The sequence below is a fragment of the Netta rufina genome (genome assembly GCF_964035555.1).
Source record: "Netta rufina genome assembly, chromosome: Z".
NCBI lineage: Eukaryota > Metazoa > Chordata > Aves > Anseriformes > Anatidae > Netta > Netta rufina.
The window spans coordinates 67,178-210,253 of NC_140126.1; the positions used below are offsets into that span (position 1 = coordinate 67,178).

General features: G+C 42.4%; 5 protein-coding genes across 9 annotated transcripts in view; 4 read left to right on the forward strand and 1 right to left on the reverse strand.

Annotated features, from left to right (window-relative positions):
* The window catches only part of SKOR2 (SKI family transcriptional corepressor 2), a gene marked incomplete at both ends in the record, with an annotated part of 25,029 nt that extends 20,384 nt beyond the window's left edge, over nt 1-4,645 (forward strand). Inside the window, one exon of the mRNA XM_084305675.1 lies at nt 4,583-4,645. Coding sequence (XP_084161801.1) covers nt 4,583-4,645 — 63 coding nt within the window. The remainder of the gene's footprint in view (nt 1-4,582) is intronic.
* A 19,130-nt stretch (nt 4,646-23,775) lies between these two features.
* IER3IP1 (immediate early response 3 interacting protein 1) lies at nt 23,776-26,550 on the forward strand. The gene is made up of 3 exons (XM_084305744.1): nt 23,776-23,953; nt 25,483-25,584; nt 26,352-26,550. Exons 1-3 carry the CDS (start codon nt 23,863-23,865, stop codon nt 26,405-26,407), a joined length of 249 nt encoding a protein of 82 aa, XP_084161870.1. The 5' UTR covers nt 23,776-23,862; the 3' UTR covers nt 26,408-26,550.
* A 3,509-nt stretch (nt 26,551-30,059) lies between these two features.
* Nucleotides 30,060-43,838, forward strand: HDHD2 (haloacid dehalogenase like hydrolase domain containing 2). Of its 2 annotated transcripts, none has more exons than XM_084304983.1 (7): nt 30,060-30,137; nt 32,376-32,481; nt 35,144-35,352; nt 37,981-38,065; nt 40,851-41,067; nt 41,566-41,629; nt 42,639-43,838. In XM_084304983.1, exons 2-7 carry the CDS (start codon nt 32,381-32,383, stop codon nt 42,740-42,742), a joined length of 780 nt encoding a protein of 259 aa, XP_084161109.1. In that variant the 5' UTR covers nt 30,060-30,137; nt 32,376-32,380; the 3' UTR covers nt 42,743-43,838. The 2 variants fall into 2 exon arrangements, with proteins under 2 accessions (XP_084161109.1, XP_084161110.1); XM_084304984.1 differs by having other exon boundaries at nt 30,085-30,137; nt 32,380-32,481.
* A 1,620-nt stretch (nt 43,839-45,458) lies between these two features.
* On the reverse strand, nt 45,459-75,977 carry KATNAL2 (katanin catalytic subunit A1 like 2; the record flags this gene model as incomplete). Its single annotated transcript, XM_084304642.1, has 16 exons — nt 45,459-45,598; nt 45,889-45,991; nt 47,061-47,223; nt 53,771-53,881; nt 55,773-55,864; nt 58,154-58,272; nt 59,132-59,195; nt 59,703-59,801; nt 62,303-62,380; nt 63,148-63,246; nt 63,743-63,844; nt 64,602-64,725; nt 65,138-65,180; nt 67,270-67,436; nt 67,849-67,919; nt 75,927-75,977. The coding sequence occupies 16 exons, from the start codon at nt 75,975-75,977 to the stop codon at nt 45,459-45,461; spliced, it is 1,626 nt and encodes a 541-aa protein (XP_084160768.1).
* A 5,419-nt stretch (nt 75,978-81,396) lies between these two features.
* On the forward strand, nt 81,397-112,231 carry LOC311221068 (E3 SUMO-protein ligase PIAS2-like). 4 transcript variants are annotated; one of them, XM_084304821.1, is made up of 14 exons: nt 81,397-81,434; nt 89,448-89,922; nt 92,772-92,856; nt 93,484-93,534; nt 93,658-93,748; nt 98,645-98,779; nt 101,681-101,786; nt 102,383-102,456; nt 103,322-103,482; nt 104,052-104,185; nt 104,602-104,773; nt 106,958-107,097; nt 108,903-108,940; nt 110,359-112,231. In XM_084304821.1, exons 1-14 carry the CDS (start codon nt 81,411-81,413, stop codon nt 110,539-110,541), a joined length of 1,869 nt encoding a protein of 622 aa, XP_084160947.1. In that variant the 5' UTR covers nt 81,397-81,410; the 3' UTR covers nt 110,542-112,231. The 4 variants fall into 4 exon arrangements, with proteins under 4 accessions (XP_084160947.1, XP_084160948.1, XP_084160950.1 ...); XM_084304822.1 differs by having other exon boundaries at nt 110,385-112,231; XM_084304824.1 differs by having other exon boundaries at nt 107,041-107,097; nt 110,385-110,504.
* Nucleotides 112,232-143,076: the final 30,845 nt, after the last annotated feature.

The window sequence follows — 143,076 nt, forward strand, 5'->3', positions numbered from 1 at the left end:
CATTTATGTGGGGATAAAAGGCAGTAGCTTTTTGAGACATGCTGGAAATGTGAATTATTCTGACATTCTATTCAAGTGGAAAATGTTGGTTTGGTTGGTTTTTGTATTCACTCCAGTGAATTGACCATCTCCCTACTGCCCTGACTTTGGGCTGGTAATAGTGCTCTGACCTCAAAGCTGGGTTCACCTAGAACTCTAATATTTAATGGCCTCCGACCCTCAGTGTTACTTTGAATGAACTCTGTTCTTCAGAGGCAGACAATAAAATAAATCAGGAACTATCTGCCTGCAAAAATTGATTTCTGTCTGCATCATCTTTCAGCCTGTTCTTTAAAGATTGACAAAGACTTCTTAAAAAAGAAAAAAAAAAAAACCTCCATGGGGTGGTATTCCTAGGTCTTCAGAGGTATGAGATCGTATCCCTTTGAGTCCTACTGCTATTAAGAAAAGCAACAGTAGATTTAGTTCCTATTTTTTGTTATACACGGAAAGTTGGTGCCTTGTACAACTACAACTAATGTACATCATCACGTGTATATGCAGAGATGTCAGGCACTGTATGCCTGACACTCCATATTTGAGAAGTGGAAATGGGAAATAGCAGTGCTTTACTGGGATTTCTGGTTTGGTCCTCTGCCTAAGATGGTCCAGCTAGGTCGACTGCCCTTGACAAGAATGTTAGAGGCAAACATCAGTCATCAGTACAGCGAGATGTCACTGGGATTTCTTGAGCTGTGTCTTCGCTGCAGTGTATGTCCACTAACACCCAGATAATAACAGAGAAAAGAATGTTTCTGGAACTCTGTGTTCACTCTGTGTTGATGACTCCAAGACAGTTTTCATTAGAAGAAAAAAAAAAAAAAAAAAGGAGCAATGTTTTATCTCATAGTTCAATGCTTGTGTGTACGTAGCCATATACCTGTGGCCAGTCTTGCAGATGTAAACTCCATTCTACTTCTGAGTTTACTCTTTTGTGCTTTAGCAGTTGGGATGATACTGCAGGTTTGCTTCTTTATATTCTGTTATATTCTTTCTTTTTTTTTTTTTTTTGTGTGTGGAATTAAATAGTTAAATAAGGATGGTATTTAGTTCCATATACATAATTCCAGACAGAATTCAGTTCTCAGGTCTGGTGGCACTATTTGGGAAGATGTCCTTCTGATGCTGAATACAGCATACAGATCACTGGCTGTGTAGAGAAAAGTGAGCCAACAAGTACTATTTTCCCCAGAATTATTCTCCAGAATTTTATTTTCCACTGACAGCTTTTTGAAGACATGTGAACAAAACCTTTATTTTGACAATGAATACCTTGAACTAACAGGATGGAGCTGCACCTCTTCCTCCAGGAAATTTAAATGTTAAAGGAAATGAATGCTTGTGGAATTATTTTTTATGAGGGAAAAAAAAAAAAAAAGGCAAAAACTTTCTTTACTTTACAAACTGCAAAAATTCTGATTAAAAAAAAAAGGATCCATACATACCAAAGAGCCACAAGCCAGCCTCTGCTACTGCCTGCATGCAAAATGTAGTATTCATGTGCTCCAGTAAAAATACGTAGGAGAGAGACTGCATTCTCCAGTCTTGGCTCTCGACTGCCATGCATGCTGTGCAGGCAGGTGTGCTGCTATGAGCATGCACAGGATAGGAGAGTCTCTGAACTCAGCCTGCACAGCTATAACTACTTTCATGGGGCAGTAGTGAAGAGACCTCCCTCTAGGGCAAGCTATTGGCACTTTGATTCCTCCTCCAGCTGTCAAAGGCTCAGTGCATGCTTTTTCTTCTGTGTAATACCTCACATCATTCCATCCCAAAGCACCACATGTGCAGAAGCTGTAGTTTTCCACTGGCAGTTCAGCTGCACATCTGTCTCCTTTCCTGCATAAATACATTTCATGTTTGGAAGGGCTGTCTTGGCTGGACAGTGCTCCCACTGAAACGTCATGTGTGTGCTCTCTGGGAATGCAAATTGTTTAACCAAATACTTGTAGGTACACGGTAGTGCTTTGGACTAATGGAGATTCCCCGTTTGAGCAATAAAAGTCAGGGTGATGTGTCATTGTGTACCCCACCTAGAAGGCAAAGTCTCCAAAATAGGATGATGTAGAGCAGCAGCTCTGTGTGCACGTGTAGCAGGGATCAGGCGTGTGCTTTGTACTTGAATCCCCAATTCTATCTGCTTATACTGGGGAAGAGACTCAGAGCTTGCAAACTGTATCCTTACAGATGAAGGAAAAGCAGGTGTGGACCAGGAATGCACTGAATGTGCTCCAGATCTTAGTGCATGGTCAGTGCTCAGGCTACAGGCAGCCTGAAGGAAAACCCTAAGGCAAATGCAGCATGGACACTGGGATTTTCTCCTGCACCCTACAGATCTGCTCCTATTGCACTTTACTTCTAATTTCCTTAGGCTTAATCAAGAGAAATGTACTGCTTGATGCTTAAAACCCAACACACAACCATCTGCTTTTTTGGTGTTGTTGGCAGGGGTGTGTGGCCTTTGATAAGGGGCTGCACTTTGGATCTTCATGTCCATTTAAGTGCTGATCTTCATCAGAGCACTCACTTTGGATGCACTAGAGGGGACCATAATGTTATGAACAGCCCTAAATACTGTTCCACTGCAGCCCTGGAGTCACGAGACGTTCATCCAACACAAAAAGTAGCAGATGACATTGTAGGTGATTTAACTTGTGAGGAAAGTAGTCGTTGTCCCTATTGAACACCCATGCCTCTCAGTTTCACTTATTACCAGGAGCATGGACAAACCAATACACATTGAAAAGATGCTGATGTGCCAAATATAGCAGAAAAGTGGATTAAGAACAGTACATTTCTGACAGAATGTACCCCGTTGTATTATCTAGGTCAGTACAGCTTGGGAGATGTCCTATATAATTGACGGCCATGCAGACTGATGTTGCCTATTTGCTGTTACGAGTGGGAGAGAAGAATAAAGCAGCTGGTAGAAACATCACAGGTCTCAGCTGAAAGGTGCTTACCCAGACAGTTTGTTTGTGGCTCCCTTTGCTGCCAGATTTACACCGATCCTGTTATCTCAGAAGTAACGATGTAAATCATGCCAATGGGTGATCTGATGAAAACTTTCTTTGCACAACTCTCTCTGGTGCAGTTTGGAGAGGATTTTTCCACCCTTGGCAAACACTCTTTCCTGTCCCAGGACTCACTGGAGGGGAGAGCTCTTTTTTGGGAGGATCTAGCAGCAAGTTTCATGATAGTTTTCAGCTTCTGTGAAGGACAGGGTTGTAAGAGTAGTCAGACAAAACACCTAGATCATGGGTTCCTTCTGGTCACCAGTGGTTTGGGCTTCTCATTTTGTGCATAGACATTTCCCTTTCCCCAGGACCACGTAATGGAAGTGGCATGCCCCCTGTGAAAGGCTTCTGCTTTCGTTCAGTCTGACAACTCATCTTTACAGACACAGCTTCTTCCTGGTGCTGCGTCTTTCAGTCAGATTGACCTCCTTTCCTGAGAAGCAAAGGTCCTGAGCAGCAGATGTCCCTTTCTCTCCTCTCAGACCCAGCCTTCCCTTTTCCTTACCAAGGCAGGCATGGACAAGGCAGGCAGTTTACAGCAGTCCAGAGGCAGGCTGAGCACAACTCACACAAATGTCCTCACACACCATGGGCACGATGCAGATAAAACCAGAAGAGGGGTGTACAAGAATCCACGTTAGGGAAATTGTGGATACAGATGCAAATTCACCTGGTACTGGTATGTTATTACCAGCACAGGGCAGGTTGCTTGAACTCAGTGCATGTGCCCATCTACTCCCTTTGCTGTTACTGCAGCTGTAAGCTTTGCTCCTGACTTGAGTTCAGCCCATTTATCAGCTCACAGTAACATATTTGACATTATTCCTGGCTATATTCCGGAGTGCTGGCAGCAGAAGCAGGTCACCTCGGTGTGCAGCAGCACCTGGGAGTGTGGGAACACAAATTTTATGATCCCAGCATGAATTCCTCCAGCAATTCTTCCAGAAGGTAGCACTGAAGAATAGTGAATTTGTAGACACTTGGATTCCCAGCTAATGGAGAAATCTCAGAGCAATTTAGTTTTGTTGCATTGTAAAGGCCCAGCATTGAAAAAGAGCTGCCCCTTACTGCATTCCCTGTAGCCTGTGAGCACATCATCCCACTTTGTTTCTAAATATAACCATGTTCCCTAATATGCCGATGTTCTCTGTTTTCCTTTAATTATTTGTTCCACTTCAGTGGCTTTCCTCAGATTGGTGCAAGTCAGAGATAGCTATTAAGAACTTTCTAATTATGGCGATATAAATATATGAAGACTCATACTCCCAACCTGCTGTATTTTGGCTGCTCAGAGATCAGTGTTTTTTGCCTTTTGTTACAGACAGCTGATTTTTATCATTTTGCAGGTAGCAGGAATGGCCAGTCTTTCTATTTTTGTCAGCAAATGATGTGAACAAAACATCACAAGACATCTTTTATACTGGATTTTAAGATGTCTGTTGTTTTAATCGTGGCCATTTTTATTTCATTTCTGCTTCAGCATTCTTACAGTGTAAAGCAGTGGTTTTGGTTCTGTCTCATTTCAGATTCCCTATGCAGCAAGCTTGATCAGGAAAGAAAAGCTCGGTGCGCACCTCAGCAAAAGCTAAAGGTAAGTTTGTGAGAGAAGAGGTGTTATTCTGCCAGGCCTGGCCATCATCTTGTTCTCTGCAGCCACTGCAAGAACCGAATCATTTTGTTGTGTGACGTTACTGGTTCTGACTTAACAACTCTGTTTATGGTCTAAAGCTGACCACAGACGTGTCACCCAAATTGCTAGGTTTCACTGGGGCAGGACATAGCAGTTAGAGTTGACCATTGGGTGAATCCAGCCTAGTAGCCTGAGCAAGTATTTCTACTGACACTGGGAAGGGGCCTCAAGGTAATGGACCTTTGGCAGAAGGAAGGAAACTACCCTGACATTCAGCATGCAGTAAAAGTTCACACACAGGCAAGTAGGGATGGGTTTTTCATGCCCATAACAATGCTTCTGAGGAGAAACTTGAGTTGAACCAATGCCAGGAAAGAGCAGTACAGTTTGGGAGCCTTGCAGATCTACAGTGTTCAGTCTCCTGCAGGTGCATTGCAGGGTCTTCCTGCACCCAACACCATATTTTTTCAGGAGTGTTTTTCAGAAGCATTCTGTGAGAATAACCATTGTGTCCATCATCAGTGATGTGGGAGATTCCAGTTCCTGGTGCTAAAGCCTTTAAATTACATTCTTTATTTTTTATGGTAAAACAGAGAGATTGAGGCTTGGAGACAGAGAGTCAAAAAGTCAGTAGCTCTGCTACTGTGTTATGCCATGGAATTTGTCTTGTGGATTCAGCAAAAATACCCTTGATGTGGAGTAGGTAGATTAGAAAAATATAGAGCAATTCATGTACAGAGACCTCAATAATGCACAAAGAAAAGGAATTAAGGAGAAAGTCTGGGGCATCTGAATAAGGCTTTGATTGTATCTGTGACGGAAGTTTGCCTGAGCTATGGAAGAAGCAGATATTTACAAATAAAAAACATCAGGAGTAATCACAGAGTAACCAGATAACCACTATCTGTGGCCTTGAGCTCTGCCTGCTGAGATAAGGAGATTAATCTAAGCATCAAGTTGGTCTGTTTTGCCCTCTTCTGCATGCTTTCTTACTGACTGCCAGCATTTTCCAGTTGAGCCTACATTAATCTGAGCACCAATTTAAAATAAATTCAGTAATATTAATATCCTGAATAAAACAGTATGCCATGCTGAATGAGAAGCAGGGGATCCTGCCCTAAGCGTGTTGTCCAAAGCACTGATCTACAATAAAAGTCAGCCTGAGGATGGCAGCATCAGATGAACGGCACCGTTTGTTCTCAGCATCAGGTTTTCATCAGCTGACAATCCCTGCAAGGGAGGTGCTGGCATCACAGCTACAAGCGTTCCCTGCTTTTTTGCTGAGAGTGAAGGATGGATGCATTCCTCATGCTGTTTTTGTTTCTAGTGACACACCATCCCTGCAGACAACAGGGATTTCTCTGAGTAGGCCCCAGTGCTTTTGAAAGATTAGCTGTTACTTAACTGCTAAGCTAAATCAGTCAAGCAGAGAATCACAACTATATTGTTCTGAAGCAATTTCAGATTCTCAATGTGCCAAGCAGGAAAGAGTTGCCTCCAGAAGGAACGTGCATGCACATAGATACCACACAGTGCACAGAGGGAGCAAAGACCCCATGCAGTACAGAGCAGTTAATGCCCCATGTTTTCCCACAATCTTGTGTTGCTCTTGTTGGACTTGCCTTTCTCCAGAATGTCTGGTTGTGTTTGGTCATACTGCAGTCAATTATACTTTGTGTTTCATCTTTAATGAAGCATTTCCACGAGACTCTGTAAATATTAACTAGCAAAGTCTCAGAGGAAGCTTCAGGAGCAGGTGACTTTTGTGTATCCCTTTTGTGGGGATTGCAAATAAATGTTGTAATTCTGAAAGTAAAGATATCTCAAATTTGGGCTTAGAGTTGGTAACCTTTTCTCTTTGTTTTTGTTTTGTTTATTTATTCTTATTTATTCTTTTGCAGCTGTTACCTTGTAAGTTATAACCCACCACTCAGAAATCTGACTTGCATAAAGACTGAGACAATGGAAGGGCTTGGAAATTTAAAGAACAAACAAAAAAATCAGGTTCCTCTGAACCCAAGGACAAGTGACCTCAAAGCATCATGGACAACCATGTAAAATAGAATGTAGCAGCCATTTATTAGTAAAAACAAAACAACAAAAAAAAAAAAATCAAAAATTGCCTGTCCTGGATCTTTTTTGGTGGTACCAAAGTTTAAGTCTTTGTGTTTTTAGAAGGACTACTGAACTTGATAGAGAAAATGCTTTTGATGAATAGTACAGATAAGCTGTGAAGGGAACTGATGATCCTTTCAACGCCACAAACACTTGACAACATCTGCCAGTTCATCTTTTGCTTTGGGATAGTGATCGTTTTATGGAAAGAAACATGCGTCGTATCAGATGGGCCAGAACCACATTTGGATGGATGGATAGATAAAAAAGCGTTAGCCATACACAGTGCTTTTTAAAAGCAGACTGGAAACTCTCACACCCCTCTCCTTTGACCCCTTCTTCCTCTGGTACTTTGCCTGCTGTATGAATTAAGATTGTACTCCTCTGGAAATATTTTACAATTTAATATTGAGTGTAATTAAGAATATAATCACTGTTATCGAAAAAGGTATTTAACTCTGTTGTAGTTTCTTTATCATTCATGTGGATAAAAAGTCTATAGTTAAAAAAAGAAAACTATGAGGTAATAGTTGAGCTTCCCTGTACTTCAATGCTATGCTTGTTCTACTGAAAAAAAAAAAAAAATGAATGGATAAATGTATCCCCAAGAATATCTTTTTAGAAGCATCTTAATTCACAGACATGTTAATGTGTTGATGTATTTTATGGAAGAAATACTATGCCTCTGGTTATTAGAAAAAGTGTAAAAGTAGATTTGGTGTGATTTCAGGAAGTGCCTTGTGGATTTCATTTAACTCTGCTTCTACAGAAATAAAGGGGATAGGCGTGAGCCAAAATCAGACACCTTTTCAAAAACCACAGCTGTAGTCTTCTGTTATTTCCTGATCGCGCGCAGCGTCTTGATTGCCAGGGCTTCCCCCATGGTGTTGTCTTTGTTCAGATGGTCTCAGTCCTGAGCACTGGGCCTTGCCAATGCTTCCTTGCCAGAGCCACCGGTATTTGAAAGCGGTTTCAGCCACCCTTGGCATTTGGGTAACTCACCAAGTTGCTCTCTCAACATTCCCCTCATTCCCAGCAAATCCCTGGGAGGTCAGATCAGCTGGTTTTACAGATCCTTGGTGCAGCCCAACAGAGCTGGAACACAGGAGGAGTGTGCAGCCTGTTGCCCTTTACACGCACTGCCCTGAACAGTTTGCTCCTGTCCTAGGTGAGCTGACAAGTCTCAAATACAGAACACACTGAACTGGCTGCTCGGTACCTTCTGTAGCATGGAAAAAGCAATGGAAGTGCCAGAAGAGCGGGACCAGGTCAGACCAAAAGTTCACGTGTGCCATGTGTGTTCCCTGTTCCCAGTAGTGGATGAAACCAAATAACTTTGTAAAAGCAGGCAAGCAGGTAGACATATGTTCCCAGAATATTGTTTTAGCATCTAATGATTTACAGCTCATGGGTTTTCAGATCTGGACACAATGTTATTTTTTTTTAATAGCCCCCAATGGATTTTTTTTTCTTTCATTTAGTTGCCCAGTGACTTTTTAAACCTAGGTGCACTTTGGCAGCAACAACACCATGTAGCTGTAAGTGCCACAGCTTAAATACCTGTTGTGTGAAGGAAAAACAGCTCCCGGTGTTCAGGGATGCCACCTGTGAGACCCATTTTATGCCCCTTGCCTCTTGTACTGGGTGAGACCTGTTGGCAGTTGACTGCTGTCAATCCTGCCCACCATCCCCGTGCCAAAATGGTTTCATAGGCACCCTCTGAGCCTCTTTGTCTTGCTTTCCAGTTGAGGCGTTGCAGTCATGCTGCAAAGAGAAGCAGTCCCATAGCTTTCCTGTACCTTCCCCTGATCAGCTATATCCTTTGTGAGATGGGGAAATAGCTGTGTAGAGTATTCAGGATACAGGATACTATATAGATCACAGCATAGACTGGCATGATGATATTTTCTGATGCTTTCTGTGAAGAATGAACCCTTCTCAAAGTCGTGGTAAAATGTCTTACCGCTACAGATCAAAAATTTTGCCCAGACATAAAGCAGTCATGCTGCTCAATAAGAAATTACTGCTCTAATGGCTTCAGAGTGCCAGAGCTCCTGGATGTGGTCAGGCAAGCACAGTAACCCCTTGTCTCTCACCCTTTGAGAGCCAGCCTCTGCAGCCCCAGGAGCAGGCACGAGGGATCTGCAGCAGATTTATTTGTTTTCTGTGCTCTGATGAGACCACCAGGGTTCCAAGTGACTTCCCAAAGCAAGTTGTGCACCCACATACTGTTTTTGTGAGCTGCAGAAGTGACGAGCCGTGCACTAACTGTACAGTTCACACAGATAAAGGGCTGGATGTACAGCCTGCGTGGTTCTAATTGAACATTCAAACCTCAGATGTCCAATTTGCCCTCTTACTTGGTTACCTATGCTAAACCCCCCAGCCAGGGAATGGAAACACCACTTGTCTGGTTTGTAACTAATGCGCAGACCACAACTGCAAACATTAAGGTGGGACACAGGTCTCAGAATTAAGCGTGATAGAAGTTTCCCAAATTAAAACATCATCCCTCACACTGATAAGGCTCAAGAACATGATCCTAGAAAACAAACACAGAACAGCCACCGCCTAACCAAATCTACTTCAGTAAACAGCCCAGGAAGCTTCGTATCAGCTGTTGGCTCTTGTTTGCTCTCCTCTTGTGCCAACGTGTGTCCGTGTTAAAGCGATGAGGATCCCACTGCAGTGTTAAACCGTCGTGTGCTGCAGACTCAACCCTCAACATTTTCTTCCACCAGCTGTATCCTCATGTTGCACTGTACTTGAAATCAGTTCTGTGGATAGTTCTGGAGAGCAGTTATGATAGTTATGCAGAGAGGGATCTGGGGGTTGTGGTTGACAGCAAGTTGAATATGAGCCAGCAGTGTGCCCTGGCAGCCAGGAGGGCCAACCTGGGGTGCACCAAGCACGACATTGGTAGTCTGTCGAGGAAGGTGATTGTCCCATTCTACTCTGTGCTGGTGTGGCCTCACCTCAAGCACTGTGTGCAGTTCTGGGCACCACAGTACAGAAAGAAGGCGACAAAGATGGTGAAGGGCCTAATGGGGAAGACGTATGAGGAGCGGCTGAGGGCACTGGGCCTGTTCAGCCTGGAGATGAGGAGGCTGAGGGGGACCTCATCATGGCCTACAGCTTCCTCACAAGAGGGAGTGGACAGGCAGGTGACCTATTCTCTGTAACCACCAGTGATGGGACCCACGGGAATGGTGTTAAGCTGAGGCAGGGGAGGTTTAGGCTTGACATCAGGAGGGGGTTCTTCACCGAGAGGGTGGTCACACACTGGAACAGGCTCCCCAGGGAAGTGGTCACTGCACCGAGCCTGTCTGAATATAAGAAGCAATTGGACTGTGCACTTAAGCACATGGTCTAAACTTTTGGGCAGACCTGTGTAGTGCCAGGAGTTGGACTTGATGATCTGCATGGGTCCCTTCCAACTCGGGATATTCTATGATTCTGTGATTCTATGATTAAGTTGTGGTAGCAGTCCTGACAGGGCTGTGTGAGCCCGCTGATGCCCAGGTTAGCAGTTCCAGGCACGGATGGCAAGCAGACCCAGACCTGCAGGTAGCCTGGATGTGGCCACCCTGAGCTGAAAGGTGGGTGTTTCATGGGGTGGGCACAGCTTTTCTGCTCCATGTGGCCACAGGGAATGGTCCAGCCACGGTTAATTTACAGGTGCAGAGCATCCCGTATTGTTGCTGCCCATAATATAAAATGAACGCCGTATTAGAGTGGAAGGTACACAGTCAGCTTTTGTTATGTGCAGCCTGCCAATACCTTTAAGAAATCTACATAGTTTGCCAAATTTCAATTTTCACAGCCACTAACACAAGAGGCAGAAGGTGTAGCTGTATTACAGATCTCAGTTTTAGCCTTTCTTTTGTCAAAATCCCCTGAGAATGGGAAAAAAAAAAAAAAAAAAAAAAAAAAAAAAAAAAAGCATTGAGCTGTGATTTGAATTTTTCTGGGTATCTGGATGAAAAATAAATATGTGCAGAAAGCTCGGTATCAACTGACTGTCCACTTTACTTACACATAGCTGGTCTTCCCTGTACCATTCACATGTCCAAACCATTTTGAGCTCTGTCCTTCAGATGTGGTGCTACTTCTCCAGGACTCACACCTCGCCATTTGTCTCTGTGATACTTTAGCACAGTTATTTCTAGTGGCAAGAAGGAAGTGTGCCATGCAAATCATGGAGGTATGTGCTTTCCCTCACTCAGGGACACAGGAACAAAACTTCTCCAGGAACAGTAATTTGAGGTCCCTTCAAACCATCTCTCTCAAAGACCTTTTTTACCTTTTGTTGATCTTGTTCTGAAATGGCCACTGAAAAGCAGTGAGCAAGGCATTCAAAAAGGATGGTTTATCTGAGCATTTACTGCACTTGAGATCAATTTTACTGACAAATAATAGTTGGACAATTAAACAAACAAACAAAAAAAGTTATCTCAGCATGAATAGGGACAATTAACAAAGGTGTTACAGCTGAGAGGTGAAAGTTTTGTCTGAACTGGGTCTGGCAAGCAAGCTAAGGCCCCGCTAATGAACTGTCAGACTCTTTTTTTTGTTGTTTGTTTGTTTTTGTTATCCTGAAAGTTAGACAGCATCTGGGGTTACAGTGCTAGCCAGCCCTCAAGTCTTTTATAGTTGGTAATCTCATAAGAAATTTACTGCTGGGTATTTCTGATTTCTTAATGACTAGTGAGGCATCTGTTCAAAATCAAGACAGATCTCCTAGGATTCTATGCATCAAACATCAGAAAAGCCCAGGGAAGAATTAAATACTACCACTGTATTTTTTTGCAAGTAGTAGTAAATAAAATCTCTGCACAACTTTTCACTGCCAGTGAACTCCCAACAGTTCCTGTGTCTTTTCAGTGAGGGATTAAAGTTCAGACTTCCTCAAAATGTATTTTTACTTTTATATATTTTTAATGTAAAACTTCAAGGTAGTTGTGCCTAAAGCTTTGGATAAGTGTTGCAGTGTACAAAAAATAGCAAATCTGGATGTTTTAGGCTTTATCAACAAGGAATTAACAAAAACAAAGACCAGCATTTGCTCTAATGGACTGTCTTGGACAGCCACTTTTGCCCCACTGGCTTTCAAAGCAGAACGACTCTACTAAAGCAAAACTGTAGGCATTGCTCTTTTAGGAGGAAGTCTCATAATTTTCCAATTATCTTTTGTAACTTTTCTTTCTTATAAGGGGTTTATCACTGCAGTTTATGCTCAGGTGAGCAAATTTATTTTGACAAAATGTTAACTAGCTTGAATTATTCAGAACATTTTTAAGAGGACTCTGTTATCCAGCTCAGGAAGGGGCTTTTTTTTTTAACTATAGCAAGATTTTACTTGGTACATCCCCCAGTATGGTATGTTTCATCTCCAAACTACTAGGCAAGCATTCATTAATAAATCTCGGAGCTGGTAAGCAACTACAGTCATGCTGGGAAGCTCAGATCTTGCATCTAGCTCAAGCCCTTGAGCCCTGCAGTGTATGGTGTATCTTTGGGGCCACATCCACACTTGGCTGGTTGCTCTGGTCTCATCAGCTTTGTTTTTTCTATGCCAGCAGTTTGCAGAGGTGGTTTGCATCCAGACCCACAAGGTAAGATATTCCTACGGAAAGGAAGCACAGCTGCACGCTGTGATCTCAAGCTTCTCCACAAAACTGAGCGTAGACTGAGACAGACACCAGTAAAAAAGAAAAATAATATCTTAAATTATAATGTAATAGATCCCTGTAAGGGATATTCAAAGCCTTCAAAGCCTCCTGATACATTTTTTTTTTTTTTTTGCAATGCTTCTGAAAGTTCATTCAAAGTGAATATCTGTTCACAAAAAATGTTTGCAGAGAAGAATGTGTCCTAGACATTTCCATCATGTCTTTACAGTTGAGGGACAGCGGGCTTTCAGTACCACGCAGGAGATGTTCAGCATTTTGCCAGATTGATTTCAGCTGTGTGTTTAGCATCTTTCCCACAGAGTGCAGTCAGAATACCAGATAACACAGTAAAGAGACTCCCTTTGACTTTGGTGAGCTTTGGTTCAGATTCAAACTCACAAACTGGTTACAAAGCAGTTTAGGTTTTAGTTAGCAGTGAGCTTTCTGCTTGTCTGATAAAGAAGAAAAGAACTTCCCAAGTATAAAATCCTCATTTTTCAGGAAGCCTTTTACATCATATGCAATGCAAAAAGAAAAATTAAAAATAAATAATAATAAAAAAAAATAACACCGTGGCTCTGGCTCTAAGCCAAATAAAAGGGCACCGATATCCTGTAGGAGGGAGAGCAGGTGCTTACATACCTGTTATGTGGATGGTGAAGAACAGAAAATTGGTGAATTAGTGTGTGGCTTAACCAAGCCCTTCCTGTGTATATGCAGACCTGCTCCCCGCTGTTCACCTCTGTAATGTCTATTTAATGTAGTACCTTCAGTGGTTTCTTGCACCGCAGAGAAAAATACACAGCCAAGGTCATAATCTAACTGTGCTCAGTGATTGGACTGCGGATACCTGAAACCCTGCCAAACAATCTCCAGGGGATTTGGAGAGGTGCTTTGGCATTGTTCGATACTAGAAAGAGGAGCTGTAATTGTTTTGCAGCTATTTATCTACGTGTGTGTGGCAGAAAAAAATGTGCCAATCTCTATTGTTAGCTTTGAAATACTTGCTTACCTGCCAGACCGGAGTGTGTGGATGGAAAAAAGGAGTCTCCACCCTAGAGCACCCCACCCTCTCTGATCACAGAGCACACATGATTTGAGCAGCAGGTACAGGTTTTTGCAAGATAACGCAGTGCAGTTGCCAGCTAAGCTCCGGCCTGGTAGTAAGGACACATGTTTTTTTTATTTTATTTTGTTTTGTTTTTTGTTGTTTTTCAGAGCGAAATGAGGTCCTGATCTGCAGGGATGCCACTTCCCTAGAGGAGGTGTGGGAAGAGATGGGTGCTGCAGGGAAAGGTTCGTGACATGGATCCTGTCCTGCCCGCTGAGCAGTGCCCTGCACACTATCCTATTCACGGTGCAATATAAAATAAGCTAAGCCAGGGTGCAAGTAACTCCAAAATGAAGCATGTTTCACACCCAGCCCCTCCTCTGCAGCCCTAAACTTGGCCAGTGCAGATTAACAGCTCAACAACTGCTCAGTTCCTACACTATTCCCTTTAGTGTGAAGAGCCTGGTGGGTCTGTGGAACACCCGAAAGGCAAGGACCGGGTGCTGTATCTGCCCAGGAGACATCTCTGCTGGTGGGGTTCCCTCACCCAAAGCACCCCCAAACCACGAGGCTGCCTGCCCCCTCCACCCAGCCTGCGGAAGGAGACCCAAAGGCCCCGTTCCTGGGACGTGGCACATCGCTGCAGTGAGTCCTGAAGCCAGAGAGGCAGCTGCAGAGCTTCAGAGCAGGCTCCAGAGGCAGCTTTGTTGCAGGAGGTTGTGCATGTGCAGCATGTAGGAGCCCGGTGCCTGAAGGAAGCTCTGGCAGGCCTCTAGGTGGAGTCCAGCTGTGTCACCCGCTCTGCAAGCAGGCAGGGGAAGGAATTGCTTAACAAGAGGATGGCGAATAAAGGCTCTGTTTGATCCACCTCCACACTTTATTGACTGCCCACAAAAGGAAGAGATTATTTCGCCATAATAAAAACCATGGAGAAAGTAAAGCAATCGGCAGAGGCAAATAAAGTGAGCAACTAGTCTGAAGCCCTTCAGACGAGCTATACCTTCATGCCAGGTCTTAGCAGGCTGATGCTGATGCAAGGATCTCCAGCAACCACAAGGTAACCCAGAAATTTGTAACTTTTTTGTCTTTCTGCTCTGGATTTAAATTGCCACTTTATTTTTTTTTTTCTTTTTTTTTTTTTTTTTCTTTTTTTAACTTTTTCAAACTGAAGGGTGAGAAAGAGTTAGGTACTTGCTAGGACATATTAATGATGTGAGAAAAAGAGATTGTATCACAGGGGCTGGAGGACTCTACAGTAAGCAGGTGATCTTCCATTTTCAGTAACACTCAGCCTGGCTCTCCTCACACCACGGGAAATTTCACCTGGCATCCTAAAACAGCTCCTCAGCTTGTTCACAGACATGCACACATGCATGAACTGAGAAGAGGCAAAGCCTGGGCAGTCTATTTAGCTGCAGAATTATGCTGCTTGGTTTTGCTGTCCAAGCTTTACAAAAGAAGGAGTTGTTGCAGATACCTCTGATGCATGTCGTATGCAGTAATTCAGTCTAAGCATCATTTCAGAGGTTGTATCATTCCTCATATAAATGTGAGCATGGATTTGGCTTGGATTTTTTTTTTTTTCTATAGGGTTGTATTTTCATCAGGCATCTACATTTTTTATACAACCTGTGGCTACACAGATTTTTCACAATTATATTTTAATGTAAGTTTATTGAGAGTAGTTATTTAAGAAGGTAGAATTGAAAGAGCAACATACAAGACTTTAGATGCAGGTTCTTCTGGTACCTGAGAACATACTGGCAGACGATTTATTAATGTGTTTGTTACCTGGATGTCATCAGGACACAGCCTGTAGTCCCTCATTTCTATTCTGGAAAAGGAGCTAGAATAGAGTGAAATAATGAACAGAAGTTTGTGCATCACACATGCAAGTGGAAATAGCGTGCACATGTCTGTGTGTTAGTGTGGCAGTATGAGTACAAGGTGACACCTGAATCCGACTTGAGAAAGGTTTCTCTGACGCATACAGGACCAGTTGTTAGGCTAGGTTATCCCACCTTGACAGTAGAGTTAATAACATACCCCTGACTCCTAAAGCTTGCTGTGAAGAGAAATTCACTCACTGTTCTGAGAAATTCAGGGTTTGGGTGAAGGGTTGGTAACAGGCAATTTGACTGTGGTAAAATAAAATAAAATAAAATAAAATAAAATAAAATAAAATAAAATAAAATAAAATAAAATAAAATAAAATAAAATAAAATAAAATAAAATAAAATAAAATAAAATAAAATAAAATAAAATAAAATAAAATAAATATTGTTTGCCAGAAAGCAAGAAATTGCATGTTGAGCCTCCACTGTCTTTCTGTCTAGTTGCTGTTCATTTGAGGGGTATAGACAAGCAATGTCCCAGCTGGGGTTGGGCTAGAGTGTGATGCCCGGCCCTTGGCCAAGCCAAGATTAGATGCTGTAGGCAAACACGCAGTCAAACTCAAGACAGCTGGGGAGAAACTCTCAAGGCAGCTTGAGAGAAACATTCTTTTTTTTTTTGGCATCAGATTAAATTCTGTCTCTACGATTTGTCCCCTCCATGCTTTGATTCCCAATCTGCAAAATGCTAATAGTATAAAATTGCTATCTCACAAGGAAGTTGTAAAGATAATTCACATTAGAGATGGTGAAATATTCAGAGGTCATAAATGGGTCTAAAATAAATATTATTTTGAACTGTGATCTGAATGTCTTTTGGCTTTCCTTTTCAGTATGGTCCATGATGCTGAAGAAGGTTTTCACACCACCTTTGTTTCCAAGGAACAAGGTGCTTTACTTTCCTGTTTGTTTTCATTAGCATTTAAAATCAGCTTTGCAGTGTTTATTTGTGTGGCAACAGCAGTGAGAGGCCCCAGGTAACAGCAATGTTATCAAGTGTTAGCAATGTTATCAAATGTACAGGATTTAACAGATACGGCTTTGTGAATGAGCTCAAAAGGAAGGAAGGAATTAGCCATAGATCTGTTCTGTTGGGGTTTTTGAGAGGGAAGAACAATGGAAATAAAAGGAGCTGTTGCCCCAGAAGAGAGGAGTGGGGAACTCAAAAGTGGGTGTAGAAGGGGAAATCCGAGCCAGATTTCAGCCCATTAAGTTTTGAAATAAACCCAAGAGCCAAAAAGGATGGAAATTGAGACTGAAAAGGGTGGAAGTGGATGTGGAGAGTGCTGGCGAGAGAGGCAGTACGACATGGGATCCTGCGATGGCTTTACTGCAAATAGGTAGATAACACCTGAAATGTAGATAAAGACCCATAAGTTAATTAATCTACTTGGCAGAAACATCTTCCTAATGCATATCTGGTCAGTCACCCCTCTCCACCCATGGTTTGCAGCAGAAGGAGCTGTGTGCAACCTGTGACAACCTGGGGTCCTTTTGCAAAGGGTTGCATTTCTTAAAGCTGTTTGTTGGCAAAACTCACCTGTGGTTTCCATCTGCTTTTCAAGGTTCGTCACCAATTCCTTACGATGTTATCATGGTGTCTCTCAGTGGCAGCCTGTTACTGTTGGTTGTGATCAGCGTAGCAGTGAAAGTTCTCCTGAGGTGAGTGGCAGCAGGGGAGGACCCAAGGTCACCAAGGAAATGTGTGCAGTGAGGAATTCCTGCAGGAGCTGAGTATGATCAGAGGAGCCCATGGAAATAGCGGGACAAAACCCAGTGCTTTTTGGGGTCCTCGGTTACACAAGCTTTTTCTCCATCAGCCTACGCAGCAGAGTGCATTAATTGTGGCTGGAGAACATCTGGGGAGCTTGTTTGGGTAATACCATTTTATGGAAATAACATTTGGTTTTGTTTTGTATCTGAACCAAATTCTTTGGCCTCTCCCCAGATTTTACCTATGTATATTGAAAATTTGTGGAGGAAAATTAACAGACCCAAGCCCCTAATTTCTCACTACTTACAAAATTTTTGTTTTTGAAGAACAACCAGAAGTCACAAGATAAGAGGCATTCCTTGAGATGTTTATTTCTGTAATGAGGAAATAGGCAATACATTTTGAGAAATCCCTTCAAACAAAAATTTTGTTCAGCTTTAGTTTGAATGCAGCTAGCCAAATGGAAAAGAGGATAAGCCCCTTTTCATGTTAAAAGACGAACATATAAGAGGCAGTGTAAAAGGACGCCTCCACAATTAATTAAATCAGCTCTATCACCACCACCCCAGCTATCAGTTCTGTACTGCTGTTAGCTATATCCTGTCATTAATTGGATTGGCTTCAGATACAAATGGCTCTGCATGCTTATCTAACACCTAATGATGTGTTTCGTTCCATTTCTGTCGCACCAGGCACTGCACCTCACATTATTCCTCCAAAGATCTCGGTGCACCTACAGTAGTCCTGGAAAATACTGCAGTAACGAACACCTCTGATAAGATTTCAACAGTGGATTTGACCGGCCCGGTGTGTGTAAGTTACATTTCTGAGAGGCACACTGTGTCCACAGAGTGTGCCAACCCTGAAGAGACAATTTCCATTTTTGAGTTACCGTTCTTCTCCTTCTCTGTCTCGATAACACCCCCGGATTCACCACCAGAGCAGTGACGGCCCCCAGCTTCTCTCGTCAGCAGCTTTCTTCTGCAGAGAAAAGTGCACGAAGAGCTTAGGGGTGTGTGATGGACGGATGTGCCCCACTTCCCTTCCAACACCATAGCTTTGGACTGTGAACTCACCAGTACCACACCAGTATTAGAAAAAGGAGGAAACGGGGATTTTTTTCTGGAAGTAGAGAACAAGTGTAGATACATGTATTTTATCTCTGTGGTGTGGTGTGTTAAAAATTTACTGTAGAGATGGACAAACATCTCTCCATATTATCTCCTTCTGTGGAATGACTCATGAGAAAAAAATGCAGGGGGGGATTTCTGGTAATTTTTACAAAGATTTCCCAGTCCTTCTGACTCACACACAAATCTCACACACATTATGCTGAGACTTAACCTTTTGCACTTGGTTTCCAACTAAGCTGTGTGACTCTGTGGCTGCGCCGATGTTATTGGACAGATTGCAATCGGCAAGTCACCAGGTCCGTGATTTTTTTTATCTGCCCACCTTTACAGTCTGAAGGAAGATACCGTCTATTAATTTTTAAACTGAGAGCTGAAACACCAATGACCTCTGCCTCCAGCGTGACATTTGCTTGCTAAGGAATGAGCTTGGTTATTCTCCCCCTTCGGGTGGCAGTTGTAAGGGACAGATTAGCCTGAGATCTGGCATGGAGAGGGATAGGTGTGTTCTCTGGCACCAGGCAGCGTACTCCAACTTCATGCCCTTTGCTGCTAGGAACGCCACAAGAGTGTAGGGTATATACATTTCCATTTTTCTTAATGACTTCCTTGGCCTGGCTCCAGCATGTTTTCCATACAAATGGATGGAAAGCCAGAGGAAGCAGGAGAAAAGCCCTTTGGCCAATGGGTATTCCTCCAAAAGGGGTCTCGCATCATTCTCTGCTCCTCTGTGCTCACCCATCAGACCACTGGGAGCATCTGCAGGACCATTGAGGCACAAAGTGTTGCCAACAGGTTGGAAGGGCGATTGGCATCAACGCCTGTGGTAATGTCTTTAGCTAACCTCGGTGGAAGTAATGCTCCTAGGACTCATGTTTTCAAATGAAAGACCTGAGCTCTGCAAAATATATGAGCAGGAGGGCTACATGGAGTTCCTCCTCTTCCAGGCTTGCAGCTTCCAGTCTGTGCCATTTTGGACCCCTCTTCCCATACCTGCATTTAGCGAGCTGCTCCTGCCTTCCCACAGCCCGTAGGCACCCCTCCTCTTTGCCTCTCTCATTAGTACTCCAGCACTTTCTCCATGCCGCTCACAGCACACAGACAAAATCCACCCCCACCTTGTCAAAATTCATGAAGCAGTTTCCTCATCCTCCTGTAAATCCCTCCTTAAAACCCGCCGCTGCCTCAACGCCTGCAAATCCTCCTGCCTGTAACCGGCAAGGCAGATCTAAGCAAAGACTTCCAATTCTCTAGCAAAGTCCGTTTGTTGTCTTGCTGCCCTACGCCCCAGCTCCCCGTGTCAGGCTGTGATAGCCACGGTGTTCCAGCTGATGTCTGGGCTGGAAAACCCCTGGGCATGTCATCTATGACAAATCTATATGGCACTGAGAGCCACAGAGCCTTGGATCTGGCCTGGTGGATTCCAGCATGAATGCAATGGAAATAGTGTCTGGGATGATGATGCTGATACTAATAATACAACATAATGTGTGTGTATGCAGTAGACAACAAATGGCATTTAAAGATTGTTATGGTTAAGGAGCCAAGCACAATCAGCTTAGGAAATGGCACCAATAAATTTATGTGCAAGTTGTGAATTTTGTATTTATTCTTCCTTTGTTCTTCAATCTTCAGGAAGTCTTTTTTGTACATGAAGCTGTGTTACATCCTCCCAAAGTTTATCTGTTAGAAAGCTGGCAGTCTTGTGTTTGAAGGGGACTGCTATTCACTTTCCAAATAAGCAAAGAAGGGCAGAGATGACACAGCACAGCGCATTTCAAGCAACGGGCAAGACAATGAACTTCACTCTGTGCCGCTGCTGAAGGGTAAGAACAAAACACTGTGCAAAGTCTCACTGCCTTGCCAGCCTTGGTGGGTAAAACAAACAACTATACATTAAATCATCTGAGTATTGAGTTTGTGCTTACAAGAGATGTGTTACATCTGTAGGAGGCATCATTAACCTTTGCAGCAGTTTAGTAGAACAGTAGGTGTGATGACTAACAGATGACAAAGGCTATAGTTTAACTGCAAAACAGCAAAGGGATTTATTTATAGAACCACAGAAGCAAAATGTTTTCACACATACAGAATTTTTCAATGCATGGAGCTACTCACTGGGCACGTAGTAGGTGGGTGTGAGGACCCAGCTCCTCAATTCAACATCTGCTCCCCAACAAGAGGCAACCACAGCATAGCAGGGATCCTTCTGGGCTCAGCGAATGAACACGTAGAGTTTGCTCATCTTCAAACCATGGGGTAATACGAGGCCCATGGGCAAGGCTAGTCCAGGCACATACATTCATTGGAAACCACTTGGTACAAAACACCAACCATCAGAGGCTCACGCTGTGCTTCTGGTCAGGGTCTTTCCACTGGCAATTGCAGAGGTCAAAGCAGGTGAAAAGGGTTGCCACCCACTAAATACCTTTCTTCACTTTCAGCTTCAGATTGCTTGTGCCAATTTCCATCATTTCCAGTGTCACTCAGGAAGATCTTTACTGATATGTTGGAGGGGCTTTGAGCAACCTGATCTAGTGGAAGGTGTTCCTGCCCATGGGAGGGGATTGTAACTGAGTGATCTTCAAGGTCCCTTCCAACCCAAACCATTCTGTGACTCTGTGATATGTCTATGTCTGTATATGTAATAATCTAGAGGAGGAAATGGTCAAAACTATTTCTGAAGTTAAACAGAAAATGGTGTCATGTGAGGCAAAGGATTTAGGCATTTAAGTTGTGAGAGGATCTCCTCTGACCTGGTATGTGCTCACCAGGAATAAAGTAACCTAATCCCAAAAACCTGCATACAGAAGCTTCAGTCTCACTAACTGTGGAGGTGATGAGGACGGTTGGGCCCAAGGAACTATGCTCTGTTTGATGATACCGAACAATAAACTGAGGAGGGAAAATGTAAAAGAATGAAAAAAGCAAGGTGTTCATAATACTTGCCTAAACTGTAATCCTTTGGCAGCTGTAAGGTGGTTTAAAACTCTCCTTTATGGTGATTGACTGCACTCTGCAGGTGACACCGGAGGAATTTACTGCAATGAAACATAACACCTTAATGAGGAAAAAAAAAAAAAAAAAAAAAAAGCGCTTTCTTTAATGCAAGCAACTTTGTCTGGTTTTCCCTTCAACCACATAGCGTGATGATTCAGAGATAAGACTCATGTGGTTGTTAAGTTGCCGTGATGGATTTTAGAAAGGGGAAAATCATGTCAAGTTTATGTAATCTTTATAGCAGCTGCTCTTCAGGAATACATCTTAATTATGGGTAAAAATACTTAGCCATAACTTGTATACTTATTTTAAAAACCTCATTTTTTTCAGTACCGTAATTCTAAACATTAGCTGTTCACTGAGGTTAGCATTTATGTATAGGCTGGATACTGTAAGCCCAGGAAGTGCTACTTGATGATGGTGGTTATTAGACATGCCTGCTAGTGACCCCTCATATTAATCTGTATTTCATTATAGAATTACTGCCACAGAGCTCTAAGCTCTGTCTGAGAACAAAAGGAAGTTCCATTTGTGAGACCATTATATTCCAGCACCCACAGCTTCTCAAAAAATAGTAATGACCTTTAGGATGAAATCTTTTCGGCCCAATATTGACTTTCTGTGGGTGTGTAGGGTTTGGTAAATCAAGATCAGCCTTTTCTGTTATTTAGAGACACATGGGAAAATATAATTTGAATTATTAAAAAAGCTTTTAGCAAACTTTGCGGGCCTTTGGCTATCTAAAAATGGCTCATTTTTAAAATGCTAAACTGATAGGTTTTGTAAGGCTTACAGGTATACCAAATTTAAAAACCTAGACGAGAAATAAAGCAGGCATGCTGGAACTCCTGGGCTTGTAATCCAGTGTTTACGTATGCCGTCATCCTGGATATTCACACTACCTGCTGATACATATGAAGACAAGCATACACTTAAGTGTTTACAGAACCAGAGTCAAAATTTGGAAACATTTTGAACTTTTGCTCAACAGAACACTTCAGCATTTGTTTACATAATACTGATTTCACTGAAAGTGCAAGAGACTTTGTGCACTTTCCTCTACATTCCTTTTTGGGTCTGAAATGACAAATATATTTGACCAGATGACAAAACTCTGTGAAATGTGCTTGATTGTCATTCTCTGTTCTATCTCCCTTATGTAATACTGGTAATTTTCAGGAGTAAGTTAGTAACAAATCCTGCTGTGGCTGTGATCATTGGGTGCTCTCTCGCTTCCAGTTCCACCAGTTAAAAAGTAATGTAAACTAGTAGCCATGAATATTTAGATGCGGAAAACCACATTTTGTGTGGCATTTTAGGAAGGAAGGCTGGGGTGTGTGTTTCTTTGTGGCTATCTCACATGTCATCTGATTGTCTCTTGATCTGATGGTCCTGATGCTTGCCTGCTGCAGCCTCGTCTTGCTTGATGCTCGTCATCAAGTGGACCTGACTGAGGCATGAAAGCCATCAGGCATCCAGAGTGAAGGGGCTTGCATAGTGCATGATTATGGAGAGAGAATATTATAATGATTATGCAGGCTGCCCCACCAGCCAATCAGACTAGAAGCTAAAAGTAAAAAGTGTGCATTTATGCACCCGGAGTTCCACTTATTCTTTTGTACTTTGCCTGCAGACATACCCCAGGGCCCTGACCCACATGGTATAAAATACACCTGCTTTATTTTGGGTCCTGTTATCAATCCTGGCTACTGCGGCCACTTTGGGTAACCAACAACTTGGATCCGAGCTGAATACAAAACCTTGCATTGACATGTATTGGAAAAGCACAGCGAGAGAAACAAACAAACAAACAAACAAACTAAAAGGGGGGAAGCAGACATTGTCAGTGAAATTAAATAGAAAATACCACTGTAACAATTCTACACATTAAGTGTTTTAAATTTTTAAGCGATCCTACACCATTAGGTGTAGGCACTAAGTTTAAATCAGTGTTAAGTCAGAGGTTGGACTTGGTGATCTTGGAGGTCTCTTCCAACCTAGATGATTCTGTGGTTCTGTGGCACTGGGGTTGTTTGATCTGGAGGAGGCTCAGGGGAGACCTTACTGATCTCTGCAACTGCCTGAAGGGAAGGTGTGGGGAGCTGGGGTAAGCCTCTTCTCACAGGTAACTAGCAATAGGACCAGAGAGAATGGCCTCAAGTTGTGCCAGGGGAGGTTTAGGTTAGAAATGAGGAGACATTTCTGTCAGAAAGTGTGGATAGGTACAGGGAGGTGGTGGGGTCACCGTCCCTGGGGGTGTTCAAGGAAAGGTTGGACGTGGTGCTTGGGGACACGGTTCAGTGGTGATATTAGTGGCAGAGGCAAGATCGGACCAGATGATCTTGCAGTGCTGTCCCAACCCCAACTCCTCCATCACTCCCTCAGGCAGCAGCGCGGCGCCATTCCCGCCCCCATCCCTCCAGCAGCCTCCATGGCAACGGCGGGGCGCGGCCGCCATTTTGTGCCCGCCCCAGCGGGGCCGTCCCGTCCCGTCCCGCCCCGCCCCGCCCCGCCCCGCCACGTCCCGCTCGGCCGCCGGCCCCTTCCCTTCCCTCCCTTTCCTTTCCCTTCCCTTCCTTCCCTCCGTCCCCGCGGCGGGGCCATGGCGTTCACGCTGTACTCGCTGCTGCAGGCCGGGCTGCTGGTGGTCAACGCCATCGCCGTGCTGCATGAGGAGCGCTTCCTCCGCAACGGTGAGCCGCCGCCGACACCCCCGCGCCCCGTCCCCCGCCCTTTCCCGGCCCCCGAAGATGGCCGCCGGGCTGCTGTCAGCAGCTTTGTATCCCTTTTTATTCTCTTTTTTTTTTTTTTGTGTTTTTAACTCACCTTCTCCTCTGTGTGTGCGTGTGGTGGTGTTTCTGGCTCGCAGCGCTCGGTGGAAGGGAGCTCTGCGGAGTCACGTTCTGCTGCGCTCAAGGCTGGGCATCGCCGGCCTTTAAAATAAAATAAAATAAAATAAAACACCCAAAAGCAAAAATGTAACAACCCACAGAAACCAACCACAATGCACAGAAGAACCCCAGACTGCCAGGAAGATGTGCAGTGTCCCAGGAGATGACCTGGGATGGATTAACCTGCCACCCAGAGTGAGGGAGACAGGAAAGGAAAAAGGGGTGAAAAGCAAGGAAATTGCTCCAAAGCTGTCTCTGGAGGAAAGAAACTCACAGGTTGTGCCTTGCAGCTCCACACAGGGTCGGTCTGTCCTGACTCTGCCCTGCTCATCCCCAAATGTGTAAGGGCTGTGAGCAATGGAACAAAAAATACGTGGTCCCATAGCTGCTGGGGGGGAACAGGGCCATGTTTTCTTCGTATCCCCACAGTCTTGGCTTCTCGCACCCTCCTGTTTTTGTGTTTTCCTGAGGCTTTTGTGTTTTCCACTTTGTTGGTGTGGCAGCATTTCATACCAAAGTATGAAGAGTACCTTACTGCTTGCTTTCTGGCTTCCTGTACGCAGAGAATGCAAAATGGTCCTGCAGGCAGTCTGCACAATTTATAGAAAGCCATTTTAAAGCTTCTGACATTTTCTTAGTGACATCCTGACACTGTGTTTGCCTTTAAACATCACTACACACCGAGCAAAGCCATTTCAAGCAGTTTCCAGTGGCACACAGCAGTGCTGCTCTTTGGCAGGCAGGCCAGCCACAGATAACACGTCTCTAAATGCTCCTTCCCATTGCAATGTTTGTTAACGCTGTCTTGGTCGCTGAGCTGCCACCCAAAAAGTTCCTGTGTCATTTCTATAGCAGTTCAGAAAATCATCATCTCAGTTTGGAATTTGTTCTGTTTCCATTGCGTAGCTTGTTTCTGAGGCGTCGCTTCGTACCCAGCAATTATTTGTGCTTTTATCTTCTGGGAAAGGCCTGTGAGCAGATGCAGGCAATTTTTTTACATTATTTTGGCAGATGCTTTTCTAAAGTCCAAATAAACTCATTTGGTTCTCTGGCATGCTGGGAATAACAGGGTATTAAAAAGGTAAGGGTTTCCTTTGCAGAAACATTGGTTACTGTTGAGTTCATTAAGATGTTTAACAGTTTGTGCTATGTTGTTTCAAGCAATAGAACCTGAAATGAAGCTAATTGGTTTGTACTTTGTCTTTCTAATGTTAGTGATAAACTCAACCATACCCGGGATAGATCACTTGTTAATATTGCTGATAGCGTTTGTTGAATGTCTTTGTGTTTTTTTTTTTGTTAACATGGCTGCCTGTTTTTATGTGACACAGTTGGCTGGGCAAGTGATCAAGGGATTGGAGGATTTGGAGAGGAACCAGGAATTAAAGCACAGATCATGAACCTCATTCGATCTGTACGAACCGTTATGAGAGGTAAGATGACGATGATCGTTTGTTTAAACTTGTCTGTGAAGTTTTGTTTCTGTGCTTTAATGAAATAATGCCGGCATGTCGCTTTCTTTTACCAAACAGCTGCTTGTCATGCAGTCTGTCCTTCTTTTGGGTTCCTTCCATCCTTGGTGCATGGATTCCCTATAGGAAGGGATTTCCAGGCAGGGCAGATTTGGACATCTGACTCTGGCTTGTGGTGCCGCTGTTGCATCTTACCTTTTCTGGGATTTTGGGAGCTGGGGGGAAGCTTGGTTTGGAACGGGTTCACATTGGCTCAGTGCAGTTTTATGTGAAGAACCAGGTGAAGGAAATGTAATTACTGGGATTCTTAAAGGTAAGCCCATGCTTGAAAGGATGGGGGAGGGAAATGCTCTTCATTTGTCAGCTACCAGTAGTTTTTCACTATAAAGCATACCAAAATTCATCTTATAAGTGAAGATAAACAGCAAGTAACAAATCTTACTTGTCTTGCTCACCATGAAGTAGAAACTGGTATGTTTCTTCTAAATTGTAGTAAAACCAGGGACAGAAATAGACGTTTCCATTTGGAGAAAGGGATGTTTGGGTCAGAGTTAAGAGGTGATCAATATTAGTACTGTTGCTTCCTACTAATTTTTAGTACCTTAGGCCTTGATCCCGATTCCTTCCACTAGTCTTGATTCTACATAGGAAAATCAGGTGTTTTTTTTTTTTTTAAACTTCTGCTTCTGAGAAGGTAGTCTCCAATTACTCTTGTTTTTTCTCTGCAGTGCCATTAATAGCAGTGAACTCCATTACTATCGTGCTCCTCCTATTGTTTGGTTGAAGAAACCTGTCACAAAATCTTTTGGACATCCAAAGAAGCAAGTTGCTAGCCATCATTGCTCTGAGTTTTCTGGGATCCAGCACGGTTTAGCTGTCAGTTTGACATTCAACTTAAAATAATAAAGACTGTTTCTATTTATCCTACTTCCTAATGTTCACTTTGAGTTTCATTAAATGAGATAATGGGATCAATGCAACAATGCTGCAAATATACTGGACTGTGACACTTTCTGTTGCTGCCTGTTAATCACGTTGACTGTTAGAGTATGCGTCGTAATATGTTGCAATGTGTATCAATAGGATGCGGTTTTTAAATGTCTTGTTACTCAGGGATGAATTTCCTTCAGTATACTTCCCAACTTATTCCTAAATTGAAAAAAAAATACCGTAATTTTTATTTCAGTTACTACCACTGTATTATTTAAGGGAATATGGATTACACTCCAAACATGTTAAAAATTACTGAAGTCGTGTGATAGCGAGGGAGATAAAACCAGATGGGTAAATTTCTAGTTTGATTCAAACTGGAAGCAGAGTGTTCCTCATTTGATTGAGACCAGGATTTTTCTCTTGGTGTCCGATAGCCTTTTCAAATCAGTAACATTTGGTGTGAAGTAGATGAAAATAGGTGTGTCTGCTATGCAAAATCAAAAAATTTGTATGTAAACCGGAGCAACTCTGTGTTTATTTAGCAGGTGGTAGTAGTGTTTAGCATTTGTTGCTGTTCTGTCAAGCATTGTCATTTTTTTTTCCTAAATGTGTTAATCCTGCGTGGTGACTAATATGGTGGAAGTGGGGAGCTGTTCATATTCTGAGTTTCTTCTGTAACATGGGAGAATAATGTTTCCTTTCAAATGCAATTCTTTGTTTAAAAAAAAAAAAGTCAAATTTGCAGACTCGTCAGTTGCTGCTGCTGCTTCTCCCCCTCTCCATCTGCCTTTGTTCATTTAACAACTCACTGAAACTATGGGTATCATCTTGCAGTTCTCTCACAGAGAATATTGTTAATGCCTTTGGTAAAGGATCTTGCCTCAGTTATGGCTGCTGTGTCAGGTCCTGTGTTAAATAGCAAGGCTGGATTTAAGATTACCGATCTTCAGATACCTTTTTAGAAAAGTTAAACTTTATGACTTTTCTGTTCAACTATGCTAAAGTGTCTTAAATTGTTTTTAGCTATTTTTTAAAGTGGGGAAGGCTGACAGAAACCTGTCAGTTTCATTATTTTAAAACAGCTAGGTTATCATCTCTTCTTCTGATGTCTTGATGGCTAAAGCGTACATTGTTGTGTACAAAGATAAATCTGTAAAATGTGTAAATGAATTTAATTATCTCCAATTCCAGTGTTTTGCAGAGCAGACTATATGCAGGAGGAGAGTTTATGTTGTTTCCTTTTTTTAGTGAAAACCTGTAAATAAATTTTGAATTTCTAAGTTAAGCACTCTCTTTCATAATTCACTTCATATCCATGTACAATGGAAACACCTCAGAACTCAGACTGCTCCAGGTACCAAAGTTACTGTTCTTCCATGAAATACTCTGCTTTTTTGTTACCACCATGGTGCTTGCTCATACCAGCTCTGCTATGAAGTTGTATTTCGGTCTGATGTAGCAAAGCCAATGAGCCAGGACAACTGGCCAGAGGCAGAACAGGATCATGCTAGGTTCTAGAGCAGGTAGGTGCGTTACAAAGTATTCCTTAGAGTAATCTTTGTTTAATACAGAGCTGACTAGGGTATGCATAGTCTGGATCATATATTTTCATACATATGTCTTCTTTCATGTTAACTGGAGAGTACTTACATGGAACAGATAAAACGTGGATAACCAGAGGTTGAGTTGTGCTGTGCTGCACTTTGATCTGTGATGCTTTGGCTGCTGATTGCTGAAGGTGTGTTGGCCAGCGGTATAAAAGCAGCGGAAGATTTATTTATTGCTGATGTGTTGGGTTGGAGCACTGAGCTGGTCTGAAGCACTGCCTGCACAGTGTTTCCTCTTCATCTGTTTTGCCTGAAAACACCAGGTCTTATGAAAATATAAGCTGGCACTAAAGACTACAAGCAGCAACTCTGAAGATGGGTAAAAACTGATTTCCCCCTTCCTCCTGTCCTCTCAGAAAGGCTGAGGTCTCAACGCATGCCTTACAGCCCAGGGAGCATTTCAAAATCGATTTGATGCGTGTGGTAGAGAGGCACAGTAGTTCTGTGCAGCAAGAATCCTTCACCTGAGGCAGAACTGGGACAGTTTTACCTGCCAGCTGAGAAACAGTGATGCAAAGTGGGATGGCAGCTGGAAATCAGGTCTCCAGGTAATGAGCGTGGAAGAGGGCAAGAATGTAGGCAGCTAACAGGCAGAGAAGGAAGGATTGGAGAGAGAGAGCAGGGGAGTAACTATACTGCCTCGTGTGGCTTTGAGTAGTTCTGAAGTACCTGCTGTAAAAGAAGTTTAAATTAGGCAAAGCACTTCCTCACCTTTTTTATTTTTCCTTTTTATTTGCCTACTACTTGCAATATCTGCGTTTTCCACCGCTAACAGGTGACTGTGCTGGAACTGCCCTCAAACCTGGCCAGGGCTCAGGTTCTTCACTACCATGAACATGGAGGAAAGTTTCTACCTGGCACGGAGCTGTGCCTGCAAAGCAACCTGCGCTCCAGTAGTCACTTCAAAGCACAAAGAGCATTCTCACTCGTACCTGGCACAGAACTGACAGTACCCAGAACAGAACAGGATGAAGACTGTGACTTCCCACCATAGAGTAATTGCCAGATCGTTTCTAGGAAGCGTTTGGAAACAGAAGAGGGTTTCACAGCAGCAAAGCGCAGTTTGGTGGCTCCTAGCACGGCTGGCTGGAGTTAAAATGAACCTCAGGGGACTCATCTGAGCCTTTAGTGCAACTTCGAGCAGTGATAATGGACCGGGCCTGTGTGCCTGTATAGTTTAATTAAAGGTTTTGGAGGGCATGGTAACAGGTGAAGGGAAGGGCAGGAAAGCGATGGGTTTGGATGCTCACAAAGGAGTCTCATGTTCCGTTTGCCTACAACATCCTACCTTACACTGCAGTGTTGTGATTTCAGTCGTAGCATGGGTTTTGCTGTACAACCGGCATGCAAAACTCTGACCATAAATCACGTAACTCACAGCTATGCCCTCACCCCTTAGGAAATCCTACTCGCATCACCACCCACGGCTTCAAATGTGGCTGCACGAAACCTAAGCTCACTTTCTACACGCTGTGTGTCCTGCAGACGGACACAGCGTGGTACCGCAGGTGGCCGGGGGCCTTTTGCCACTACCGCAGCCAAACGAACGGGGTCGGAAGGGAGCTGGAGATCCCCCAGCCCAACCCCACGCCCATCACCCGGAGCCAGAACCTCCTGGGCCTCACTTTGTGCCCGGCGCCTCTCCTCCTGTCACTGCGCACCCCTAAAAAGGCTCTGTAAAAAGAAAAAAAAACCCTCAGGAAGGCTTTAGCTCGGTCCCGGGCGGCAGATATATAAAAATATATCGACATTTAACTACTCGCACGCGGAGCGCCCCGCAGCCGCCTCACCGCCGCCTCGCTGAGGTGAAGCAGCGGCGGCAGGACCCGGGCTGCCCCGCGCGGTGCCTGCCGGGAGCCCCCGAGGGCGGAGCGGGGCCGCCCCTCAGCGCCGCCCCCTCCCGCCGAGGCGGCGCAGCGCCGGGCAGCCCCGCTCCGTGAGGGCCCCGGGGGGAGCTGGGCGGCCGTGAGCCAGGTGGGTGCGGAGGGGTGGAGGGGGGGGGGCTCGGGGCGCACCCCGCGCTGCTGCCCCCCCCTCTGCGGCCGAGTGCGCCCGCCCGCCCTGTGGGTGCGCTAACGGGGCGGGCGGAACCACGCGAACAGGGAAGGGGGGGACAGCGTTAAGCACGGAGACTCCCCTTCCGGAGAGTGGGCCGGCCCAGCTGCCCGTTGTAAAGCGGTGGGGTGGGGCGGTACCATCTCAATTATGGGGGGGAGAGGGGGGTTGCGTCCTCGTGCCCTTGGCAACATGGCGGGGGAGGTGCATGGGGCTCCTGAGGGGAGGCACCTCAGAGGGCGCAGCCTTGTGTGGTGGGCAGGGGGCACATGCAGCTGCAGCCACTTTTGTAATGTTTAAAATGCTTAAAATGCCCTGTACTGGGCTGAAGTGCCTGAGGGAAGTTTCTTTTGGCAGTGATAACACAGAGTTGTGAAAAAAATAAAAAAATAAAACAAAAAAGTCATTAATGTGTGTGAATATCTGAGGGGAGGGGGTCGAGGGGATGGAGCCCGGCGCTTTCCAGTGGTGCCCAGTGACAGGATGAGAGGCTCCGGGCACAAACTGGCAGGGTGGTGGCTGGACCAGCTGATATTGGAGGTTTTTCCAACTTTTAATGGTTTTGTGATCCTATAAAACTATAAAACTGAAGCTCAGGAGGATCTGGCTCAGTGTTAGGGGCATTTCTGTGCTGTGAGGTGACAGAACCAGGACAGGCTCCCCAGGGACACCCCAAACCCGCCTGGGTGCCCTCCTGTGCAGCGTGCCCCGGGTGACCCTGCTGGGTCCCTTCCCACCTCAGCCATTCTGCGTTTTGGTGAAATTCAGGTCTATTCAGGCATTTCACCTGCACAAGTGTTTCACATGCAGAAGAAGCCCTCTTCCCGTGGAGCTGATGACGCTCCTGTAGGAGTTGTGTCAGTTTCTTATCATCGATGCCTAACCTTGGCCTGTGTAGCAACTGGCATACTATAAAATAAGCTTTTTTTTTTTTTTTGGTTTCTTATTGTGGGGAATTGGCAACAATAACAAAGGAGGCATCTCATAAAGTTCTGTGCGTGCATCTTGTACCTTAGACATCAAGTTCATGTGGTCTTGGTAGCTGATAAATCCATCTCCAAAGATAAAAGTATCATGACGGAAAATCAGCTGTAATAAAGCAAGTTCTGGTCATGGTGCTGGCTATTTTAAGTGTTTTAAAAAGTACACCTGTGCTACATGTTGTGCCTGTAACCAAACAGCCCAACAGAAAACCAGAAGGATTTTCTGCAGTGATGGCAGATTGGATGGTTGTTACTGTGCAACAGGCAGCAAAAAATGCTTCTGTACTGGATATTTGCTCTGGAAGGCTCAGAAAACTTGCACGTAGCAAAATATACAGCACTTGCAACACACCTATAAAGCAGTAGTTTCTGAAGACAGGTTTTAGACTTGCACATAACCTCACTGTTTTCTTCCCCTGTGTCTTTATACTTCGAGGGCTGGCTTCTGTTTGAGGCCAACTCTCTTGCACTCATTTATGTGACAGAAAAGCTGCTCGAGTGCCCCCTCTGCAAGAGGCAGGAGTAACCCCTCTGGGTGCTGATTATCCTGGAGCCCTGAGATCTTCCAGGCCAGCAGCAGTCTGCAGAGTCCTTGCTGGCACGCAGGCAGTCAGCCACTGCATAGCCTACGAATTAGGACACCTGAATCGTGCCGCGGGCTGGATCGCTGCAGATCCAGCTTGCAAAAATAAAATTAACAGCATCCACTTTTTCAGAGCCTTTTGAGCTTTATAGTCGGAGCCGTGTATCATTGCTTAGTGGTATTGTATTTATTTTTACTTGAACAACACCACCGGTGTCGCTGGGACTTGCCGAAATGTGCTTGCTGAGGCCTTGAACCAGCAATACCAGACCTAATGATCCTCTTCCCAACAGTCTTAGTTGTTTAGAGAATTTTTGACGCGCACAAATAAAGGCACTTAAAAAACAAATAGCACCTGATTTCCATATATAGCGTCTTTGGGAAAATACCACCCCATCAATTATGTATTTTTTTTAAACACTGCCTTTTATTTCTCTGTCTAAAGGGGCCCATTTAATACTACGAGTAATGTTCTGAGTAATACCGGGCTTGGCACAAATGAGGCGCTTAACTGAGTTCCTTATTTTTATTATCCATTGTCTGCTAACCAGTTTTCTGTTGTTTCATTTATTTGCCTTTTCCCTGGGGAAGGAAGGATGGCAGCTCGGCGCGCGCTGAAAGCTGTCTTGGTGGATCTCAGCGGCACACTTCACGTTGAAGACTCAGCTGTGCCAGGCGCTCAGGAAGCTCTTAAAAGGCAAGCCACCTTTTTCCGATGTCCTCTGATAGGTTGTGTCACTGCTGCTTGCACAAAGACATTTCTTCAAGTAAACGGGCCTGAAGATCCTGCCTTTTTATGCTGGTATGGATAAGCAAACATGTGAATTCTGCTTTCATTTACACCTGTGTCAATACCAGGAGAAGTCAGCAACGGGCCCAGAGAGTGACATGCCACCATGTACCACCTGAGCCCCTGCAGCTTTCCTAAGTCACTATCTAGGTCCTCTCTAAGCCTTTTCTAGACAGAAAAAAAGACTACAAAACCAGCTAATTGATAAGGGATTGCAGCCTTAACCCAAAGTGGAAGGTGTTACCCTGAATTACCCCCTTCCAGTCACTTCAGCTCACCTGATGCTCAGAGCTTTGTTTAGCTGCAGGAACCTGCTCAGGTGTCTGAGCCCTTAAACCTGTGGTGAGCTAAATTGGAATAACAGGGAGAACACATCATGGCCTGGTGACCGAGGCATCCTTTGCAGCGTCCTTGTTTCATGTGCTCTTTCAGCCAAGCATTTGCTTTGTTATTTTTAGAGGTTTTTTTTTGCTATTTAGAGAAACGTTTGATAATGCAGCCTATCTTTTTTAGGAATTTCTTTGTGTTCATAAACAGGACAGTTCAGTACCTCTTCCTTCTCGTTAAAAGGGTGTCTAAAGAAACGGAGACATAGTAAAATGATTTAATCAAAACTAGTTGCTAGCAAAGTAGGCTGTGCAACCCCAGGGATCTCTGTACTCTTTTTTTTCTGAAGCTGTTTCCCTGGAGAATTAATCTTGCAAAGGATGAAGAAAAGCAACAGAGAGAGATGTGTGTTGCCATGGGGGGGAAGAATAAGTTTTAGTCAAGGGAGAGGAATAGGGCTGAGTTAAGCACAGGAAATTTTTACTGAAGTTGTATTGACTCCTTAAGTTTTCATAAAGCTAGACTGTTTGTCTGCAAAGCTCAGAGGTATTAGGAAACTGCTTTGCTTTTCACAGGTAATTTTGTGGCAATATTTATTTTTTTAAAGATGTAAAATTGCAAGCAACTAAAAACTACTGAAGTGTTTGTTGGGTATCCTTTCATTACTCATTCCTTCACTGGATCCTGTCTTCTTGGTGTTTTGTGCTGTGGAGAGAACTTGTGCCAGATGAGAGTCAGCATTCTCAGAAATCCGTGTGTGCGCACATACTTTTGTGTGCTTTGTGTATTTATAGATCTATTGCAAAGTAGTGATGCTATCAAGAGCAACTCAGTATCTCTCCTGGGCTCTGCTCACCTCCAAGCCCTCAGGCAGCATGCAGGACAGAGGAAATGGCTTCTGTAGAATGAGAAGACAAACTGTTTTGTAAATCCACTGATTCTTCTCTGTCTCCTGCTGTGCTTCTGCTTGATTCCTATTGAGTTGTGCCCAGGCAGGCTCAGCGCTAGTTTTGGCAAGGGAGGGAATTAGGGAAGGGATAAGGTGCAGGGAGCATCTGGTGCCATTTGTCAGCCTCAGCCATCTCTCACAGGTACGCAGAGCAAACGTCATTTCACTGCAAAGAACAGACAGGACTTTCTGCTTAGAGGTTCAAACAAAATAGTGTCTCATGCTATTTTCTGTTCATCCGTGTCATTGTCCTTCCTAAAGAGAAGCTGAAACTATCAGCCTGCAGCTTGCTTAGGGGACAAATGGGTAGATTCCATTTGGAGGGTTACCTTTCAGTAAGATAAAATAAATAATGGGAGGTTAAAGGAAATAATAATCACTTTATTAGCAAACACAGGCTTTTTTTTTTTTTTCTAATACCAGTTCATACTTGTGAAAGGTGAGTGCATCCTTCTGCACATCAGAACAAATGAAAAGGAAGAGGCAGGTGCGAGGAGGTCTTCAGCATTGACCAACTTCATTCTGATGTTCTTCGTGCAGTCCTGGTGCCAGTGTTTGTTTCTATAGCAACAGAGAAAGTGATGGTGGGGGAATAATTAAAGGAGATGCCACTGAAATTGTCACTTAAAATTATTTGGCTGTTCAATAGTATGTACTATCAGGGTAGAGCAATAATATGGTTTTATGTGAGGATCATTGTTCCTGAGGAAAGGGAGAAATGGCTGCAAAAGCTGACATAAAATCACCGCACAGATAACACAGGCTCCTAGAGCATCCTGCAACTTCTGAATGAGCTGTAGTTGCTGTGAAATTCACCCAGCGTGTGGAGTTCTGTATGTTAACTTAGCAGCAAGCTTCTCCTATCAATTTGTTTTAGTTTAGGATGCTGTTGATCCAGAACACAGGCCTGGCTTATTTATTACCTTGTTTGAATTAAAAGGCTTTTCAAACTATTTGCAATTAATTGTAGATGTGCTTGATACTGCTGTGAGGATGGAGTTCAGAATCACTATTTTCCTCCAGCCTTTTCCTGGTAGAAGCAAAGCAGGGATGTCTTGATCTTGTGCTAGGTAGCTGTAACTCTTGCCATCTGTTTCACATTGCCCTCCATTCTGCACAGAAGCTAACAGCCTTGTTTCTTCTGAGCTTGGCACCAGTAGTTTAAGATGTATACAGTCTTTTCATCTGCAGCCTTTAGACAAACATTGCCTTTTTTCAGTCCCCAAAAGCCATAAGAAGTGTGTAAATGTAAAGTAGTCCATGGCAAATGTGTCTTTGCTCTCCATCCATCAGGTTGCGCAGCGCTCCGGTTACGATTCGGTTTGTGACCAACACAACGAAGGAGTGCAAGAGAGACCTGCTGGAGAGGCTGACGAAACTGGGCTTCGACATTGCTGAAAATGAAATCTTCACATCCCTGACAGCAGCCAGAAATCTTCTGGAGCAGAAGCAGGTGCGGCCTCTCCTCCTGGTGGATGATAAGGCCCTGCCTGACTTCACAGGTGAGGTGCTCAGGAAACAACATGGGAGGAGGTGCTGAACCTCTGAATAATGAAACACTGAGAAATGTTTTGTAGAACAACACATGTATGTATTTTACTAGCTACAACAAAGCCTGAATCATGGACTCTCCAGAGTCATAATGGCCCTTTCCGCTATTAAACTTAACATTAAGCAGTTTGAAGTTGTGGTTGTGATAGCTTCTTGAGGAGTAGTGGGAATAGGCAGGAATTCAGAAAAAAAAATAAAAAATTGATGCCTTGTTATTAATTTCCAGCATAGAAAGTAATATTTATCACCAGATCATTGGAGATTTATTGCGCCTACAAATGTTGAAATGTTTTAAAGCAAGAATGTTACGATTTAGTGGAAACCAGATGTCCCTCAGCTATTGTAGGGAGATTATGTCCATAAAGAACTAGTACTTCCAGCAGTTTGCTTGTCTGTTGTTGGTCCTATGCTGCTGCAGCATGTTTTGTCTCACTGTCTGTTGGAGATCTTAGGGAATGTTCAGTGTCAAAGTGATCAAAGCGTCCTGAGTGTATTGTCAGGCCAGCAGTCACACGTGTTGCTGAGAAGCTGGTGTGTGGGCACACACAGGAGTCTAGTTCTCTCTTAATAGATAATTATTAAATGGAAAACCTTGTATTGACCACCTAGCTCTCACTCCATAACTGTACCACCTAAGTGGGTGCTTTGTCACCCTGATAGTCACCTCTAAAGACCCAGTGAGAAGCTGCTTTCCTTTCAGATGTGCACATTTCCCTCCCACAGCAATAAGAGGAGGAGAAGGTGATCCATGCTAGCATGGACACCTCAGGCAGGTGCCTGAAACTAGGTCAGTTAGTCCTCAACTTAACTAAGTCTTCATTTCACGAGTAGTGAAGAAATCCATGCTTTTAACACGCTCAGAGTTGGAATCAGTACATTGGGTTGTGAGTGGTCTTTCACCTAGAGCATCAAGGCAGTGAAAATGCAGCTGGCTTGCTGCTGCTCCCTGCCCCTTGCCTTATGAGCTGAGATCCTCACTGCTGTATTAATTTAAGTAGGTTCTACTCTTGCTAGGAGCAAGACATGCATAAAACTTTACGTTTCCTGTTAAATTTTAGTGCCATGCTCTATTCAGTAATCTTCAGATGGATAGGTGTTCAAGAGAAAAGCCTCTGTGGGCTGTGAAAGCCATAACACCTGATAATCTGTTCCACCTGTCATCGTATCCAGAGAAAGAGGCCCCCAGCAATATTCTGTGCTTGTGTTCTCAGGAAGGCTTTCCTGGGTCAGAAACAGCTGAGGCAGCAGCTGATTTCACTGAAGTTAAATCAGTTTAATCTCTGTGTGTTTGGGATCTTTCCATCAGATTCACAGTAGCTGATGTTAATTCTGTGTAAAATACCAAAGACAGAGATATCAGAGGAATACATTGGCGGCATTTTCTGCATTGCTTGGATCTGGTATGGATTGTTCTGTTTCTTTTTTCTGCAAGCGGTTTGGCTCAGATTCTCTCAGTGCTGCTCTTGAAACGTTTAAGTACACTGGAGATTGTTTTAAATTCCTGTTAGTGACTGCTATTGAATTATTCTTGGATAATCTCTCTGTAAAGTTGGTCGCAGATGGATGAATGTAATCCATTCATGGTTAATGGACCCAGATGCTTTCGGGTGGTGTCACAAATCCCCATGACATCTCTGCATGCAACATTTTGGTGTCTGAGCTAGCTGAAGGCCATGTGGCATGAGACATCAGCCAGGAGGCTGTGATGACACTCTCTGGAGACCCAGGAGCTCTAGCTGTCACAGTAAAGGTGCAGGGGATATGCTGTGTGAAGGCAGACCAAAAGTGTTAGCAGAAGTGCTGCTGTTACAAGAGTAAGAGAGATTTATTTACAGTGGGTTAAGTTTCTTCTGTAGATACTGTAAATGCTCTTCCATTGCTGGTTTAGTTCTTCACAGGCTTTTTAGGGTCATATTTAGTTCCTTCAGAGGAGACACTGCTATGTAAAACAATTGTGCTCTCCCCCAGAGCAGTGAGGGACACAGGAGGTGCAAGCTGTTCTCAGGGGGACTGGCCCACATTAAAAACAGACCTCCCAGAAGAGACAAAACTAATTTGGTGAGACAACTTCTAAGCCGTGCTGCAACACCATCTTTGCCACCATAGCCAGACAGAGTGGAACAGTCAGGCTTTGTATCCTCAGTGACCAGAGGGAAGTGAGAGAACTGGGTGGAACTCACTAATGTTCCTGCTTTTCTGTCCTGCAAGACCCACAAATATATGTGGAGAGAGAGATACTCACAAAAAGTTGTTCAGTGAAAAAAGTAATTTGTAGTCTGCAGCATTTCGGTGGCGGCAGTGGGATCATTGCTGGACAAGCACTGACTGCCCAGACACAGAGGTGTGTGCTTTGTGAAGGATGGCACAGTCTGTGTACATCAACACCTTTTCCACAGAGACTTTCCTCATTTCTAAAATAGATAAAACTCTTCAACAACATGTGCCTGTGTGAGAAAATGCTCGTTTTTGCTGTAAAGTGATTAATTGCACTTGCTGTACTTGCTAACTGTATATTGCTAAGTACAAACAAGATTTGGTTCACTCAGAGTAACCATTGGTACCACGTTTTGATCTTCCAGGGATAGCCACTGAGGACCCCAACGCAGTGGTCGTAGGACTGGCTCCTGAGCACTTCCACTACGAGATGATGAATAAGGCCTTTCGGTAAGTCAGCCTCTCCTCGTGGCTCTTTGAAGGGGGGCTGTCTTGTGCTGCGTCCCTTACGTGCAAGGAAATCCTTCCACGTGGGGAGAAGAGGCTGGTAGCAGCATCGCCATTACGTAGTGAGGATTGTGGCGTCCTCCCCTGTGTCTGAGAGAACCTTTGTGGATTTGGGGCCTTAACTGTGAGCTGCAGGCAGTCTGGCCCCAGGTTTCATAGCTTTCAGTCTGCAAACAACCTGCAAAAGCGCAGCCGCAGTTGTCATCGAGGTGAAGCGAGTTAGCAGTGCTTCAAGAGGAAAGTGCTGCTGTGTTCAGAGCTGACTCTTCAGGGCCCACAGCTCAGAGGGAAGGAAATGCAGTTGTTTCTGAAGCATCTTGTGTTCAGGATGCTGGGCTATGGACCTCCCCTGGTCTGTGTTATATCCAGAGCACTGTCTGCAGACTGAGCGGGGAGACGGCTGTCAGGGACTGGTCACGAGGCAGGACGCAGTGGTGCGTGCAGAGGTGTGAGGCCGTGCATCATGCTGCAGGTGTCAGTATTGTTTGGTCTAAAGGAAGCATTAACTCCTGGCCATGTTCTCTTCTCCAGCCTTATGTCCATACGCCTTGTCCTTTACTGCTCAGCTAATTAAGTCCCTTGGGATTTGCAGTGCTCGCTGCAGAACGTTAAGGTGAACCGGATTAAATGCAGATACCCATGGAGCAGGTGCCTCTATCTGACCTGGGCTCCTGAGGGAGAGGGGAGCTGCTTGTAAGGCATCGTTCATATTATGCAACTGTTAGGCAACTACTTGGTTGAAACCCAACATCAGGCGAGGTAAATCTAACCCAAAACTAGATACACAGAGCGAGGCCCTTCTCTAGGCACCATTTGGAATGGCTGAGATCAAATTTCTGTTTTCATAAACATGGGATTTTGATGCCACATTTACAAGAATTCTCTCGGGTGAGATCTTTCCTGTAAACTGCTGAATGTAAGTGGCTGTAGTGTGGCTGTCAAATTAAATTCTTCTGTGTCCTAGAGACATCCTCCCACTGTGAACGTATCTGGCTGCTCGCAGAGACACATGCCAGCTCCCTTGTTATGGAGCTTGCTTTGAAATGCATTGATCCAATAGAAATATTTTGTGATAATTAAGTGAAATGAAGTATTACCATTTCTGCATTGCTGAGAGTACACAGGCTGCTCTGCAGGCACGTGGAAAAGAACAGGCAGCCCCCAAGGAGCAAGCAGCCAACCTGAGCCAGCCTCTGTGAGCAGAGACACATCAGAGCTCCAGAAAGGCAGTGAAGGGCCAAAGCAAGATTTTATTTTCTTAAGGCCTTTTTTTTTTTTTTTTTTGTAAATCAGGCAGAGTTGAGGAGAAAAGAAAGCCATCTTTCTGCTCTGAAGGTAACTGCCAATGGTTCCCTTCTGTCCCCCAGCCTGGCTGTTTCTGCTGTGCTTGTTACATTTCTACCTGTTGTGATAAAGACTTGAGTTGTCTGCAGTACCTGAAGAAGGTGCCGTAAAATCCAGCGGGAGGCGTTTGGCAGTCACTGCCTCAGCTTTTATGGATGCTGTCAGGAGGGCTTTTTACTGAACCCGAGGCTGGGAGAGGGAGGACTGCGGTGATGTTGCTGTGCTTGGTCATACCCGGAGGATTCCTCAGCCCCAGCTGCTGCCGTGCACATTTCCCTTTGTTACAGAACGGGTAGCTGCTGGGTTGGCTCTAAGAAAAATCAACCAGAGGCAGTGGAAATGGAAGAATCAAAGATTCTGGAGGGAGTAGGTCCAGAGCCTGTGAAAGCAAGCTGTCCTAAACTTCTCTTTACTACCCTGCTGTCACGGCCCCATTGATCCAGGCACCGTGTGCTAACGAGACACTCCCTGCCACAAAGGTTTGACAAGGCAAAGGTCAGAGGAGAGCCCTCAAGCAGGACTGACAGTGAGGTAGTGAGGCTCAGGAGCTGGTTGAGATTGGTGGAGAAACAGCAGTTTCCCAGTAACTTCTGCTTTTCCAGTTCTGTGTTTTTTCCACCCACTACAGACAGTCCCGTGTATTGTGCAGGTTTTTTACAGGTAGGCCAGCTAGCAGGCAGCGGTGTGAATGTGCCCAATATCTGTGTGCTTCTTCAAGTAACTTGTTGCACTTCCTCCAACACTAAAATACAAAATTAAGGTAAAGTGATCCACCTGCTACTCAGGATTCACCCCTGAACACCCATCTCTGCCCGAAACACGTTGATATTTGGCTGTTAGAGGAGATAGCAACAGCCCTAAGAGCTGCTGGGCTGACTGCCTGCTCTGTAGATTTCCTGCAGCAGCATCCTGGAAGCTCAGCCGTGTCCGCAGTCCAGGCAAGGAGGTGAAGGCTGTGGCCATCCATCTGCCACCTATGGTCGCTACCTGTGGCTAATATATTTTAAATTTGTTGCATGGGAAAGTCGGGTGGGTCCTAATGTTAGGATGTTGGCCTTAGCAAAAGGTGAGGTTGCTTAGAGTAATGAATCTAATTGCATTAGCGATTTTTAAAATAGAGATATTATTTTAAAAAGTTACCTGTTAAAATCCTCAAGGTAGTAACTCCTTTCTTTGTGGGAATTTTTTATTAGCTGTTCCGGGACGTAAGAAAGGAAGGAAGGAACTTTACTTAACTCTTCACGTGAATGTTAGCTTTATAAAATCCCTGTTATCATTTGGGTCTCCGTGAAAGTTTTGTCATCGACTTAAAAGCAAAATGGGGCCTTCGGCTGTAAGTATCTTTAATATAAGTTGCGTGTTTTCTTCCTCATTCACCCTTCAGGCTGATTTTGGATGGTGCTCCTCTTATAGCCATACATAAAGCCCGGTATTTCAAGAAAAAAAATGGCTTGGCTCTGGGACCTGGACCTTTTGTGACTGGGCTGGAATATGCAACAGACACCAAAGCAACAGTGGTGGGGAAGCCAGAGAAAACTTTCTTCCTAGAAGCTCTACGAGGGACCAGCTGTGCCCCAGAGGAGGCCGTCATGATTGGTGATGTACGTGGAGACCTAATGCCTTCTCACCTGCCTTCTAACACAGTGTGTGTAGGTACCTCCCAGGTGCTGTGAACCCATCTTTGATTAAATAAAGGGTGAAAACTGAAACGCCCAAACTGGCATGATTTAAGGTGTAGTCCATGGGGTTAGTTCTCTTACTTCAGTGACTTCTGGAGAAGCCCTAAGTGTCCTGCCTGAGAGCACGGAAAGCCTGCTGACAATTAGCTCCTGCTAATGAAGTGTCTCTGATGCCCTTTCTAAAATCACCCAGTGACTTAACAGCTCTGTTCCTGCATTGATTAGGTCTCACTGTTTGATTAGGCAACAGCACAGAGCAAACCATTCCTGTGGCAGTTTGCCTAATAGGTTGCTAAGGGATTTGACTCGGTGTAGCTGTGTTTAAGTGACTGGTCGGTGATGTGCAAGGCAGAGAACGTCATGAGCCTCTGGTTAACAAATTATGCATCTGACCACAAATGATCTCCCGTTCTGTCGCAGGACTGCAGGGATGATGTTGGCGGGGCACAGAATGCAGGCATGCGTGGGATTTTGGTGAGGACGGGTAAGTACTCGATGGTGTGCTCATTTCTGGGGACAGAGGTGGATTCCATGACCTTGTCCTTGCACTGGCAGCCCGCGTGCCCAAAGCAGAGGGGCCTGGGTGTAGCCTAGGCATTTTTAGGGGCCTGCCATCCCTGCAGTTTGGTGCACCAAGAATCTGCAGGGAGGGCCTGAGCATATTATGGAGCAACTCCTTTTGGGGTGAATGAAGCAGATACATTTCCTCAGCTGCAGCTTTACAGCCTGTCAAGCAGTAAATTGCAATTAAGCCAGGATAGGCTGCAGATTGTATTCAATGTTTCAACGACAGGGCTAGAGTGCAGACTCTGACCTGATCGCAGGGTGGTATGAAGTGATGGGTGGGAGTGGTTGAACACGTAGATGTGAATCTTTTTCAGCGACTCTAGAATCCTGGGCACTAGTCAAAGAATCCAGAGAATTGTTATTGTGACATCTTAGATTGCCAAGATTGGCCATATCAATGTAACCTCTGCTCATTCAGGAAGTTTGATGACATTCCCCAGTAATTACATGGGTCATTATCTAAACTGGAACCTTGAGCAGCCTACAGGTATCATGAACATTACTGATACTGTGATAGAACCACCTCTTTCTGAGGGGCTCGTGCCATACGGTCCAATATGTTAAAAATGAAAACGAGTAATCCTGCTTTTTCTCATACGAGTCAGCAGGGAAGATGACAGCATTATCATTTCAAGAACTTACATTGCTGAGTAATCAGTGAAAGAATTACACCAGTATAGCACAGCAGGTTGAAACCACTGCATAAGCACCTCTGTGCTTGAGCTGGAGCTGCCCCTTGGCAGAAGCTTCAGTAAAGTTCCTTGTTTGTTTGGAAAAGACCTGTGAGATGTTTGTTGCAGGAGAACATCAGATGGGCGTCCTGTGTCTAGCTGTTACTGACTCCAGAAGGCTGCTGTTTTCAAAGGGAAAAAAAAAGGATGCCCCAAGGAGCTTGGTAAATACATCTGTTTGTTCATTTGTTACAGGTAAATATCGACCAGGAGATGAAGACAAAATCAATCCATCTCCTTATTTAACCTGTGAGAGTTTCCCAGAGGCGGTGGAACATATCCTAGGCCATATGCTATGAGAAATGGAATAGTTTGAAGAAGCAGATATTTCATCGTTTCCTTTACTCTTGCTTCACAAATTAAGGTCACAGGATCAGTGCATGCATTGGATCAGAAACCTAGCCCTCAACTCCTTCCCTTTGAGCTGGGAACGGGAAGAGAATTGGCACATGGCCCCAGTGCAGTCAGAGCAAGGCCCTTTTCCAGTAGTAGTTGCATGAGGATGTGATTAGGGATCTTAGCTGCTCAGCAGATAAGATACCCAGCACCAGAAGAACTACAACACAGCTGCTTTCATGCCTGACATAGAGAGCGTGGCAGAGAGTTCTGTTTGTTTTCAGGAAATGGCTGATGAAAAAAGCCCACTCTGAAAAGTGTCGAGTTCTTCTGCTGAATAAGCTAAACTGTAAAACTCACTGGAAATACTCAAGAAAACTGCGAAGACTAACAGAGCATTAGACTGTAGCAATTTCACTGAGTATGTCTCTGCTGTAATTTAAAGGCAGTGATTATCAGATCTAGAATTGACTTTTAAATTAAAATATTACCATTGTTAATAATAACTACTGTTAGAATCTTTCCTCTCATTAGAGCAGATCCTGTTTTTTGTTTTTCAAATTTTACATAAAATTAAAACTGTCAGCATTTTACAGATGTTTTAATTAGATGCTGTTATTAAAAAGAATGGTACACCAACAAAAATCTGGTATTAAATGCCTTAGAGACTGTGAATTTTTTAAGTTAGACTTCAGCAGGGTCCTATTAATGCTACAGTTGCAGAATTTCACCACTGTTGTTTTTTTCTTTCTTCTTAATGTTATGGGAAAAATCCTTCGCAAGCCATGGGGACAGATTCCAGTTCTTACACAGTTGGTTAGCAGAGCTGTAAAATGAGATTTAATTGTGTAGTATGCATTGCTTCTCCTATGTGCTAAACCTACCAATATGAACCAACTTTGTAATGATGGTAAATAGCTTTTCTGGTCCATTTGCAAATTGTAATAATCAAAGTCCTTTACAGTTGTTTTACAATGCTCGTGAGTCTTAAATTATTAGATTGTAATTATACAGTACTGGAGTATTAACCTTATTGAAAATATACTTTTGTGTTAATGAGCCATGCTCCTTATTTGTTAAGAAAAATCATTGTGGTGAATGAAGGGGAAGCTCTCCTTAAATGAAAGATGGTCTGTCTGCAGTCTCAGTTGGTGGGTGGTTACTTACCTTTAGATTTAATCTCTGTCAGAGACAGAACGCGGGGCCTGGGGGAGCTCTGCAGTAAAGTGGGAGAATACACTCCCCCCCCCAGGAACAAAAGCCATCTTTAGATATTGTTCGTGTTGCATGCTGTATAATGAAGTCAAAGCTACTGCTGGACACCCCTTACGCACACCCACATCACCCAGGAAGAAAGCAGCACTGAGAGGCTAATGTCTCTGCCAAATGTACCATTGGTAAAAAAAAGAATCCCCCCAAGAAAACACAAATACATGATAACTAGAGGCCTTATCTTAGGTGCCATCATAAATTGTAACCTGCTGTTGTGAATAAATTCACACATCTAATGTTCTGCCAGCAATTCTGAATCTGTGTTTGTTGCCTGGAGTACATACAGGAGGTTTTTGGCCTGTAGTCAGAGTCAGGTTAGGGAAGTGAGGAATCTCTAAGTAAAATCCTGTGAGGTAATTTCCCACAAAGACTTCTGACAGTGTGAGACAATGCAATGCTACAACAACAGGAGACTGTCACTTCTCCAGAGGTCCAGGAGCATGCTGGAGAGCATCGTGGCACTTACGAAAGCAGTGACACGGAAAACCATGCAAGAGGAAAGGTAAGAGGGGGACAGTGATGAGACCTGAAAGCCTGGAAGAATGACTTAGGTTTTCCAATAAAAAGCTTGACAGGCAGCTGACTGGATACCTGGCCATGATTATCAGCAGAAAAGTCTCCAACTGGGGTAATACCGCAGCACTGCACAGACTCACCTTTTTTATATAACTCACCTCACATTTTATGACTGGCTGCAAACCAGTGGGTTACCAGCAATCCAGTTTCTAGACAGATTACCCTAGATGATGCTGATTTTCTACAATGACTCAAAATTCTTCTGATCCCTTGCACTTTTCACCTTGGAAATGTCCCAGACCAGCTGGGAAGTAATATATTTGGCACATCAAGATGATCTTTAAGGTCCCTTCCAACCCAAACCAGATGAAAACAGCAAAGTTTACCAGGCACTATTAAACTGAATTTCATTGAAAACAATTGCTTTTGCTTCATTAAAAAGGCATGCTAGCCTTGGTAGAGCTGTGCTGGTTGTGATGCTTTAGTGAGTCTCAGAAAGGGAGAATTACACTAACCATCTAATTGTTGCTAGCAAGCTTTCTGCTCCAGCTCTTGTACTCCAAACCTGTAAACAACTACCATGAAAAAAAACTAAAAATCCATCAAGCTTTAAGTCTTTATGTATAAAGTTAAGGCTAGAGTTTTAATTACATAGCAACTGACATTCTGCCATTACATTAATTCTGTAAAGAATATTTTTGAACAGTCATTGAAAATGGCTAATAAAAACAACCCTCCCTCCCCCACTGCATTTTCAAAGATTTCTACCTGACATTTCTCATGGCATTCTCTCCCCAAAACAACAGCACTTCCTTCTCCATCACCATTCAGTCCTTTGGAGATGACACAAATGCCATTTGGGATAGCAAAAGTCTTTCAGGATTTTTCTCTTCAAACTGACTCAAACTCTCTCTGCCAAGCTGTGTATTTCTGACTCAGCTTCTTTGCTGATGGCTTGGTATGGGCAATCACATCCAGGAAATCTGCTGTTGTGATTGTGTCCAGTCGGATCACAGGTAAGTTACTGTTACCTAGAGAAAACAGATCAAGTATCATTATTACTACCAAAAGACATTCTTTTAAGTCTAACATACGACTTACTACATAAAAACAGAAGAATGAACCTAGTGAGATAAAGATACTGACATAAAAAAGGGCTAATTTTCAGAAACATTTGCTTTGGTAAATGTTTTAGAAATGGAGACTGAAACTTCTCTAAGCAGATAATAGAGCTCCACCTGCTGGGGTTAACGCAATTTCTAGAGTTAGAGCAGTAGATCAGCATTTCCCAGATCAGATTCTCTAATCAGAGCTGTGGTACCTTGCTGATGGTTTTCAAGAGCATCAAAGATTTTCCTCACTGGTCTCATGGCTGCTTCCTTGCACACGAGTTTAATGTCTGAACCAGAGTACCCCTCGGTTTCCTGTGACAGAACCAGAATGATAAATTGCAGCTTACAGCCTTACAAATCAGACAACAACGGCATTTACCAGCATATATATTTTATTTGTATTTTTATAAAGTATCTGTAAATTCTATTGCTGTCAGAAATGTATCACAGAATATAGAATGAGGATATTCAGAGTTGGAAGGGACCCACAGGGGTCCTTGAGTCTGACTCCTGGCACACATCATATATGTATAGATAGGCACATATGTATGTGTGTACGTATATATACACCCTCCTACACACCCCTTCCCCACCACAGCATTACTGTTTGTCTAGCTTTGAATGCCCACAGTACTTTTCAGGTGCAAGGGAAATACCAAGCATTTTCTTTCTAAGTGACAGTTTTCTGTAGGTCAACTAAAACTCACCTTTCTGTGTCTGTTTTCGGCTTTCCTGTTAATAAAATAACTACATTTCCTCGTTTATAAAACAAAAGCTGAGCGGAATTGTCTCTGAACAGAAGTAAAAAGAGACAACTGGGCAAGCTGTAGATATTTCCAAAGAATTCAGGATGTGACAAGGGGCTAAATAAAGCAAGCCTGATTTCCTAGTGAATCTCACCCTTGTCTGAAAGTTGTTTTCTCCTGCTGCAGTGGAGCTGTGACAAACCTTCCCTACCCAATTAATTGTTCATTACCCCAGTGATTTGGAAGTGCTCCCAGCCCGGTGAGAAGAGTGAGAGAACATACTATTGCTGTAAGTCTCCCTGTATTTAAGGCTGAAAAATTGGCCCAACAGAGAGGATCAGAAAACATGATTTTGCAGCAGAGCTGTGGAACTGTCGTGGTTCCACAGAATTTTGCAGGCATGTACCTGCAAAACACCCAGCCCTGCCTCTCACTAATTTCTGGCTGGCCTCGGGCAGACCTGAGGTCTTTCCCCTAGCTCTGTCTGTTGCAACTGCTGCATACAGAGGTGCTGACCCTACCCTCTGCCCTGGACCTGTTCCCCCATGACACAGTTCTATCGCTGTCGATAGTACGTCACTCTTGCTTACATTTCCCACTCTGGAAATCCCCAAGCTGCTGCAGCGCTGTCTCACCTGGCCCAGCAAGCTGTAGTCCAGGTCTGTTCTCAGCTCCACTCCTCCGCTGTTGCTCAGAGGGGGCAGCCAGTGCTGGATCATCGCCCGCCGCGCCTCCTTACTTGGAAGGTCGACCAAAATCCGCTTCTCCAGCCGCCGCAGCATGGCAGAATCCAACTCCCTGCAAGCAAAGCAGAAGAGGAATCATTTCAGTGCATCTCTTTGCAGAGATATTTTTCACAGGAAGCTCCTCACAGCAGGGACTGACAATTTTCAACCCCACCTGTAGCTGTGCCAACCTAGTTTTGAAAAAATAGATTAGTTACCAAGTGCATTCCTGTCGCTGTGTTAGCAATACGCTGACTTGGTGACAACAAGGCTTAACAATAACTTGTAAGGTGTAACTTGTAACTTGAAGCTGCAGCTATGGTGTGTGCAGCATGCCCTGTCAGTAATAACCTCTTCGTTTCAACCTTTGCTGTTGAGACACAGCAAATTGTCTGTCTGGGGTAATATGTCAGGACTAATTAATTGCTGCTTTGTAAGGGATGCTTAAAATATAGACAGAAACAGACTTTCAATCTGGGATGCAAGGACCATGTTTATGGCAGAACGGGAGCTTGATCTGAGGCTGCTGCTGCAATGCAAATTGTGTGTCATACAGCCCCCAAGGACAGTAACCTTGTAAAAAGGAGCATGTGAAAGGTGAACAGGCTGGATCGATGTGCCAATGAGCCAAAACCTCTGTTGATATCAGCTCTGATAAGGTGTTTGGCAAAAGCAATACCAAAAAACAAAAACAAACCACCACAAAATACAAAAGACTGAGAATACTCTTCATTTTTACTTGTTTGTGATGCACAAATGAAGCCTGAAAGAAAAAAGAAAAAAAAGATTTTTTTTCCACTCCTTTCTCAAAGCATTTTGTGACCGCCTAGATGAAGCCTTTCTAGACAGCACCACAGATCCTGTCAGTTTGCAGGAGTCCTGGTATGCCTGGCATGCCAGCTCTGCAGATGCACATCCAAGTGGGTTATTTAATCTAGCCTTCTCCCAAGTGCTCCTCAGTTGTCTGCATCTAACAGTGACATAGCTGAACACAAATTCCTACTCTGGTTCATCTCTTGTTACTCATATAATGGGAAAAATCTACAGGTATCCCAATCATCCATACAATTTTCAAGAAGAAATAGCAGCTACAAAGTATTTACTCATAAGTCTCCAGTACCTTCCAAGAGCTGCTCTGAGCTATTATCCTTCCAAATGCAGTACCAATCTTTCTCTAGTGGCCCCATTCAGACACTGAATTGTTATTTCAGTTTAAAATTTAGTTCCCCATGCCTGCCAAGAATCTCTCATCAAGGAGCAACTCTCTGCAATGTGTCTTGTGCTAAGAGAAAAAAAAAAAAAAAGGAGCCCTAAGCACCATTTCCACCCCTGTCAGCTGAGCAGAAAGAGCCAGCTGCTGGAGAACTGTGCCTGCAGTGTAGGTACACTTAAACCTGCCTCTACCTTTGATGATTCCTTGGCTGAAATCCTTTTGCCACCAAAGTCAACATACAAGCAATACTTCTGGTATAAAACCCCTCTTGAATTTACAGGCAACTGACTGCCAGCTCAGGACAGACCTGGAGCACACCAACAAAGCTTATTTCTGCCACCTTTGGTGACTTGTCCTTATTTTTAACAGTATCTTCTACTGGCACACAACATAAAAAAAGGAAAAACAGCCACCCAGGTAGGTGCTGTCACTCAGCTCAGTGGGATCAGAAGTGCCTCTGTCCCCAGAAAGGACCTCTCAGTTTTGGAGAGCTGAGTCAATGGCTCAGGGTGATTGATAGGATCGTCCATGCCAACAGGAATTCACTCAGATCCTTCCCAGTACTCCTAATCAAGGACTCTGATCTGAATACCAGAGCTTTGCTAATCAATGGCTGTTGGTGCATTGATACCATTACTGAGGTTTCAGGCTGCTTAAGAGGCTTGCTGAGCAGCCCTGGGGTTTGCCCTATGCTGTGCAATGCCCGGTGCAGCACAGCCACACAGGCTGCAGAATGGGCACAGGACCATCTTGGTCCCCTCTCCCCTTCCAGACGTTTATTTCAGCAGCTTCTCAGAATAGCTCTGCTAGGCTAGAAGTTAATTACTCTGCAGCTGACCGTCCCCTTGGCTGCTATTTACCCACACTGCCTTCCTCCACTTGCACAAACAGAGCCAAATTTCTCAGGGTTTCAGAGGAGCCCACGCAGGTACTCTAACTGCTCTTGCAGGAGAAGGGTGGCCGGACTGCTCGGGGTTAAGCTGGGCATCGGTCAGCGGGTGGTGAGCAATTGCATTGTGCATCACTTGTTTGTACATATTATTAGTAGTAGTACTATTATCATCATTGTATTATTATTATTATTATTATTATTATTATTATTATTATTATTATTATTTTCCTATCTTATTAAACTGTCTTTATCTCAACTCACAGGCTTCACTTTCCATTTCTCTCCCCCGTCCCAGAGAGGGAGGGGGGAGGGTGAGCGAACGGCTGCGTGGTGTTTAGCTGCCGGCCGGGTTAAACCACGACAGTCTTTTTGGCCACAGTGCCTGCAAACGCCCCATGAATCCACCAGATGTGGACATTTTCCACCACTCCAGAGCACTGTTGGGCTGCCCCTTGACATTGCAGCTTCACGAGTTCCCTAGCCACCCACAGAGGAAACAACCTTGCCCTTAGTGGATATTAACACAGCAAAAACACAGCCCCCGAGAGGCGCTGGGCCCCCAGGCAGTATTTCCAGCTGTTCCTCCTACTGCTGTGTTTTAGTTCTGCACAGATGTAAGCGGTGAAATAGAGGTCTAAGAAGTGCTCATAACTCAAGGAACTGCTCTGCAAATGAGCCCACTGGTACATACAAGTTGCTCTGCTTACCCAGAAAGGTTACGGTGACCCTGCTTGTTGGCTTAGAGAGGAAAATAAAGACGTAATGTTTCAGTTAGCTTAAAAGTGTTTATGTGCTAAATTGTTCTGTTAGTGATCAAATGCAAGGTTAAGTGACAACAATAACCAGAACAGAACAATAAGCACTGCGCCAACCAAAATATTATGGGCTCTTATTTCAGAGAAATGTGTTAAGAAATGCTCACAGGAAGAATCTCTACAGGACCTACAGAAGAGGGTGACTTTGGGGATCTCTCCCAGGCTGACATCACAAGGCATCATGCCTCATCATCACTGCCACATTTCATGGAGGTAAATGAGGCAAACAACTATTTTTGTTCCCATAAGGAGGAATATTAATAAAAGCATTAGGCAGAAATTCGGAGACCTCAATACCTCCAGAGGTGAAGCCAGAAACAGCAACAAGAGCTCACTGATAATTAATCCCTGCCTACTGGGATCATCGCTGAGGTGCAGAAGAGGGAAAGGCACCAAGAGCAGCAATCTTCTCATCATCACACCTCCTGTCCTCCCATGCAGAGCCACCACAGGCTGAGGGCTTATTCTAACTCCCTGTCTTCTCCTGGGGCTTCCCCACACTGCCCTCAGCTCTCCTTCCTCACTGTCCTCCACCATACACACTGGGCACGCACTGCTGGGAGTGAAGGGAAGGGCTGGCTGTGGGGTAACCCCAATATGATTTTGGGTTTGCAGCCCAACTCCCCTGACCCCACCTTGACTGTGTGCTGAGGGATCTAGCACGATCCAGCTCTGGTGGAAGGGAAGAGTCTAACAGCTGCCACCAGAGCTTCACCCACCCTGAGGGTGGGGAAAAACCAAGCAGCACTGCAATGGAAGTTAAACACACCAATACCCTAGGAAACATTCACTACATGGTTAAGGACCACTTTATTTCTTCATTAACAAGGCCTTTATTCTGCGTAATTATGTTGAATCATTTCAACAAGGAACTTGTCAATAAGAAGTGCCTGGCTGATGAGCAGGGAAAAGCAAGGCTGGGCAGCAAGCACTGCCTGAAGAGGAAGATCAATAGCTGCAGTGCAGCTTAGGACAGCATAAAGAGCTTTGTTTAGGCTTCTTTTCATTCATCTAAAAGCAGCTTGGTACTTTTTTTTTTTTTTTTTTCCATGATCAATAAATATCCAAGTTAAACAAATCTCTTGAAATCCAGCTTAATACCAAATGTTTGCAAAAACACAGAGCTGTGCTGTGCGACTGCAAGGTCTGGATTGTAAAAAGATGTATTTTGAAACTTTTGTTACAAAATAGCCCTACACAGCTCAAGTCTGGGGTCTCACAGTAAGACTGTTGGTAGCCAAGCACACAAAAATAATCCAAAAACACACAGGTGAGATCTTTAAACCCCACCAACCTCTCTGGAAGCAAACACTCCCAAACTCCTCAAGGCTGTCAGCCTCAAGGATGATATAAAATGCTCCTGGATTTCACCAGATTTTCATCTTCCTAAAGTACCTTTCTGAGTATATATCCATCTGCTTTTTAAAGCATCAGCATTTTAAAGCATCTCCACTCTAGGCACAGTTCTGCCAGGCATTCAGAGGTTGAATTAACTTTGGAGAGGGAAAAAATCCCACCTGCCCACAAGCAATGCTGAAAAAGTCTGAAAAAGAAAACCTAAGCTCACAGGTATCAAACTTTCAGCAGTGGGAACTGGCTTCTCACAACAGTCCAGCTCCCACCCTTGCACCAACACAGATTGCCATCTTTCTGTGGGAGCAGTTTCTCCAAAATAGATATCTTGTCATTTTGGGTCTACCTGAGAAAAGCTGTGTCATTTTCTTGATGTTTCAAGGGAGCAATTTTGCAGACATTAGCACTTCAGAATTGCAAAATGATCCAAACCCAAATGTGTAAAACATTCAAAACTCAAGCCTGTAACTTCTGCTCAGCTTTCCAGAAAGAGTTTCAGTTACATAAGACAGATGCTTGGCAACAAGACACACACAGGAATCTTTTTCTGCAGAGGCGTACAGAGAGATCAGCCCCATGCTTGCATTAACACATCTCCAAGATCCCCAGATCCAGCACCTTCAGGCCAGTTGTGCTCTTTGGACTCTTCCTCTGAGGGTTTCAATACCCAGTTACACCAGAATACTGGTATTCAATACCCAGTTTTTCTTTTCAAGTCAATGGATCCTGTAAAGACTTCTGATTCTCTTTAATACTGCCATGTTGCAGCATCACTTGTAAGGCTACTCAGAAGTTAATTTAAGCAAGAGACCACTGAAAGGTGCAGTGCATTGCTCAGAGTTTCTCCTTCTAGAAGAGTAACACACATTTGTAATGTATTACTAATGAACCACAAAGAGATGAATGGGTTATTAATGTATTAATACCCTTTCAATCTTAACCGTTCACACACACAGTAGCTATTTTTTTCCAGCATTTTCTGATACAACTGTAATATAATTAAGTCCTAGTCTGCTCAGTTCTTTTCCTTGGGTGTCACAAGCAAGAAGCATGTTTGTACATTACACAAAATAAAATTTACACTGAGACTTTTTAAAAAGTGCTCAAAAGCAAGCAGCTGTGGATACACACACTGAGTCATTTGGACATGGACACTTCCTATGGTCAGCAACAGCCTTGTGATCACAGCCCAGTGCCCTCAGCCAGTTTTGGATGGCTCTGTTCTGTGGTTGTCACGCTTCAAGAACAAGAAGGAGCAATGACAAAAGAAGCCTTCATATTCCTATCATCTCTTTCACAGATGTCTGCCTCTGTGACTGTCCCCCACCAAGCATAATTTCCACAGTTTACTTCACTACAGTTCCCCTCTCTGCTTTCAACGTACCAATTTCTCTGTAGAAAAAAATGCCCTTCCACTGCAGATTTCATGGATCTGTAGCCCAGGGACACGGGGAAGTTCAGGGCCAGCAGAAATCCACAGGCTAGTTCCAGACCTCTGAAAGCTAACCTAACTTCAAAAACAAGCTCATCATCAATTTGTTTCAACTCCCTGTACAGGTGTTGGCTCCTACTCTGAAAAAAGGTTAATGAGCTACAAATCAGACTGTTAAAAGCAGCTGTGCTTGTACAGCAGCCATTATTTTCCCCATGTACCATTTACAACCATTTGAGAAGGTTTGTATGAAAGCAAGAGAAATACACTACATTCAGATAAGTGATCCAGCCAGATCAACATTCTGGCTGCCAGTAGCCGTGGGAGAAGCCATCTAAGGAGAGTAGAGAGCTGGCCATTTTCTGCTGCCTGTTGTCATCTTCTCATCCTCTCCTCTCTGTCTTGTTCTCAGTACCTGTTCTGCCCATTTTGAGAGCCAACATGATGAAATATTCCAGTTCTAATTTCCAACCATTTATTCTTCTTTTCCAAATTATGTTAAAAGAAACAACAAATTTTGTCCCTTAACTTTTAAAAGTCACATTTGATACCAATAAAATCCAACTTTCCTATTTATGGAGTATCCTTCTAAGCACTAGATGTTTTAAGCACCTTACAGCTCCAGGCTGAAACCCTTCTTAGCTTAAACATAGTAAATAACTTGCCTCTAAAGTCAAATACTCCATTTTAAATATTAGCAGCTGGTAGCACCAGCATATGTTGACTTTATTATGGATTATTCTCATGTGGCACAAATAGCAAGAATTGTAGAGTTTAAAAGTAAAAGCTCCAAATTAATCTTTAAATGCTTTAACCAAATATCAAGGCTTTTTCTGCAAAAGTCTAAATAAAATCTTTATCTGTGCTTAGAAGCTCATGCAAATGTATTCAAAATGTACTCTCTGGATCTCTTACCATGGCAGATTGGAAGCTGCTAAAACAAATACAAGATCATCAGATCGGGCCAAGCCATCCATCTGCACCAGTAATTCTGTTTTCATCCGTCGACTTCCTTCATGTTCACCACTACCAAGATTCAGAGAAACATTATTTGCTCAGTGCATTAAAGTAATCATCTTTATTTATACAGTGTCATTCACAGCAACTGAGCCCTTGTCACCATTTTGCCCCAATTCAAAGCACGATTAAGCTCCATTAGCTAACATCTAAGCATTAAAATCAAGCTTTCTAATGATTACTTAAATGGACTCTCTTCAGTGCATTAAAGTGAGGAGAGTTCACCATTACTGAATCCAAAGAAAGTATTTAATTTTTTTTCTTTATATTAATCTCCAAATAAAACTGATGTTTACTGTAAAACAGATAAGGCTTTGATTGATTGACCTGTGTAGGAGAATTTTTATAACAAAACAGTTGTGATTAAACAACTAACACACCTACCTATTCAGGGCAACTACTGGAATTTTTCTGTGAGTGAATTTTAAGTGGCCACAAGTAGACACACATACTGCTTAATTCAACAGTTTGCAACATGTTGTATCAAAAGTAAACAGAAAAGTTTGCAGTACTGAAACAAATTGAAAAATAAGGGCAGAGACCACACACAAAGGAGCCTTCTTCAAGGAGAGAAGGGGAACTTAAGCAAAGTGCTAAGAATACTGGCCCTGCTCCAGGTAACCAATTTTGAAGGAAACCAGTTTGAACTCTTGGTCCCAGATGTGGAGTTCTTGGTAACCCCTGGACCAAATCCAGAGAAAACATCAGGGCCTTAGATGGTAAGAATTATAATTCAGGTTTAATGGCTTATTTCTGCAAAGGCATACACACATCGGCGTGATGTCAATATTTAATAAGGATATGTAAAAATAACTATATAGTCTCAGATAAAAACCCTTACTGAAATACATAATCCAGTGATGTTAATGAGAGCTTTTAAAAAAGTATGAAGGCAAGACTTGGCCCATAATTTATAGCTATCAACTGACAATTACTACAAGTTGTGTATTTATGATATGGCATATTCTATTTATGCATCTTTGTAAGTATATAATTTATAGTATATTACGCACATATAGCAACACTGTAATGGGCTCCTAATGGGTATAATGATATTTTTGTATTTCTCCTGCTTCTCCTCCGAGTTCAACCCTTTCAGCTTTTTTAAAATAAAACTGTCTACTCCATGGATGACGATAATAACAACCTCCATTCCTCCAACTCTAAGTCCTGACAATAATATCAAAATTTGTCCCATTAATGAAAATACCATTCCACTGCGTACACTGCATCTTACCCTGCTCTGCCTCAGCCTGTCCAAAGTGTCACAAAAACAGCTGCTTTTCATTTGCTTCTAACAAGCCGCCTGTTATGTCCCACAGCTGTCTTTACTTCCACTTCAAATACCTTATTTGAAAATACAACAGCACTGGTTATGTATTCGTGCTCTTCCCTCCTGCTTACAGTCTTCCTGGACCTGTTATTTCCATAGTCATATGCTAAACTTCTCAGAACCTGCCTTTCACACTACTCTACTGATCTCATCTACTGTGAATGAAACAATGACCACATCTCTCTTTTTAAATCCCCACAGCATATGCAACGTTTTCACAGAACAGTATTTTCGGAGCTGATAGGCATTCTGAAAGTAATACACTACAAGTCTGTTAAAGCTGACAACATAACAGAAGAAAAATAACTTAATAGTAAGTCATGAAAATTACTGTTATCACTCAAAATAACTATACTGTCAATAAAAAAATCTAAAAGACAAGTCTTTCAGGGGCCCAATCATGCTCCTATTAAAGTTTACAGAGTAGTCTCATGCCTTACTTGAGCTAAAATTTGTTTCTAGAAGGTGTATTGTATGATTAAAATTTAGTCAGCACTACTAAAAAGATGCATTGCAAAGGGGGACATATATTCTCCTAACACCATAGGAAGTGATCTCATCATTTACCCAGAAACAGTGCCTCTTTGACTCATAACTGACTCCAGCTCATCCAAGAAAATTGTGGAAGGAGCATGGTACCGGGCAAGCTCAAATAGCACCTGTTTAAAGATAAGAATAAAAGTGACAGAAAAGATTAACAAGAAAACTAACAGGAAAAGGCATTAAGAGCCACTTGCACTGGAGACAAATAATGGTACCCATACTCCAAACTTCTAGGGCAAAAAGGAGTATGTTCTAGGGCAAAAGATCTGGGTAGGCTGAGAGTCCCTGAATCCTCTCAAATTCTGAAAGGTTTGTAAAGGAGATATAAAGAACACAGGCATATAATCCTGTTTTCATATGTAAATCTTTGTCTAAATCCTATCAGAGTACCCTGAGAATAATGGGATAGAAGAAAATGATCCATCAGAGGATTCTGGGAAGTCCTAAATTTTTAGCAGAGATTAAACATCCTGTCTTCTATTGGTGCTCCATTTGTAGTTTTTTAAATAAGGATTTGAGGAAAATAATAAATCAACTGCACCATAATGAAAAAAAAAGAATGGATTGCTTCTCTTGATAAGAATTAAGAAGTTCTTTTGTTTTTCCTGGAGAAAACAACAGCTTGAACAATCAGGGCTAGATTACAAAATGGACTATTAAGCTGACACAAAACCTGGGCCTGCCATTTTGAAAAAAAAAAAAAAAAAAAAAAAAAGTTTTTATCTATTTTTCTGTAAAGAGGGAGAGACTTATATTAACAATAAGAATATATAGTCATTTCTTCTTCAGTGAAGCATTCTTGCAATGTTTAAATAAGTATCACTAACAATATATATATAAATCCAGCATTTTTTAATCTGAACATTTAAAAACAAAACTTAAAAGATAAATATTATTTTTTGCACTTTGGATCACGAGCAGTGTATGATCAGCATTGTGACTCATACTGTTTAAAGAAGCAAAAGTTTGCAATTAAGTCAAACACTGGATCATATAATAATTTTGCCATGTGAGTAACTTTTCCAAGATGGTTGCTGAAACAAAAATTGGATGCTATGGTATCAGTTTTGTTTGTGTATCTTCTTCCACTGCTGTTGTACTAACCGTTTGCAACCTATAATTTTATTATGAACCTAAACTATAAAATCACATCAATACAGCTGAGAAATGATGAAAACAGACTGAGCTGATATTCCTCTGCATTAGTGCAAAACTGACATATACTTCACACAACTTCAGAAGACCATGCACCAGCCTCGTGTTATTTTAGGATATAAATTCATATGTTACTTTTCTTAGAGCTGTCCTGATCCACAATCTAATTTTATTTCTGTATTCTGCCAAAGAGTCAACTCAGGGTGAAATTCCACAGATTCAATATAATTAGAAGTGCTGTAGCATGTTCACAAAAACCTTTTTGATAGTGTTGTGTCAGAAACCAAATCCCTTCTCCTGACAGGACGGAAACTTTTAGGGAGATACTGACACAGATGTCAAGAGGATCACACACGAGGTGAATGTCAGAAGAAAAACATGCCATTTTACAGGAAAAAAGGACACAAGAAGAATAATTATGTTGTAGATATTGCCTAAATTTCAAGGGAGATTTTGAAGCATTAACAATGCTTATAATGGCAGTAAGCAAGTGCAATCTGTCTTGACTACTCATTTTCAAGAGTTCTGTATCTATCTGAAGAGGACCCTAAGAGGTGTGTGTAAAGGAAGACTAAAAATTTGTGGATTTTTTACACCAAAATCGTTAACATTACAGAAAGAGTTATGTACCTCAGGGTACAGAAGCCACATCTAAATTTCTGAACTTTTCTATATCACAACTGAACCATGCATGCTAGTTGCCGGTCTATATGTGAAAATGCCCATTTGTGAAAATACCCATTTGCCATTAAAATTCCTTCATTAAAGCAACATTATCTCTGTGTTTGACTGTGACAACAGCGTGCTTTGCCAATTCTGTGCCTTGCAAGATGAGAGCAGTAGGGTATTTGGTAACCTAGATAGCAGGTATATTTTGTAGGGAGCCTATGAGCCAGCCAACTCTCACACAAAGGCTGTAAAGCACTCTGAAGGGGTCACTAAACAAACACTAGTTTAGTTAGGAATACAGCTTGCTTGTTGCTTATTTAATGACTCAAAAGTCTTTGCTGGTGTTGGGATACATACTTCATATTAAATTACATAACTAAAATTCCACAGCAAGAATCCATTTTAAGACTTCAGCAGAAGCGATGTAATTCCCATTTTAAGAAGTAGATACAGAGACATATTTTGTCCAAGACAGGAAAGATGATAAGTATCAGAGGAATACTCGTTTTCCAGTTCTGTTTTAAACTCCATTTCTTTAAATGGGAACCTGATTTCTGTGTAATGAATAAGATAATTCTTACCCGCACAAGTTTTTCTGAATCACCCCTCCATTTGCTGACAATGGTGGATGCTGATATGTTGAAAAAGGTTGTTTTGCATTCTGTGGCAACAGCCTTAGCAAGCAATGTTTTCCCAGTACCTACAAACAAGTGTTGACAAAATTCACTCTCTAAAGAAATACAATGCAAATGTTTGAATAATTCCCCTCATCTTACTATTAGTCAGACAAAGTACTAAAGTAGGAAAAGTCCTTCTAGGATTGCCTGGAGAAATTCAGGTATTACAGCAGTGCAAATGTGTTCTCCATATTCTTTCTATGCCAAGTGCATCTAAGCATTCACTAGAACAAACGGAGTTTACTGGAATGACAACTTTTGCAATTAACTCACACAGTACTTGTGCCCTCTGTCCCCTCCCAGCCACACTCATGTGGTGGCAGTGCTTCCCTTCTTGTGTCAAAGCGGAGTAGAAGGAGCAGTGGGGCTGTGCTGAGTGGAAAACACCCAGCTAGCACAGAAGAGGGCAAAGCTTCCACCCCATTTCCAAAATGATTGCCAAATACAGAAAAGAGAAGGCAAGGACATTTTCTTCAAGAAGGTGAAGAATGCAGATTTATTTGTATTTTGCAAGATCAGGTAAAGTCAAACTCAATTAATATCATCCAAGCTGAGTAGCAACATCAATTCTTATTTCTCCTAATGGGTAGTGTAAGTACTGTGTTTGTTGGTGTGTTTTTTTTTGAAGATTCAAGTGTAGAAATAATCAAGGGTTGTAAGAAAGGCAAATGGAGAGGTTTGAGTGAAAGAGGCAATCATCCACATTATCTTCTTTCATTTCAAATTACAGAACATGTTCTTAATTATTAATTATTATGTGATACATTAACACTTTTGATCTAATTAGCATTAATGATTTATGGACAGTATAAAAACAGAAGTAGTGACATAGGATAAACAATAGTATATCCTATGTGGATAGGCTATAAAAACACTCCATACCTGGTGGTCCATAAAGCAATAAACCCTTCCAAGGAGACAGAATGCCTGTAAACAGTTGTGGGTACTGTGGAAACCAAAAAGTAACTCAGGGATTATAAATATAACAACATGGAAGGAATTCTAACCCTTACCCCCACTGCTCCTAACACATGTCAGAAATGGAAGAAATTGGAAGATGGGAAAAAAGAACAAAGCAATATATGATATCTATGAGTACTGAGAATAATACTGTATTAACTGTATTTGAAATTGTTTTAAATGAATTCTTCAAATGCAATTGGCTTTCTGTTCTCTTCTGTAAGTCATTTTACATCCAATTAGTAAAGGCCAAATCCAGTACATTTTACATTGCCAAGGGTGCAAAATAATAGAACCCCAAACTTAAAAAATTTTCATTTTGACTTTCTCCTATGGGAGAATGGGTATTACACTTCTAAATGAAACAGGAACAATTCAAACAGAAACTGCCTACAAAAGCACAAATAGTGAGAAAACTTGACCACCACTGTAATTACAAGGAAGACGTTAATGAGCTCAACGATAGTTTTCTCTAATCTATTTAGTATCTTACCCTTATAGGATAAACAACTGCTTCCTTGACTAGCCTTTTAGCTGCATCCAGTCCAATAATATCATCCCACTTCACATTTGGATTATGGAGGTAGATGTCCTGCAACATATATTAATCACATCCTGTTAGCAAAACTTAACTTCTCCACTAGAATAACCACCTTTGGCAAAGTAAAAGCACCGACTCAGTTATAAAACAATTGCGCTATTAAGTGATAAAAACTTATAATTTCACCTTGTGTACTAGTCAGATCACAAGAGGAAAGCACACCCAGCAATCTTTTCCACAGAAGTGCTACAATATGCCTTGCTTCCCCTGAAACTCCTAGTTTCCCTAAGAGCACATACACTGCCAAATGAGGTGCAGTTGAAGGAACATAGGTTTATAGAAAGACCTAGAGAAAAAGAGACTCAGGAGAGACCTTATCTCTCTCTACAACTACCTCAAAGGAGGTTGTAGCAGGGTGGGGATCAATCTCTTCACCCAAGCAGCAAGATAAGAGGAAATGGCCTCAAGTTGCACCAGGGTAGGTTTAGGTTGGATATTAGGAAACATTTTTTCACCAAAAGGGTTGTAAGGCATTGGAAAAGGCTGCCCAGGGAAGTGGTTGAGTCACCATCCCTGGAGGTACTCTAAAGACACACAGATGTGGTGCTTAGGGGCATGGTTTACTGGGAGACTTGGCATTGCTAGGTTAAGGTTGGACTTGATGATCTTAGAAGTTTTTCCCAATGTACATGATTCTATCTATATGCTGACCAGATGTGTCTCTCAGATCTGTTTTCTGCTAGCTGGTTTTAGTAACTACCCAATGTATGAAGAACTACTGTAATGTGAAGACGTGAAGATTACATGTTTTTTGAAATGTTTGTTCTATAGCAATAAGTTGCATAGTTTAAAATCAGATGCTATGTGAAAATACTTTTGTTTCTTTTAAACTTGCTGCTCAGTAACTTCACGGTTGCACTTATCACTGTTATAAATAATACTGAAAAATTGCTCCCTCTGTACTCCACACGCAAGAAAAGGTGCAAGAAGCTTTGTACCAGGAGGAAAATTCCCCCCTAAGCATCTATCAAAATACAGTCGGTAATTAGTCCATGCCCTGAAGCACTCACTAATTTAATTTCATTTAATTCATCAAACTACCCAACTCTTCTATGAATCTTTCCATTTCCTTTAGTAATATTTTGTGGCTTTGTGTTCCAGAGACTAATTGTTCTGTAGAAAAATATCATATCCTCAATACAAATACTTGGGATAAATTCTGCTCTCTGATAAAAACAGGCAGTCTCCAGAGACTAAAGAAAAATTATGTGCTTATATCCAAGGGGAAAATTTGATTTAATACAATTAGAAAAATTATTTATATAGAGTAGATTACACTTTCCCTTTCTATTAACAGCAAATTAAGATGAATCAGATTTATGATACTAAGTAGAGGCTTCCATAACTGTTTCCAAATTAAATTAGATTGTGTTGTGAAATAGATACCACATGCTATTTATTTTTATTGATATACACGGTGTTGATTACTATAGCAACTAGGAACATACCAACACAATTTAAAAACATATCATAATGAAGGCCAAAGTAACCCTATTTCTTGTTGCTAAAACAGCAACAAACTACCAAATCCTGTGATACTGTGAAGCCTTTTGGACAAGTACCTAGTGGGGTTTGGGAGACAATACCAGCAAAGCATTTGTCTGCTTTGTTGCTAGACCAGTTGATCCACAGTAGCCCAAGGCCTGTTTGCTGGACCACACTTCAACCCATGACTGAAATAAAAAGGTGCTGACAACATTGGGATTCCCTCCAGGTGTCAAACTGCCCATACCAGAAGAATCCCCAGGATACAGACTCTCCAAGGCTACAGAATATTACTGATGCTTCCCATGCAGCTGCTGGGAAGAAGGAAGGGCACTGTCAGCAGTCTACAATAACAGCACATCCCAGGTAAGCCAAGCAAGAAAATGATTAAATGATGAAATGAAAAAATGATGAAGAGTGTGGATTATGTAGGCAGTGCAAAGCAAGGCACAGGACTAGTATGTAAAAAAATGTGAGAATATCAGCATCTGATAATCTTTGTACATGATATCTAGTAGATACACTCAGAATCAGGATATTTCTGTAGTACTGGCAGATCATCCACACTGAATACAGCCCAATGCGTTGAAGGGAAATGGCACCTGCAGAGTTGAATAAAGGTTTTTCCACCATTCATAGAAAGGTAATACATTATACAATAGATAGTACTAGATCATATATTTAAATCAGTGTTGCATTGTACATTTTCTGTACCAATAAGAACAAAGGTAAAAGCTAGGACAGTCCCATAGTTACAATATGATTACATGTTACATGTAAATCCCTATTAGAAAGATCTTAATTACTTCCTTCTATTTTGTATAAGAAAAAAAAAAACATTGTTTCACATATAAAGAATGATTTTCAAATAGTCACATATTAAAAAAAAATGGTTTGCACCTTAGACAACAAGCACTGTAAGCATTAACAAAAAGAAACAAACAGCATTCTCAAATGACAAAGATAACCAAGATCTCTATATAAATGAAACAGAAATCCGATCTTACTTTGCTTACAACTGTTGCGAGTTCTCTCATCTCACCAGTCATGCCAATAAAAGCACTAAGGGGTTTTAATAATCGTTCCTTAAAAAGACAAACATAAGTTCTTGTCAGACTTCAATTATTATAAATAGAAGAACGGTAAAATAATTTTTAAAAAGCTCATACATCATATCAACTTTCAAAGTTGTAAAATATGCATAAAGATTTTGAAGCAAGCCACATTTGTTGTAACTCATTATTTCATCTGACAGAATCTAATCCAGAATTAACATTGAAATGAGCAGCTCTCTTACTGCATACATAGTCCTAAACATGCCCTACACGTATTAAGAGGAATTAAAAATATAAATGTGTGTCATCACGTAGCCATATAGTCTGTTTTGAAAGTTTTTTCAAATGTAGCAATTACCAGGCAAAGTTGGCTGTGCTGTCCTAGGAGTTATAGCTCATATCAAGGAGTGATTACTTTACTGAAAGTTTCTATTCTAGCCATCTAAACTGTGTTCCTGTCTCAGCTGAGGTGAATGCTAAATAGCATACTGAATTCAAATGAATGAGAATTTCACCTCCAAAAGTACGGTGGGTTTCTGCAAATTTGTTTGTGAATCATACAGCACAATGTGTATTTGTTCCCTTCTTTTGTGTTCAAAGAGTAGACAACTGTCAACAAATTAGACCATTATCAACTACAACTGTCCACTCAACAAAGAAACATACCACTCAAAAATCTAACCCCTTTTTTATGGCTTCAGAAACAAGACAGTATTATTACAGTATTTTATTTTGTTCCTAGTGATATAAATCTGAAGATCACGCACATTGGATGAAATACAAAGAGAAACACTTACCGATGGATCTGGATCCCAATTAAGACTGTTCAAGGCTATTCCGTTTGATGATACTTTGATAGCATCTTGGACCATCCCATGGAAGTCAATTATTTGGTCCTTAAGAAGAAGATAATGGTGTGATAGGCTTTTACCAAGATGGTAACTCTACTGTTAAAAATGCACTGGACCAAAATTTTGCTTAACATTACAGCAATTAGCTTCCTTGTTGCACATATAGACATAAATATGGCAAAAAGCTGACCACAAAATCTGTTGTAGCGATCAGTCAGTGTAACAATTTAACTGCAGAACCTCTTATCAAAGTACTCACTAATTTCAAATTTATCTTCAATTTAGGTATTATTGCTGGGTTTTACAAACAGAAATAATGTTTCTTCTTGTCTAACTTTGAAATACTATTTAACATAAACTAAGCCTCCAGTGCAAAAATTTACTGCCCCAATCATAAAATTGATCCTTCATCTAATTATACAGCAAAACTGTATATAAAAATATACAGAAAAAGCTCACATTGGATACTTCTGAAAAGCTTTTATGTGCTTTTCCTATATGCACATTTCTGACATAAATCACATATTAGGTTTCTACCAACCCTTCTTGGGTGAGGACCTTCTCCTGCTCCTCCAGATTTGTTGATTGCTGAGATGCTTAAGCCAAAGTCAGATTGCTCTGAAGTAACTGCACTGTCATTATTCTAAAGAAAAATGAATTTTAAACAGATGTGTTGCCAGGTACATGAGTTGCAGATAGCACCCTGTTGTAGGTATCATCCCCCCACTCTCCCCTGCTCCCATACTTCATACACGCCTAGATAAATTGTATTAGTACATGGTAGTTGCAACAGTAATGTGGACAAGGACTTACATCAGACCTTATATATATAAAAATTTAAACAAGAGGCTGTCCCTCACCCAGTTCCTCAAAAGCTGTAGCAGACAGTACTTGCCCACCAACCTGCTGTTCCTGCTTTCTCCTATGTAAGGGATGGTAATAAAGTAGTTTTTTGCAGCCATCTTACTAAAACAAGACTCACAAATCTAAAAATTACAGAGCCACAAGACTCCCACAATCTCAAACACCTTATGTACTGTGAAGATGCTTAAAACTGACACAAGACTTTCTGCTTGGTTGGTTTGTTTTGTTTTCTGATGCTAAAGGATGAATCCTTAAATCTACAGATGTCAATGGAAAGATTCCTGCTTATTTCAGTATAGGTTAGATTATATGACTTCTTTTCCTCTAATTTTGGCTTGTGACTTGCTCCCCACCTGATAGCTAGAGAGCATCTTCTCCCAAACTCTTGCATCTATAATGCTTAAATTATATAAACAGTAAAACCCATAAGTTGTGCAAACACAAATTGTGTAACATCCTCTCATTGACTATAGCTGCTCAAAATAAAATCACATTGATTTCAACTGTAATGCTGCCAAGATAAAACACATTTGAACCTGTTTGGGGCTCTCTTTGGTGGATGATTTAAGTTCTGTTGTCCCCCCAGGTGAAGTTTTTGATGATGGTCGTTGCACTGTCTGATGTTTCGTCCTTGGAAGATTCTGAGAAGAGCTTGCTGCCCTAGAATGCAAGTTATATCTTCAAAGGCTTTCATAACTTTTTTTTTTTCTTCTTCAAAATACCAAAGATTAAAAGGCACAGTTTTCAAACAAAGCAATTTGAGGCTAACTTTGCTCCCACTGAAGTTGAGCCATCAGTTTCAATGACACAAACGTTCAATGCTCACAGCTTTCAAACACTCCAACCCCACCTTATCCCACACTGCAGAAACTTTGCAGATTGTCTGTAAGTCCAGCTGGAAATTAAACCTTTATTTTTCTCTAAAAGATAAAGAAAAATCCATCACACAGTATCAGGGGATTCTAGGCTAGTTTAGTATCCCTACAGTATCACAACATTATTATAACTAGGCTGCATATTACTCTTAGAGGAAACTTTTCTGCCCAGAAAAAGACCCATGCATTTCGCTTACCTCCTATTTTTTCCTGCAGTTCTCAGCTGCTGTTTGTTTTCTGCTGCAACAAAATTAATATTAAAGTGGAAAATAATTAAGGATTATTATTTTAAAAAGGACAACTTGCTTTCCTTCACCCCCTCAGAAATATTTCTGAGCATATTTTAATGACCTTGGAAATACAAAAATGTAAACAAGAACAGCATGAATCTAAGCACTACAAACTTGCAAAAATATTTCAAAAACAAACAGATTGAAGAGAGCAGTTTGGATCCAGGCTTGTTAAATTTTTAGGCCCATTCGATTTTTTACTTATTTCATCATATTTTTAAAACAAAACTCTGCACTGGTCCAACCTTACCTTAAGTGCAGCGTGGTTTTGGACTCCACATCAGGAGAAGGACATAAAAATGCTAGCAAGTGTCCAAAGGAGAGCTAAAAAATGGTGAAGGTCTGGAGGGGAAAACGCATGAGGAGCAGCTGAGGCCCCTTGGTTTGCTCAGCCCAGAGCAGAGCAGGCTGAGGGGAGGCCTCATGGCGGCCTGCAGCTCCCTCAGGAGGGGAGCGGAGGGGCAGGCACTGAGCTCTGCTCTCTGGGGACAGCGACAGGACCCGAGGGAACAGCTTGGAGCTGGGACAGGGGAGGGTCAGGCTGGGGGTTAGGGAACGGGTCTGCACCCAGACGGTGCTTGGGACAGCCTCCCCAGGGCAGCGGGCACAGCCCCAAGCCTGACGGAGTTCAACAAGCTTTTGGACACCGCTCTCAGACATGGGGTTTGGCTTTTGGGTTGGTTTTAATGCAGGTGACAAATGACCAAGCAGCGGCTTCTCAATGAGATGTGCAGGAGGGAGGCTGCTTCTGCTTCAGGGACTCAGGCAGATGCATCTCTGACAGCCTGGTGGCAATTCTGGGCTTGTGTAATAGAAGCTACCACATGTCTGAGTAGCTTTACTGACCAAAAGTGGGTACTGAGGGCTTGTAAAATGTCTAAGAGATTTATTGGCTTTGGGGAATAGTTCACTTGGGTCTATGTTCATGGATCCTAGCCTTGGCTACCACTCAGTTTGACTAAGTTTGATGTAATAAATGTTTTGTAATACAGTTTCCTTCTTGATTCATAACAAATCCCTTTGGTTTTGTCCTGCAGGGCTGCTCCTCTTTGTATTAACACCAGTCAATAAGTTCTAGCTGTAAATCTCTCCCTCATGCAGATAGTTTGCTTCCAGCTAGTACTGATCTTCTGTATCACCCTTAATGTCATGATGACTACTAGCTTTACTGCCTTTCAAAATCATTTCACCTATCCAGGTAATTTTATTATGATTGTATAATGTTCCATTTACTTGGGATTTCAAAGTTGCTCGCTGTCATATGCAACGATGAAAACTGCTTGAAGATGTTCCCAGACCATCACCCCTCCCCTGATGATTACATTTTTCTTACAAGAAATATAGGAGGAGATGCTGGTGTTTTCTGCACCCTCCCAAGCTCTTCGTAACTGACTCTTATGCAGTTGTTCTTACGACTTCTGTAAGTTACATTTTGTACTCAAGTACAAAATCATTCAGGATCTCACAGTCATAACAGAACGCTCATGTTCTGCTCTGCCTCATTCTGCGTCATTCATTTATATCTTAGACTCTTAAGTCCTTTGGAGAAAATATATTAAAGGTAATGTGCCAAATGTGTAGATTTATAAAAATACAGAAAATAAATGGTAAATGAGATTAGTGGTAACAGACTTTAAAGAACTAGCTCGGATGAGCTAAGATGTAATATCTCATTTAAGTGGTTTATTTTACCTCAAAGGTTAAATACAGAATAGAATGGACTTACTATTCTCTCTCAATTAGAAGAAAGAGAGAGTATATCCATGTCGTTTTGCAGTTCCATGGCATTTTCCAATATTGAACTTGTTCTAAAAGACTGAAAAATACATTCATCTTGTCCCTCTACATAAAGAGGGAATGGGAGAGCAGAAAGGATGAAAGCCCCATCTCTTAATTCTTATGTCCTAGGAATGTAGATCTATAAGGGAGTTCAAACATTGAAAATGGACATACATGCAAAGTGTTGGGAGTACATCAGGCAAATATAGTTTTCAGGCTTAGAAAAAACAGAAGCTTTCTTTAGGAAAACAGCCACGTACCAGTGTCCAGGACCTTCTTGGTAATTTTAGGATATTTTTGAAATTTTACAAAGTAATAGCTTTCATATTCCATCAAAATTGTCTCAAGATCAATGTTGTCACAAACTTCAAAGCCACGTAAGCCTAATGTTGTCTCTTGTTCCAAAGCATTTGCAGCATCGATATACCTGGTAATTTCAAAAAAATGAAAGAAGAAAAACCTGAGAGTTATTACTTTAGTGTGATTTTTGAGAAAAAAAAAAAAAAAAAAAAAGCAAGCAATGGCATTAGTAAGTATATAGTAGTTTTAAGTTGTCCACATCTCTTTTTTATTATAAAAGCCATAAACTGTATTTAAAAATACTTTCAGCAAAGGATTGATCTTACATACTTGGCAATGATATAGGACACTTTTGTTCCAGGAACTGAAAGAAATTAGCACAGCAAGCTGTCAAGTTATTTAATAATAGTTTATTTCTTTCTCATATGGAAGCAAAGGGCCTTGCTGTCCATTTGTCCAACAGGGGACAGAAGTACATGTTACGGGAGGTCATACACACAGAAACACTAACGTAGGGCACTATTATTTAGATTACTTACCCTTCCTCCACTAAGTAATGCAAAATTAGAATGAGGAGATTTTTTCGACGAGCTTCTGTTCGCAGCTCATCCTGTGAATTAAGACAGAACTCTAGATCAAATGTAATATTCTCTTTATTGCTGTAAACAGCATCTAAATGTAGCCTGTGGAAACAAACAAATTAAGACAACAGCATGTAAGAACTGTAAAACAACTCACTGTTAATAAACGGAAGTAAAGTGGTTTTGAATGCAATTTTTCTTACACATTATCAGGGCTAGTGGATGGGTAGAAACCTTTTCCTAGAGAAAAGAAAATTATCTTGAGGTTGAAAAACAACTTCCTGGCCGTGCTACAACTATGGACCTCCAACAGGTTCAGGCAGTTGTGAATTTCAGGGTAGGGCTCTTGCAGACCTCATGCACAGCACCTCCAAGAGCTGTGCAAGCAAACCACATGCTCCACTGTGGCTGCATCCCTCCCGTGCAATTAGAAACCCATTTTCTGAGCACTCAAAGTGATTGAGAACAAGCCAGCAATCTGCACAACTACGCTACATTATGCAGACCTGCTGCACACTGTTGACACCTCCTGTCTTGTGTGCCTTGATACATAGACACAAAGGAAATGCACTTGAAGAATTAATAGTTTTGGTTGATGTCCAGCTTGCCCAGTTTTAACACAGGAGTGACCCATGTCAAGTCCTAACACAAAGAAATTTCAGGCCAATAGATTTCCTCACACAGCCAGGAGAGACCAAAGGCATTCACAAATGGTTCAGAGGTAACAACAAGGCAGAGTAAAACATCTCTGCCATTTTTCAGTGAAGCTACACCTGCGGGAGTATACAGTGTAATATTAAGTGTAGCAAAAGGGACACTGGAAACTAACCCAGTAAGACACTGGAAAAAAGCTTTACTCTGATGAAAGTTACCATATATGCATATATGGATGTCTCCAGACGTAAACTCTGGAATCTTAGGGTCATAACAAAAGTTGCTACAAGGTCAATTAGACCTTGTAGCGACTTCTAGAAATCAGCATATTGACTCTACTCATTGTGATCTGAAGCTGGGATCACAGGAAACACAGGTAAGGCCAAACCCACTTTTAGGTAAATAAATTACTGATGGTCTCTTTGAGGATGCTGGTTTTCAGCATTATTCTTGAGGACCCAACAAGAGTACAAGGGACTGGCACTGACTTAGTAGATTGGGAAAGATCAGTGGTTTTTATGTTGCTTGCACAGCAGATACATACTGCTTACTGTGTTTTGCATGCTGCCTGTACAGACACCCAGCCCCAGCTTCTACCACACTCAAACAGTGGCTGCCTCCATCCCAGAGAAGCCCAGCCCAAGCATTAGGGCTCTGCAGGCCACCAGCCCACAAAGCTTTGCCACCTTCACACTGGAAGGCAAAGCCTCAGCTTTGGTCGCAATGACTTCTGCTGCACTCTGCCACCACACAGCATGCAGACAAGTGAAAGAGTTACTACTGATTGAGGCTTTATGCTTTTAAATCCCAAAAGATGCATAAAGGGAATATTCGCAGAGCAAGGCAATTATACTATCCTTCTTAGTCTCTTGGAACGAAGCACCACCACAGAAAACTACAGATATTGGAGAAATCTTTATTCCTCCAAGTCAGGATGCTTTTGTGTGGTGCAGTGCGCTGCAAAACCAACTTACCTCTTCACCTATCCGCTCCCTGTGCACTGCCCATAGCAGCAGGGATCATACAGCATTCTACTGCCCATTTGCACGTTTCAGATAGCACATTCAGCTATTGTGTTTTTTTGTTTGTTTGTTTGTTTGTTTGTTTTTGGAACTAATGCCTACCAGTGTGTTTGCAAACCTGTAAAAAGTACCTGGCAGAGGAGGCAAAAGGTCAGCCAGTACAGCAGGTATTTTCTGGGGTGTTTGCTTCAGACGTGGGGCCATCTAGTGACACAACAAGGAAAGGGCTGGGGTTTGCTTTTAACAACGTTTCCTGCCGGTTGGAAATGTATTTGTATTTCACATATTATTAAATGGATTGGTAATATCTTCATTCTGGTGTTGTAGCCAAAGGAATCAATCTGGCTGGAAAATGGGGAAGAAACCACACACCACTTCTCACTTTTGCTACTTTTTCTTGTCTTGATAAAGTCACACAGCCACTCTGTCCCCCTGTCCATAATGAAACTACAATACCATTTGCCTTTCACTGGCGGTACAAAGATGATTTTTGCAAACCATTTCAGGCAGGAAGAGTGCTCTGCAAATGCCTAATAGATCAACAACTTCTGAATGAAGTTGGTCCATTCCAGAGATGTGCTGCAAGCAGAAACAAACACAAAGAAAAATTAACTGAAAAATTAACCCCACATATCAAAGGGTGAGATCGCAGCAGCTTCTGAGTATTTACGACATGGTATGAAAACACAGTGGTTGCCACAGGTGACAAACACATCAAGTGTTCCGTGTTTGAGTATTTACAGTAATGTTGGGAGAGGAATTGCATTTGTCTGATGAATTGATGAGCTCACGATCAGTGCTTGAAAACAGTCTGTATTCTTGTCTGTCTTTTGCTGTTAGTTCCATCAGGTTACTTCTGCTGTCTCTAGAGGTATTTTAAATCCTAGTTTAGACAGTGATGGACAGCAGCTCAAATACTCTTCTAGGCAGAGACTTGCCTTGAGATGCATAGGAGAGCATCGTGTACATGTACTCACAACCCACTCCAACCTCACCATAATACTGCCCTTCTTGGGTTGGCCAAGCAGAAGCAAAAGCCAACCTTTATACCTAATAAGAGTCCCATCTAAAAATCAGAAGATAGTGTAGACTGAGAGGTTAATTCTATGTTTATCTTTTGTTAATAACAATGCAAATAGCAATGGCTAATTTTAGGAAGTTAGCCATCTGTCCAAAAAAAGTTAACTAAGCATTACATCAGTTGATTAACTGACAGAGACTTGCATTACATTGGGTTGAAAAACAGAACACAGATATCAAAATCTCTGGTCCCAGTCCTGTGAACAAAGAGAAATGAAGGACCTTTCCACACATACCTCTTACCAAATCAGAAATCTTACCAGTTGGTTGCTAACAGACCACTGCTTCCTTGACCACTCTCATCAAGCCACCTCTCCCAGCCATTTGCTACCATCTCCCCTTTCCAGCTGGCACACAAACCCCCACATGTGCCACTGTCACCAGCAACTGCACACATGACCAGCCCTCTGCCCGTGCCCGTCTCCCTCCTGAAACCCAGCTTAGCCCCTAGAGACTGGCCCTCTCTCCAAATATATCCACAAAACCTGCCTGACAGTGCAGACAGACAGTAACACTGCCAGGACTTCAGCTGCGTGTAGAGTTGCAATGGTAAATCTTACACTGCGTGAAAAAAATCAGAGTACTTACGAGTACAAAGTTACTTAAAATTCAGTTTAGCTTTATAGCGATTTAGCCTTCCTGTTTAATTAGTATTTGGAACTGCACGTTGTTTATAGCCAATGGTATTTCAATAGATGTTTAAGTGTTTAAAGTTTAATAAGCTCCTATTCTTAAAAGAACAAAAAATGTATGTAATTAAATTTTCAATTACTACAGGGGATTTTTGGGTCCATGCAATTAATAAAAGCTTAAGGCACTTAAGCGTGATCTTGTTTTAAAAACTAAATAGTTGAGCACTTAACTAATTATCTCCAACACTTATAGTGTATTTTATTTATTTCTAGCTTAACAAAAGAGTGGTACATACTCCTTTCTTTGCAGCCATTTAAAATTAAACTCTATTAGAGTCATGCATCTTTAACTGCAATTGTTTGTTTAGTTATTTAGTTACATACCTTTTACTAAAATGCATTTACATTGTAAATCAACCTAGTCTCTGGTGCAATCCCATCAAATTAATGGAGCTACTAAAAGATTAATTTAACCCCACAATGTTTCATTAGTATCTGACCCTGTATTTCTGCATTAATATGTATGATTGCGTGAAGAACAAAGTTGGAGAGGAACTCACGGTTGAGAAGCTCTGAAGTTACAACCCTACCGCTGTAATGTTTCACCCTTGGACATCCAGCTGGGGCCACACCTCACTAAGATGACTTCAAAGGGGTCTGTGATCAGGGATTCATCAAAGAGGCAAGCAGTTAGCTCTGTAATCACATCAGGGAAGATCTTATCATGATAAGCACATGGTGTCCTTCCCATCCTGGGCCTCTGTGACCCCTGGCAAGTGCAAGCTGATCCCCTTAGCCAGGAGGGTGAGCATAGCTGAGGCATCACAGACTCCACCACTCCCTACCCTCAGTTCTTCCTCTCCCCTAGCCCTTTGCACGTTGTAACTGAAGCCTTGCCAGCCTTTTTAGAAGGCTGGCGTTCAATTGTTTGGCGTCCTGACAATATTTTTTGAAACATGAGCAGAGAAGGGAAATGGTGAGTTTTAAACAATGTATAAGTTGGCTGCCATTGAATAGAATTTCCCAGCACAAAGAGAAGATGCTTCTTTAGGCTGTTCTCTCTTCCAAATTATACAAGGCTGCTGCAAACAATTGAGTTGACAAAGTTTCTCAACAGGGATTAGAAATAGCTTTCATAATTAAAACCATACAGCAAGCTCAAAACTGAAGTTATAGCTGTCCTAGTAATACCACTAAGATGCATTTGAGAGGTATTACATTTAAAATCTAAAGATGTTAAAATTTGAGTCTGGTGCACTGAAAATCTTCCAATTCCTTCCCTTTTGCAGTAGTTACCTGCTGTCGTTCATGAATTCATGCTCTGGTGTCAAGGGCTTTCCACAAATGCCACTTGTGGAGCACCATTACCTCCCTCCTCTACGAAAACCACTGCTGAAGTCAGGTTTTACATTGCCAAGACCTCACTAATTTGAAGCAAAATGTATCTATGAAAAATGCATTAAAATGAATGGCATTTGGTATGGTGAGTTATTAAACGGTCCAAATTTAGAATGCTGAGTTTACAAATTGATTAATAAGCATTAACTCTCCTACTTATTTGTGGGAATTTGCTAAGTTACACTACAGTTTGCAATAATATTGCTTTTTGAGAGTGATTTACAGGACAAACATAGAAAATACGCGGCAATGAAAACCAGTGAGATGCCTCACAAAACAGATTTCTGGGATTTTACACCTACACTGAGGTGCTGTGAATAGCCATAGAACTGTACAGCATAAACAGATCATCATTACCAAACTGCTCTGGTGAAATCTCATGTCTGTGTGAAATGAATAGTCCATCCTTCTTCCATCTGGGGCCTCAGATCAGCATTTCTGCTTTTTTCCCAGCAAACCAGTATCCCTCTCCCTTCCCAGCCGTGCATGTTGCTCCTTTTCTCTCCCAACTCCAGAGCCAAGCATTCAGCAGTACAGACACAGAGACGTGAGACAAGCAAGAAGCACAACTCTGGTGAAGCCAAAGTGCTGCTTCCCTGTGTCTGCACCCCTGGCACGCTCCTCCCCACCACCACCCTTCCACTTTGACGGGCAGCATCTCAGGTAAGGCTCTTGTTTCTAGCTGCAAGGTGAAGCTCGAGGTACAGGCTGTGTGTCCCTGCAAGGGACGTGCCTGCTCTTCTGCCTCTCTTTCACCCCAGCTGCTCAGTTTGGCCAGACCAGAAAATCCTGCTGCTAAAGGGTACACCAGAACACACCGACCTGAGAGAAAAGCAACAGACTGAGGGTAAGGAAAGGCTGGTTTGTATCAGTGCAACAAATGAATTTGGCTCAAGTCAATAAAATATTTAGCTAGGCAAATGCTCACACCCTTTACTCATTACCATTAAATAGCTGAGATTGGACTGAAATTATTCTGCTGGACTCTATTCATAATAAGGGTTTATTTCTTGAAACAGTTTTCCCAAAAATGGTAGGAAACAATCATCTCCATTCTACAACACATATTAATGGGAAAAAAATGCCCCATAGGTAGGTACAGGACTGGGGAACCAGAAATTCCAGACGTTTAGCGATACAAATTAAAGATGTAGCGGCCTAATTTTTAGATACAGAACTGCAATACTGGAATTATGTACCTATGCTCCAACCACAGAAAAATAAGTCAGGAACCTTAAAACAAGAATATAAAAACCCACTCCTCTTGGCACCTCCAGCTTGATCCTCAGCTACTGATGGTCTTAAACAAAGCAGGCTCCCAATTTCTGCCCCTGTGCAGAATACAAACACCTCTATCCACCCTGCAAACTACAAAATCCCATCTCTTCAGTCCATTCCGTCTTTTGGCAGAACAGAGAAATCAGCTTGTAAATCAAACCAACACAAACTCAGTGGTCCGGCTGAGGGGGGAAGAATTCTTGAATTCCAGGTCCTATTCATATAGACATTTCTGCATTTAATATTAAAAATCAGCCCCGGCAGCAGGGCTCACCAAATCCCCGCTGGTGAAGTTCCAAACCATCTCCCTTTTCCCCTGCCTGCACAGCCCAAGTTTTGCCATCCTTCTGCATGTTAACACCATTGCAGTACCCACCTCAGGGCACCTTCCTTCATGGTTGGTATCTGTGCTCAGAGTGACATGGGGACTCCCATTCTGAGGTAAATATACATGTATATATCTGCTAACTGAAGAGGTTGACATAACCTACACCTCTGTCCCCAGACTGCTCTCAGCAACTACCTTTTGTCAGATTCACGCACAGCATCAGCAGAAAATTGTGCACACATGCAGGGTGCCAGCATTACAAAGATGTGGACCATGAGGAAATTCTTCACTGTGAGTGTAGTGAGGCACTGACACAGGTTGCCCAGAGAAGCTGTGGATGCCCCATCCCTGGAGCAGGCTGAATGCCAGGCTGAATGAGGCTCTGAGCAACCTGATCTAGTGGGTGGCATCCCCGCCTATGGTGAGGGGGATGGAGTCAGATGATCTTTGAGGTCCCTTCCAACCCAACCAATTCTATGATTCTGATTTTTGGGGAAAAGCTTTTGGCACTCTCGCAGCACAGCCCTGCTGCTTATCAACTGAATCTGACCAGCAGGTGGAGACAAAAGATCAGGTTAAGACATACAACAAAATAATGCTGCTGCTGTTGGGCTTCCTGGAGCCTCGACCCACCTGCAGGATGAAGACACAGCAGGGCAGCCAAGTTTATTGCAAAAAGGGAGGAAGAGAAGGAGGCAGAGCAGCACTTTTTTTTTTTTTTTTTTTTTTAACAAAAAGTGTGGGAAGAAGAGGGAGAAGGGCATGTGGGCTTGTTCCCTTCACAGTACCAGCTCCTGCCATGGACAGGGGACAGCGGAGCCTGCAGTGCTCTGAGGAAGGGACAACACCAGGGACACCCCCCTGCCAACGGAGAGGAAATGAACAGGATAGACATAACGAGACTCCCATCCCTACAGAGTGCCAGGCCCACCGCCATTGCAGAGACCCCCACGGCGCTACACCCAGTTCCTACAGCTCTGCGCCCCTCCAGGCCCTATTAGAACACCCCAGGCCCTATAAAGCTCCCCTCAAGTCCCATAAAGGCCCCATGAAGCCCCTTCCCCCCCCCCAGATCCCTCTGGGCCCCATAAAGACCCTCTGAGGCTCCCTTTATCCCCCCGAAAACCCCATAAGGACGCCTCAGGCCCCAGAAGGCTCCCCTCAGATCCCATACAGGCCCTATAAGGGCCCCCCCAGACCCCTCTAGTCCCCATAAGGACCCCTGTAACCCCCTTAATTCCCCCCCAGGGCCCATAAAGACCCTCCGAGGCCTCCTTCATCCCCCCCCCCAGACCCCATAAGGGCCCCTCAGGCCCTATAAAGCTCCCCTCAGATCCCATAAAGGCCCCATAAGGGCACCCCCAGACCCCATGAGGGCCCCCTTCATCCCCCCTCAGACCCCATAAGGACTCCCGAGGCCCCCTTCATCTCCCCCAGACCCCATAAGGGCCCCTTCAGGCCTCCCCCCCGGCCCCATAAGGACCCGCTCGACTCTCCCCCCTCCCCTCAGGCCGCCATGATGGCGGCGGCCCCTCCCTCACCCCCTAGGCACCTGCGCGCGCCGCTCCCCGCGCATGCGCAGAACCGCCCCTCCCGTTCCCATAGCAACCGGGACGCGCGTCCCCATCGGCCCCCGGCCCTCACCGCCTCCCTCGCCTGGCGGGCGGCTCGCAGCGCCCCGCATGGCAGCTCCATCGCGGCGGGCGGCGGGGCAGGGACAGGCCGCGGGGCAGGGATGGGCGGCGGGGGACTCCGGAGCCCGCTGCCGGCAGCCACCGGTCGCCACAAGCCGCCGAGGCCCGCCGCCACCGGCGCTCCCTCCCGCAGCCAATCGGCGCGCCAGGTGGTGGAAGATTGCTCGGCGACTTAGCCAATGGGTTATGGAGAAGGAGACGGTAGGTTGAAGGATGGCCAATCGCCGTGGGGAGGGAAGGCGGGTCTGGCGGCGGGGCTGGCCAATCGCCGCCGGGCTTACCTGAGCGGTGTGGTGGGGTGTTTTGGCGGGCGGGGCCCGCCGGTACAAGGCGGGGGGTAAGCGAAGTAAAGCGAGGCGAAATAAAGCGAAATAAAGCAAAAATAACGCACAACAAGGCAAAATAAACCAAGCCGTGACAACGTAAAGCAAATCACCACGAAATAAAGCCAGGCAGCCCCGCGCAGCGCTAAGCACGTCCCGCTCACCTAGGCGGGTCCTGTCATGGTGCCGGCCGTTAACATGGAGGCCAACGGTCCGGTGCTGAGGGGGCGCTGGGCGCCGAGCGGGGCCCCCCTCGGAGCGGTTCCATATAAAGTGGTGTTACAGCACCCCACACACCAGCTTCTCTCCCCAAAACTTGCTGTCCCTTGAGGGCCAACACAAGCTTTCTGCTCCTTCAAGCTTTTTCACTTTTTTTTTTTTTTTTTTTTTTTTTTTTTATCTTAAAGTCCACACACCTCTTGTTAAAACTCTCCTTTCAATACGTCCTGCTCTCAGGGATGTCTAGGCAAAAGCATGACTGCATCAAACATTAACTGTCCAGCCAGCAGAGCTATGCTCTTGTTGCACTTCAATCCTCTTAAGCATGTAATTTAATACGTATCTTTTAAATTCAATTTTTCCCATAAAACGTGGTCTTTCCAAAGTGGATCAGATTGATATCGCAATATCCAACTTTGGTCCTCTCTCACTTTCTGTTTAATTTTGTGGCATTAACGCTGCAGTAGAATAGGTAATGGGTTCATTTTCCATTATTGGGTACTTTTCTTTTATGGCTCTGAAAGAGAAGTTCCTGTAATTGAAGTTAGTGTTCAAGTCATCCCAATTAGGTTTCCAAGATCATATCATTACTGTTGAGAGAATAGCCTGGGTTCTTGGCTTTGCTTGACTGGAGAGAGTTTTCTACATCTCTTTTAAAAGGGTAGAGGCATCTTAATGTGCTGTTTGCTGCTGTTTTGATGGAAAAAAGAGAGTCTCCTCGATCCTTAGAGCACAGACTTGAGGATAATTTTCACCATATGTTTGTAAAAGAATCTTCCAAACTGTCTTTAGAGACAAATGCTCACCCACAATCAGGGAAGCCTTTCTCAGGACTGTGAAACATCCATGAAAGCTCCAGTCTGTCCTTACCAGTTAAATCTGCAGGGACAGACTGCTGTAGCCAACTAGCACTGACTGTCAGGATCAAGGTGTTCACAAGCAATTCAACAGCCTACAAAAGACATTGCTAGGGCACTCATCTAGGCCTTAAATTTAATAGGCATTTAATAAAAACAACAATGGTCGGATAAACAACTTCATAGTCAACATTTAAATATTTCACTTGTATGCTAATTACTAAAATATAGCTGTATATCAGTATACTAGGATAGGCAAGTGAAATTAATTAATATACATTTCATCATCAAAAATGATTAGAATACAAAAAAATAGAGGAAAGCAAATTAGATTTCTAATTTACATTTTATTCTGGTAAGAACATACTTACTGAGTTTGTTATCTCTTTAGCTATATATATAACTTCACTGCATGTCTTGACATAACGGACACAATATTATGTCCTACCTAAGCTCTGTTTTTGTCAATTAGCAGGGCAACAGAAAGTGCAGATACAAAGCACCCACATGGAGATTTCTTTCTAATATGAAGTATCCTACTCAGGACATCTCGTCTCCAGTCAAAGCCCAAATTTTTACAGGCAGCAGAGCAAACAAGTTGGCCTATAAAGCTCTATATGCCCCTCTAGAGCTAACAGAAGAAGGGAAGATGTTCAGCATCACTTTATTACAATTTCTCATCTACTTTCCTTGGTGTTAATTTAAAAAGTAAATGGCTATGGGATAGGAAAGACAATTAATTAAGAAGCCTAAGGCTGCCATTGCGAAGTTTTTTTCTTTAAATACAGCACACGCAAAACGTATTTTCAAACCTTCTCCCTCCCCATCCTATCACTGCTTGTAATTCATAATCAGTTGCCTATTAGCAGCTGCTTCAGCAGCACAGGAGGAGTTTATTGAGATATAATGCTGATGAGTGTAATTTATGCAATATTGGGAGTTGTAGGATTTTGTTTGTTTGTTTTTCTTTTTCTTACCGTCTGCAATGTGTTTGTGGGAAGCAGGGGCGAATAGTCAGATATTCAGATGTCAGTATTTCAGTAGGTATTGTAGCTGTGCAAGTCAGTGCTTGTATGTGTAGTCCTGGAATATGGCTGCATAGTCCTGGAAAGATTACTAGAGAAGGTTGAAGCCCAGCTGTATGATTTTATTCTAACAAGCCTAACTACTTAGGGGGCAGATGCTTAGCTCCTCTAGGTCCCCACAGAATCACAGAATCATCTAGGTTGGAAGAGATGTCCAAGATTACCAATCTGTGACCTAACACTAACAAGTCCTCCACTAAACCATATCACTAAGCTCTTGATAGCCACTCCTCATAAGATGTGTTCTCCAGACCCCTCACCAGCTTCATCGCCCTTCTCTGGACCTGCTCAAGCACCTCGATGTCCTTCTTGTAGCGAGGGGCCCAAAACTGAACACAGTACTCGAGGTGCGGCCTCACCAGAGCAGGATACAGGGGGACAATCACTTCCCTAGACCTGCTGACCACACTGTTTCTGATACAAACCAGGATGCTGTTGGCCTTCTTTGCCACCTGAGCACACTGCTGGCTCATATTCAACCAAATATCAACCAATTTGATATACAAATCTTTAACATCTTACCCTAATTAGAGCTTATTAGAAAAACAAACCAACTACCACTGTGATACCCTCCTGGATGGGGCTACAAATTAGCTGCTTTGGAAAAAGCTGCTAAGATGGCTCACTGTCTGAGGTGGTTGGGTAAGTATGAAAGTCTTAAAAAATCTGTAGTGAAGAGTTAGAGCAAAAGAAGAGATGGGTTCTAGTTCTTGGAAAACTTAGAAGAGAGAGATCTGGGAGAATGTTGGTTTAGAGACGGGATAATGGAAGAAAAGACAGGTCTGTGTCTTTTGCTTTTGTTGAATAGGAAACTAGTAAAAAGCTTAAGCAGTATGGAGTAATTGTTTTTTCAAGGGTATGACCCCCATAAAAACTAGCAGAAAGATTGTAAAGAAAAACTGGCCTGGGGGGAAAATAAAGCTCTTTTCTTTAATTGAAAAATTACTGATAGGCTGTCAAGTAAGGTTATCTTGTGAATGTGTGGCATTAAAACACAAACTATAATCTTTCTGCTGTTATCTCAGTGAATACGGGGAGTGAGATAAATAGGGAGGTTTAAAGATTTGGTTATGATTTGAGAGGTGAGTGTAAGTGAGAAAAGAAATATCTAGCTCTGGTGTGGGTTTGAACACTGCTGTTTCTATGTGCATTTGAAGGAAGAAAGATGTGAGAGTATTCCAAAAGAAGAGAGAAAGCTTTGGTCTGGCCTGTGCTGCTGGGTGCTTTAATGATCTAAGAGCTCCTAACCTGTGGATTGCCTCTTTTAGTCTGGTGTTGGAATGCAGGGAAAAAGAAACGTCTGATAGGCTTGCTTAGTTCACTGAGTTGAACTTATGCAATGTTGTGGTAGAAAGCACATTTTATTAGACTACAAGCTGCAAGTTCCTCAATTCCTCCTTTTGATTAAAAAAAAAGGGGGGGGGACTTTGGAAATACTGAAGTCCTTGTGTTTAAATCTTCAAGGAAATGGCTATTGCAAGACCAAGTATAGGATCAGTTTGTGTAGTCAAGGACTAGCTGTCTGTCGTTTAAAGCTTATGGTTTAAAGCTTTATCACTTTAAGGGGTTTGTCTTGGACTAGCTGATAATAAATAAAAAGGAAAGCCTGAGTCAAATGGCTACTACAAAATTACCCTTAGTAATGTTAATTATTGAATTTCAGCGTGACTGGAACATGTAGGGATATTGAGTGACTGTAGCTAGCATGTATGGCAGGCATCGATACCTGCTATAAAAGCTGAGAAGCTTATTGACAGCTCTGCTGAGTGGGGATATGTATTGGAGTCCTGCAATACCCTTTCCTTTCTCTGCTGCCCCAGGGTGCCAGAATCGTCTCTGCTATCAGTTTCCAAAACTGTCTGCCAGAATACCTCCTAGTGAAGCTGGACTTGGCCTGTTAAGAGGCTCCTGGCTTGGTGTACTCAATTTGTTCCGAGGTATTTTGTTGCTTAGTCACCGCTCTGAGCCTGTCAGTCTCAAAAAATGCTGCCTTTTGGTTCGTACAGGAAAGCGTATTTTATGTTTCAGACCTTTTTTTTCCCAACGTTTCTCCAACTTCTTGTTTCAGTCGGTTTGGCTGCTCGCCTACTTTTTGGCTCAGTTTTTGCTTCTTATTGGAATAAACCAGTTGTTTGGCTTAATGGCTCGGTTGCCAGTGAAACTGAATATTGTGACTAGGTAATTATTGTGACTAGATAATGATCTCTGGCTGCTTTTGAAAATAGTATTCTCAGCTGCACCTCAATGTTTATTTTTCTGTAAATGTCTCAGTGTTTCCCTTACAGCAGGAAACCCATTATCCACTTCTTAAGTTTACTGCCAGTGACATTTTTGCCTCATTTTTTATTAATAAAACGTGTCACATTATCACTGTAACACAAATGATGTGTTTTGGGTTAGACGGACAAAACTAGGAAAGCCGTAAAATTACCGCTGGAGCCCGATCTTCTCATTTAACACCCCAGAACCACAAGCCTACAACAGCTTTTGCCGCACAATTCCGTGTGAGGTCTAGTAGGACGCCTGCATATTTAGGGTGGCGATGGCTGAAATGCGGGGCCCGGAGGGCTCCTAGCGGGTACCTAGAAGATATATTTACGTGTTTAAACTTAATTTGGGGCAAAAAGCAGCGCCCGGGGGTGCGGGACGGCGCCTCACAGCGACTCCCCCCGGAGCCCGCCGCCCTGAGGCGGGGCAGCCCCTCAGCTGCTCGGCGGGCCGCCCTCTCCCTGCGACCGCGGGGGGGGGGGGGGGCGGCCTGAAGGGCTTTTAATTTCGAATTTATTCACTCTTTTTTTTAATTTTTTTTAACACTTTTCCCCCTCCTCCCGCTTTGCCGGAGCCGCCCTCTCCCCGTCACGTGGCGGGGGCGCGCACCGGGTGCACGATGGTGGTGGCGGCGGCGGCGGCGGGGCCCGGCGACGGCGGCGGGAGGAGGCGCGGGTAGAAAATGGCGGATTTCGAGGAGCTGCGGGTGAGGAGGCAGAGGCGCGGCGGGGGCGCCCGGCTCTGTGTGAGGGGGTCCGTGGGCTCTACCCCGGCCTTTCCCCCCCCCACCCCATGGGAGGAGAGGCCCCGGAGCGAGGCCGGTTTATTCCTTTATATTTCTTATTTTATTATTATTTTTTCTTCTTCTTCTTCCCCTTCACGATTTCTTTCTTAGAAGCCGGGGAGGCTGGCTGCCCGTGGCCCGAACCGGGCTGGGAGGCGGTAGAGGGGCTCGTCTCTGAGGGAAACGCAAATATTTCCTCGCGGACATGTTGGCTTTAACCTTTTATGTTACAGCTTTTGCGTGACAGGCTCCGGCAGCGGGGTGTCCCTTTTGGGGGGGGGGGTTAGGTGTGTCCACAAAGAGCTGGCTGCGGCGCTTAGCGCATTTCTTCCCTCACGTTTTTATTTATTTATTTATTATTTTTTTTTTTGGCCCCTTTGGTGAGAGGGGAAGCCTTGCCCTTGCCCCGCATCCCCACCTGCAGCAGCGCTGCCGGCTGAATACCTCACGGCAGCCGGAGCCCTCCCTGCCCCCAGCCGGACTCTGCTGTGGGGAGGATAAAAAGAATAAAAAGCCAGCGAGATATGTGGGCTGCTGAGTTTGGGTTCCGTGTAGGGAAAGGTCTGATGTCTAACAGTCCGATCAGTGGTGAGAAATGTGCTGCAATCACCAGAGAATTCCCTACGCCAGGGCTCCTTCAGCACCAGCGCTGCCCTGGTGTGGGCGAGGAGCTCGGTGGCGAACACCTCAGGGCGAGAGCTGCGTCTCCCTGCTGGAGGAAGCAGTGCTCTTTCTCAGTCTTGGGTTTAAGAAGCATTGCCGTATTTCTTTCCCTTGGTTGTTAAAAGGTTATTTTTAATCTGCGCTTGCATGTTTTCTTGCTTACTGTTCTGACTCACTTGCAGCCTGCTTTTTAAGAGCTCTCAGAGGGTGTAGCTCTGGAGGTGGCTAAAGCCCCGCTGTTAAACCCTAGCAGGGATTGCTCTCCTCTTTGTAGCTCTTCCTGAGGTTTGAGCCAGGCCATGATTTGCATTTTCCGAAGCTCTGTACTCCTTTATCTAGATACGCCTAAGTATTGACAGATAGTTTGGGAATTGGGTACCTACGTGCCTTTGAGATTGTGTGCATCTGAGGTACTTGCCAAGAGTATCACAGGAAATACTGAGGGGAAAGGGAACAGGATTTCAGGCCAACTTAAGGGCTCTCCTTTCTTCACTGGAAATAAAGTATCAGCACTTAAAAAACAAAGTGCTAGTCTGAACAGATGCCTCCTGGTGTTTCCATTCATCTTACTTGTAACCTGGAGTGCCTTGGAAATGAGTGTGTTAGCTTGGAGCTTCTCTAGATGTCTGATAAACGTGCAGATGATGGTCCATTTGGGGAAAGCTCTAATATTTTTTTGGAAGAGAATATGGTAGATTGCCCCATGCCTTTGAGGCCTTTACTGAGGTTAAGTGTCGTGTTTCCCCCCCTGCTTTTTTTTTTCCTTTTTGGAAAGAGGATATGTTTGGCTATGTTTTCTTGAACACTATGCACTTGGTTTGTAGGTTTGTTTCACTTCAGACAACCACTTCTTCCTGCTTTTGGTCAAAGAGGAGATATTACCAGACATTACTTGATCTTTGGGAGTGATCTTAAACTATGGCTTCATAGAATAACATATGGGATGTTTTTATGGCAGTATTGTTTTCTGTCATGTTCATTGCAGTTTCCTGTAGTATGTGATCTCTGCCTGCCTTATAAAAGGCCACTGGGGCAATTTGAAGAGTTAAATTTATTTTATTAAGTTGTTCAGGACTTAATAAAGCCAGGAGGTCAGAGTTCTCTCTTAAATCTTTTTTTTTGTTTGTTTGTTTTTTTTTAACTTTTTTATGAAGGAAATATAGAGGGTAGCTTCTCTCTATTGTCAAGGTGAAGGATTATCTTAATATTTGTTAGTACCATCCGTGCCATCCTCTGGATCTTTAAAAATTCTGGGGGCTGTGATCCAAAGGGACGTGGCTGTAGTGGGAGAAAACAGATTCAGAGGAACCTGCTGTTACATCAAGCCTTCTGAAAATCTTTAGATTTGTGTAAGGATTCAGGAATAGTTGTTCCTGTTTTCTAAGATAATGGTGAAAACATCCACTGCAAGGCTTGCTCTTCAAGACCTGAGATGTAGAGAGAGAAGTTTCTTCAGATAACCTCCAATTAATTAGTAGCTTTTATTGCATTCTGTAAGTTCCAGTTTCTGAAATATTAAGTTGCAGAGAAGATGTGGTGAGCATGTTTAGAGATGCAACTTCTAGACCTGCTGGTCACAGATGCTTTTAAGCATAGCTCATGCCTTTATCCATAATCTTCACTCATGGGCAGCCTGACAAATGTCAAAGGGGTTACATGAGCAAAGGTGGATGTGACACAGACATCTGCAGCCTGTGGTGTGTGAATGCTTTGTTTTTTTTGGAACAGAATACACCCAGGAGCGGGAACTGCAGCTCCTTCTGAGAGCCATCTGTGAGAACACAATTCCAGCTCCCACAAATTCTTAATTCACTGAGATTTGGCCTGAAGCTATGGTTTGTGTCCCAGAAAGTACCGTGGATAAGAGGATTGGTTTCGTGTTAGTCCTTGGAGGGAGAGCATCTCTTGGGTCCTGAGTTTCTGCTGGCATCTTGACTATTTGGTAACCAATCCATTGTGCTCGCTATCCTTGAACTGTTGCTGATTCCTGGTTTAGAAGATAACAGCTTCAGTCTGATACTCGGTATTTAATCGGATTTTTGAGTAATGTGTTAGTTTCATCTTTATGGAAAAATAAAACCTCTTTAGGCAAATGCGTCTGCCAGAACTAATTTGTGTGACACTAGTGATTGGCTTCAAGGCTGTTCAGAAAAGACACTTCATCAAGAAGAGATGAAAGTATGCTCCTACAGTGTATGGAGAGGAAAGTCCACAAAATTTACTAGTTCAGGGTTTATAAATGCTGAAAGTCACACTTATAATCGTTGCTCTTACACATCCAGTATTTAAGTGATTAAATATTTGTGAGCTATATGGCTCAGTATTTGAGTACAGAAATTGAAGTCTTGTGCTTAGACCTCTCGTTCACAGCATGCTTGGTGTCTTGTCACTCCTCTGACTTCTCCACTTGTCTGAGGAGACAGCATTTTGCCTGTTTGCCAAGAGAAGTCATACTTAGCGCTGTCCTTCGTGCCAGGAACGCAGCGAAGTGCTGCATTGCTCCTGAGGAATGGGAGAGATGGGGAGCATGCAGCAGAGATGGCCCTGGTGGGTGCACAACCTATTTAAGTCTTGTCAACAGTAGCGTTCAAACTGGTGACTATACTGTGTTGCAGACGCAAGCCTATATTTTAAAAAGTGGATTCTAAATTGCTAGCCAGGAAGAAAATACTTAGTTATTTTCTTGTGCCCTTTAAAAGTTCATTGCCAGAGCCGCTTTGTACTGGTTCATTTTTGGCTGGGTCCATACCATTGTGTTAAATGCCTACCGGTCTGGGATTTTGATGTAGAAGTCAAGCTCTACACGTTACTCTGGGGGTAAACATCAAATGACGGAAAAATGGGCAGAATAAATACTGACAAGTTTCTGTTGGTGATGCAGTGGTCTTTAGGCTACAATTAGCATTCGGTGTGTTAAGTAACGGTATATTATGATAAGCTATTAACAGTATTTTATCAGAGGTTACCTTGCACTCATATTTCACTTTTTCTGTGCTTTCTAGATGCATAGTTACTTATTCATACCAGTGAGGGCTGTTGTGGTAATTTAAAAGTTTCTTGCATGCAGGATAATTAACAACTAATGATAATGGTTATGCTGAGATAGGGATGGGGGGAAGAAAGAGGCAATGTAGTTTATGGGGCTTAAAAAATGGGATTGCAATGAAATGAGTCAAGCTTTGTTTTGAGGGACTTGTGAATTGAAAATCCAAAGCCAAATACTGATGTTTATTGTGGTATTGGGAACAGGCAAATTCTCCGGACTTTTACTGTCAAATTTAGGAATCAGGCTAGAGTTGATCTGAAGTAAAAAGTCCTTGTAGTTCTGAGGACCTAATGGTCATGCTGTTTGAACCCGCTGTTAGCACAGACCAGATCTGAAGAAATATGCTGCTTGCTGATACAAATTTAACTGGGGGTGTCTTCATTCTTTGGAATTCCAGTTTTTCATCTATAGCTAAATCAGCTTCCTGACTACATTTATATCTTTATCTAGAGTCATCACAGAGATCTTCATCTGAAGAAATGAGTTGCTTTTCTTACCAGTGTTACTAATTTCTAGCCCACTCTAAATAAATACACATGCAAACTTATTGTAAATGATGTTACAGATGTGCTTCTTTGCTGTAATGAGTGGTCAAAAAGGGCTTAACATAAGGAGTGGGACCTTGTGAGGATTGGTGCTTGGTGCCTTCCTTCCCTTTGTAGCTTCCAGACATGTGCAGAAGGCAGTGGGGCTGAAGCAGACTTCTTCATCAGGGACCGACAAGAACTTCTGAGTAAGCTTGTGTTGCTTCTCTGGGTTCAAATGTAGGGTTTGCTGCCTGAGCAGCTACAGTTGACCTAGAAGCTAGTTACCAGTGGTTTACTGTAAACATTTTTCAAGAATGTTATGTTCATTCATATGAGTACACTGACTATTAAATCATAGGTAGCTTTGGCCAGGCGAGCTTGGAGATCAGACCTTGTTCTAGAGATGGTTTTCATCCTTTATTTTGCTCTGAAGCTTGCCTGCCATTAATTTCAGTGGTGTGTCAGCATTTCCTGGACTCCTTAAAATCATGATCCCTCTGAAACAAATGCCATTCCACATACACCTACAGCTTAATGCTTCAGAACAATGTTTCTGCCCATGAATCATGGTTGCTAAAATTTGAAAATAAGAAACAGAATCCCATGAAACATCTGACCTTCAAGTATGAATCTTGGGGGTGGGAGGGAGGGAATGTTTCCGGAGCATAAAAGTGCTAGAATTACCCAGTCTGATTTTTTTAAATTTCTTAAAGTTCTGTCAAACTACTCTTCGTGTTCATGGAGAGACAGTAAAAATAAAATGGCTTTGGTCTTCTGTGTTAGAAAAAGCTTTTTATTGGGCTGTGCAGCTGTAAAGAATTTCTCTTAAGAGAAAATTGATGGCATTTACATGACACAACTTGAATGTCTCATCTTAATTCAGTGATGTGAAAAGCATGTTAATAACTAGGCTGCAGTCTTCTGCAAGATTGCTGGAACCCCAAAAGAAAATAATTTGGTAAGGTTTGTTGGAAATAGATTATCTGTCTTGCACTATGATTATAAATGCTCCTAAGCATATGTTATGTCTCCATAAAACCTTGTTGATTATAAAAAGCACCCACTTTGATATGTCTATAAATGGAATAATAAGCTAAACTACATGGATGAGACTAGCTCTGTCTTTATGCTCACGGTTGCTATTGCCTTAGAGGGAAAGTAGCATCAGTTTTACAGGGGGAAATCTTGCAAAAGACATCATTTAATTATTTCCAGTAAAACTCACTTTTGCAAGATTCTTCTTTCCAAAGCACATGCAAGATTTTTGTGTTGATGGACAAAACCACGTATTTCTGTACTCCCAAGCACTTTAATCAAGGTGTCAATTTAAAATCTTGCTGACTGTGGTACTGAAGACAGGCTGTGTCTTCTAAAATGAAATCCACCTTGTTACAAGATGCTTGTTTGTTGAATTCCCACATAAAATGCTGGCCATTTCAAGGCATGATTGACTGCACATTTCACCTTGAGTAACTTGCAGGAATGCACAGAAGGCAGCAGTCAGGGTAACAGAAAGTATTTTGCAAGACATGCTGTTTCCTTAATCTCAATGTAAAGGGTTATTTCATTCATTTGCATTCTGATTATGATATCCAGCATCATGCTTACTGTCTCCATCTGAATTAAAGGCATTGGCGTGGCTGTGAAGCTTGTACCACTATTTATGGAAGCAGACAATATGAAGCTCTCAGTAAATTCTTCGGTATCAGTGTTATCTTTGACAATTGCCACACTTTCTCTTATGTGGCTTTACTACAAAGCTGTCCCAGTCCTTCAAATTATTTATAAAAGTACCAAAAAACTTATTTTTTTTTTTCATCTTTCTTGCTTGTAAGACTAAGGACGAATAGCAAGGGAAGGGCAGGTGGAAACAGCCTTGAGCAGCTTGCAAGCTTCACATTACTTTTGCCTCCTCCTCCTCCTCCTGTATTGTTTCTCTGTTTAGAGAAGTTGCTGGGATGAAATTAAGATATCTGCTGTTGGCTTCTTCAAGAGTTCGGGTGAGCGACTCAACACCTCATGTGACACTGCTTTCACCAGCAGCTTTATCTGTGCTGCGTTTTTAGATGGGGTTTTGTGGGGAATACCAGCCTGAAGACTGCTGGTATTGCTCTCCTCCTGATAGCAGCATTGCTGTACCCAAATTGGCTGCCTGGAAACATTGAAATGCACTATGTGAAATAAGATATGTCTCCTCAAAAATGAGGAAATAGTGTACCTGGTGGGAATAATGCCAGGGTACTTTAGATGTTGTTTTAGAATGTGTGAATTGATGTGACCTTTTAAAAGGCAGGTCCTGGTTGCTTGCACCTGTTTGCCTGTAGTGGCTCAAGCTGAGTGTTCATCTGGCTCAGTTCCCTGATCTGTCTCCCTGGAGAAGTGATCCCCTTGGTGCTCAGGAGAGAGCAGGGAGTTTCTGCCTCCTTCGGGACTGACAGCGGCTGCAACACAGCCGTGTTGAATCTGCAGTTTAAGATGGGATCTGTGTTAGACTACATCCATGTAACTGCACTGGAGAGCTGAGGGAAAATAAACCCAAAGCACTGCATTTTGAGAGTTGTATCCCTCCTGAAACCAATGCCCAAAGCTTTACATATTTTATACTAGACTACTAGTTAAGAGTCGTCAACGCAGCTTTTAAAAATCCATGTTATGCTTGCAGGTTCTACTACTTCAGGCCTTCCATTGGGTCCTTTGTCTGTCAATCCTTGAATCTGGAGTTGGTGCAATGCAGATTAAAGTCAGATGTCTGTTCTTTAAAACTTAACCTTCTTGTTACAGTGGGAGTGTCCCACCCAAATAGGAAGATAACTGCCTAGGAGAATCTGGATGATTTTACACCTCTCTAAATAGAGAGCTCCAAGTGCCAGGTGTCCACCTATGCCAGTGTACTGAGTTGTTCTGATCAAGGGAGACAATCACTTTCTATTGGGTAGTATCTCTTGTTTTAATAAGAATCTTTCTGTGTATAAACTTCATGGTTTGATCCTCAGTCTTCCACAATGAACTCGGATAACCAAGTAAATAGCATCACTTCCTTTGAAGTGGTCTTGGAGATGGTACCAGAGCATGGTTTGAAAGGACAGGAAGCTTTCTGTCACAGTCTGGTAGAATCAGTTACATTGTTTAAACAGCGAGTTAGTGTGAAATGGTGTAACTTTAAAGCAGTTTCTGTCTTGCTGTACCATTCTTTCAAGGGTGAAACCTGATGTGCCTGACTCTGATCAGCCATGCATTTAATGTGCTGCCTGAAATCAAGGACGTTTCAGAATAAGCCATGCAGAACTTAAAATGCTTGCTTATTTTATTTCTTAAAATGTGCTAGAGAACAGATGATAACACTGATTCATTTGCTTTTTGCTTTCATGAAGTGAGACGTTTTGTATCAGACAATGCTTCTGGCTTCCTGTGGAATTCAGATAGCATTGCATTTTTTTGCTGTTGGAAATAATTTTTGCTGTAGAAACAACTAGAATCTTTAAAATCAATAGTACAACCAAACCGAACTTTCCTGGACATGTTACTTCTTTGCTTTAAGCTAACTGTACTCTTGTTCTGGGTAGGGGTATGAGTAGAAATATCTAAGGTGACTGCGGAGGAACTGGAATGATGGAAGTTCAGATCTTCACCGTACCCTTTGGAATGGATGACTTGCTGTACGGTCAGTTCACTTATGCTTCTCTTAACTTTTCTTTCCAGAATATGGTATCAAGTTTTCGTGTTTCTGAACTACAAGTGTTGTTGGGCTTTGCTGGACGTAATAAAAGTGGACGGAAACATGACCTCCTGATGAGGGCACTGCACTTACTGAAGAGCGGCTGCAGCCCAGCAGTTCAGATAAAAATCCGAGAACTCTATAGGCGTCGGTACCCAAGGACGATTGAAGGACTCTCAGACTTATCAGCTATAAAACCTGCCGTTTTCAATTTGGACAGTAGTTCCTCTCCTGTGGAGCCTGACCTGGCTGTTGCTGGGATTCACCCGCTCCCTTCTACTTCAGTCACGCCTCAATCTCCTTCCTCCCCTGTCAGCTCCGTGCTCCTCCAAGACACTAAGGCTCACTTTGAGATGCAGCAGCCGTCCCCTCCGATTCCACCTGTTCATCCTGATGTTCAACTGAAAAGCCTGCCTTTTTACGACGTGCTAGATGTGCTCATAAAACCTACAAGTCTAGGTAAGTGTTTGATAATACTGCAGGTTGTTTAATTTGGAGGATAGATATTGCTTATGACAGTACAAAGTCCAGGCTTAAATTTTTTTTTCAGCTGGGGAAAAGTGGAAATTCCCTTCCCTCCTTAGTGTTAGTCCTGCCCTTTCTCCACCTCTTGCTCCCCAAAGTGCCAAGCTCCACTTTAGTAATAATAAAGTATTCTATTCTGCCAGTACCCTAGATTTAAAGATAATCATGACCCTCTTTTCAATAATCAGTTACTTCTGGCTGAATGATTTAGACCTGAAGTATCTGTTTTATACAAGGGAGAAACACCTCTGTCAGGGCCAGCAGGAAAAAGATTTCAGGGTCAGTAGTTAAATGCCCACAGTGTAAGGAGAACAAGTTCACTGGCTTGTTAGCTTGTATTTATCTCGTTGCAACAGTTCTGCAGGTTTTGGCATCTTGCACTGCAGTGCATGCTTTGGGCAACAAATGTTGAATTTTGTACTTGGTTAGTGGTGGTTTCTCAGTCTGCTGGTTGTTGCCATACTGCAGGTTAAAATGCAGAGCAGGTCTTTGTCTTGCAAACAACCTGAAGGCTGAGTTAGCTTATTCAAGTGCCTCATTCTTGAGCATATGTATTTGGAAATAGGCTTGAAATTCAATCTGTTTTACCTTATCGGGTATTCTGTAATAATTTAGTAATACTGCTTAGCAACACTCCTAGCATTTTGCAAGCTGTTTGCATCCTGCTAAACTCTTCAGTTTCGTAAGTGATAAGTGTCTTAGGTTGTGACTTGTACCTAAGTGATGCATATGCTGGTCACCCTCCACTATCTCGAGCAGCAAGCATTACTGGCAAATGTTCCTTACACTGCCTGTTGTCACTTGTGCTTGTGTGTCACAGCACCCTGTTAGGGAGAAGGTTCTTCTCCCTATCATTGTCCTAATGCGTGGATGTGCTTGTTATTAATGTGTGCTTTGGTATTGGCTGGCTCCACAGCTCATCCTGGCCTCCTCCTCCTTGTGTTCACTCTATACAGTAGCTCAATATCTTAATTATATTCCTCAATTATTCTGTATTACAGCACAACTGTTGGCTCACAATGAACCAGGTTTGTTGCCAGCCATGTGGTTGCCATCTCCTGTCTAATGTGGTGTGTTTTCTGCATTGTATTTCTGCCATGCAGTTACTGCTTGTTTTTTGATACCTGAGTTTTGATACTGTGTGTTCAATGATACCTGGAGGTGGCAGTAACATGCTGGAAAACCATCTGTAGCAGCTATCTTCTGCTTTGGAAATGCTTGCTTCTTAACATGAATGCTTCATCAGGATGTTAGTGTGTTATAAAGTTGCATGAAATTTCTTTTCCCTTGAAAACTGTAGGCTCTCTGTTGCATGTTGCCCAGCTCTCATAGAAGTAGGTTTACCTACCTGGTCCTGAAACGTTTGGATGGGGGGAGAGGGAGACAGGAGGAATGTAATTGAGTACCTGCTGGCCTTAAAACTCTTCCCAGAACACAGTACCTGAAAATGGCAGCAGCTGGAGCTGCAGCTCTGTGTGAGAAGGTGTGTGTAAATGAGAAATGAGGAATGGCTTGCTGTGCAAATAATGAATTAGTGACTTTAACTTCGGTTTGTGAGCAAATTTGAAGGAAGCCCTTCCTTAATAAATATTTTCAGATTGATATGGGTAGATCATAGTCCAAGTTAGTAGTTGTGAGTGGTTGGGACATGGAACAAATGTGTGTTTAAGAATTCAGAAATCAAGTGGGGCACATAGGTCAGTGCTTGGAGTAGTCTGCTTTACTGCAGCTCTCTGAAAGGGATGTGTATATGAGGATGTAAGAGCAGGTGTGGATGTGGGGGTTTAGCTTGAATCCACACTTGGTACAATAACAATTTCCATTTAAAATGTGCCCAAATATTGAAATTATGTATTTGAAATATAAAATGCTGCCTAATGTGTGCACATGAGTGCATGATACTGTATTCAAATTGCTCAAGGAACTTGTGTGTGTTTCTTCCACCTGGGCTTTTCCTTTCTGAATGTTTTCCATGCAGATTTTTCTTCTGTGAATGTTTTAGTGTCCATGTCAACCTAATTCATTAGTTTGGTTTAATGGTGATATTTTTAGGTTCGTTCTCCTTGCTGAATACTTTAAACTGTTGGAGAAGTCCAGTCTACCTTTATGTCAGGTCAAGATTTCTAACTCTTCAAGTCAAAAGGATATAGAAAAGGACAATGTATGTATTATGAATCCTTAATAAAAGAATACTGTTGCCTGCCATCACTGAGAGACAAGTAGGATTCTGATACAAAAGTTATCTTTATTTTGCCACACACCCCCTTCCCAAAGTTCAGTGCTGACTATTCCCAGACACACTGTCCAGCTGGCTTCTTCAGCATTAAGAGTTGCTCCCTACCTTCCTCCCCAACAACTTAGCTACCTTTAGCTGTTTCTTCACTGAGTAATTTTCTAGCTGTCCATTAATAGCTTCTGGTGTACATTTTCCTATTATAGTACCTTAAAATAGTTGTAAACACCTCTCTGGTGGTACTTTCTCCAGGTATCCAGTGTTATATTTTGATGTGTTTGTATCTTTCTTCCCCTGAGGATTATAGCACAGTTCGCCAAGCTGTTTTAATACTGAAAAGTAATGAGATATTAGCCGTCTGAATATAGCTGAATGAATGATTTGTTCTGTTGCTTTCCTGTTGACAGTGGCTTGCAGTTCAACAACAATTTGATTGTGTACTTAAGTGACTTGTGCCTTGTTTCAGGAAAAAAACTCAATTGCAGGTCCTGTTCTAATCAATGATTTTAATCACCATGGTTAAACCTCCTCTTGTCTCTTTTTTTTCTAGTACAGAGCAGTATACAGAGGTTCCAAGAGAAGTTTTTTATCTTTGCTTTAACACCTCAGCAGGTCAGAGAAATCTGTATTTCCAGGTAAGAAGCGTTTGGCATAGCATAGGTAACCGCTTTTACAAAAGTTCAGGACAAGGGGATTCTCTTTTTAATTTTTGGTGCATCCCATAAGCTTGCAGATGGGGGATGATAATCCTCAAATAGTTACGCTGAATTAATCTGTTCTGGTTTCTTCCAGAACTAGCATAAAAAATTTGTGTATTTGGTTAAATCTTATGCCACTGAGGAGTTCACAATTACTTGAAACAGTAATTGTTACTATTTGGAGAGGTGGTGGGCTTTCATCCCCTGCATATTTCCTGACTGCAGGAATGGAAGACTGCTTTTATCTTTTGTCCCAGGATTCATGTTCTTACAGGACCTGTGATGTGAACAGTTTTTTTGGATAGCAAAAAACCTGTTCCCCCCCCTCTCTGGCAGCACCATTCTTTGTTACTGTAAGCTGTTGAGAGAAGATTGCAATCCTAAAGTCCTGCTTAATGTGCAGTACCTAAACAGAGGTGTCACTCATAAGACTTGTTTATAACTTAATAAAATAAGAGCAACACTTAGTGATGGAATAGGCGTACCAGTTATTTCAGTGTGTGACTGGATTATGAGACCTGCTGTCTAAAGAGGTGCTTTGGTTTTCCTTTCTCTCTGTCACAGGGACTTCTTGCCAGGAGGCAGGAGAGATTACACAGTCCAAGTTCAGCTAAGGTACTTTTTTCATGATATTCTCTTATGTAATTAAACCAATTAAGGATTTATGTCTTGATGTTTGCGGAGACATATGAATGTAGTGACACTTGAAAATTATGCTTTCTGTTTTTTGGGGTATAGGTTATGCCTGGCAGAGACAAGCTGTCCTCAAGAAGATAATTACCCTAATAGTTTGTGCATTAAAGTAAATGGGAAGCTGTTTCCATTGCCGGTAAGCTTGTGTTTGCATGTATTTGTGGTTTCTTTGATTTCAGGTGTTTGTTTTTCTGTAATGCTAGCTTGCTAAAACAATCAAGCACTTTGCTATTATCAAGCACTCAAATTTCTCCAGATATTAATGTTAACAAATAAACAAATTGTGTGCGTATGTGAGATAGCCATTACTGCTATAAATGATCATACAGCCATTGCATGGCTTAATTACATTTTAGCCAGTTGTAAGAAGCCTCATCTGTGCAGGTAACAGAACAAGAACATGTGGAATCTTCATTCTAGGTCTTAAAATTGAGTTTGACTTGATTGGCAGTAGCCCTCACTGGTTAGCCCTCACATTGTGTACTGGTGTGAGTTGCTACTTGTGAGGAAACAGTATCATCTTGTGGATGTATTTGTATACTGTTCTGCACCTCTGTCGTGGTTTAACCCGGCTGGCAGCTAAATACCACGCAGCCGTTCGCTCACCCTCCCCCCTCCCTCTCTGGGACGGGGGAGAGAAATGGAAAGTGAAGCCTGTGAGTTGAGATAAAGACAGTTTAATAAGACAGGAAAATAATAATAACAAAATAATAATAACAATAATAACAATAATGTTACAATTATGTAATAGGAAAGTAATAATAATATGTACAAACAAGTGATGCACAATGCAATTGCTCACCACCCGCTGACCGATGCCCAGCCTAACCCCGAGCAGTCCGGCCCCCTCCCCCCGGCTAGCCACCCCTATATATTGTTTAGCATGACGTCAGATGGTATGGAATACCCCTTTGGCTAGTTTGGGTCACCTGTCCTGGGTCTGTCCCCTCCCAGCTCTTACTGCACCCCCAGCCTGCCTGTTGGCAGGACAGAGCGAAAGGCTGAGGTGTCCTTGGCTTGGTATAAGCACTGCTCTGCAACAATTAAAACATCGGGGTGTTATCAGCACTCTTCTCATCCTAAGCCAAAACACATCATTCCACCAGCTACTAGGAAGAAAATTAATTCTGTTCTAACTAAAACCAGGACAACCTCTCTGGCTAGACCAGTGTTCACCACAGGGATGAAGAACAGGCGTGTTGTAGGGCTCCTAGCAGTTGCTAATCCTAGAATAGAACAGTGTTAGCAGTCAGGCACTTTGGTTTCTACTATAAAAATGACAGGGTGGGCAGAGCCACCTTGAGGCTTAAATACATACGAAAAGGTAGAAAGCACTCTTATTTGTGAACAAATATCTGGAACAGGTATTTCTCTACAAAAACTCTTACCCAATTCATTCTGAAACACTTCTGGAAGATGGAAAATGTAGAGTTTTTTCAGCAGTGTATGTAAAATGAATGATGGGAATAAAGGTGTGAAATGTTATCTCAGAATGTTTGCTGCCTTCTTGGCATGTCAGATACGTTTATTGTGTTCTATTCTTCCTTTATGCTTCTTCCCATTCACATGTGATCATGACTACTTTCTTGCCTCTGATCTACCTAAATGACTCTCCCTAGCTTTTTTAATGATTGCACCACTTTTCTTCTGTCTTCAGCATATAAAAGTGTTTCTTTGAGACATTTCCTGGTCAATACTTCCTGCAGACACAAGCTGTTCTCTGTGATAAAGTTGGAGGTTTTCCTTTCTTCTGAAGATGTCTTCCTTTCTTCAAGCAACCCAAAAGAACTGGGTCTGTTTTTCTGTTGATATCCATGACATGGTTCCAAGTCTTGTTGATATACCTTATACCTGTTATACTGTGCTATGCTATCCATTTTATGTGTGACATGTCACAGTCATAGCAAAAATCATCTGATCTTGGACTTTCACTTTGCTTCAGATTTAAATCCGGTAGGTTCTTCTTGCATGCTGTAAGGTGGCTCGTTATTCTATTCAGCAGGAACTTTAAGTGAGAAAGTAAATAAATGACTCTTGGCAACTTTTCTACCTCAGAGACAACAGTTGTCTACTTCAGTAGTGTTAAGTAATTAATCAGTGATGCAGGCTCTGTTGTCAACTTGTACAATTCTTAAATGAGTACCATTCTGCCTTTCCCTTGTATAACAGTTCATGCCTCTGCAGACGTCTGAATTATTCTAGGTTATCTCCTTGGCTGCACTCCTTATCAGAAGCTTCAAAGAAGTGCTGCCAGTGTGCCAATACTGCTTTAGGTTATGCCAGCTCATGCTACTGCAGTGTTTTCTTGTGTTCCTGCAGCTGCCTCTGTCTACTTCTCAGTGTTTTGACTTGAAAAGAATAATTGTGGAGCATTACATGCTGGTGTCTTGGCAAGTAACAACAATTTTACACATAATGTCCTACAGCAGGTGATTCTCATGTTGCCTTCTCATGCGAGTGTAGGCAAGACAAAACTCAAAAATCCAAAGAAATAACTTGCTTTTCATCCCAGGGAACCTCTGTAGACCGCCGCATGCCTCTTTCAAAGGACAAAAATGAAATCTGTCATTGCAGGCTGGGAATGACCACATGGAAGAGCAATCAGACTTTCTCTTTATACTTCTTGATTACAGCAGAGTCCACCTTTTTTGTCCATTGTAGTTCTTGGAAGAAGTATGGAAGTCTTAGACCCAAATAACTGGCACAGGCTAGCTGCTGGAATTGGCAGCCTAACTGAGTGGTATTACAGAGCTGGTTGTGATAGGCAAGCAGAGTGTTCTCTCTAAGTCCCAGAAGGCTAGGAGCAGAAGTTCTTAATGTGTTTTAGGAGTACAGGATTGAATCTGACCCCTGAAGGTCTTTGCTTTGTGGGAGAAAACATGAAAAGCTTGACTGAAATGAAGTGTAGAGAAGCAGAGTCAGCCTTCCAAAAAGGGAAAAATAGGAGATGTCAAGAAAAACACAAATTGTTGCATTCTTTGCTTGCTTTCTTTGCTTTTTCACACATCTGCTGCCTCCATATACTGTGATAAAGCACACATGGGAAGACTCTTCATAGCTACTGTCACTTGCTTGGGGCGAGAACCAGTTTTGGAAGATCTCTTCAGCAATTGCTGTCCTCCGCTCTGGCCTGGCAGACCTGGGTCCCTGTTCTGTCGCTGCAGGCAGTAGCCCTGTGCAAAATTAATAAAGGGCAGTAGTGAAGCACAGCCATGGGTGGGCTTTCCAGGGAGGAGTAGGGACTAGTGGCAGAACTGCTCTGGAAACCTGGGAAATGACATGACAACTGCAGAGCCTGCCCTGGATTAAAGGCAGTGGTTATTCCATGGTATGCTCTTCCAGTAAGCAGAAGAGGCCTTCAGTTCTGTGTTGCCTGAGATGACTTATGTGGCAAGACAAAAGATACAGCAGGCTTCCTGCTGGTATTGCCTACATACCAGCTATGAAGAAAAAATACTTCAAAAAAGGAAAGTGGCTGGGAACTTCAGAAATACCAACTAGATACAATGTGAAGATATCCCTAAAACTCCTTATTGGAGCTAATAATTAAATGAAACATCAAGGTTATCATTCCTAATCCTTGAAATGAGTTAAAAATGGCCAGACAGTCTGCTTTGTGCTGGGCTGTCTGATTCACTGTTGGGAGAGGTGGCCTGGGTGCATTGGCTGTGCTGTGCTTCTGCAATAACCCTCTAGAGAGGGTTCTGCTTGGGTTTCCACCAAAGGCTGGAAGTTGTGTGTTTACTAGCAAAGGAGCTTTTCAGATTGCTTTCCCATATCATTAGGTGAACACAGAACACATGCTGTGCACTCCGTGGGAGTTTCTGATGAAGTAGCACACACCAGCAATTGTTGCTGTTACTTCTAGTTTTTATTTTCAGCAGTCGTCTTTCACAGTAACTCTGTTTTGAAACATTAGGCTATGACTGTGCATGTTAGCTCTGCATTAAATAACATGTAATTTTTTTCAGTGTATTGTTTCTGGAGAGTTTCTAGTGTAGAACAACAGTGTCTTGAATGGGATGAAATCTGGCAGTCACTTCTGCGCAAGATGCAGGCTCCAGTCTCTTGTTGTCATCCTTCTGATGCAAGATGAGATCTTGAGATGAGTGGACTGCAGGATGTCTGCTCGAGCTCCAAACAGATTCTGGGTTCCTGTTACAGACTGGCTGCTTTCACAGTGACGGTTGCAGGATGAGATGAATAAGCTGCAGTTGGGCCACGTGCTTCACATAGCACAAGCACCCTCTGCTTGAAGTGTGCTTGTCTAGAGGCAAAAGGGAACTGGGTGACTTCTGATTCAGTCTGCAAGCATTGTATGTCATAAAACTACAGAAAGAAGCTGGTCCAGATTATTTGCACAGCTTTTAAGAATTTCTTAGTACCTAGTAGGTGTGTTTTTCTGCTAACAATAACAAGGCCTCTTAGCTCTTAAATACACCTGGTATTCCATGAGCAGCTCATCTTCAGGGTTCTCACTGGAGTGTGCAGGTGACAACCTGTTGCTTGTGAAGCTAGGTGTAGTTAACGCAAGGCAAAGCAGACACCAAGGGGTTGTAGGGCTCTTGGGACAAGAATTTGCATTTTTTTAAATAAAATCAGTGAAGCATTCTTTGGACACAAAAGACTGAATTAACAGTTTGTGACTTGCTGTCTTTTAATTGCTGAGGTTGTGTCCTTCTGAGGTTCTGATTGCTTTTGTTGGGGTGTGGGGAGCAGTAACAACTTCTTGTTTTTTGAAAGTCTCAGCACTGCTTTTTACTGCTCCAGTAAGCTTACCTGGACCAAAACTGTGTTCTCTTCTACTTTTCAGCACTTCTGCAAAATCTCTTTAAAATCAAAAATGCTTTAATACTATGGTTGAGTTATGGTATTGGACTATCCAAGACTGATATTCCTCAAAATGAGTGTTGATTTCAGTCTCCAGCTTAGAGAACCTCTAGGCTCACTTGTTTCTCACAGATCAGTTTTAAACTAGTAAGTTGTTTAAGCAGTTTACAGTGGTAATGCTTTTTGTCTCTTCTTCCCACAGGGATATGCTCCACCACCGAAAAATGGAATTGAACAGAAGCGACCTGGGCGTCCCTTGAATATAACATCTCTAGTTAGGTTGTCATCAGCAGTGCCAAACCAGATTTCCATTTCCTGGGCTTCTGAAATTGGAAAGGTAAGCTGTCTGTTTTGTGGGATGTAGACAGTAGTCTGAATAACCTTGTCTAGCGTGCCTTCTAACCCACTGCCTGATAATGCCGGCAAGACATACGGTGTTACAAAGTGGCTGCATTTATTTCTGATGTCAGGAAAAAAAGTTAGCTCTAGAAGTATGGTAGCTTACAGTAACACAAAAAAAAACTTGCATATGGATTACAGAGACCATACTGAGTTCACACGGATGGGGGAGTATGGCTTTCTTTGAGAGCTTTTTTGGGGAAGTTTGTCATTAGGGGTTGCCTGAAATATGTCAGAAACAACTTTCTTTGTGGTGTAAACAAAGAACAGTTCAGACATAAAAGGGGAAGGCTATTTTGTAGCCTGATGGTATAATCATATGAATGTGAGGTTATGTAGCCATGTCTTAAAGGTTTTTTTTTTTTTTTGTAGCTATTCATTGGAGAAGGCTTTTAAAATGTGCAAATGTGCTAAGGCCCTGTGAGTGGGAGAGAAGACACAAATTTGTTCTTGGGGCTTTTTGTATTTTTTAACCAAATAATACCAGATATTTCTACAAAAGGAATTTTTATAGGAAGAACTAGTTTATGTATATTTCCATCTGTTGTTTTGAGGTTCTTTTTCTTTTGTCTTTCCTCAGTTAAAACTGTGCTTGTAAATAAGGTAAATCAGATGGAATTTCCAGCTCAGAAAGCTCCTTGGTGGCAAGTCCCTGGGAAGTGTACAGGGGAGCTGTCAGGCTGCCCAGTGCCAACTGTTGCAGGGTGTGATGCATCTTTGTGATGCTGTGCTTGGGCCATACTGGTGTGCATTTGTAAGGCAGGGTATCCAAGCCATGTGTCCTTCGTTAAAAATGAAGTGTATTCCTGGAAGTTTAGGTGATTTGAGGGGAAACTGACTTCTTGAGTGGTGATATAGGGAGTAATGGAGACCTGGGTAGGGGGGAGAGAGGGAAGCATATTCATAATGCAGTTCTTCATGGAAAGCTGTGTTGAGGAGGAAAACAGTGCTGGGCTTCAGTGGCAGGAGATGAGGTAGGTGGTGACAGACGTGATATATTTCGCTCTCTGGTGTCTATAGGTGAATTTCTGGTTTTGCAGAAATGACAACTTATTAGTTTAGAAGGATTTAGTCTTTCAAATGCCCAGGTGATTGCTTAGAAATCTTCCTGGAGATTCACTAAGGAAAGGAGGGAAAGTGAGAAGACTAAATTCTTCCTAGACTTATGTAGCTGTTACAGCAGTCCTTGCAGCTGTTGGAAGAATAAGTGGTCATTGGTTTACCATCATATGTGGCTACTTATGGAAGTCCTTCTGGACTGTTGTCAGGGTAGCTTACCTCTCCTTTAATATCAAAATCTATGCTGGAGGCATCATATACTTTAAGTGAGACTCCAGCACAAACTTGTAGAAACTTAAATTTTAAAGAAAAAGTGGAAAGTTCATGTTCAGCAAAGGAATGAAGGGCAGTGCTGACAGCAAAGTTTTCCTAAAACAGAATGAGGATGGGAAAGACCTAAGCCATTTCTGCTCGATCAAAGCACAAGACTCTAGAAATGACTGCTGGATTGTGTGTAGTCTTGGCTCTCCCTCTGTCCCCATGCTTTCTTCCTCCTGTGTCTGCCAAAATATTTCTCCATGCGAGTAGATGAATTGGAGGTTGCTCCAGCCTTGCACCGTTGTCCTGGGAGGTGAAGTGAGTCCTCTGGTTTAACGCTGGGGCTCTGTTCTAAGTAGAAGAACTTGTGTAGCAGGCCTTTGCTGTTCATCTTCTAAATGAAATCTCTGGGGACAGTGTGGAGTGCCAGCAGGCTGATGTGCTAAGGGCTTATTGGCATCTACTTCTCTGATAGAGGAGGGCTTCTGAGGAGAGCAGGTGTTTATCCCAGAGAGCTGGACAGGCTAGAGCCTGTAATATTGATTCTGTAGGAAAGAAACAGTACACAACTTAGTTGTTCTTTGCAGGAATGGGGAAAGGAAGATACTTGTCTTAGTGGCTTCCTGTGCATTTTGATAACTTTATCTGTTTGTCTAGGTAAGAGCTGTCTTTGGTATGGATGGTAAAGGAGGAGCAGGGTGTTAGATTTCTTGTGCTTGAAATTCCTGCACGGTGCTTGATCATGTAGGAGCTATAAGAAGGTGGCTGGCAGGGAGTGGAAATGAGGGATTGCAGGTTGTGAGTGTTACACAGATGAAACTATTATTATTCTGCAGTGGTGGGACTTGCAGATTCTTCTCTTCACTTGTGACCTTCGAGAGGAAAACCTGAACAAAGGAAGCTGATGAGTGGCATGAATTAGGGAACAGCAGTAAATGCTAGGGAATATGACCAGCCTGAAAGGAGTGGGTATGGTCTAATGAGGCTTGGCTTAAAACCAGCAAGCTGGAGAGAAGGTACAAAGAAACTGATGCTGTTGTGTGCCATTTGAAGGTGGTGTTTGCACCTGAAACAACGTTAATCTTTATAGCAAGTTTCTCTTTGAGCTCTGCATTAAAGAGAATGTCAGTGGAAAAAAGCAAATGTATAGGAGACAAACATGAGAAGTGCTTACAGACTGCATGTTTTAAGAAATTGTATCTCCAGTCTAAGTCATCTTTTCAAGAAAAAGCCCAGACTGTCTCTTGGTTGTAGAGAACACTTTTTTTGTAGTTAAGTTACAACTGGAGTGAGGTGACTTGACTTGGTTAGTGGAAGAATTCTGTCAGATTGACTCTTTCATACATGTAGTAATGAAGTCATCTGTCAGTACTTGCAAAGTATTTCCATAACTACAAAGCAAAAAAAAATCAGCATGGGTTTTTTTCTTACTGTATGTTAAAACCAGTGTAATAGTGACATATTGCTGTAGTGGACATATGGTGCTAAATAAATATTTCATCTTTAATTACTCTTTTTGTAGAATTACTCCATGTCTGTGTATCTCGTTCGTCAGCTCACTTCAGCTATGCTTTTGCAGAGGTTAAAAATGAAAGGTATCAGAAACCCTGATCATTCCAGAGCACTAAGTAAGTCAAATTAACCTTCCTGTTTCCTTACTGAGGGTGGTTGGTGGCTCTTTAAAACTAGAACTGGTAGTACTTGGGAGATTTGCAGCATTTTGAAAAGAAAAATCCATGCCCAGGTTCTTTTTGCTGTTGTTCAGGTATCGTGCACTGATTCACTGTAGGTCCCTAGCTAGTGGAGAGGAGTACCTAGAGATTTCCTCTAAAATGTTCTTGAGAATGCTGAGAGCAGTTTGGTGTAGTGGGCAGTGAGGTGCAGATAGATGACCTAAATATGTGTTTTGTTCACCTGCATGTGCTGCTGATTGTCTTGTCTTTACACCTCACTCCCTGATGATTTTATCTCCTTGCATGTTGGATAGAGTTTGCTCTACTAATCATTGTGGCCAGAAGTTCATCTGCTGCACATCAAAACAGTCTCATGATGCAACTTGCCAGTTGCCTGTGAAGTTATTCTTGTGTGGCGTTTGCTCTGAACTAGATTCCTTAGATGCTCAGGGCTTTTTTAGATAGCTGGAAACAAGTATATGTGCTAGAGAATTAAGTTTAGTGTTTTAAATAGTTGTGCCCATCTCTAACTTCTTAATTTATTTTGGTAGTTAAAGAAAAACTAACTGCAGATCCTGATAGTGAGATTGCCACAACCAGTCTGCGGGTATCTCTGATGTGTCCTGTAAGTAAGGCTGGAAATTAACATATACTGATCTGTGTTTTCATTTTTAGTGCAGAGTTGGTCTGCTTGTAAAACACCCTGCTTCAGAAACTTAGCTGGCTTTTGTTACGCTGATTCATTAATGCAAATGAAGAGAAGAGTTCACCTACAAGCACCTGATTGCAGCAGCATTTAACAAATTATGGTTTAGACTTGAGAATGCCTCAGCTGTAATGCAGTCAGAGTCAAGTTGCTACCTGTGTGTGTACTGAGGCCTTTAAAAGGAGTGATCTTGTGTGTGGAGGCATCGAGCCTACCTGGGAAGGGTAATAGAATAATTAAAGGGCACAGCGAGAAACAGAACTTCAGACCACCTGGTCTTGGTGGTATTGCTTTTACTGCCAACAAGGAAAAAATAAACTGATTACCTTATAACAAGGCAGTGCTGCCTTGGATTTTCTGTTTCCAGGTAGAAACTTACCTTGTTTGTGACTGGTATGTTAAGTCTTATGCGGAAATGGATATAATGCCATTTTGAGTCTAATATAAGTACAGCTCACAAAATTATCGAACCCTGAGATATTTGGCCAAGAAATGACAAAGTGGTTGCCCCAGTAGGTATTCCTATTAAAAAAAAAATAAATAAATATCCCAGAAGTAATGTTTCTGACAGTTCTCAACTCGGTAAAGACTTTGAGGACTGCTATCTTCTTTGTTCAGGCACCTTGTATGTGCTTTGGAGTGGATTTGCACACTGTGACCTAGTGTTGGGCACTCTGTAGTGAGAAGTGACTTAACTTGCTGGTTGCATCTGATTTCACTGTTAGCTATGCAGGTCTGCTTCACTTTCTTTTCTTCTGACATTCTTTAAATGCATCTCCTGCAGCTGGGAAAAATGAGACTGACAATCCCATGCCGGGCTGTTACTTGCACACACCTGCAATGTTTTGATGCTGCTCTTTATCTTCAAATGAATGAGAAGAAGCCTACCTGGATCTGTCCTGTCTGCGACAAAAAGGCAGCTTATGAGAGCCTAATACTAGATGGGTAAGAGACTGAGCTTGCAGAATACAAAATTACTTCAAGTCTTTCATGTTGTACTAATTGTTTTTGTGACCTAAAGTTTAGCCATTTTTACTTTCTCAAAAGTACATTACACTGGGAGGAACCATTAGAATCCTTTAGTTTCTATTCCCATGTAACAAACTGCAAGAACTCATCTTGTAACTGCACCATCAAACTCCTGAACCTCAGCATATCTTCTCTGGAGAAATCCAAATGTGACATCTAAGGATGTCTCCCTTTTACACAAACAATCTGTGAGGCTATTAACTCTAAAATTTAGCTTAAAAACTGTAGAATTTGAATCAAAGGGTGATTGCTTCTACTGCTATATAGGAATCTCTGAACTGCAATAATGTTGGAGCAGAACATGGGTAGGTTGGGATACTTTGATTTTGATGTATGGAAGTCCACAAAGGTTGTAATTGCAGGTCCTCAGGGAAGACAAATAGAGTATGTGCTGTGGATCAGTCTTGATTGTAATCAAATTCTTAACTGTCTCCTTTTCACTTAGGAAAAGCCTGGAATCAAAATCACTTAACTTTATTTTTCAGGCTCTTTATGGAAATCCTTAATGAATGTTCAGATGTGGATGAGATTAAATTCCAGGAAGATGGCTCCTGGTGCCCCATGAGGCCTAAAAAAGATGCTGTGAAAGTCTCAAGTCCACAGTGCACCAAAATAGAAAGTGAGTACCTCTTGGATATTGGTTGCAAACCACCAAAAAAGCTTGATGCCTTGAGACTTAATTGCATCTGGGATAATGGGTTTGGATGTTGATGTCTGTTTTGTGGGGTGTGTGCTAAATAATTTTTTTAAAAAATAAAAAAAAAAAAGGGTTGTATCTCTAAAGATGTGTGTTAATGGGTTTTGTCTTTGTTCTTTATAATAGCACTTAAAAAAAAAGTTGCTCTTGTTGTAAGTCCTTAAACTGTTAACTAAAGATTAAAGCTTGTGCTCAATAATTCTCATTATGACACAGAGTACTACTACTAATAAAACTGGTCCTGGGCTATGACGGCCTCTGCTGCAAATCGAAACTGCTGATGTCAACAGCCTTTTTTTTTTTTTTTAAAAGAAGTGGTATTTTATTTTCTGGTTTAGGTTCCAGTGTTGTTACCAAACCATGTTCTGTGACAGTGGCCAACGAGGTAAACAAGAAGAAAGTTGATGTGATTGATTTGACAATTGAAAGCTCTTCTGATGAAGAAGAAGATCCTCCTGCCAAAAGGAAGTGCATATTTATGTCCGAAACACAAGGAAGCCCAACTAAAGGGTTTGTCAATTTTAAAGTTGTTATTTCATAATGTCTCAGAAACTAATGTGTAGACATGTGCACTTGTAGTCTCTTTGGTATGCAGCTCTTTCCTTCTAGAGGAGAATTTCTAGGCCTCTCTTTGCAGAAGGTTGTATTGCTACAGTACCTCTGTACAGGCAAACTCTATTAAATAGTTTTATGTCTCACAAAAAACTTGCACTGTTGCTGTGTTTGCAGGGATGTTTTTCCATAGTAAAAGAAACTGATGAAGCTACTGGACAGGATTCTCTTTAGATTTTCCCAAGTGCAGGAGCATCATGCATTCTTGCAAAGTTATCAACACATTCTTGCAAAGTGAGAACAGTCTTCTCACTGCCTTACCCCCTTTATCCGCTCTGGTGCCAAGGAAGAAGGCTATGTTGCATGTTTCATCCATTTTTCTGTCAGTCCAGGCAGGGAGGCACTTTGTTGTTTTCAGTCAAGGCAATAAGCTTTTCTCCCGTCTCCCTGTTAAAATCTGGGATGTCTTGGAATGGCACTTGGCCCTGGTTTTCAATCACTTCTGCACCTTGGTTGGCACAACAGACAGCTCCTCGAGTTCCCTGTCAACTCCGCTTTGTAGTTGTCCAACTTCAGCAATATGACTGGCAAGAAGAGCAGCTTCTTCACCGTCATGCCTTTTCCCCTCTGTCCCAGTCTGTGCAACTTGGCTGCAGTCACAGTCTGTGGCTTCCACTCTTTAAAGAAAAAAAAAAAAAGGAGAGCTTCAGGGTGCACAGGGAGGAAAGGACATTCTGTCAGTGCTCTGCAAAGTGATTTCAGGTGTCAGCTTTCTGGATAGTCATGCTGCATGCATGAGGTATGTGTCTCTCAGTATAGTGGCTTGTCTTTTGATTTTATTACTACTGCTTTAGTAAAACTCTTCTGTTCTGCCACTCCTCAAAGTGATGAGCAGGTGTGCTGTCTGTAGTCTACAGCAATGTGTGCTCTTTGACAAGCAAATAGTTGGTCATCAACTGCTTTCAGCAGTGATGCTGAAGTGCTGTTGCTTGTTGTGAGCAGTCTTGCAAGAGACACTTTTCCTATATTTATAAGGATAGCTACAAATGCATCTTTTAATGAAGTTGCAGAAGGCACCAGGCCTTCCTTCCATGCTCTTGTGTTTGTCCAACATGTCAGCCTATAACTCAGTCCTTTTACACTTACGGTTTTCTTGTTTCTGTGACAGTTTTCCCTACTGTTTGGGTATGGAAACATCATGTTTCATTCTTCAAATTCAAGTCTAAGAGGCTTTTGGAGAATAGCTCATCTCCTGTAAACAATATTGCCTGAAATGCTAATTTTGGGAAAAAAAAACTATGGGGTGGCCTCGTGTTGGTAGGAAGTGAATATTCTGAAATTTAGGAGGGGCTTGAGAAAGGAGGGTCTGAAATCCAAGCTTATGAAATCAGCAGTAGCATAAATGAACAGTGGAGCAGTCTGGGGAGGAAAACGAGGGGGTACCTTGGTTGGTGGGCTGAAGAGGGGGATGTGGGACATGTGGGAGTGGGACTGTTGGTGTCTTCACCTGACTGGAAGTTTATGAAACATTTTAATGCATGTGGCTGGCTGCCTGATTGCCTTTGATGTCTTCAATGGTGCTGCAAAGAATCAGGCAGAAGCTGGGAATGTGGAGAGCTTTTAGCTGGCTCTATGTGCCTGGGGAGCTGAGCTTAGCTTGGGTTCAGCTGTGAGTAGAGATGGGTTTGCTTAACTCCTGCGTTGGTATTCTGTGCTCCAGGGGGGTGAATCATGTCAGTTGCATCCTTGGCAAGACAGGTCATCCCTGAGGAACAGTGATGTGAGACACTTAGTGCCCTTCTCCTGGCTCAGGCTACCTGTGCATCCCTCCCAGGCTGATCTGCAGATACAGAGAGCCACTCCTGATCCCAACGGACTGTTGTCAGTGACTCCAGCACTGTACTTTGTTTTAATGCCAACTTGCTCTTATGTCACAGCTGCTGTTGAGAGCCAAGATACGATCATGTTATTATGAAGACTGTTATGAAAGAGGAAATTAGAGTGGAGTACTGTGTAGTGAGTAGCCACGCTGTAGTTGTGTTGTGACACAGTGACTGTGTGGAAGAGTGCACAGCCGTGCATAATTTCTCTTCTGTAACTAATGGCCAGGCCGTTTGTAACATCTCATGCTGTTTGAAACAGGGTTCTCATGTATCAGCCATCTACTGTCAGAGTGCCCAGCGTGACAACCGTTGATACTGCTGCTATTCCTCCTTCGTTAACAGACTACCCAGTGCCATTCCATCACCCACCAATATCCAGTATTTCCTCGGACTTACCAGGTAGGTGCTGTCTATTTTTCATGTGCATTCAGACAGCCTTATTAATCTGTGGGGTGGGTAAAAAATTGGAGATGAAGTTTTTTAAATGGGACAAGACTGTAGGTAGCCTTGCACTGATGTGATGTCTAGACAAGTCTAGTACAAGCTGTCTTCCCAGTGTGAGACTGCTTCAACAGTGATGTGAAAAACCTTGCTTCTGGGGTATGCCCTGACACTGGCGCTCTGGAATTGCAGCCAGAAACACTTCTTGCTGTATTCAGTTAGACTTTGTGTAAACGACCGATTGTTACATGTGGTAGATGTGAGGGAGAGTAGCTGCTTGTATAAGTTTTAGAAATATAATGGCACTTACTCATCCCAGCCCTTAATGTAGAGATTTCTGCTAGCTGATTCTAGTGGTGCTCTGTCTAGATTGTATGAAAAAGGTTAAGGTGAGCTACAATATGTAAGCTGACCTCTATTGAATTTTTTTACCTAGAGATACCCTAAATGCCTATGATGTATTCTTCAACACTGCTGCTAAATATCAGACAAAAGGTGGGGATACTGATTGTTTTCTATCCTGGCTCCTTGAAAAGAATTGTGTAGGGGGACTCTGGGGGTTCTCTTTGCCGGCCGTAGTGAACCCAGAGCCCAGGAAACGGTGACTTGTGACAAGAGGTGTCACGTGGGCCTCCTGTTCTTCCCTCACCTGCTCCATTGCCTGTCTCCATTTCTCCCCTGCAACATCTCTGGGTTTTCTCCTCTTCTTTCAGTACCGGTTTGGCAAGGGGATGGATATCATTCCCTTTGTTTCTCTGTTCATTTTGGTTGCCTTACTGCTCCCTCCCTCCACTTCTCCCTTGGTAAGAAATCCGTTGTATTTCCAAATTGGATAGGAGACTAAGCTGAGAGAACGGAAGCCTAGAATGGTTTTGTTCATCTCTGTGAACTGAAGTTTGAGCATACGCATGACCATTAACTCTGAATTCTATAAAAGCAGCTGGGCTTAAATCTCCTTCAAAATTTGTCTCTAACTTTCTCTGATGGAGGAGAGGAGAGATGCCACTGGCCAGAACAGAGCCAGAACAGGGTAATGGGAGAGGGAGGGAGGAAGCTTACCATTTCTTTCTGTTGACATAGCAAACACAAGGCCAAGATTTCAAAACAAAACAAAAAAAGGCTGTGATTTCTCATTGGTTTCATATTTTTAAACATCTTGCTTTAAATGCTTACACTCTAATGGTGTATAAGACAGGCACTATTTCTCACTGCTCTTAGAGGATATACCTTGAACTACTTGTAGTTTCCTCTTCTTCATTCCTTTTATCTGTCTAGACACAAAGCGGGGATGATATTAGAAATGTTTCCTTATTGGCTGCCCATGGGTGGAGGAAGAGACCTGCTGCTTGTTTTTGGACTTGTGCATGTTGTGACTTTACTTCATTCCAGCATCTTTAATGTGATGACACTCTTCATGTCCCAGTTTGGCCAAGTCAGGTACAATATGCAGTGAAACTTGCATTATGAACCAACAGCTCCAAATGGCAACCTCCATCTAAGCAACCACATTGAACCACCCTGCAATATCCAGTGAATAATACATCATTGTCATTCTCATTCTTAAAAAGAGCCACTTGTACTAGAAAACATGTTTTGCTGCTGCCTGAAGTCGTTGAGAGTGGTGTCACAGTGATACACTTCATTTAGAAACTGTATAGCAATTGCAAAATCTGTTCTACGACAACAACAACAAAGTTCCTTAAACTTGTTGTTTATGAAGAAAAGAAAGATGCATCATTTTATTATCCTTCTCTTCTTTCTAGGTCTGGATTTTCTTTCACTAATCCCAGTTGATTCACAGGTATGTTTTCTGAACTGCTGTGGGCTTAACTTCTAAGCCTGTTTTTTGTGACACGCTGCTTGAGTAACTGTCAGGGTGTTGTCATCCATATCGTGCTTGCAGTCCACTTGCTCAGACCTAACCACAGACCAGGACAACGCATTTGCCCAACAAGAGGTTGTAAAAAGAAAAGATGCATTAAGGGAGGATTCAGTTTGACTTCACTATGATAAATCCAGGCACAGGAAACTACTGGTAGTTTCTCTTTGCCTTACAGAAGCAGATACTTACACATGTGCTGCTGCCATGAATACAAGCATGCATTCATGTTCTTAGTTCACACTGTATCTGCAGGCCAGATTAATTTTTGTAAGCATACTTCACTGTTGGTTTTGGTATCACTTGTGGATTGAGTTCTAATGATGTTGATTTCTAATGATGGGATCTTCATTAGTTTGGGCATGTTACCAAACACTTTCACAAATCCCTTAGCGTGATTAATGATGCCTTACTTACAATCCAAACCCAACAGTTTGTAGAAATTTTGTAGGTCAAAAGTAACCAGTTAGCGTTTTTCCTTTCCTGGAAACAAACTTTATACAGTTAAGAATGTAAGAATCTAGTTACAGTAAGAATCACAGATGGACTACAACCTTCGAGGGGGAACACTGTCTCACTAAGATAGTATTCAGACCTGGGGTCTCATAAGAGCAGCGCTGAGGGGGAGAATCACCCCCCTTGACCTGCTGGCCTTGAGTTGCAGCCCAGGATATGATTGGCTTTCTGGGCTTACATTGCTAGCTTGTATCTATCTTTCTGTCCACCAGCACTCCCAGGTCCTTCTCAGCAGAACTGCAATCAACCCATTCCTCCCTTAGTCTGTGCTGGTGTGGGGGATCACCCTGACCCATGTGCAGGACCTTGGTCTGCTCCTCAAGCCTGTCAAGGTCCCTCTGGATGGCATCCCATCTTTCTAGTGCATCAAATGCACCACTGAGCTTGGTGTTAACCTGCAATTAGCTGAGGGTGCACCCCACCCCACTATCCATGTTGTTAACGAAGATACTAAATTTATTCATGGAGACACTAAATAGTACTGGCTCCAATATGGACTCATAGGGGATGCCATTCATTACAGGTTTCCAGTTGGATGCTATGGTGAGGGCCATGGTCATGGTAGTGTTTCCTAATGTGCCAGTAAATGCTTGAGCTAGCCTGCTCACAGGAGAAATAACAGGGAGGGTGAGGAAGGAAGGGTTTGTGCTACCACCTCTGCTTGCTTACTTGCTGTTTTGCAGAACTCTGGTCTTGCTGTGCATGTGTTAATGAAGTTCTGCTAGTAACCTGTTTTGTGCGTGTTGTAGGGAAGATGTATCTTCAGAGCATACATTTCCCTTGTGCAGTTAGTCTCTTCATTCTTCATTGTTTGTTTCAAACAGTACTGTCCTCCTATGTTTTTGGATAGTCTCACCTCAACCTTAACAAGCAGCACGCCTGGCAGCATCATCACATCAACCAGTCACCACGAGAGCAGCACGCACGTTAGCTCCTCCAGCAGGAGCGAGACAGGAGTTATAACCAGCAGCGGAGGCAGTGCTCCTGACATCATCTCACTGGACTGAAACAAGAGGCAGCCTTGGAACTCCAGGAGAAATTGCACAGAGCTGCTTGTTGTATCTCTGGAACTTCAGCATCTCAGAAATTTCGCTGATATTTATTGAAAGGATTTGCCTTCCAGAAACGGAGTAAACTCATCTTCGCTAGGAACAGAAGTGATAGATTTTTCTTTTCTTGCTCGTTAAGTAGCTGATATAGAAAAGGCCCCTTCAGAACATACTTCTATGCTTCTGGCCTGTTCTGGGGAAACTGAGTTTTTGTTGTTGGATAGATTCCACAAATGGTTTTTAATTTTGTTGTAAAACGCAGCAATAATGTAAAAACAAACTTTTTTAAAATAAAAAGGCACTTAACCACTCTAGAACAACAACCTGGACAATGGTGCAGAAGTATATGCATTGGTGAGTTTTTAATATTTTCACTGGGGCCTGTAATAAACTTCATTTAAGACAACGAAGCTTTGTGAAATAGCCATGACTTGTGTTTTATGTTTCCTGCTCCCCACTTTCCCCTTACTGGGGAAGGTAGGGAAAGCCTCTGTAAATGTTTTTTCCTTGATTTCACGTTGTTCATAAATGTAACACTCCAAACTGTGACTTCTTCCTCTTTAATGTGTTTTGAGCTGGGGAGGGAACAAACTATCTATGCAAACCTTGCATTATATAACCTCTGTGTGCTGCCATGTCAGAAGTGGGACACCTCCCTATCACCACCAAAACCCCCAAACTACGCACAGTTGAGCCATAGTTGAGTTTCTGGTTTGGTAACTTTAAGAGGTGATGGAAAGAAAACCTTTCAACTCCCTAAAGTCCTTGGTGCCCTTCTGTGCTGTTACCAGCTCCCCCAGATGCACCACTGAGTTGCATGCTTCCTATGGTACCCATGTTGAGACTGCAGTGATTACTTTCTCCAGAGCAGAACTGCTTTCTAGTATGCCTTGCCCATGGCTTTGCCACTTCAGTAACTACTGTGTTCTGCTTGGGCATGCTGCAGTCTGACTTGCTACAGTGGAATCATGGTTTTGGGGAAGAAAAGCTGTAGCTGCACACTGTTCCCACCAAACTGGAACTAAGGTGAGGATTTAACGATGCTTTGTCCTGCGGTAGAAAAGCCATGATTAAAAGGCCACATAATCAGCTAGAAGCAACTTCCTCCTCTTTTCCTACTCTGAATTTGCTGCTTTGTTCAGTATATGCGGTGTCTCCTTGCACCTTTCTAAGGATAATGTTGGCAGTACTGTATTGGAAGAGGTTACAGACCAGGAAAATCAAGTGATTTCCACAGAGCTGGAAAAACGATATTGTCTATATATGTTGACATAGCAACTTTTCCAAGTGTTGTTTCTGAATAACTGTATTTGAGATTACTCTTCTCCCTAGTTACCAGCGTTCATTTTGCCCTAATTTTGTTCTGTATTTTTGTATTTCTTTAGTCAGATGTCTGGTGCTTTTTGCCTTCCGTTACTGTTACAGTATTTGAACTAAATATATGGATAAGAAATATTGAAGCAGGATGTATTGTACCTCTTGTCTGCCCTGTACTCCCATCTGTAATGCTGCATTGCTATTCTTCATTGCCTTTTTTGTATTATCTTTCACATCAATCTTCAATTCACCGGTTGGTCTTAATATTGCATCCATTTTCTTCTCCTTTCCTTATCTGTTAAGTTTTTGTACCTGTTAAGGATCAGTTTTTAGCACGATTTATTTCCAATAAAGCCATGCTACTTATGAATTTTTTTTCCTAATGCCCTGCAGCTGATCAGTGCTCTCTGCATCATAACTGCACAATAACTTGAACTAGGAACAGAGGGGGGAGAGGCTTGAGAGCCGTTGTGAGTAAACTGTTTAAAACTTACCTGTTACTGAAGATGCTGTTTGTGCTATTAATCACAAACTGGTCTGGCTGAAGAGAGGTAAGCATCTTACAAATAATTCAGAGAACTTAATGCAAGGGTAAGTGCTGTTTTTAGGACATACGCTCTAAAACATTGGTGGTATTTATAAAATACAGTTAGAATATTGTTAGGCACCTGATGCGTACAGCTGACTGATGATGGAGGGCTGTGTTCTCTAACCAGTCAGGGCAGGACTTTTGCAGCTGCTGTTAATTTTAGATAAACCTTCTTCTTCTAGACCTATGCCAGCCCTATCAAATGCAAACTTAAGGGATGTGAGTTCTACCCATCTAGGAGAGAGCTAAACTGTGAGGGCAGTGTGAGGAAAGTGTTAATGTGAACAGCGTAGTTTTCCTACCATGTTGATATAAACACAGTAATTATCAAGCTTTAGTAATACTTAAATCCTTTAATTTACTTGTTTGTGGATGATATGCATCAATGAGCTGAAATAGTGTGGTACAGTCAGGTACAGTCGTGACCTTTTTTTTGTTCCACCAGACAATAAAGCCTTCATTTAAGTAGTGGTGGGTGCAGAGGAGACTGGGAGTCCCAGCTTAATGGCACAGGTCTTGATTCCAGGTGTGCTTCCTCTGATAAGCACACCTGTCCATTGTATCTAGATTAGTTTTTGCTTTACTCTTCCTTAAACAAGTCCTACATGGAAGTTAAAATGCATCTGACTATTTATCAAAGTAATTTGGGCAGGAGAACATCTTGCAGAAAAGGTGTGATGACTTCTTGCCTCTTTCTGCTATGGAACTTTCTGCTATGGAAGTATCTGTTTCTCTGAACGGACTTGGAGAATGATCATCATGCATAAAAAACCATCACACAAACACAGCCGTGCTGCAAGAGAACGCCCTTTTTTCCACCCATGCGTATGCCGCATCTTTTTCTGCATTTGCTGAAAGTGATCTTATTTAGTAGGACTAGCTGCTAAAATGTGTGCCTCAGAGAGGTCATACCTGTATACCTGAGGACTGTTAGCTCAAACTGGTTTAACAAGCTTCCATGCTTCCACAAAGCTGCCCAAAACAATTGTGTCATGTTGGCAGGGCTTTGCCCAATGATACAGCACAGACCACATGAGGTTCTGTACCTGTGCAGGAGCAAGAATTGCAGCACTTCCACTTGTAAATCTGCTTTTAAGTCTAGGCTCTGGACGCTAGGAAGCTTACCTGTGACTGCAATCCTTTCACTATCAGTCTTCAACAACACAGAGGATTCAAGTTTGGAAATGAGTGAATGCGTCTTCTGTCTGAGAGGACAAAATCCGACCATTCAACAAGAATTTCTGCAAGAGCAACAATGAAGGGAGCTCCTTCCTAGGTTAGAAAACAATTGCAGATTAGGCAAACTGGCAAGTACATTAGATAGAACAACTGCTTTTTGTGTATTTTTGCTACAGGCAGCAATGATCACAGACAAGATACAGACAACAACAATTCCATAAACCAAAGTAACACGTTATTTTTATTTGTTTTAGTAGGTGATTATGCCACAATCACAATATATTAAGATGGTGTGTATTCAATGTGATATTCTAAAAACTTTCCGTTTTCTTCCTTGGTTTTATGAGGAAATGGTCTCAGGACAAAACTGGGCAGTGTGTCGCACAACACAAAACAGATACGATTACAACTTATCTAGGAAGTTAGCTAGAGGTGGAATGCCATCCTTCAAGCCTTTGCATTTATGCATTTCAGCCACAACTTGCAGAAGATGAAAATTTGCATCGTTAGGATCTCCAGGCAAAATCTGCCAGTGATCAAAGGCACACTGTGGAAAAGCCTGGCTGCTGGTGTTGGACTTCAAGTCAGCAGTAAAACCTAATGCAAAGGGAAAAGAAAGAAGAAAAAAAAAAAAAAAAAAGGATTATTAAACAATGGAAAATAGTGGTTTATTGTGCATTTCTGCATAGATAGAACCCTAAAAACACTTTTTGAGAACCTGGGTAAGGTAGTGCTACCTTTTCAGGCTCACACCCATCTTCTTTTTATATACACCAATACCAAATTTTCTTGCCAGCTGCCACTGAAGATAGACTCCTGCATCCAACTTGGGAACAGAACCAGACAAAACACTTAAGTCTTTATTTGCAGTAGATACCACATATCCTTCTGGCACCCTCTGCTGGCGTGAAAGCCCAATTGAGTAGGTTGCCAGAAAAAAAAAAAAGTCAATTATTTCTTTTAAACCAATGAAACGAGTATGGGAAGAGAGAAGAGGAAAAAAAACGGAGGTAATAAAATTGGAATTCTTAAGTCCCTTTCACCCTGCAGTGGTGAAATGTGTGTGGGTAACAAAACAAAACAAACATAAAGGGGTTATCTTACCAAATGATTCATTTATAGGAATGTACGCCTTGACGACAAACATTGGAGTTCCTGCCACTTGGGATTCTTCAAAAACATGTCCCCTTTTCCTGTTCAGCACACCATAGGTCCCACCAAACACTTCTGGCCACTACAAAAAAAAAATCAACTTACATAAAACTAGCAGATCACCAGTTACTAAAACACAGCCAGAGAGCATTAGGCAATTCTAAACAGATCACTTGATCTCCTTCCCACAGCAGCTCCCTTCTCAGAGAAATTTTTCATGTGTAACAAGTGGCTTTACTCCAACTTTCAGGACCTCTTTCTGAAGGTCTGCCTGCCGTCTCTGCCTCATAAGGCTGGGAAGTCTCCAAATACTGCAAACACTGACTAGACTGGATTGCAGTTTACATGCACAAAGTGAGGCAAAATGGCACATGGGTGCTGAAATACCTCCAACAACCTTTGGGTATGAGAAAGCAGGGTCCTCTGCTCTGTAATAAATGCATTTATTTCAGGACGCAAATTTTATAAAACAATCTCACCATACATTATCTTAGAAGTTCAAACATGACTAACAAGCATTCTGATAAAATCGGATTTGAACAAACAAAACCAAACACCTTTCCTTGGAAACATACCATTAAGGTTGCAAAAAATCCCCTGCTTTGTCATGGTAGATCTCATGAGTCATAAAGGTGAAATACTTCTCCTTTTTCCGGTTTGTCTTTACTTGCACTCACACTCCTCAGTCCTCATGGCTAAGACATTTTTAAGGAACTGAGCTGGTAGATTTCCTTCCCAGCACCCAGCATCATAGCCTGGAATTAATTTTTAAAGTAGGTCTCAAATCTTCTAATCACTTTTAAGATAGTTAAGACAAAATGGTATGTGAATTGCTGTTCTTGGTGATACATAAATATTTTTAACATGAAATACATTTTCCAGGCTCTTTCATGGAAAAATGTCCCTTACCATTACCATGCTTCAAATGACTTTACAACTTGCTAACTTTGCATTTGCAGATATCACAGGGGCAATACTAAAAGGAAACCAAACTCATTTTTAGGAACAGTGTGTCAGTCTGTAAGCAATCCAGTAAAAACAAAGGCTACTAATAAGAATCTTTCTGAAAGCATCTTCCTTGGTAGTGAGAAACAGATAAGAGCCATCACTAGATGATCACTTTTAGCTGCACTCCAATACTGTCCAATTTGCCCTCTGAGGATAGGTGACATGGACTGTGAACTTCTGTTCTGTAATGCACAACTTGATTCACGTGTCGACTTGAAAAAGATCTGAGCAAATAATCTTTTTAGTCTTCAAACTAAAATAATAATAAAAAAAAAAGTCAAAAAAACAAACAAAAAAACAAAACCAAAAAAACAACCCAGAAAGAGGCAAACAAACTCTTACGTAGGCTTGATGGTGATACATCTTTCTTGTTCATCTTTGCCGTGTTTCGTCAGCTCTGGCTGAAGCGATGACGCCTGCTTTACAAACCAAGGAGTCTGTCAGTGTTGATTTGCCATGATCAATGTGAGCAATCACAGCCATATTTCTAATTTTTGACTTGTCCATGAATGCTTGGATCTGGTCTTCTGTGAAATTCACCTGGGTGGGGAATGAAAAAAAATTAGTTTATTTTTAAAGCAAGTCTATGTGACATTTAAACTTTTACTACTTGATTTTAAATTCACGATCTAAAGAAGAAATGAAGTTGTTCATAACATTAAGTATCACAGATAGTTCACGTTTTTGACATGGTTTTGTAAGCACAAAGAGTGGAGGTGCACCTTAAAATACAGCTCAGACTTATCTGCCACAAAAAGGGAGAATCCCCCCGTGGGGACAGAACAGCTCGTCTCTGCCAAGCGCTACAGGAGCAGCGTCAAGCTGCAGCTTTCAGGAGAGCTCCCACAAATGTCCTCTCCTCTCCTCCCAGTGTTGCCCCTCACTTTGCCAAGTCTTCTTCCCAGACTGCTCCCCACCTCCCGAGGCTTTTGGTGTTTTAGGCAAGGGCCTGGCTCTTCTGCAGCCAATACACCAGAAACTGATGGTTCACCTCAGCCACAAACCTCTTTAAAGACTTCATTGGTGAAATGCAAGATTTTCAGAGCCCTTCTCACAAACGTTATCCCAGAATGAATTTTTCTTATTTCCATAATGACTCTGCCTGTTGCTGAGAGCTATTCCCCTCCTTCGATTTGCAGAAGGAAGTACCTGACCCTGGTAATTATGTATTAAACACATGGCACCTTAGCAAAGGACGACGAGATCTTACTAATCTAGGCTTGTCTCATTCCATACTGAGAGACACCTGTAGGTCACAGCAGTGCAGTTAATGGGGTTATTCTTGCAAATCCTTTTAGTACATGAGCTGCCACAGAGGGAATAAAAAGACAAAAACAAAACAAAACAAAACAACAAAGATGGAGAATATTAAGCATACACAAAAATCACACACCACACCGCTAGCTCATACTAGTTGCTCTAATGGGGAAAGATACACCAGAAGGAACACTTAAAAAGATGGAGTTGTAATTAGCAGAGAAATAAAGAAACTCATTTCTATCACTACAGCAACAAATGTTTCTAACGCAGTCTGAGTCTTAATGAGTGCATCTGAACACCTGGAACCTGTCTTCATGCAAGGATAAAGTATTAGTAAAAAAAAACCAGCCCAGCTCAGCCCAAAATATGATTACATGTAGGAGACAAAGCAGGGTTTTTGTACAGATAGATACATTTCTGATCTGCTTCTTTATTACTCCACATCCAAACTTTGGGCTGTGTGGAAGGGAGGTTACCCTGCACAGCCCTTGGAGAGAGGGGGGATGTGGTAGGGAGCCTCTGGGTGAGGACTGAGGGTCCGACAGCAACCCTGATGTTGTCGTGGGTGTCAGCTTCACCCCGGATGGTGGCATGGGTGAGCTGTTCTTTGGCAATGGGGGAAGCCTCAGGGTGAGCTGCCCTTGTCCTTACGGGAGACGTCACATTCCCATAACATAAACTGGGAAAATCATGCTGCCTCAACAAATAGGGCTGGGAGATTGCTAAAGCGTGTTCCTAAAGAATATTAAAGAATCCTTTTCAAATTTTAACATTTTTCCTGTTTTTATACTGTTCTGTGCTAAAAAGGAAAAAAAATCACTGTTCTATGACAATTTAGTGCTACATCTGTGCTACATACAATCGTCTCATCATGTATGTGAACAGTTAAGTGTTGAGAAGTACACATACCACCTCTTTGCATTTGCTAACTACCCACTTAATTGATAAATATTTAATTAGTGCAAATATGACTTTAAAATTTATATTCCTTTAGATATTACTTTTAACTGAAATCTTTATTTTTTCATTGTCTGCAAGTCTCCAACACACAGGCTAAATTTAGGTCTTTTTTTGGGGCAGGGAGCAGAGATAACCGTAACAGTTTTCCTCCTTATGTTTTACGCATGCAGTCCTCCTACAAATGTCCATTTTCATTAACGTAAACTTCGTGCACATTTTTCTCCCACTTGACTGGATGCTCTCCTACAGGCTGTTCATATTGTCTGCAGCAGGATGGTATTGGAGTTGTAAAATCCCTGATCCGTGCCTAAAAACAACAAAGCCTTACCCTCCAGTTGGGATAATCATATCTCCCTGTTGTAAAAGCAGAAGATATATGGAGTGACCATTATAAAAGACTTGGATGTGAAACGTCAGCTTTATGGTGTAGTTGCTTGGTGGTTTAACAAGTCATTAAGACAGTGATATTGCTTGTGGAGCTGCAGCAGCTTGGGTTTGAGATGAAAACAGCTCTAAGTCATGGTGAAGGAAAGGAGAGCACAGAAGCACAGCGAGAGATAAGCAAGGCCAGACAGTACTGGAGAGGAAGGCAGGGGGTAAGGCAAAGAAAAGGGAAATCTACATCCAACTGTAAGGGACTGGAAGGACACCAGGTCCTAAAGCTCCGTGTTATACCACAACAGAAGGGTAACATCACCTATCAAGGGGTTTAAAGGCAGGCCTCAGTAAGTGGCATCAAAACTTCTGCTGATAAGTCTCTGGGCAACACTGTCCCAAAAACAGACTAAAAAAATTATCTCAAGTTTCCATCCTTTTGCTCAACTACAAGACTGCATTCCTTCTCAGAAACCAAAGTTCTAGTGTTTTAATTATTACTGCCTCAGTACTTTTTGCCAGGAATACAACACAACACACTTGGCATGAGGCTTTCAGCACGGAGGAAGCTACATTTTAACAGAACTCTGCAAAACCGCTCCTTATCTTGCTCCTGCAAGCACCACTCCTTTCCTTCCCAGTGGCTTCCACACCTGGGGAATTATCTTCAAGTTGGTTTCTTATCCTCGGAGTGTCCAGGGACAGGGGCTCAGGATACTTGAATCTTATCTAAAGCCCTAGAAGTAAGTTTGTTGCTAGCAATGACCTCTTCTGCAACAGAGCAATAAAGCTCATTTGTAGCAGAGGATGGGATTTTCTCGGCTACCACCCCATAGTGTAAGACAACTCCTACAGAAATCTAAAGTTATTAAAAGTGTCATTGCTTCCTATTTAAACCAAACATTATAAAGTCTGTTCACTGTGTGTCATTGCTTGCTGGAGAACAATCACTTCTTTAAAATTATCCCAAATCTTTCTTCTTTGCATTTGACCTCAAACTGATTTGGACAACCATTTAATTTACCAAGCAATTAGGCTTGCAGAGACTAATTATTATTTAAAAATTGATATAGAATTTACCTGCACAAAAAGCTACAAGTTTTACCAGTAGCTATATTTCAATTTTCTTCTAGGTCAATGATGAAATCATTAAGTAGCATTACAGGGCAGCAAACTTGTTCTATGTGGTCACTCCTTTTACCTAATTAATTCATCAACAATTAGTGAAGCTGGAAGGCACTTGCAGACCATTTCAGTAAACTAAAAGATAATAAGGAGCCAGAATGGCAAAACTATCTGAATCACCCAGGATACTGCCAAAAATTTGGCTATTACTGATGTCTTTATAGACAGGGATTCTTATCTAAAGACATCCAAAAATCTTTAAAAAGGTTTATTTCCTGCTCTGATCATGGCTGTACCCCTCAGATTTGGGATTATGCAATCATTCTTCAGTGCTTTACTAACTACGTCCTACATAAATCCATGTTTTTTGTCTAGAAGGAACTTCAGGCCAATACTACTCAACTCCTTCTCAACTCCTGCTGCAACACTGGCTTTAAAAAAAAACAAAACAGAGGAAAGTCATTAAGAGTGCTCCCCCAAAACAGTCAGTATCAACACCGATCATTTAGATGATGTTAATACTGACAGCCAAGCACACCTTTATTATCTTTTGGTTAATCCATTGGCCTAAGTAAGCGTTTTTAAGAGCATAACACTGCTGTCTCACTTTCAGTTCACTTTGTCATATCACAGCAGCTGTTCTTGTTTATACAGCTCAGTAAGCCATTGTTAAGTTTCTGCTAATTAGCTTGTTGATAAAATATAGTATATTAGAAAACACAGAGAGCTCTGTTCAAGCATTAATATTAATGTCTTGCAAGGCTTTCTGGCAGAAACTTCAGGAATATGTATTAGTAAATAAATACATTTACCTCTTCATTTACCCAAATGCCAACACGGAATTTACCATTTGTGCTGTTCTATAAAGGAAAGAGGCATTGGCATCACAACAATTTTTGTCACAGAGACAACTGAAAGCACAAAGCCAGATTAAAAATTAATAGCCATTTTAATTTTAAATCTGTGTCTCATTGTAGAACTGCTACAAAGCTTCTTATCCGTTGTGCGAGGTGGCAACCAGATCAAAGTTATCTTCCTATATGATGCTGCAGAGGAGTTGAGGTCTCCTGTGAGCAACACCACGCAAAAGTAAAGGAGAAGGCAGTGGTATTTGCAGGAGGGAGAAACATTGCTGGTTTATTACAAAGAGAACATAACTTTGGCCAAAACTCTCAAGCTTTGTGGCTGATAAAGCCAGCCACAAGGACCTCCTGGCAGGTACTGCGTGCCATTTGGGCAACCTGCACCGCAGCGCTGCTTGTCCCTGGCTAGCAGCACCCCGGGGCGCAGCCTCATCGCAGCACAGCCTCAGGTCAGAAATACATCTTCTAAAAGCAAAGAAGATTAAAATGCTTATAGAAGCAGGCTAGGTGACTATACTGCCCATTTCAGCACAAGGTGGTGACAGTTGTACAGCAGAAGATTACAGGAATAAAACTGAAGATCCAGGAAACGCGAAGCCATGCAAGCATCTGCTTGTCACAGAGACAGGTTGGTAAATTCTCATTCACTAGGATAAAAAGAGCTTCTAAACAAATGAAACTGCTTTTATTTAAAATAACGGGGCAGGTTCCCTAAGTGGAAAAATGACAAATTAATTATCCCCACGTCACAGCCTGTCTCTCCTGACCTGCTTCAGGTCAGGGCATCCTTCCCCACGGTTAGTGCATGGTACGACATGTCTGGTCACACACAGGCAAAGTCTTTCCCCAACCTCAACAGAAAAAATGCTTTTATCTCCCATATTTATAAACTCTGATGCCCAGCGTTTAGCCTGAGAGCTTCCTCTTGACTTGTGAGCAACACAGACACGACCGAGGCCATGCCCTGCGCCAGGAGGGGGAAGCAGCAGATCCCCCTGCCCCCTTAACACCAACAGAGCTCGGAGGGGATAAAAACGAAGCTCAGATGCCGGGAGGGAGGGGACGCGCCCAGCACCGCCCCAGCAGCCTCCTGCCGTGCTCCAGAGGGCCGGCACCACCGCCGGGCTGCCAGAAAAACGAGGCGAAGCTCCCCGAAAGTGCGGCGGAGAGCCGCCGGCCCTTCCCCACAGCGGGCAGGGCGAGAAGATGGCGGCCGCGCCCCCCTCAGGAGCCCGCTCCTCAGAGGACGGCGGCGGGTAGGCAGCCGCGCCTCAACTCCTTCTCCTGCTCCTCTTCCTCCTCCTCCTCCTCACTCACCATGGCCGTGGATCCCTCCTGCTCTCCCAGCTGTGTTCGGGCTCCTGAGGCGGTGCCTGTTCTGCTCTGTCACCGTGTCCACGGTGTCCAGAGGGGACGGCAGCGCCTCAGGGTCCCCGCTCTGCTGAGGGGACAGGGAATGGAGTCCCGGCTCTTCTCAGATCCCCTTCCACTTTTTCAGGTGCTGGCAGCGGTGAGGAGGACGCGAGGCGGAGCCCTGTCCCCGTCCTTGTCCCTGTCCCCGGGCACAGCCTGCAGGGGGAGATGCAGCCTCGGCTCCTGCTGGACCCCAGCGGTAGGTTTCCCACCGGAGTGTGTGCCCTGAGCAGCCGGGTTTGGGGCCAAAGCAGCTGGATTTGGGGCCAAAACCCCTCGGTGGTTCCTTCTGGCAATGGGTTAAGTGGCTTAGCAGCTCCCGGTTAAGGTGCGAAGACTGCAAGTCCCTTCAAAAAATAGCTTGCTGTCATTAAAGGCATTAGAGTAATAACACTTCACATTCCTAAGACAGACTTTCACCTGAAAATGTCTTCTAGAAATATGTAATTAAGTTGTCAAGCACACAGCGAGTGCATGAATGTCTTAACCAGCTTCTGGGATCAAGATAAATGAAAAACTTATATAGTAGTGCTTCCTAAAAACTGAAGGTCTGAAAAGAATAATATCAAATCCAACTATGGTGTAAGCATATTGTTACATATAAAACTCTGTGGGTGGAATAAATGGCACTATTGACCATGCCAAAGGAGTGGTATGGGTCAGAAACAGCTCCCTGCCTTAGGCATGGAAAAGTACTGTCCTGGTACTTTCTGCAGAGCTTCTGACCAAGGAGAGCTTGCAGGATTTTACTCAATTAGATAAAGTTTAATACAATCAAATAGATTTAAAATATCAAAATAGCAACAGCAAGCCCTCCGGAAGGAGTGGAAAGTGAGAACGGGATTAGGAAATTCTGGCTTGCACTTTTTTTTCTTTTCTTGAAACAGCAGGAGCTCAGAATTACACCTTGCCTCAAAGGCATTACTCATTTTATCAAAGAGCAGGTATTAGTCATACCATACTCCTCAAAGCAGTACTATAACAGAGGAAAAACTAGATCTGAGATCTTCATATTGCATGGGCTGTAAGCCCTATGTGTTGTTGCCTTGTTGTTAGCTATACTTGAAAAGAATAATGACTGACCAAAAGTCCTTTACTTGTTCAAGAAAGAAAATAGCTGAGAACCTCTTGTCATTCAGCTCCTGTGACAGCATGTGCTATTACAGTCATCTGCTTCTCTGAACAAGAAGAAAATTCACCAAATAACTTTGATGGCAAACTTTCTCTAATCAAAGGTTTGTTCCTCTTGTAGTGCATCTTGTATGATGTTGTGGATTAACCCTCCTGGCAGCTAGGCACCACACAGCTGTTTGCTTACCCTCCCCCCTCCCTCTCTGGGATAGGGAAGAGAAATGGGAAAGTGAAGCCTGTGGGTTGAGATAGAGACAGTTTATTAAGACAGGAAAATAATAATAATAACAACAATGATGATAATAGTACTACTACTAATAATGTTTACAAAACGAGTGATGCACAATGCAATTGCTCACCACCTGCTGACCAATGCCCGTCCTAACCCCGAGCGGCTGGCCCGCATCCTGGCTAGCCACCCCTATATATCGTTCAGCATGACCCCAGATGGTATGCAATACCCGTTTGGCTAGTTTGGGTCAGCTGTCCTGGGTCTGTCCCCTCCCAGCTCTTGCTGCACCCCCAGCCTGCCCGCTGGCAGGAGAGAGTGAGAAGCTGAAATGTCCTTGGCTTGGTGTAAGCACTGCTCTGCAACAATTAAAACATCAGCGTGTTATCAGCACTCTTCTCATCCTAATCTGAAACATAGCATTCTGCCAGCTACTAGGAGGAAAATTAACTCTGTCCTAACTGAAACCAGGTCACGTGAGTTGTGAAGCAGACATCAAACAGCTGCATCTAATCAACCTGATTGTGTTACAACAGACAGAGAAGCACTTTTTTTTTTTTTTCTGCAGAATTGGACAGCACTGCTATGGACTTACTTAGGCAGACAGAAATTCAGCTCTGTGTGCAGTTCTCTGTCAAAACGGAGAGCTTTCTGGAGACCTGATGGTTGATTACAAAACAAGCTTTTCTTGTGCCTGCATGCACACACCTGCAATCTTAGGACCAATTTGCACAGCTGGTGCAAATGCATGATTCTATAAATATAATTGAAATTAACTTTATTTCATCTGTCTTATTACATTTCAATTTATGCCAATCTGTGCAGGAAAACAAAACTTATGAAACTCTTGAATGGCTTCCAAATTAACGGGCTCTTTGAAAAAAAATCTTGTTTTCTGGCTTGCTATCTTTATGGGTATCTTATTCTTTACAAGACTTTCGTTCTGTTTAAAAATTACAGCTCTTACACAAAGTACATTTTAGCCTTTATACTGCCTGCAAGATTCTTTTTACAGGTGCTAATCATTCTTCCCAGTGTTTTACTAAGAGCACAGCCTTCTTTCGTACTTTTGGAGCAATTACTGGCCTCTCTCCTGCCCAGTGTCATCCTCATCTATGGATATGGAGAATGCAATACTAAATCCTTTCTGGTTGAAACATTGCTAAAATGAATAAGTGGAGTTAATGAAAATGCACATAAAGAATAAAAATCATGCCTATAGAAACAGCACAGCACAAGGGCTTGTGCCATTCACATAAGTGAAGCGTTAAATTATCGTTGTACTTGCTTTCTGCAAGTTGATTTCTTGATTTCTTTTTTATATGTTGTGATATGGCCTAGAAGAATCTAAAATTATTTCATCTGTGGTTAATTGTTCTGTGTTTCCAGCATTGTAAATAAGAGTAGACAGGAGAAAATTTGGGACGTTTCAGGAACTTTGAAAAGAGAGGTTGGTTAAAAGTGCAGCCGAGGTTTTCTGAAAATAAGTAGATCCAAAGTGTAACAAGTATTGATCCTCTGTTGTATTGAGGGTACAAAGGGCCAGAGTCCTTTTTCAGTAAACTTTATTTGTGCTCAAAACAAGAAAAAGATTATTTTGCTAGTTAATACCTACAGGTATTAATACAGCAGGAGAAGCTGTGATATAACAGGGGGGCTGTTTCCTGCTTTCAGTGTTTCACATCCATTTTCACTTGCCATGTTTTGCTTTGGATCCACTTTTTCGTACATGATCTTATGTTTTTCTTATGTAGAGACTGATGTACTTTGGTCTAGATTCTGCTTTCTATTCCATTCACACAGTTGTTGCCTGCTTTGTAGTGCACGGAGTACTTGGGATCTCCAGGGGTGTAACTGAGCCAAATGGTCTCATGATCTATACGGATTAATTTTGACACATTCAGTAGTTTAGAGGATGGGTATTACCAAAGGCACTTGTGTGGACAAGCAGAACTTTATCTTGCAATCCTCCAGGTTAGCCAAGCACAAGGCAGCTCTGACCTGAAAGTCAAATAAGTTATTTGGTCTAGTTTTGTTTTAATTATATGTCTGTCTTTTTTTTCAGGGAGTATGTTAGCTCAGGGGTGGCAGTCCATTTCCATGACTATATGGCTTCCATGCCAGTGTTGCCATGGATCTTGAGAGCTCCCAGTGTATCTGAAGAGCTCAGTTATGCCTTCACCTATATATATCAGATATATATATATCTGATATATATATATATATTTCTGATAAATTATATATATATATAATTTTTTCCTAGAACAGTTCAAATTTGAACCCTGCATGGATGAAAATGGCAGCACCTTAACTAACAGCTTGGTATGTTCTGTAAATCCAGTGTCCTGTTTGTCTCTTGTTCAAATATATTGACTCAGATATTGACCTGACTGTCCTCTAAAGACAGCAGGTTTATGCATGTTTCAGTAGATCAGCAATTTGGATCTGGTTTCTGGTAGTGATGCATGAGAAGAAAAAGAAGCAACTTTATTACTGCAACAAAATCTTTTGCTGATATGATATATGATGGGGCAGCTATTCTTTACAACTGAAGGGTCACATACTTTTTGGACCACTGGCAAGGACCAGTCCTGTGAAATTTTCATCAATCGAGCAGTAGACCAGTTTGAATCATATGCCTTACAATATTTCTGTATGAATAAAAAGCTGTGATAGATGTGCTTATGGCAGCAAAAAATACCTCACCAACACAATCTCTGAAAGTGATGCCACTGAATCCTGTAAACAGTAGAAAAGGTTTAAAAAAAAAAAAAGTTGATTTTCAGGGCTGTAAAAAGAACGTCCCATTAATTATAAGTTGAAGTTGTATGGTATAACAATCTTTGGAAAGTGGTGAATAATTTCACTACCAACTTTTGGTATTTTCTAGCAAAGCACTGTTTTTAAAACTGAATGTTTCATTAATTTGTTGCTGGGGCTTTTTTTTTTGTGCTTTGTAGCCTCTTATCTCAAGCAGCCTGTGTTTTTGAAGCCTTGACTATCCTGCTAAACTTAATTTCATCTTGAAGTTCAGATAATCAAGGGCATATTGTTATATATAAGACATGCATCTTTAATTTATCCTCATAGCTTTTACTTAATAGAATGCGATTCTTTTAAAACTATTAATCAGAATGCTGATGAGTTTCATTTGCTATTTTTTAAATTATGCATTGGCTGTAGTTAAGCAACCTCTTCAGATTTTGCAGGCACTTCAGAAATGCCCGGGTTTATCTCACAAAATAGTAGACTTTTAACAGAGATATACATTGGAGTCCTTACTTGGCAATGAAGGGAGTCTGGCACTTTACAAAGGTGTTTCAGCTTGTTGCTTGACTGAAAATTATTCTGAGTGAATGGTTAGTGGAATATACCATGTGATATATTTTCTGTTCTTTCACTGGATGGCTTGCAAGAATACCTGTTGCATATTAGCACTGGCACTAACACACAAAAGCAGCACGTAAGATTTTCAAAAGTACTGTCTCTGTATTGCCTTTATTTTTTTCTCCTTAAGTGAGCGAGATTGCTGTTGTCCTCGATTTGAAGTAATTTGGCCCTAAATGTCTGTTCTTGAAAAGCCAAGCTGTAAAAATGAGCATTTTGCAGACACTGGTATCTGTAAATTTGGAATGCATTGCCTGATTGTTTGTGCTAGTGAAACACACATGGTTGTCTACACATACCCAACGAACAAGGACATAACTGAGTGGTCTCATAAATAAGGCACCAGACTTGGTTTGGGAAATGAGATAAAGACTTTCGAAAATGACATAATCTCTTCTTCCCATTGTCCATGCTTCTGAATTGAATTAATAATGCTTCCCTAGCTTATCACTGTTTATTATCATAATACTTATAATTTAATAGAATATTAAATATAGTGATACGGATGTAGAAGATATTTTATCAAATATTTAAGATAATTTAGTTGTAGTGCTCATTCAGTTCTATTTGTAAAACAGTGAAAAGGAAATGAAAGTACAGGGAACGAAATGTTTTTCTGCTTCAAGAAGAATGCAGGCAGATTTTCTGTAGTGAATTAAATAAGGGCTCCCACTCATCTTTCTGGTAACTCTTCTACATTGAGAACATCTGGCAGGTTGGTCTGAAAAGGTCACATCTGCTTATCTGGGAGCAGGGTATGCTCTGTAATTGACTGGGAAGAATAGCACAGGCCAAGTGGCAGTGCAATAAGGTTGCCCTTAGCAAAGCCACTTCGGAAGTAAACACAGTTTAGAGAAGCTGCCTCAGGAAAGCAGTTTTGGTGAACTCAAGCATACAGGGTTTGAAATCTCCAAAGAATTTTTGATTCTTTATTACTCAGGAAGAGAACAGATAAAGGCTGAGGGCTTCTTGCTCGTGCCACATGCAGCAGCCAGCTTCCTTCGTTGGCAGAGCCACAGTGAGCACCTCCAAGCCTGGGACTGAGCAGCTGACACTTCACGGCCCGGTAGGATCAGCTGCCTGGGGCACTCAAACCTTATCTCCGCTGCGACCTGCCAAGGCGGATGTGTCCCTGTGGGGCTGAGGATATCACAGAGCAGAGTCACGGTGTGAGCAGGCTGGAGGATGGGCACTCACTAAAATGGGGCAGCTTTGGAACAAAGCACTGCAGTGATCATACTAATCAAGGCTGATAAAGTAAATCTAAAGTTTCGCTGTCTTCTTTTTATGCCATAACTGCAGGCAGCGAGGCTTGTAATAATCAACTCAACTTTTTCTTACATCACCTAGCAGCAATCATAAGCATAATTATTTACTGGATAAATATAAAAATTATAATCATTTTCAAGCAGAAGTGATCTGAGCTTCAGTGGGGAGGCAAAAAGCATTGCGTCTACAATAATGCCACTGTTAAATATTTCTGTGTATATTTGAGTGACGATAGTTATGAGAACTCTGTGTAGTGTTGTAGTCTAAGAGTGACTTCCATCATTTAACATAACTTTTTCTTACCTCACCTAGCAGCAATCATAAGCAGTTTACTTCAATGATAAACGTTAAAAAATGGCATTAAAATAAATGATTGTAATTACAGGGAAAAAGAGTCTGTTGTGGTACTGAATGTTTGTTCGTAGTCAGTTCTTTACAAAGGAGTGTTTTTCATTTTACAAACAGAAGGGTGCTTTTTCATAATGTCTCCCTCCCCTTGTGCTCCCTGAGAGCTAAAATATTAAATGTGAACTGTTTGGTGTCCCTGATATAACTGCGAGACATTGGACTTCTGCAGATCAGACAATTTTGTCAGTGTTGCATGAGGCAAAAAAGTAGAATCCAATTAATTATTTCAAGTTTTTATTTGGTCATAATACCAACAGGTTTATGGACTTGTTTTTGTCATTAGTGGGAACAGGCACTCCTTTTTTTTTGTGTGTGTATGTGTTTCATTATTGAATGATACTTTAAAGCTGGAAAATTGCATTAAGATCAGGAAAAAAAAGAAGGAAGGATTTTTCTCTAAGGCACTGCCATATGTCTTTCCAGGTGGAAATACAACAGGGTGCAGTAAGGCAAGGATTGTGGAAGGACCCTGTTGTGCTTGGCTGTTGGAAAGCATATGGTGCAATAATATTCCAGCTCTGACTGTGAATTTTCCTTCTTGTCTTGTCTGGCAAATATGATTATTTCTAACGTATACTCAAATATTCTGTTTGTGCCTAGGAAGAGACTGCTTCTCCATTACCAGACCTGCCTACTAGATCAGGTCCTACCTCAAAGAGAACCTCTGAAGAAGCAGAAGAGGTATGGAAAATGCCTTCAATCATTGTCTGAACCACCTTTACAATGTTTCTACATCACAGAGGGTTGGATTTCAGTGGATTTCTAGGTTACAGAGGGTTGGATTTCAGTGGCCTAATGGGGCATTTCAGGATGCTGGATTTCCAGAAGGAATCTCTTTCCATCTTGATATGGTAGCTGCTCCAAAGACAAGTAGTGCTGGTCTTCAGCCAATTTTTGTGCCCCTGCAGTAATGCTGAGCTGCAGTTGGCTTGGTATCAGGGCTTCCTTCCGATGTTTGAAGGGCACTGCATGGAAAGTACTGCATTCAGAATATATTATTGCTTCACTTCCTCAGGCTGCTCCTCAGGGCACGATGCTGCAGAAGTGTTAATGAAACCCAAGCTCCTATATTCTTGCTCTCTTGTGCTTGGCCAGGCATGTCTAGGACTGCATGGAACTTCACGTCTTGCAGGCCTTCACTTCTCGAAGCTTGCTGAAATGCTTCACACGTATGTGTAATCAGAGTTTTTAATGAAAAATAAGTTATATTTGTTTCGGTATCATCTTCCAGTATTAGGTCACTGTACAGTATAGCTTCTGGGTTGCTTGTGGCTTCTGAGGAAAATGGCATAAATCTCTGGCACTTGGCAGTTTTGAAATATGAAGCCCATGCGGGGAAGTTTGTCTGTAATCATAAGCAGCTTAATGACTGGCTTCTATTCTGCAGCTGGAGGGGGGTTTAATGTCTCCTAAAATATATTATCATCTCTAAAGCTATGATCTCTACCATAACTGTGGGTATTCTGTATCGTCCAATCCTTTTTCAAAGTCCTGGTAGGCTTTTGACCTCTGTGGTTTCTATCTGCATAAAATCCCTTAGAGGAGAATTAACCCCTTACAGAGTTCCCTGTACATATACCACTGAGAGCATTTCGATGCTGCAGGTGTTCTGCACTGTGGTGTTGAAATGGTTAGCAACCTGAATCTGTGCTTTTCTGCTCCAGCATGGCAGAAAGGAAGGGGACAAACACAAGGGTGAAGCTGTCATCTGCCGCCTTTGCAGTGTGGCTGTAGTACAGCTGCTAAGTAACAGAGCTGAGATACAAAGTTGTCCACTGTCTTCCAAAAACTAGTCTGTGCCTCTCTCCCTCTTTTGTTCTTTACCTTTCCTATTAACCTCTGTTCCCCCAGAAGCTGAAAATGCAAAGTAACTCAAACTCATGCAGAATAAATGCAAAATAAATCTGATTGCAGATCCAGTTGTAAAGTGGAATCAAGAGTTGTACCTTCCAGGCAGTGACTTGGGAGCATCACCCCACTGTGAGCTGGCAGTGGCACTCAGAGCATTTGTGGGTTTGTCTACCCTGCTGCAGTGCTGTTGTTGACACCTGTACGTGTTGGTTGGATGAACAGGGCGTCATCATAATTGCCATGCCCTTATGCTAGGTGAAATACTTTCTCTTAGTTTACAAATATTGAACAGAGCTGGCCACATTTATAGGAATGTCATTTGTGATATTTATAACAAAATGACAGTGGTGTCTTGCTTACCTAGCAAGTGCATGCTCTTGCATTTTCCATCTGCTAAGTGTGTAATTCCATTGTATGCTGTATTTTAACATTTTCCCCTGTGGTCAGTGCGCTGCTCCACAGCCACAACAAAAGAAGGCATCAAGGTTTTCTAACAGCAATAGTAAACACTGTTATGGTGAAAACAGTATTCCTTAGAAACTGTAGGATGTCATCTCGTCCATACACAGACACACCATATCCCTTCAGCAGCCTGTGCCTGCACTTTTGTAGCATTTTCAATATCATCTTTCAGCTTGCTTTTATTCTTTGAGGACCATCTGTCTGTGAATAATCATTCTTGAGATACTTAGTCTGAACACATCCTTTCTCCTTGATTGCTTGGATCTGATGAAAACCCTTTCCATTTTACTGATGTTTCTGTGAGGGGAAGCAAAACTTTGAAAAAATCAGCAATGTCACCTTCAGGATTTAACAATCCCTCCTGTTACCTCACTGTTATCTGGTGATGGTGGTGGTGGGAATTAAAGGATGAAGTCATGTTTCTGGTAAGTGTGAACACAGTAAGGAGTAAAAGCAAAGGGCAATATGTATGTAGCAGACATTCACAGTTCTACCAAAACCCAACTGTTTGAGAAATTTTTGAGGTGAGTTTATTGTAGGGCCTGGGATACTGGGAGCTCCTTATGACCACTACCTCTACTCCATCAGGTAGATACTAGAGTGGCAAAGAATCATTTTTATCCCTCCTATTTCCTTTTTTTTTTTTTTTTTTTTCTCTGTGGGATTCCTGCAAATGTATCTGGTGTGGGAGTTTCAGTCTACCAATGGAAAAGTTGGGGTATGGTGGGGTTGCACATTTCACTGTACTGGAGTCCAAATTCAGTGGTGGTGTATCTTAAACAGTGAGTTGCCCAGAACTTGGGAAAGTCATTTGCTAAGTAGGAATGTCAAATAAACTGATACTTAAGGTATGACAGAATTGCCGAGGTCACAAGTTGTGCTAGAAACGGAGAAGACTTGCAGTGTAACAGCTCACCCATTGTCTCATTTATGAGTGTATCTAACCAGGCTGGTATGCTTATCCAGCTTGAAAACTTCAAAGATGATCTGAGGTGTAAAATGTGATGGAGAGCTGATAAGGCAGGGACGTTGCTTCAGATGTCATCAACAGTCTGTTTTTGTTGCGCTGCCTTGCTGCAGATCTACCTGGAGGCTCTCAGCAGGAGCAAAAAGCTGCTTTGTGCTGTCTGTTAAACAGTAACAGGCAGTCCTGGCCTCAATTAGCTGTTAGTCTAATGGTCCTAATTCTGCAGATTTTAACCTGTTTTGCATTACCACAGTATTTGTGTGAGTAGGGCAGTGTTTGAGTCAAGTTACTCATGAGACAGTTTGCAGGATCAACGTGTGTTTAACTTAAACAGGAAAGAAGTATCCCAACCTTTTCTTTCCTTTCAGTAGTCGTATCTGTTAAAAAGTTGCATTAATTGAGAACCTTACAGATAGAATTTTGTTCACATTTTACAAGAAATAAACTTCTTCAAAGACAGACTAAATGCTTCTTTTAGTTTCAAAAATAAAGCTTGTTAGTAGAATTACTCTTCAGGGATGTGTTACTGACTCCAGGGGATTTTGATGTCACTAGGGCAACTGAGAGCTTTTTACAGCAAAGGCAAGGATTTAGCTCAAGGGAGAGGCTTCGCCCAACACAAACAGTTGATTTTGTCACATCAGACAGAAGAAAAGACACAAAAGAAACAGTTTACAATGTGCAGAGTGAATAAAAAAAGGCAAGCAGAGTAAAATGGAAGTGCTAGTAAAAGAGAGGCGGCAGAGATCTACCTTGTGTTATCAAAACCAGGGGGGAAGCTGCCCTCCAGGACAGCCCTGTGCTGCTGCTTCCCTGCAAATGTTCCTTGCAAAGACGTGAACACAGGAGGGTTTTCCGGCCCCCGATGCAGGAGCCAAGGCAGGGGGTGGGTTTCGTGGGCTGGGCTGAAATTTGACATCAGGAGGAAACTGAAACCTGGCATTGGTGGAAGCTGCCTGTGATGCAGAGGTGAAGGCTGGATCTGGCTTGGTGCTTAGGGGAGGTGAGAGCAGGGGACAGGCAGATATGCAAAGAGCCAAAGAAGCAGGAGCCCGTCAGTAGCTGTGGAGGAGACACAGAGAAAGGGGCAGTCTGGCATGATAGGAGGGCAGCCACAGCATGCGTGGAAGGTAAATAAGTAATCATGGTGAAATGAGGGGCAGTGTGATTGGAAAACATCTGGTTGCTGCTGCTGTCCTGGTCTGGCTGGATTTCTTGCAGCTAATAACGTGCTGTAGAGCAAACAGTGTGTTTCTGATACGTTTCTGCAAACCTTTACAGCAAATCTAGATTCATGGTCATCTGTACTAATCCCGAGGTTTTGTTTAACAAATGTGAATCAACTTCAGAAACAAAAAAATTAGTTTTCAGTTTTATTTTTTTAGAGTAAAATACATTTGCAAGAAAAGAGTTCAGAGGCAGGCTTAGCACCTCTGTGAGACTCGTGCATGTTACGGAAGGGGGGATTACAAGCAAAAGATCGCTTGCAATCAGATACTTCATGTGTGTTTTAGAGTGTTTGCTTTAGATGTGTTGGTGAGCGGTTAGCACCTGCAGTGAATGTAGTAGCCAAAAATATTGGAGTATTTAACTAACTCTAATAATAGTTTCGTATGTTAAGAGAACGGTGTGGAATTATAGCAGTAGGAAATAAAGAGGGATCATAATGGAAACCAACTGCGTGATGAAGTGTAAACAAATCAGAAGTCAAATTAAGTCCTATTAAGTCTGACTCAGATATGATTTGCCTCAACTTGACTTCTCTGGGGTTGCAGGGTGTTTTTTTCTGTATGCTATCTAAATAGTATATGAGCATTGTGCAGATGCTGCCAAGTTAATCAGATGAATAGTCCTTCGAGCACAAGCAGGAGTGTTAGGGATGAGTGATCAGGACATTTGCTGAGGCTGCAGGTCAGATGGGACCCCATTAAACTAAAGAGCAGTAAAAATTGCCCGGTGTGCGGATGGGAATGGGAGTAGAGATGAAACTGTGTTATAGCAATGTAAGCTGATAAATGTAATGCTGGCTCTGCCCTTGAAGAAAGAAACTCAAGATCTTATTTCCTGTTTCCACGTCAGTCTCGTATCTAGGATCTAGTACCAGCTAGCCACCAATTTGTTGAGAGATTACAATTACAAATCTTTCTGTCGTGTCCAGGGGAAGCTGCTAGCTGCATTGCACCTCTCTGACAATACATGCTCTAATTGCATGCAACGTTTATAAGATTGCTAACACCACAGAACAGAAAAAAAGGCAGATGCCAAGAGTTTCAAAAATGACGGACCAGGGCTTCCCAGCTAAACTCCAACAGAGAAAACACAGCTTGTTCCTTTTTGCCCATGTTTCATGGGCAAAGAAGAATCCTTAGGTGTTCCTGCGGGAGTGCAGAAACCACAGACACGGGCTCCGGTAGTTACAATTAATTGCTCTTTGGAGGGATGATACATCACCTGCGTCCTGCTGCAGCTTTGCTTTAAAGCACTGACTCCCCAGCCAGCCGTCAGCCCTGTGCTCTGCACTTTTTTGCACCCTGGCTCTAGGCAGAAGGACAGGATGCTTTTATGCTTAATAACCACCTTCTCAAAAGACTTTTCCACAATTATATCAGTCTGAAGTATTTGAGGGAGCAATTAGGTGTAATATTTCAGATCAAGGGAAACCTAACAGAATGTATTTTTTTTTCCCAGAATTGATCCAAATTTTGTAAGGGGCTGGGCCAAAATAGCTTGGTTTTGGATCAATGTAAAGAATCACCTAAACCATTTCTAGAATAATTATAAGAATATTTTTAAAGCTTGTGAATACATGAATGCATCATGTTTTTGAAAGACTGCAGGTATTTCTCTCTAAGGTATTTAAGGACTACAGGTATATTTGACCATCAGTGTTGGTTCCCTCCAGAGCTACATTCTTATAGGGTGTGCAAGGAAAACATCTGCTTTTGCAAAGCAATTTTGTTCTTGGCTGTTATTTTTGGCTGCTTACTGTAATATTAACTTATTTTTAGAAGCCCACTTCATACCTCAGGCACAAGTGTGTATTTCTAAAGTATTGAAAAACAGCAGCATTTTCCTGTCATGGGAAGTGAGAAAATGGGAAGAATTAGCACTGGCGTTTATATAACACCTTTTCTCGAAGGACGCAGAAGAACTTTGCAAATACTGAGTTGCCCCAGATGTGGGTAATGTTCGCTAAAAGCCTGTGTAATATTTGCCGATCTGTCACCCGTGGCACTGAATGTGGTGCAGGAGGCACAGCCAGGAATCTCTGACATCCAGGATTTACGTGGGAAGGGCAAACTTGGAAAAATGGAAAAGGATTCGTCAGTCTACATCATTAAATAGCTCAGCTCTTCATTCGTTGACCCATAGGCATGAATTATTCTGGATGATACCTGGGAAAACATGCATGATTAAAGGAACAACCTTAAGTTGTTGCAAAGTTGCCAGAGAGCTTTTAGAGCTGAAATCTAACTGTCCCAGGCTCTGGCAATTGGATCAGTACAGCATTGGTGCTATAGACAGTATTGCTATAGGATTTAATCAGAACAGCCCCTTTCTACTGAATTCTGGGAGTGTCAGCTTGCTAATTTTACCTCTTGCACCTTTTCATGCCAGCTTTTACTTGGAAATCATTTTAAAATTTAGGCTGTAGGAAGCTTATTAGGTCACTGAGAGTGACAGAAGAGAGTGGTCAGTCAGTAGTCCATCGTTGGGAAAGAGGGTGCCAGGGGTGTTGTGGTCAGGTGAGTTGTTCTAATGGGACTGAGCATCACAGACCAAGAAAATGACTTCTTATTGCATTACCTTACCGTCATCAGGTATAACCCTTACCATTCATTTATCAACTTTCCAATGGAAAGTTGATAAATTAAAAATAAGTTTCCAAGGAATAAGGATGCATTTGCTGTGCAAGCCACTCAAGAGTGCAATTCTTACTCTTTGGATACTAAGACGAGGAAAAGATTGCTGTAAACTATTTAAATTTATTGTTTATAACTGTCATTAAAGTCTCCATGAGGTAATCTAGCTTTAATTACTACAATAAAAAAGAGCTCACTAAAAATCTCACTGTGTTTCTCTGGGTCTCACTAGCAAAAAATGAGATTTAGTTTTCCTTTTCAAGAAAAGAAAGAAGTACAGACTCTGAATTGAAATCTTACCTCTCTGTCTTTACCCTCTAATACAGTATTTCTGCGCTTTTAGCTGCTTGTATAGTTTTAGCAAAATGTCTCTTTTTGGGCCTATGGCATGGGGCAAATCATCAGTCCTGATTTATGAACTCAGTTGTATATATCCTGAATCAAGATCTGAGAAAGAAAATGCTGCTGGCCTCTTTTTTACTGGCAATGTGAGAATTCTGTGCTCAGTTAGCGGTTCTGTTTTGTTGTTGCTTTTATCAATATCCTGTAAGTGATTGTACACATAAAACCCATGGTGGTCTCCAATAAAGGAGGGGCTGCATGTTCCGTGTGGTCTCCTGGCACGCTTTCGGTGTTACCTAGCTCCTGAGCTATTAACTGTTATCTCCTCTTTTAAAGCAATTTCTTATTTTTAAACCTTGCTTTATAGTTAATTTTAAATTTTCATTACTCTAAATATTTCAACCCAAACGTATTTTTCAGTATTCTAGGAAGGGGCTTGCATCTGTCAATATTCTTTCCTTGCTTGAATGACGTAGTTTCTGACGCTTCTCCTGCACAACAGCCTGCTCTGAAAAGAAAAAGTACCATTCAGTTTTAGTGGATATCACTTTCTGTAATTACTGATATAAAGACATCATACACACATAAAGAACCTTGAATTCAATGGATATCTAATTTCTGGAAATAAGACTAAAGCCAACAGATTTTTTTTTTTTAGCATGGGCAGCTTCCCATGCCTGCAGATGAAATGGATGTGGATATGCTTGCCAGTTTCACAGCTAATAATAAAAATACCAAGTTCAAAGAGCTGATTCAAAGTACTGTAGACATCCATCCTCTCCACACCTCAATGGATCTATTTTGCCAGAAGTTTCTCCTCTTTAGGATGAGTCCCCCAAAATACTGCATCCTATGCTCTGGAATTAAAATCACCTGACAAAGAGGAATATTGTTTCTTTCAAACGCGTGGAGCTCAGCGAAGCTGAGCTCTTCTAACCTACTGACATCTTGAGAGGTATTATTAATTATGGAAATTAATCCCATCTGCAGTGCAGTTTCATTATGCAAGAAGAAAAAGGTGTTGAGTTAAGGGTGAAAGCAAAATTATTGTCATTCTAGACCTTGGGACTCATTAGGTTTTCTGGGTCACTTAACAAATTATTTTTATATTTTTTTCACCATTGATTAATTTTGGGCAGCACTGCTTAGAAATAGAGGAAAGAAAATCTGCCCTGAGACATATTACGGAAGTTCTGTGGTATCTCAGAGCATATTTATTAAACTTCTTGGAGCATTCATTCAAACATTGCAAGAGGGTGCTAGGCAAGATTGTGGAGTCTCAATTCTTAGAGATACTCAAAACTTTGCTGGAGAAGGTCCGAGTAACCTGATATAATTTCAGAGTATGCCTGGCTCTGGGTGGCAAGTTGGACCAGAGGACCTCTGGAATTTCCTTCCATCCTAAACGAATCTGTGATTGTATGAGTTTTGGGCTCTATGAATGACAGTTTCAATCCCAGTGTAGCTGAGGAATCTCACGGTTGAAGTTGAGTAGTTGAGTCACCCTGATCTTAGTTCCCATTCTGTATTTACAGAGAATTTGGCCAGTATTGGTGCTCCTAGGTTGTCCTTCTGGGTTCACCACTAATTCCTGAGCGATGACGAAGTTTTAAATGCTGATATTTAGACAAAATGATTTTGTCTTCTTGGTTTCTCTCCCTACCAGTAATAACTGGAATGCTTTTTGAAAAAGGAAGGAAACAAAAACAGACCCAAGAGGGAAGAAAGGCAGTTTGGGTGGATGATACCATCATCTGCACATGGGGTTTAACCTGTGTTCGGTGTTGTAGGTGCTCTGCCATTTTCACCTTACAGGGTATTGAGGGAGTCACTCTTCCTGGATGCTGTAACCTGCCTGTGGCTTGGGGACAGAGCCTTCTACAGATGAATCTCTGCTGTGGGCATCAGGCCATTGACACAGGAGTTCAGGTACCAGAGGACTGAGCCCAGCCCAGCCACCAGGCTGCAAAGACAGAGGAAGGCTGAGATACATAACAACATAGGAGCCCATGATGTATTCCCTGAGGCTGCATGCCTGCTCTTCTGCATCACTGTGTAAACTCACGGTGCCCTACTGTGGTAGTGGGCAGGAATGAAAGTAGCTGCAGAGGTGTCAGAGGAAGTGAATCAGACCCTATTCACCTCTCAGTAAGCCAGTGAGCCATGGCTCAGGAGTGTCCACAGGCCTTTATGCATCATTTGTGGCACTCTTTGAATTCAGTCCTAAAACTGGGAATAATCTCACTTAGTTCTAGTTGTTAACCAAGCTTTTACTTCTAGTCTAAGATAGTCATTTACACACTTCTTGTAGTCAACGTGAAAGAGAAGCACACACACCGGCTAATTTGCCTATCCACCTTAAAAAGCAATGGAATTTTTGGAGATGCCTGTGTTCATCTGCTGGCCATAGCAGGACTCTGGGTGAGCAGCTTTTCTATAGGCCTTTTGTTGAGAGAATTAACACTTACTCAATCAAATTCTGCATTTTATGGACCACACACATGTTCTGAGCAGGCCTATATCAAGAGCCTGTGCACATTTCCTCCAAAAGGAAATCTAGATTTATTTTTTTTAATTCAGAAATAGCACAATATATATCTTTATTTAGGTGTATACGTAATTAATGCCATCAAAAATGAGCATTAATTGGACTTCCTATATGCCACTTTTAATATAATGTGCTTTTTCTTCTTTTTGTATGATGTAACACCCAGACATTTTAGTTTCTGCTAACTGCAGTAAACAGAGCAAAGTCCTGCTGGCAGAGCAGTGCCTGCACTCTGGAAGCAGGACGTGTAAGACAAGGACATTTGGATCATGAACTTTAGGAGCAAACTTCATTTTATGCAATTTTTTTGTTGGAAGGCTATCCGATAATCTGGTTTATTATTTCCACTTATTTGAGTGAACAGACACTGTGTCACTATTCTGTGTTAAGAATTATCCATATAAATTAAGAATAGGGCTTGTAGTTATCCTTATTCTGTGTGTGGGATGTTCATTTGCTCCAGGGAAACCATTAAGGTAGCATTTGAAGAGTAGAAATGAGGAGATGCTTTAAAGCAGAGCTGGAGGCAGAATCTCTTACAAAAGCCTCTGAGGATGGCTGGGTAACCCTAACCATTAACTGGATCTGAGGTGGAGGTTACCATTAGTGAATGACCTAAGAAGTGATCGTAAGGGTATGCGGAGTATTAAATGATACAAAGCAGAGTAATATTAGGGATGTGACGTGGGGTTTTCAGTCTGCATAATACTTTAATCCTCAGACCGACTATCCTAAAGCCATCAGCTGTGGTTAATCAGGAATGCTTACAGCATGGATTGCAATGTCCAGTTCACCATTTTTTTGGGGGAGGAGAATCAAAATTTCCTCCCGAGTGCACTGCTTTCCCCTGTATTTGTGAAGGTAGGACTCAGTACATGATTTGGATCTTCCCCTGCCTGCAGGCCATATGAAAAATTGTGTTTGACTTATAAAGTAAGACTCACTTGCTGTAAGCTCTTTAGTTTTCCCTCTGGGTATTCGCTAGCCTGTAATAAGAAAATTAATTTTTAAGTGTTTTAAAATGTGTTTTCAATGCATTTTTAAGAGAGCTGGGCAGAGCTGAGTCATTGTTCCTAACCTAGCCCTGTGCTGGAGCCATTCCATCGGATGTGGGATTTTGCAGCCTGGCTGGTTTGCTCCCATTTGCCGGCACTTCTGACTTCAAGGTTATCCTCCAGCTTCTCACCTTCTCCCCGAGTTTTCCTTATGCAGGGCAGCAGGGATTGATCTGGGCTTCTAGTTTAAGCCCTCCTGGAGGCAGGCAGGAGGGCAGGCAGTGCTACACACGCTGAGCAGCAAGGTTTTGTTATCACAGTCCTTACCACAGGAAAGCTGCAGCTCTTTGCAAACTAACCTGTGTGGTGATGCTCAGCATCCATTCTGAATTAGACTAGCTCTTTTCTTGAGGCTGGCAGGAGCTGATGAAGTGTCAAGATAGGCAGAGTCCTTGCTTCTAAAGGGTTTATTCCTTTTCAGTTCACGGCTCTAGACTTAAAAAATAAAATTGACATCTTGTTAGTTTATTAGCCTCCTGAGAACCTGCTCTCTGAAACCCGTGGTTAGTATTTTGCCTGAACCTCACACTGTAAAACATACAACAATTTTTGTCCTTAAGAGTGACCTTTTAATGTCAGGAGCACAAAGCTAGCAATCAGATGCCATTATCAGCCTTCTGCTGGATTAATGGCCAGCAAAATCTGGTAAAGGTGCCTGGAGCATTCTAGCCTGGCTGCTGTGATTCTGCACGTAATTGCCTGTGAGCAGCTACACAACACGCAGCAAAGCCTGGCTCAGCCGTGGCATCACGCTGTGCATCCACATCCCTCCCCACCTGCAGTCTGCTGAAGGCAAGAGGCACACAGGGAGGTCGGTGGCGCTCCTGCATGGCTCTCAGATTTGTCCTGTCCGCTGCATGGCACATCTTTATCCTCCTGCCTGCTTGATCAGACTGGTTTTGCTGGAAAACCAGTCTGTGCTGTGTGAAAACAGGGAGAGGCATGATGCGATGTTGTCCAGAGATTTCAGCAGGACATGCTTGAAAATGCCACACGTCCCTTTTTTCAGGTCACCATTTTGCAGATGTTTTCAGCTGACAAAAGCCAGCACAGCTACCAAAAGGACGAGTCCCTCCTCCTCACTCCCCCTTGTCCCTTTTCCCTGATCTTGCCTAGCATCCCCCTCTCCTGTTTTCAGGAAACGTTTGCTTGTGTGCAGGATCTGCACTGGGAAGCTGATCCATGTGAAAACTAACCTTTTAAATAGTTATTTATTTTTTTTTTTGCTGGGTTTATTTTAATCTGGATTACCTCTCTGATTCTCACCACACATCTGTGCAAATACTGATGCCCTCAAAGGGAAGGAGCAGTGCCACAGCACCGACAGGTAGCTGGGAGCAGGACAGGTTTGCTTTTTCTCTTGATTGTAGCTGCTTTGACCAGGTTGAAGTGCTTGTAATACTCCAGCTTCATGTTATCTTCAGACATTAAAGCCGTTCTGTCCTGGCACACCATGAACACTTCCATAAAATAATCTAATCTGGAACAGCTAGCTGGAAACATATGAAAATGTGTTATTTTCTTAATTAGGACCTGCCAGACCAGATGCTGTACTTTCATTAAGCGGCTGTGCAGATGTAGGAGAGTTAAAAGAAAGCCAAACCCCTTCCTGTACCAAAGATGATATAATTTGGTCTCTTCCAGAGTCAGGGGATGCCGTGTTGCCCGGGGTAGTACGTGAACAGCAACACAGAGCACGGACCTGGCTGCGGCTGCAGAAGATGTGAGGGGAGGAGAAAAGGCCTTTGACAGCCTCCCCGGGCTGCAAGGCAGAGGTCAGAGAGGGGAAGGGAGCTGCTGTACTTTGGATGTTCGACTTGTCACAATTTGTTTAGTGAAAAAACAGAAACATTTCCCAAAGCTTCTTTGCTGGGCTCTGGGCACATCTGTTATATATTCAGAAGTGGAGCTAAAATAACACTGGGGAAAAAATTAACTCCCTAACGTCAGGCATGGGGAAGGAACGGCATCTGGTTTTGGCTCTCAGTTTTGAAGTGTAAGGTTGAATATTTCACCCCCTGGCATGTCCCAAAATTTCCCAGTAGCACCTTCAGGAGCTTATTGTGGATGCTCTGCAGACGGGGTCTGGATGGCTCTAGAAGTGCAGCAATACCCAGCTCAGTGCCAACGTAGCTCAGCATTCACACAAGTGGCATTTTCAGGGTGAAATGCAGGTTTTTAGCAGTGACAGTCTGGGTAGGACTAATGAAGATCCTAACTACCGTCCCTCTTACTTGTCATCAGGCATCCATGAGGCTGGATCCCAAGCAAAGTCAGGACATTTGGGGTCTGAGGTGCCAACAGAGCTTTTGACAAGGTCTGCAATGGGGACGGGAGTAGGGAAAAAATGACAGCCCCCCCCCGGAGCCAAGCAAAAACTTGAGCTCTGCACTAAAAAATGTCTCCTAAGGAACAAAATCTCCCTTCTGTGCTTGCTGCCAATTCCACTTGATTAATCAGGTGTTTTCCTCCACTCCATTCGTAACAGCATATTTTCCCATAATTGATTTTAATCTTGCTGCAGATGATTCATTGCCTGCAAGATCACAAGATTCATTGCCTGCTCCAAAAAGTTGGAACGTTTTGCCTACAGAAACTAGTAAAATTATTGTTGGAAAGCCGTAAATACCGTTTTCAGGCATCAGCCCTACAAAGTTATTTGTTTTAAAAGTAATCATTGTGTGTGTTCCCTCCTGAAAAAAAAATAAATGGGGGTGGTGGTGGTGCTGGGCAGATTTTGCTGCTGTGGAGCTGATTGAAGTTGTCCTGCTGAAGTCCATTAGATGGATTCAAACCAGGGGGCATTTCTGTGCAATAAACCTGTTTCCCTTGGCTCCCCCACCTCTGGAGAGACAGCTGCAGCAGTAAGTCTTACTCTGGGGAAAACACATTTTATAACAGCTTCCCATCCCCCAGCCAGATGGGATCAGGCTGAGGCAGCTGCAGTCCAGGTCCCGTAGGAAATGGTACTAAAAAGTGCAATTAAAATAATTAGTTAATGCCTTTTTTATCCGGCTTGATCACAAATGGGGGAAAAAAAAAAAAAAAAAAAGCTTGAAATAACTATTCTACATATCAGTCCAATCTGATACTGGATGCTTCCCAGCACTGCTCTGAGCTGTCTCTAGGGCTTCAGAAGAGCTTGCAAGTGCTCGGTTGGTTTCTGCAATTAAGGATCTCTAGTACCGGTGGTAAGGGGAGCAGCTTGAAGCTTCTTTGCAGGTTAAAATGTCACTGTGCAAACAACAGCAACAAAAAAGTGAGTCTGAATTAATAATACTGTGATTCAGATTCTGCTTCCTGCCTTCAAAATCAAGATTGCCCCCATTCATTTCAGCACGTACCGGTTCTGATGAAGCAGTAACGCAGAATTTGCCTGATGATTCAACTTTATGGGGGTTGTACGAATGGAAGACACCAGGCCAAATACGTCTCTGGCACAACTCAGAGAGATCTGGCATTTACCCAGTCATTAGCTGCTTGTTGTTCAAGGGTTTCTCTGCTAACCTTCAGATGGTGCGGCAAGCGAAGATTTCTTTTGTAGGCATTTTAATTTTCTGTCCCTGAAGCATCCGTAGCAAATAAAGCAGTGTACCAGGAGCTGTAGCCCCAGAGAGCTGCATTTGTTATTCCCACAGCAGGCTGGTATTCAGTTTGCAGCCAGAGACTGAAATATAACCTAAAACCAGGGCAGGTTCTCTTAACAATCACTGATTTCGCTCTCAGATTTCATCCCGGCG

What these genes read in the sequence shown, in the direction of transcription:
- LOC311221068 (XM_084304821.1), top strand. Translation starts at nt 81,411, where the DNA reads ATGGCGGATTTCGAGGAGCTGCGG. An exon ending in CGGATTTCGAGGAGCTGCGG is followed by an intron (nt 81,435 to 89,447) that starts GTGAGGAGGCAG and finishes TTTTCTTTCCAG; the next exon opens with AATATGGTATCAAGTTTTCG. An exon ending in GGGTATCTCTGATGTGTCCT is followed by an intron (nt 102,457 to 103,321) that starts GTAAGTAAGGCT and finishes CATCTCCTGCAG; the next exon opens with CTGGGAAAAATGAGACTGAC.
- IER3IP1 (XM_084305744.1), top strand. Translation starts at nt 23,863, where the DNA reads ATGGCGTTCACGCTGTACTCGCTGCTGCAGGCCGGGCTGCTGGTGGTC. An exon ending in GGAGCGCTTCCTCCGCAACG is followed by an intron (nt 23,954 to 25,482) that starts GTGAGCCGCCGC and finishes TATGTGACACAG; the next exon opens with TTGGCTGGGCAAGTGATCAA. An exon ending in TGTACGAACCGTTATGAGAG is followed by an intron (nt 25,585 to 26,351) that starts GTAAGATGACGA and finishes TTTTCTCTGCAG; the next exon opens with TGCCATTAATAGCAGTGAAC.
- HDHD2 (XM_084304983.1), top strand. Translation starts at nt 32,381, where the DNA reads ATGGCAGCTCGGCGCGCGCTGAAAGCTGTCTTGGTGGATCTCAGCGGC. An exon ending in ATGATGAATAAGGCCTTTCG is followed by an intron (nt 38,066 to 40,850) that starts GTAAGTCAGCCT and finishes TTCACCCTTCAG; the next exon opens with GCTGATTTTGGATGGTGCTC. An exon ending in TGGGATTTTGGTGAGGACGG is followed by an intron (nt 41,630 to 42,638) that starts GTAAGTACTCGA and finishes CATTTGTTACAG; the next exon opens with GTAAATATCGACCAGGAGAT.